Here is a 144,179-nt window from a genome sequence, read left to right on the forward strand (position 1 = left end):
TAGAATTGGACAGAAGGTGAAGCAACGCAGTCCAACTGACCTCAGCAGCCCCACAGAGAACTGGGAGCTAGGAGGGCACTTGAGAGTTGTCCAGCTTGGCAGTAAAGATCTAGGGCTTTACATCCCCCACACTGACCACTCGCTGGAGGCAGGCTGCCTTGGGAATGGGGTGTAGCCTTAGGCAAGGGGACTGTCTACAGCCAAAAGCAATTCCAGAGTGGGCTGAAAAATGAGCTGCTGGCAACAATATGTCCAGCAGCTGGAGGGAATAAGTCGTTCAGTCCTGAAGCAGGGATCTGGGCGGTAAAACACCAAGATGGGAGCTGTCCTTTTTATTCATTCATTTATTTGTTTGTTTGTTTGTTTAAGATCTCAAGTTGCCTCCTCTCGCTGGGCCTAGAGAACCCTAAGGATCAAATGGTCCTTCTATGAGAAGGCAACAAGACTTGGCATAACCAGCCAGGAAGTGAAAGACTTTGAATATCCTTAGGAGGGAAAGGAAGGTATTGGGTGAAGCCTCTCAGCAGATGCAGGGAAGAGAGTACTCTAAACAGGGGTCTTGAACCCTACCGGGTTCCGGTCTCCACCACCTGCCTGGGGGGCAAGTTACCTCCCTGGTTGGGACCTTGAACCTTGAAACGAGGGTCTTGGGCCGGATGACCCCTGGAAACGAGGGCTTGAACCCATGACTCCCAACTTTCCTCACAGCCCTAGCACTCAGTTGCGCTCTGAGTGTCACCTCAGGGGCCCCAAAGTAGATAAATCAGAGTCACTAGAGTCACTGAAATATTAAGAAAATTAACTCTTCAGATTTCAGTTTGGCAGTTTGTGGATTTTTCTCCAGTTTCCATGCTTGGACTCCTGGGTGTTGACAGGGGCAGAGAGCAAAGATGAGATTTGAGGCAAGCCATTTGATGAAGAATCATGTTTCTCTCCTCCTCTTTTCTGACTCTGAACAGGATTACGTACAGTTAGGATACTCCTTTTCATTATGAAGCTGCTGTCAGCGAGTCAAGAAGGAAAGAAAGAAAGAAAAAGGGGGGAAGGTCCAAGAATAAGAAATACCATGATTTTAAAAAAATGACCCTAGGTGATGAAGGTTTAGATAATGGTAATTAAAGAACAGGAAGCTATGAAGTAGTCCTTCAATTACATTAATGAACTCAGTCAGAGCCCCCCCAAAAACAAATCAAAAAGCCCAAATATAAGCACTAGGTCATTGTGTATACCGTGGTGTAAGTGTAGAGTAGTAGAAAGAGCCAATGTAGGTATCACCTGGTTCAAACTCCAAACCGCCATTTACTGGCTGTGTGGCCTTGCACAAGATGCCTACCCTCACTGAGCCTGTTTCTTTATTTTAAAAATGTAAATAATGACTCCAGGTTCACAGAACTGTTTGGAGAATTAAACAAAGTGTTATAGGGAAGGCTCATAGCATAGTAACTCATGCCTAGTAGGGATTTACTAAATGTGTTGCCTGTCCCTTTCTGCAAGCAAAAGTTGCAAATGTAAGACAATTTACATACTTATAAATAGCATTTGTTGTGGGACAAAGAAACTAAAAAAATAAGGATAAAATTTAAAAATGAAAAATATGGCAGTAGTATTTGGGTGGTAGTTTCTGTCAGGGGCAGACTTAGTACAGCACAAACACTTGGAATAGCTGAAAAAAAAAAGACTGAAAAAATGTGTATTAGTCAGAACACTGACCTCATTGTCGTAACTAAGAAACCCAAAGTACAATGGCTTCAGCAAGATGGAATTTTATTTTTCTCTATGTAATAATCCAAAAGTAAGCTGTCCAAGGCTGGCATGGCAGCTCTGTTTTTCTCAACAGGGAGATTTCCTTCTTTAAGTCTAAAGTGGGGTTGCTTCAAGTCTTAAAAGGGTCAAGGAGACCCGTACATTTAAGAACATGACTCAGAAGTGGCATACCTCATTTCCACCCACATCTTATCAGCCAAATCCATGCTGTAAAGGATGTTGGGAGATTTAAATGCCAGCTGGGTGACCATATTCTTAGCTAACACTCAGGAGTTCTATTACTGAAGAAGCGGGGAATGGATATTATTGGACATATCCATCTCAGCCACACAATGTACATCATAGCTCTTCTAGTCTACAGGCACAAGTTAAAAAAACTAACAATCCCCCAAATGGAATCCTTATGCCCTGTTTATTAATTCATTCAATAAATATTTATAGACTGCTTGTTATGTGCTAGGCACTGTTCAGAACATTATAAATACAACAGACTGCAAAACAGATTAGAATTCTGATCTCACAAAACTAAATTCAACAGAGAAAGAAAGTAAGCAAACAAAAACTGATAAAACAGCAGATGCCAGAAAGTCCAAAGGTGGAAAATTAAGGTCATGAGGGAACAAATAGATTGGGCGGTTAAGGAAACCCTCACTTGGAAAATGTTGTATAAGCTGAGACCTGGAAGCCAGCCATCTGTAGAGCAAGAGGAAAGTATGCCTGGAAGAGAAAACTACAGGTGCAAACGTCCCGAGCCAGTAAAGACCTTGGAGGGTTTGTGGTCACAGAAGGACCAGAGTGGCTGGATTTTGTGGGAGCGAAATGGAGGATACGTTGTATGATCAGAAAGGTGGCAAGTAGCAGGATCATGAAGGGCATTGTAGGGCAGAGGCAGTTTGTTCTCTGTGGCATTTCCTAGAAACGAGTACACTGTACACCAAATAGGCACTCAATAAGTGAAGAATGAATAAACTAAAAGATAAAACCCAAGGCTACTGACAGCTTCTAATGCATAGCTCTACTTGAGGCCAAGATTAGGATCACCCTCTGCCCACATCTACACACACCTGTTGGCTCCTGTTTCCTCACCTCTTTCTCTTTGCAAGATTGACTTGAACGTCCTCTGCAGCCTAATGCCTCCTTATTAAAAATGGTGATAGGGAATTTGGGAAGGAGACAGATACCTGAAAAAGATAACCCCCTCTCCTCTTTGTTAAACAGCTCCAATTTCCTTAATTCTTCTCCAGGGGTTTTTCCAGATCTTAAACCAGCCTGTTATCTTCTATTAGAGTCAAGTTTGGAGAAGCAATATGATCCTATGAGGCAGGATAGAGTGGTAGCTAAGGCTGTAATCCTGAGAGCCAGGATGCCTGGATTTGATCCTCATTTGGAGAATTACAATCTGGGTCACCCTGAGTAAAGTACTTAACTTCTCTCTTCATCAGTCTGTGTACCTTAAATGCGGGATAGGAATAGTCTGTGACCACAATTGGAGCCCATGTTTTTGGAATTCAGAAATTTTCAATTAAAAAATAAGATACATACACTTTGAAATACATAACTTGTCCAGCAGGATCTGGGGCTGTCCCCCTACTCAAATACCTTACTATTTCTGCAGCAAAATGTACTAAAATTTTTGAAGTAGGATAAATAAAGACTATAAACATCCTCAAGTCAGTTCTGTTCAAGTTTTCCTACCAAATGGGTTCTGATTAACCCAGGTTAGATTTTGTTCTCAAGTGAGTTACTAAAAACTGTAGTTTCAGAGGCTTTTGGAATGTTGTGGTGGAGGTGGGGGGGGGGGGGGGTAAGCATGGAAAGGTTGTAAGAGGAGGATAGACCAAAAAATAAGTGTCTATTCAGAAGACATGCTGGGTTATCAATTTTGGGGTCCACGACAGTCCTTTCTGCTGCCCGAAGCTGTACAGAGTGATCGGGCAGGTAGGCCAGGTTACAAGCAGCGATGCTCTGATCGTATCATGGAAGGAAAACAGGCCATAGGCTTACCTTCACTGTTGTTCTATTTGTACCAAACTGAAAATGGTGATTTAAAAAAGGGAAGCGAGAATCTGATCAATTCAGGTTCTTGTTATTGTTGGGGTAGGGATTAATGTTGGAGAAAGAATAAGAAGGAAGATAGATGCAGTCTTTAGCCAGATCTCCCTCACCCTCAATTGCCACGCCAGCAGCAACTTAACTAAAGGTATCATCATACATAGATGCATGCATCCTGCATGCAGTTAAAAAGTGTGTCTTAGCAGTTTTTTCCAAAATCAGACCTTGGTAAAAAGAGCTCTGGGCTAGAAATCAGGACACCTGGGTTTTAGTTATGGCTCTGCCACTGTGACATCTTGGACAAGTCATTCACTATTTCTGAACTTTGATTTTCTTGTCTGTAAAACAAGAGTTGTACTCAACGACCTCTAAGATTACTTTCAGTTCTAACTTGTTATAATCCTTCTTTTGAGCAGCTTCATAGTTTCAGGGCACTGCAGACCTTTGTTAGAAATTATATGTCCAGGAAAGGTGAAATTCAGAATAACCAGTGATGCTGCTTGGTTAAAGATTTCTGCATGCATGAAGTAGAATAAATGGAATATTAAAGGTTTGAATTACTTTCAATTTGGCAATATCTTTCTCTTATTGTTATAAAAAACACTTGGTTGGGGTTACCAGGTATTGTTAGATTTGAGATGTAGATTCCCATCAAATGGTTCTCTTCAATGAAATGTCACTTGTTCCTTTTTCTTCCCTTCCCTACTTGTTTTATTAATTTTTAATCTACTCCCTTCTACTCTCCCTACCTGGATCTTACAAAATAAAGACAAATTTGATGAAATGCAGCCATCATCCTCACTGAATCATCACTTCCACTCTCAAAGCCTTTTTTCTTCCTCCCTACTTTTCCAGATAATCATAGAAATTGTGGTGCTGAAAGGTGGACCTGTGATGTTTTCTAAGCCTGCAAGTGGCTTGGGTCTCCTGTATTATAGCCTGCCATATTTTCAGGTCATCACTGCCTGATCATTTCTCCACTTAGAAGAGAAATGATTGGATGACTCTGAGCACCAGATATATCTTTCTTATATTGGGCAAAAATCCATTGCTCCATCCTTCCTCCAGTGAGGTCTCCGGAGGACGACAGAGCAAAGCAATCATCTTCCATGGGGCAGTCCTTGGAAACAATGACAGCTACTCAGGCTCAGAATCCTATTACATTTGAGAGGCAGATTTCTCTGGTTCCACTGGCTATTAAATTACTCAAATTCAGAGTCCCTGTATTTGAGAGTTGAGAGAACTTGGGCAGGGGATGCAACTTCTTTGAACATAAGGTTATACATCCTTAATTTGATTTATACTTAAAAGACTTGAATTTCAAGCACTTACTCTCTTATTAGATTAACTTTTCTGAATCTCGGTCTGTTAATCCATAGAATGAAGTACTTGAGCTCCCTCCTTTACATGATTGCTATGAGATCAAATGTGACAATATTTGTGAAAGTGATCATCTACTACTATTAGTAACTACTATTACTACTACAGGTCTTGACAGGAAGTTATCTTTCTAGACTGAGTCAAGATGGAAAGAAGATAAAAAACCTTTGTTAAAAATCACCTTGAGGAAAGCAGCTGTGGCTCAATCAGTTGGGCTCCCGTCTACCACATGGGAGGCTCTGGGTTCGCGTCCCAGGGCCTCCTTGTGAAGGCAGGCTCGCCCGCACGCTGCAGAGCGCCGCCCAGCCCACAAGCGCCATGGAGAACCGACTCAGCAAAGTGACACAACAAAAAAGACAAGCAAAAACACAGAAGAGCACGCAACAAATGGATACAGAGAGCAGACAACAAGCAAGTTGCAAGGGGGTGGGGGAATTAAAAAAAAATCATCCTGAGCTTCTACGAAGTGGTTAGGAACAGGATGTGTGGAAAACCCAGGAAGGGTTATTCAGGGAATTATTTTTCTAATCTGTAACCCAAGTTCTGATTTTTGGCTAGCTTCTAGAGCTGTCTGGGAAATGGCCAAGTTCAGTTCTTAGGTCAAACTTGGGGGAAGGGCATGCACTGCTTTGGAACAAATTAGGCAAAACACAGGATGGCAGCCATCATTTTTACCCCCTTCCTCCTCCAAATCAAGAACTAGCTCCCCTTTGATTTCAGAGACTTTAAGTAAAAAACAAACGGTTCTTTTGTAAAGAATCACAAGAAAATAAAATGATAGGGCTGTGATCCTTCCTGGCTTGCTCTTTCTCATGGATATCTCCTCTAGCCCTCAGCAGTAGGTTGAAAACAGAATTCTGGTGGATAAATTACAGGTGAAATCGTCACTAGAAGTGTCATGGGCCTTTCCCTTAACGTTGTGGACCCACAGCCCAGAGACTCCCAGCTGGCAGCACTGAAAGTCCATCAGATCCATTCCACAGAACCACAGAGGGTTCCATTCCATCCTTGGAGTTTGTAAGGTCTTTTGTTGCTGTGCTCTAGTGTCAGAAAGAGTGTTCGGTAGTCTTTTCAGCCATTCTAATGAAGAGATACAGGAGGTTGTTTTTAGGAGCCTGAGGCCCTGGCATCTGAGTTGCTTGTAGATAAATGATTTTAGTATCCAGAGAATCACATCAGGAGCTAAGCAAGGCCAATCCTAAATTATTTATCTTTGTCAGATTTGTGTTCCCTCACTCGTTCAAGATAAAGGGATGGTTGCTCTGATACTATCATAAAACATCTTAATGACTCCCAAATGTTTGCTTCTGTGACTTTCTGATTTCTTATTTTGTTTTGAATCTGACCTTCATATAAAAGAGCTAAGAAATTTACACATGACCTTGCTACCAGTATGTGTAATCAACTGAAAAAATCTATAGCATTGGTGAATCCATGTAACAGCTGTATTAACATATATTTAGAGATAGCAGAACAAAGGACTTAGAAACTATCATTTAAAAAACCCCAAAGTAAAAAAAAATAATTTTTTAATGGTTAAGGTATACACATTAGAGTAGTAGTTCTCATATTTTTCTCTTTATCAGGGTTAATCCAGTAGATCCTCCGTATGGCCTTTTATAAACCATATTTTGAAAAATCTCCACTGGTGATTCTGGTGGGCTCCACTCTACTATCAATATAACACTAACTTACAGCAGTTTCTAATTCAAGCTCTACCAGCACTGGTCCATCAGAATGTGATGTTAGTTGCTCTCACTAACATAATTACTCCCTCCATTTTACTGTAAACTATAAACTGAATTTATTTAGTGCATGCTTTTTAAAAATTTAAACTAATTTATACAGTCTTGGCTAAGGTATTTTGTTGTTCACAGGCAAAGTAATTTCTCTTATATCCATTATTAAGCTTTTATTTCTTAGTCTTTAATCTTCTTATTGCTAAAATAATGGTGTTAGCAAGAAATAATTTGAGAAAAATCTTTCAAGTGGCTGTGTAAATATAGTTTCACTGTATACAACCATGTTAGTCTGGAATTTTGCACATATCAGAATCTACCTCAAACTAACTTAAGAAGAAAAGTGAATTTATTGGCTCATATAACTGCAAAGACTAAGAATACAGCTGCTTCAGAATGCATCAAGAATGCTTGATCACCCCAACTTCCTTTAAAACCTCAGTCTCCTTTTCTCCCATTGTAAATAGGTTTCCTGAATGTTGATAAGAGGTATGACCAGCTACCTGGGATTCACAACCCCTCAGCTAACCAACTCCAGTAGAAAGATCTTCTCTCTCCTAATATCTATGTGTCATCTCCTGGAAAGACTCCATTTGATGTTCGCTGCTTGGGTTATATCTCACTCACTGTGCTGGTGCACAGTGAATGGCAGCATGGAATAGGGAGGAGCTATCCAGAGGAAAGGATGAACTAACTTCCTCTAGAATAGCCGTCAACAAACTTGTTCTGTAATGGGCCAGGTAGTAAATATTTTAGGCTTTCTGGGCCACATATGAACTCTGTCACTCCTGCTCCTTTTCATTCTCCTCTTCTTTCTCCTTCTTCAATCAGAAGTGGAAGAATTCAGAAACAAGATGATTGGAAAAAAGAAATATTTGAATATAGAGGTGATAGAAACTAGCTCAGAAAAGAATTAGACATTTAAAATCATTTCAGTAATAAGATGAAACTAGAAGGAACACAAGCACAAATAAATACAAATAAAACTTAAAAGGAAAAAAACTAGGGAATGATATTTGCATAGGCTTTGAAAAGGTCCAACATATTCCTTGGAATTTAGAAGGCCATGTGTATGTACAAGGCTGTGTGCATGCTCAGGAAAGATCAGAGAAGGCCCTAACATTTCACCTCTGACTGATCCTGAGGCTTTGCACAATCAGGAAAATGGAGACTAAGTGAGAGTTGTACGTAGCTTGATATTAAATATTGAAGAAGTGCCTCAACACAGAGCCAAATGCAAAGAACAGGAAAATATATTCCTTTCCTTTCCACTCCCTCCCTACCTCTTTTTCTCCAGGTGAAATCTCTGGTACCATGAGTTCACCACAAGCTAAGAGAAGAGACTTCAAAAAGCACACATGACAAAAAAAAAAAGTGTTTAGAAAAGTTACTAAATAAACAACTACACATCATGGCAAGTAACAGTTTGTCCTGGGGAGGGGAAAGAATTTGGTTTCCAGAGTCACAACATAAAATTAAAATTGTCTGGTTTTCAATGAAAAATTATGAGGCATATGAAGAAACAGTAATGTATGGCCCATTCACAGAAAAAAAGAAATTAAAATGTTTTTGAGGCGCACAGATATTGGAAATATGAAACAAAGTCTTTAAATTAAATGTCTCAAATATACTCAAAGAGCTAAAGGAAACCATGGCCAAAGAATTAAAGGAAACCTGGAAATGTCTCAACAAATAGAAAATATCAATAAAGAGATATAAATTGTAAAAGGGAACTAAACAGAAATTCTGAAGCTGAAAAGTACCATAACTGAAATGCTTACTACAGGGATTCAATGGAAGATTTGAACAGGAAGAAGAATTAGTGAAGTTGAAGATAGAGCTATTGAATTTATCAAGTCTAAGGAGCAGACTTTTTGTTTTAATGAAGAAAAATAACAGTCTATGAGCCTTGTGAGACACTGGCAGGTGTCTGAAAAGACACAATAGTCCCAAAAGGAGAGGAGAGAAAAAAAAGGGCAAGAGGCATATTTGAAAAAATAATGGCCAAAAACTTCCCAAATTTGATGGAAGACAAGAATCTACATTTCTGAGGAATTCCATGAGCTCTAAGTAGGATAGATGAAAAGAGATTCACACTGAGAAATATAATCAAATTGTTGAAAAGATGAAGAACCTTGAAAGCAGCAAGGAAGTGTGACTGGTCACATACAAAAAATCCTCAGGAATATTAACAGCCAATTACTTATCAGAAACCATGGAGGCCATAAGACAATAAGAAGACATAAGAAAGTGCTGAAAGTAAAACTGTCAATAAAGAGTTCTATATTCAGCAAGACTATCTTTGAAAAATGGAGAAATGAAGATATTCCTGGGTAAACAACAGTTGAGAATTTTCCTATAAGAGCTGCCCTAAAGGAAGTCCTTCATTCTGAAATAAAAGGACTCTAGATAGCAACTGGAAGCCAAATGAAGAAATAAAGAACACTAGTAAAGGTAACTACATAGGTAAACATGAAATTGACTATTAATAACGTATTTTTGGTTTGTAAATAGATTTTTTCCTGTGTTATTTCAAAGGAAATGCAGAAAACAATGATTTTAAGTCTAATTTAGTGGGCATACATGTATAAAAATCTAATTTATAACAGCAGAAACATAAGGGGAGAGGGACAGAGCTGTTAGGAGCAGTTTCTTTATACTGTTAAAACTAATTAAAACTGAAATGTTACAAGTTTAGATATTAGTTGTAATCTTCAGGGTAACCACTAAGAAACCAACTAAAAAATACACAGGGGAAGCGGACTTGGCCCAGTAGTTAGTAGTTAGTGCCTGTTTACCACATGGGAGGTCTGTAGTTCAAACAATAGGTCTCCTTGACCTGTGTGGAGCTGGCCAACACGCAGTGCTGATGCGCGCAAGGAGTGCCGTGCCACGCAGGGGTGTCCCCTGCATAGGGGAGCCCCATGTGCAAGGAGTGCATCCCATAACGAGAGCCGCCCAGTGTAAAAGAAAGTGCAGCCTGCCCAGGAATGGTGCTGCACACATGGAGAGCTGACACAACAAGATGACACAACAAAAAGAAATAGATTCCTGTGCCGCTGACAGCAACAGAAGCGGACAAAGGAAAGCATGCAGCAAATGGACAAGAGAACAGACAACTGGGGTGGGGGAGAGGGGAGAGAAATAAATGAATAAATAAGTCTTTAAAAAAATACTCAGAAAAGAAGACGAGAAGGTAATAAAAATAGAATATTACAAAAAAAAAACAAACACAAAAGAAGGCAGTGAAGGAAGTATTGAAAAACAAAAAAGATATGACACATAGCAAATGTTGAAACTAAAAGTCCTTCCTTATTAGCAATTACTTTAAATATAAATGGATTAAACTCTCTGATTAAAAGACAGAGATTGGAATTCTGGGAAGATGGCATGGGACTAGCAGGCAGGGCTCAATTCTCTCACAAAAACAATGGAGAAAGAGCCAAAAGCTGTCTGAGGAACCTGCTTTGGGGGTCAGTAAACCAATACAGTGCTACATAACTCCCAGTAGGGTGGGAGACAGAGAAACAGTTAATGCAAAACAACAAATGTGAATTACCAAACCCCATGGCAGCCTGGAAGGGCTTTCCTCCTCTACCCCCCAGATTGTAAGCCAATGTAAAACCCCTGACTCACTCTCACTGCAGTTGATTGAGAGAGGAACAGACATCTCCCACCCTGTCAGCTGTCTCAAGGGAAAAGAGAGGAGGAGTTGGGGGTTTTGCTTCAGTGAATTTGGCTAGCAGAATCTACTTTGAATTTCTCCTCTGGAGATTCAAAACAGAAACACAGGAAAGCTGAGACTGGAACACTTCTGTGGAAGGGTGCACTGATGAGTGCCACTGTTGGCCAGTCTGGAAATTGCATGGACCAAAACTGTTTTCGGTTCTTCTCTTTATCCTAACTCCTGGGAGAAAATCTGTACCTCATTAGTGAGTCCCTGGCTTGATTTTGGTAACTTAAGCTGGGCAATTTCAAAGACTTAGAATAAGTTGAACCAAATATAAGAGAGGAGCTGTGAAAAAAAAATAGACAAGAGAAATTTGGCCATCAGAGTAAATTCACCAACATATTCAGATGCCTCGACATAAGCAAAAATTACAAGCCATACTAGGAAACAGGAAAAGATGGACCAGCCAAAGGAAAAAACCAAATATCCTGAAAAAATACAGGATTTAATACAATTAATCAGTGATAATCACACAACTCTCCTAAATCAGTTCAAAGAATTTAAAGAATATATGACTAGAGAGATAAAGGCTATTAAGAAGACACTGGGTGAGCATAAAGAACAATTTGAAAGCCTTCAAAAAAAAGTATGGGAATGAAAGACATCATAGATGTGTTTAAAAATATACTAGAGGCACATAAAAGCTGATTTGAATTGCTTGAAGACAGAATTAATGATTGCAAATACAGAACATCTGAACTGGAAAAAGACAAAACAGAAAGAGAAGACAAGGAAAAAAATGGAAGATTCTCAGGAAATTGAATGACAATGAGAAACACACAAACATTAACATTATTGGTGTTCCAGAAGGAGAAGAGAATGGAAAGGGGAAAGAAAGAATATTTGAGGAAATAATGACTGAAAACTTCCCCCTATGAAAGACATAAATGTCAATGTCCAAGAAGGATGACACACGCCAAACAATAAATATGAATAAACCTACCTCAAGACACTTGCTATTCAGAATGACAATATCAGAGCTAAAGAGAGGATTCTGAAAGCAACATGAGCAAAGCAAAGCACCACATACAAGGGGAGCTCCATAAGATTAAGTGCTGACCTCTCATCAGAAAGCATGGAGGTGAGAAGAAAGTGATATGATGTATTTAAGGTACTGAATGAGAAAAACTGCCATCCAAGAAGTCTATATCTGGCAAAACTGTTCTTAAAAAATGAGGGTGAGTTCAAAACCTTCACAGAAAAAGAGAAACTGATAATATTTTACCAAAAGACCAGAATTACAAGAGATACTAAAGGGAGTGCTGCAGCCTGAAAGGAAAAAACAAGGGTGAGATATTTGGAGAAGAGTATAGAAATGAAGATTATTAGGAAGGGTAAATTTAAAGGGTAAAAAGATAGACAATAGAATAATAGGAAGCAGAGAGCCAAAGACAAAATGGATGATGGAATATTATGCAGCTGTAAGAAGAAATGAAGTCCTGAAGCGTATGACAACATGGATGAACCTGGAGGACATTATGCTAAGTGAAGCAAGCCAGACACAAAAGGACAAATACTATATGATTATGCTATTATGAACTTAATATATTGTGTAAAATCATGGAGTTAATAATTTGAATAGAAAGAAAATAGAAAGAGGTTAGAGAATGGAAAGCTGAGGGTTAACTTGTGCAGAATAGATAAAAAGGTTGTTTGTAAATCTTTGGAAACGAATAGAAATAGTGAAAGCACATCATGGTGTTTGTAACTAGCAAAGCTGTTACATAGGTATGACAGTGGTTGAAAGGGAAAGTCTAAGGTCATGTATCTTACTTGAAGGAAAGATATAAACTGTAACATGGGACTGTATAAGATAGTAAAACCTCATGTAAAACATGAATATGGATATTATATATATGTCTGTTTATATATATATGTCATATATAGACGTATAAATATAGACATATATGTCTATAAATACAAATATACTAGAGAGAATGAAAGAATAGCAGCTATGTACGGCAGGGGAAGCGTAGAGAGATTGAGAGCTGATGAGAGGTGTTCGGTTTTGTTATTATTATTATGCGAAGATTGAGTGAAGTGATGAATGCACAAATATGTGATTACATAGAATACCATTGATTTTACACATTAGATGGATTTATGCTTTATTAATATGTATCAATAAAATTATTTGTTAAAAAAGAGATTGACAGAATAGATAAATATGATTCAACTATATGCTTTCATCCATATTGTCACTTTAAATCAGAAGACACGAATAGGTTGAAAGTGGAAGGATGAAAAGAACTATTTTATGCCAATAGTAATGAAAAGAGAGTTGGGGTTGCTATGCTAACATCAGACAAAATAGACTTTAAGGTGAAAACTATTACAAGAAACAAAAGAGAACATTATATATTGATAAAAGGGTCAATTCATCAAGAAGATATAACAGTTTTAAATATATATGATGTAACAACAGTGCCCCAAAATATACAAAGCAAAAACTGACAAAGGAAGATATACTGAATTTGAAGGGAGAAATACAAAATTTAGCAATAACAGATTTCAATATCCCACTTTCAATAATGGGTAGAGCAATTATTCAGAAGTGTCGGCAAGGAAATAGAAAACTTGAATAATCCTAAAAACCCACTAGTCCTAACAGACATTTATAGAATATTCCACTCAACAAGAGCAGAATATGCATTTTTTTCAAGTACGTATGATGAACCATCTAGGAGAGATCATATGCTAGGCCATAAAACAAGCCTCAATAAATTTTAAAGAAATGAAGTTTTGCAAATTATGTTCTCCGACCATCATGGAATTAAATTAGAAATAAATAACAAAGAAATTTGGGAAATTTATAAGTAAGTGGACATAAAACAGCAAGATCCTAAATAACAATGGATCAGGGAAGAAATCACAAAGGAAATTAGAAATACTTTAAGATTAAAAATAGTGAAATCACAGCACACCAAAAGTGAGGGACGAAGTTACACCAGTGCTTAGTGGAAGATTTATAGCTGTAAATGCCTATTAAAAAAAAGAAAGTATCACCTCAATACTTAACCTTCTGCCTTAAGAAAGTAGGAAAAAAAAATCAAAACTCAAAGCAGAAAGGCAGACATAATAAATATTAAAACAAATAATGAATAGAGAATAGAAAAATAATAGTGAGCCCCAAGGAAATCAAAAGTTGATTCTTTGAAAAGATTAAAGTGACAAACTTTTAGCTAATTATGAAGAAAAAAGTGGAAAAAGTGGAAAGACTCAAATCAGAAATAAAAAGGATTTTAAAGGAATACTATGAACAACTGTATGCCAACAAGTTAGATAACTATATAAAATAGACAAATTCCTAGAAAGACAGAAACTACCTAAATTGACTCAAAAAGAAAAAAAATCTAAATAGACATATTGCTAATAAAGAGACTGAATCAGTAATAATTTTTTACAACTTTACTTTGTGCATTTAATAATTGAAAATATAAATTAAAAACTAAAAAGAAAACAATTGAGTAAAAACATATATTTCTCAATAATACATACTGGATACCTATAATTTTTAAAAAATCATACAATATATTACACTGTATTTGGTTCATAGTAATGCAATCATACAGTAATGTCCTTTTGTGTCTGGCTTGCTTCATTCGACATAAGGTCCTCCGGGTTCATCCATATTGTCATATGCTTTGCAACATCATTTCTTCTTACAGCTGCATAATATTCCATCATGTGAATACACAACAGTTTGTTTATTCATCTGTTGATGGACCCCTGGGTTGTTTCCAGCTTTTGACACTCATGAATAATGTCGCTATGAACATTGGTGTGTAGATGTCTGTTCATGTCACTGCTCTCAGTTCTTCCGGGTATGTACCCTGTAGTGGTATTGCAGGGTCACATGGCAACTCTATATTCAACTTCTTTAGGAACTGCCAAACAGTCCTCCACAGTGGCTGTACCATTCTGCATTCCCATCAACAGTGTAAGTAATACCTTTACAGTAATAACATTGAATGTTAATGGCTTGACCCCCCCCAATTGAAAAACATTACACTGAGAGAATGGATTTTTAAAAAATGAGCCATCTATATATTGTCTACAAGAGACCCACCTCAGATGTGAGGACACAACCAGGTTAAAAGTAAAAGTTTGGAAAAAGATATTCATTCTATGGAAATAGTAAGCAAAAAAGAGCTGGAGTAGAGATATTAATATTGGACAAATAGACTTCAAATGCAAAACTGTTATAAGGAATGAAGATGGTTATCATATATTAATAAAAGGAGGAATTCACCAAGAAAAAATAATTATACTAGATATTTATGCACCTAACCTGAGTGCCCCAAAATACATGAGGCATATACTGGCAAAACTTGAGAAATGAATGTCTCTACAATAATAGTTGGAGACTTCAATACACCACTCTCAGTGTTGAATAGAACATCAGGACAGAGGATAAATAAAGAAACAGAGTACTTGAATAATATGATAAATGAAGTAGATCTAACAGACTAGATCTAACAGACATCTATAGAGCATTGTACTCCAAAACAGGAGGATATACATTCTTTTCAAGTGCTTATGGATTCTTCTCCAAGATAGACCAAATGTTGGGTAACAAGACAGTCTAAATAAATTTAAAAACTTGAAATTATACAAAACACGTTCTCTGATCGTAATGGAATGAAGCTGGAAATCAATCATGGATGGAAAAAGTGAAAATTTATAAATATATGAAGATTAAACAACACACTTCAATAATCAGTGGGTCAATTAAGAAATTGCAAGAGAATTCAGCAAATATCTTGAGATGAATGAAAGTGAGAACACAACATATCAAAACCTTCAACAGTGAATAAGTGTTCCTGCCTCTCCACATCCTCTCCAACACCTGTAGTTCTCTGTCTTTTTTAATAGTGGCCATTCTGATAGGTGTGAAATGATATCTCATTGTAGTTTCGATTTGCATTTCTCTAATAGTGATGTTGAGCATTTCTTCATGTGTTTTTTTTTTTGCCATTTGTATTTCTTCTTTGGAGAAATGTCTATTCAAGTCTCTTGCTCATTTTTTAGTTGGGTTGTTTGTCTTTTTATTGTTGAGTTGTAACATTTCTTTATATATATCCTGGATATTAAACCCTTATTGGATTTGTGATTTCTTAATATTTTTTCCCATTGAGTTCGCTGCCTTTTCACAAAGTCCTTTGATGTGCAAAAGTGTTGAATTTTAAGGAGGTCCCATTTATCTATTTTTCCTTTTGTTGCACGTGCTTTGGGTGTAAGGTCCAAGAAACCACCACCTACTGCTGTAGCTTTGTAGTATGTTTCAAGGTCAGGCAGTGAAATTCTTCCCATGTTGCTCTTCTTTTTTAGAATGCTTTTGGCTATTCAGGTGCACTTACCCTTCCAAATGAATTTTGTAATTGCCTTTTCTAATTCTGTAAGTAAGCTGTTTGGATTTTGATTGGTATTACGTTGAATCTATAAATCAGTTTGGGTAAGATTGACATCTTCATGATATTTATTCTTCCAATCCATGAACACAGAATGTCTTTCCATTTGTTTAGGTCTTTTAAAATTTCTTTTAGCACTGTTTTGTAGTTTTCTGCATATAGGTCCTTCTCTTGTTAAATTAATTCCTAGGTATTTGAGTCTTTTTTATTGCTACTGAATATGGAATTTTTCCCCTGATTTCCTCCTGAGATTGTTCAGTACTAGTGTACAAAAACATTATTGATTTTTGCATGTTGATCTTTTATCCTGCCACTTTGCTGAACCCATTTGTTAGCTCAAGTAGCTTTGTCATGGATACCAAAGGATTTTCTAAGTACAGGATTATGTCATCTGCAAATAGTGAGAGTTTTACTTCCTCTTTTGCTATTTGGATGCCTTTAATTTTTTTTCTTGTCTAATTGCCCTAGCTAGAACTTCTAGTTCAATATTGAATAACAGTGGTGACAGTGGACATCCTTGTCTTGTTCCTCATCTTAGAAGGAAAGCTTTCAACCTCTCCCCATAAGTATGATGTTGGCTGTGGATTTTTCATAGATGCCTTTTATCTTGTTGAGGACTTTTCCTTCTATTCCTTTCATTTGAAATATTTTTATCAAAAAATGATGCTGGGTTTTGTTGAATGCCTTTTCTGCATTGATTGAGATTATCTTGTGGTTTTCTTCCTTCAATTTGTTAATGGGGTGTATTACATTGATTGATTTTCTTATGTTGAACCAGCCTTGCATACCAGGAATAAAACCCACTCAGTTGTGATGTGTAAGTCTTTTGATATGCTCTTGGATTCAATTTGCAAGTATTTTGTTGAAAGTTTTTACATGTATGTTCATTAGAGAGATTGGTCTGGTTTTTTTTTTCTTGTTGTATCTTTATCTGGCTTTGATATTAGCATGATTTTGGCTTCATAAAATGTGTTGGGTAGTTTTCCCTCATCTTCAAATTTTTTAAGTGTTTAAACAGGATTGGTGTTAATTCTTTTCAAAATGTTCAGTGGAATTCACCTGTGAAGCCATCTGGTCCTTGACTTTTCTCTGCTGGAAGATTTTTGATGATGTTTTTTAAGTTCTTGTATTTTTTGTAGTGTTAGTGTAGGTTGGTTCTGCATTTCTGGGAATTTGTCCATTTTTCCTCTAGGTTGTCTAGTTTGTTGGTATACAGTTTCTCATAATACCCTTTTATGATTCTTTTTATTTCTGCAGGGTCAGTTGTAACTTCTACCCTTTCATTTCTGATTGTATTTATTTGCATCTTCTCTCTTTTTTTCTTTGTTAGTCTAGCTAGGGGTTTGTCAATTTTATTGATCTTCTCAAAGAACCAGCTCTTGGTTTTGTTGGTTTTCTCTATTTTTTTTGTTCTCAATTTCATTTATTTCTGCTCTAGTCTTTGTTATTTCTTTCCTTCTGCTTGCTTTGGGATTGGTTTGCTGTTCTTTTTCTAGTTTCTTCAGCTGTTTAGTTAAATCTTTGCATTTAGCTGCTGCTTCTTTTTAAATATAGACATTTAGGACTATGCATTTCCCTCTCAAGACTGCCTTTGCTGTATCCCATACGTTTTGATATGTTGTGTTCTCATTTTAATTTGTCTTAATATATTTACTGATTTCACTTACCGTTTCTTCTTTGACCCACTAATCATTTAGGAGTGTGGTACTCAGCCTCCACATATTTGTGAATTTACTTTTTTCTTGTCTATTACTGATTTCCAGTTTCATTCCATTATGATCTGAGAAGGTGCTTTGTATGATTTCAATCTTTTTACATTTATTGATCACTGCATTGTGCGCTAACATGGTCTATCCTGGAGAAAGATCCATAGGAACTGAAGAAGAATGTATAACCTGCTGAGTTTGGATGCAGTGTTCTGTATATGTCTGTTAGGTCTAACTCATTTATCATATTGTTCAAGTTCTCTGTTTCCTTGTTGATCTTCTGTTTAGTTGTTTTATTTAATGATGTGATTGGGGTATTGAAGTCTCTGACAATTATTGTAGTGATGCCTGTTTCTCCCTTCAGTTTTCCCAGAGTTTGTCTCATGTATTTTGGGGCACCCTCATTAGGCGCATAGATATTTATGACTATTATATCTTCCTGGTGGATTGTCCCTTTTGTTAATATATAATGGCCTTCTGTATCTCATGGCTTTTTTGCATTTAAAGTCTGTTTTGTCTGATATTAGTATAGCTACCCCTGCTCTTTTCTGGTTACTATCTGCATGGAGTATCTTTTCTGAACCTTTACATTCAGCCGTTTTGTATCCCTGGGTCTAAGATGAGTTTCTTGTAAGCAGCAAATGGATGGCTCATGTTTTTTATCCATTCTGTTATCCTGTATCTTTTGATTGGGGAGTTTAATCCATTCACAGTCAATGATATTACTGTAAATGCACTATTTACTTCCTCCATTTTATTCTTTAGTTCTCATATATCACATCTAATTTTTGTCTGTCATTTTATTCTCTTGGTTATCCTTTTTTTTTTTTTTTTTTAAGATTTATTTTTTATTTATTTCTCTCCCCTTCTCCTCTCCCCCCCAGTTGTCTGCTCTCTGTGTTCATTTGCTGTGTGTTCTTCTGTGACCGCTTCTATCCTTATTAGCAGCACCAGGAATCTGTGTTTCTTTTTGTTGTGTCATCTTGTTGTGTCAGCTCTCCATGTGTGCAGCACCATTCTTGGGCAGGCTGCACTTTCTTTCTTGCTGGGCGGCTCTCTTTACGGGGCGCACTTCTTGTGCGTGGGGCTCGCCTACACGGGGGACACCCCTGCGTGGCATGACACGCATCAGCACTGCGCATGGGCCAGATCCACACGGGTCAAGGAGGCCAAGGATTTGAACCGCGAACCTCCCATGTGGTAGACAGATGCCCTATCCATTGGGCCAAGTCCGTTTCCCTGGTTATCCTTTCTGATATTCTTTCTTCTATACTCTCCTCCAAGCCTGTCTCTCCTGTCTTTTTCTTTCAGGTCCTAAGGCTTCCTTTAATATTTCCTGCAAAAGTGGATTCTTTTTTAGCAAACATTCTTAGTTTCTGTTTGTGAGTATTTTATACTCATATTCATACTTGAAGGATACTTTTGCTGGATAAAGAATTCTTAGCCGGCAGTCTTTCTCTTTCAGTTTCCTAATTGTATCATATCACTGTCTACTCACCTCCATGGTTTCTGAAGAGAAATCTGAGCTAAGTCTTTCTAGATGTCCCTTTTATGTGATGGTTTGCTTCTCCTTTGCTGCTCTAAGAATTTTCTCTTTATCTTTGGCATTTGACATTCTGAGTAGTATGTGTCTTGGAGTAAGGCTTATTTGGGTTTTTTCTGATTGGGGTATGGTATGTTTCTTGTACATGTAAGTTCATTTCTTTTGTGAAAGTTGGAAAATTTTCAGCTATGATTCCCTCAAATACTCTTTCTGCTTCTTTTCTCATCTCTTCTCCTTCTGGAACTCCTTTGACAATGCATTTTGCATTGTCATTCAACTCTCTGAGCCCCTGCTCAACTTTTTCCACTTTTTTTGTTCTTTTCTTTTATCAATTTTAGCTATTCTGTCTTCGGTATCACTTACTCTTTTTTCTATCATTTCGAGTGTGGTGTGCTTTTGATTTCACCTGTTGTGTCTTTCATTCCCATGAGCTCTGTGACTTTTCTGTTCAGGGTTTCACATTCTTCTTTGCGCTCACTCAATGTCTTCTTGATGTCATTTATCTCTTTAACCATATTATCTTTCAACTCATTAATTTGACTTTGGAAATGTGTGTACATCTCACTGATTAGTTCTCTCAAATTCTGCATCTCTTCTGGGGCTTTGATATATTCCTTTTCTTGAATCATGCCTTCTATTTTTTTAGTATGGCTTGTAATTTTCTGATATCTGGGCATCTGATGAGGATGTAGTTCACTCAGATGCTCCATTTCTCTTTTGTAGGGATTTAGTGGCAGGAGGCTGTGTGTTACCACTACTCTTTGATTCTTGGCTTGACTTGGATTGTTAGGATTGTCCCTGCTGGTTGCTCAAAACTGGCACTGGGCACAGTAACTGGTTGTAGACTCACTTCCTAGGGCCTTAGGGAGGGAGAGTATAGAGATGGGAAAAAGCCTCCTAATTATTTTTAATTTTCTCGCGTGTACTTGCACTTCCTTGGTGTGCCAGCAGATGGCATTCTTTGGCAGCTCTCAGCTCAATGCCTGGAGTGTGTTGCAACACAGACCAGATCAACGTGATAGAGCTTTCTGTCTGAAGGCTAAGAGCCTTGTAATTAAAACTTTCTCCTGAGACAGTTCTCCAGCCTTCTCTGGCAGCCCCCTCCCTTTTCACAGTTTGGAAATATTTCCACTCCCCTCTGAGTCCTCAACCATCAGTCCCTGTTAGTAGAAGAGGAGATTGGGAGGGTGGTAAATCTTTAGCCCCTTGCTGGCTCCAAGGCAAACAATGGTGCAGCCCCATTGGGGCTCCTAGGATACAGCAGACCAAACTTGTGAGTCAAAATCTGAGTCAGCCTTAGGCTGTGTCCCTCTTTATCCCCTTTCCTGGGCCATCCTCAACAATTAGTCCCAGCTGGAAGAAAGGGAGATTGTGAGGGTCAGATTTTTCCAGTCCTTCCCTGGCTCCCAGGGCAAACCAATGTATTGTCCCACCTGGCCTGGAAAGGCTCATGGGACAGAGCAAACAAAATTTGTGGGTCAGAATCTGAGTCAACCTTAGACTGGACTGAAAATATGTTCTAGAAAAACTTGTTTATGAATGTTCATAGCAGCATTACTCATAATAGTTAAAAAGAAGGAATACCTAAATGTTCATCAACCAATGAGTGGATAGGCAAAATACGGTATGTCCACACAATGGAATATTATTCTGCAATATAAAGGAATAAAGTACTGATATATATTAAAACCTGGATGAACCTTGAAACCATAATGCTAATTGAAGGGAGCCAGACACTCCCTACAATCATACTGAATGATTCTATTTATATGAAATGTCCAGACTAAATAAATCCATAGAGACATACAGATTAGTTGTTGCCAGGGGCTGAGGGAGAGAGGAATGAGGAGGTCCTGCTAATAGATATGGCATTTCTTTTACAGGTGATGAAAATATTCTGGAATTAGATAGTGATGATGGTTGTACAACTCTATTAATATGCTAGAAACCACTGATTTGTAAATTTTAAAGGGGTAAATTTTATGTTATGGGAATTATATTGATTAAAACTGTTTTAAAAATATTTCCTAATCTCCCACTGAAAAGACCTAGAAACAATAATCAATCCAGTAGCTATAATCACCCTTAATGACAGGATTGCGTCTTCTAAATACTATTTCCTACCCCAAAAAACAAACAAACAATTTGATTGATCCCAGGTTTGGAGAGTGCATTGTACCAGAGGAACTTGGAACATCTTGTCATATCAGAATGAAAGGAAACTATCAAAACCAAGCAGTGTCATATCATGATGACTCAGAAGCCATCTTGAATAGATTCTAACTGGCCTAAAATGGAATAATTTGAAGTGATATAAGGCTGATAATTTCAATAGTTCAAAGTGATTAAATATGCTTAAGTTTTTCTTAGTTTAGGTATGCCCTAAAAGCAGATTATGAAACAAAGAACTGGGTTACAGGTAATTAATTTAAGAGGTGATCCCCAAAAACACAATTCAGGAAGTGGGAAGACAGGGAAGGGGCAAGATTGAACCAAATGGTCATTAATAAGTTGGGGGCCCTCTCATAAACTGTGTAAATGTGATTCAAAATTGTCCTACCTACAGAAGAGGAAGTCACTTCCATTTGGCAATAAATCTCTACCATTTCTGGACTGCCCCCTGTGTGAACTAAGCATGGGCCATTGGCATTGGAGAAGGCTCTCAAAGAAGCACAGAGGAGGTTGCTGTGGCAAGCTGTCAGCATATGTGATAACTGACCACCACCAATGCAGATAAACTCTGAGGTGAGCTTAGGCTATAAGGGTTTGGTGTCAACAACATATGCTAAAAACTCTTGAGTACATAATGATAATGATAGTCAAAACAAAACAAAGTACCTCATTGGTGATCTTTGGAGTATTCTAGGGAACCAGCTTATAATTCTGAAAACATGTAAATAAATGGAAAGATTCAAGCATTTATACTGCTTTTCCTATATGAATGACATGTACCTCAGGGTAATGCTGTAGTGATGAAAGCATGATTCCCTTTATGGGTGTATCCCAGGTAATAAAATAGGAAGAGTAGAATTAGAATAGTACCATTTTAAAATCCTAATTGAATTCATGTGTATAGGCAAAGATCATCAATGTGTCTGCTACCATCACAAAACGAGGCAGTCAGGCATTATGTGCCTCCTGACGGAAGCATACAAATCCACCAATGAAGTAGTACAATCAAAAATATTAAACCTTAATTTGATCAATCCTCTACATTTATCCACCATTTCAGAAAATATGACTGAGGAACATATTAACAATACCACACGAGAGCAATGAAAAAACATCAGATTGTGGGAGACTCTCCAGGTCGAATAAAACAGTTCATTAAGCCAAATAAATGCAATAAAAGTGGAAAAACTGGAGATGGAGATGGGAATCCATGGATTAAAAGAATTGAGTGACCTATCAATCAATTGTAACTTATGAACCTTCTAAAGCTGGTTCCAATTAGACTTTTAAAAATTATGAGATAAGTAAATTTGTACACTGACTTGGTATTTGATGATGCTAAAATTTTTGTGTTTTTTTTTGGTCTCAAGAGTATACAATAAAAAATGAAATTCGGATTTTATTTAGAATGGGGTGAAAATGAACCTCTTTTCACCTGTTATTTTATCATAGGAATCAGCTCGCTGTTAATGCTAAGAATTTGTTTGGAATAGATACTACTGTCCCCTCATTTAAAAAGTGCTCATAGATAGTTGGGTGAAATAAATGCCAATAACTTTTGAAAAGGAGCTGTCTGACATAAACATCATTTTTCTGATCTGTGATAAGCCAAGAAAACAAAAGGGGACTGTTGGCTATAATTGGGAGACACTGTAAACTTCGATATTTTTCTTTGTATTACTCTGAAAAACAGAGAATGACTGAGAAACTAGTTCCTTTTTGTCTACTTACTAGATCAAGGCAAAAATGCTGGTTCAAATGAGTTGAAAAGGCCTGATTTGTTCTTTTTGGCTGAAGCTTCATTGAGCAATTGTGTGAACTAGTACAAATAGAACAGAAATTTTTTTTCCTCTGAAGTACCAGTTATCTCAATTTGAGTCTCTTAGAGTGAAGTATTGAGTGTGAACTCTCTAGATAGCTCTCTAGATACTCTACATAGCTATGTATATATTCCATGTATGTCTATATATTTACAGTCTTTCTACATATTCTGTATCATTTCTATATCCACTACACATACCAGTAGATATAGAAACATGTTTTGAAGGGAGATTGGATCAAGGTAGATGCTGAATTGGCACCTAACATATTGATATGGGCTATGTGTGGGGGCTGTGTGTTTCTTCATGAATAATCTGGACTGTGTGTGTAAATTTGCTAAAATTTAAAATTCCAGCATAAGTCATGCATGCATGCAAACAATAAGAACTGCAGCCCTGCCTTTTGTAACCACGCCAACTACTCCAGTCTGCCTAGTTCCGGGAAAGCCAATTAAGTGATACAGGCTCTACAGACTTTGGATATTCAGGGAGGATACAAACTAAATATGTTAATTCAAGCTTACCTGGAACATGGGGGATATGTGTTAATTCAAGTTTATCGGGTACTTGAAGCGCCAATTGTCTCCCTACTCCTACATCCTCTGTATAAAAGGGAACCAAAATTCCTTTCTGGGGCTTGGTTTTTTGGACGAGAGTTCGCCATGCCCAGCTGGTCATTAATAAATTTTCCTTCTCAAAAATATTCCTGAGTCCTGGCCTTCCATACGCGATCATATGGCTTAGGGTATTCCAATCTGAAGAAGTTCATATTCTAACCAAAGTAATTTGCTTAGGGTATTCCAATCTGAAGAAGTTCATATTCTAACCAAAGTAATTTGCCTTTTGTCTATTAGGTTGAGCCCCCTTTACCAGGTATGGGTGCAGAATACTTCTCCAAGTGTGTAACCTAAGCAAGTGCTCCAAGTTTCTCATGGTACTGTGCATACTAGCAAACCTTTGAAGAAAGCTGGAGGAGGAGGGACATGGAGTGGAGCTAATCTCTGGTTCTTTTCATGACTCACAGGACAGTTTTTTTTCCCCCTCTTAGGAGTCATTTGCAGACTTACCCTTAACTCTCTCTTTGTATTCTTTGTTTTCTTCTATACCACAGTCACAGGTGGACTGAGTGGCAGTCTGGATTACTTGTTGGGGGTAGCCATTCCTCCCTATTTTTCTACCTGGAAAGCTCTGCCCATGTGATTTCTTATTTTTAGCCATTGGCCCAAACTCCAGGCAATCAGCTGCCTAATAAGTGGTTTTGATGAGGTTGATAAGAGCCCTTCCCACTTCCTGCCACCTCCTCAGTGAACAGTCTAGGTCAGTGATTGAAGGAACTAAAAATAGCTGGAAATGCTCTAGTTAGTCATTCACTGGCTGGGTCAGCTGAGGCACCAGAAAATGTAATCACGGACCTTGATGAACAGCTTCAAGAACTGTAAGTGCCTATGTATTGAAAGCTAAGCTTGTATGTGATTTGGAGAGCAGGGCACACATACATTCATGCACACTCATACACACTTGATGCTACACACACAGTGACCAAGAACTGTAAAACCTAGTGAAAATAAAGTTCCAATTGAATACCTAGAGATTGAGAAACAGTGGTTTCTTAGAGAGGTCTTTCTGGACCCCTTTTGACTACAAAACCAGATCTGAAGTGAGATGCAGTATATGAACAGATACCAGGAAAAGGGTAAGAGGGAGGGACTCTTTTCCATTTGGTTCAGAAAGAGGAGCATGGTGGGATATGGAGTCAGACAGCTCTGGCTAGAAATCTCAATTTATTCCTTACTTTATGGCCTTAAATATGTTACTTTACAGTTATGCTCACCAGTTTTTTTCACCTGTAAAATGGGAATGGTGCCCTTCACAGTAATTGAGGGGATTAAGGAAGGTCATTCATGTAAATTTCCTAGTAAGCCCAGCACAGAGTTGACAAACATAAATATTCATTTCTTTCCCTTCTAGTCTTTCTTTACATAAGAAATGGCATAGTGAGCAAGTCAATTTATTTATGACATTCCTGAAGCTGATCTGGTTATAGTTGGAGCTCAAGGACCCACATGGCTTGGGGCTCCTTGGAGAGCTATGATCTTGTGAATTAGAGATCAGTGTGGATGATGCTATGCCAGGTTACTTTAGGTCAGTGCTTTTTAAACTGTAGATCAAGACCATTAATGATTCAAGAAGTCAGTTTTTGTAGGCTTGAACCACCTATTAAAATATGATAGATCCAAACAGAATAACAATATCAGAAGGTGTTTTAGTTTGCTGAGGGCTGCCAAGGTAATATACCAGGAATGGGTTGGTTTTTACCATGGGGGTTTATTAACTTATAAGCTTACAATTCTGAGGCTGAAAAACTGTAAAATCAAGATATCAGGCAAAGCTCTCTCCCCAAAGACATGGCTGCTGTTGATTCTAGACTCCTGTTACATGACAGGGCACAATGGCTGCATCTGCTGGTCTCTGCCGCCTTCTCCAGGCTCAGTTACTTTCAGGTTCTGACTGCTCCTTCTGTGGCTTTCTCTCTCCAGGGTTTCATTGATTTCAGCTTCTTGCTCTTGTGGCTTTCTCTCTCAGCTTCTGTGGGTTCCTCTCTGAGCTCCTGGTCTTTTCTTTCTGCTCCTGTGGCTTTCTCTGTCCTGGGTTCCATTGATTTCAGCTTCTGGCTTACCGGGATAGCTCTCTCAGCTTCTGAGTATTTACCTCTGTCTCTGGAGCTCCCTCTCTCTATATTCATCCCATTTATAAAGGACTTCAGTAAGAGGACTAAGGCCCACCCTGGGTCATGCCCTACTAAAGTAATCTAAGCAAAGGCCTTTAAATAAATGATCTAATCAAACGCTGCCACCAAAATGAATGGATTAGGTCTAAGGACTTGATCTTCTGTGCTACCTACAGTCTCAAACTACCACAGAGTACATAGAACAAATTAAAGATTTCAGTAGCATATGTGGTGGTTTGAAGTTGTATGTACTTCAGCAAAAATATGTTCTTACATTCTGTAGGTATGAACCCATTGTAAGTAGGACATTTTGATGAAGCTATTTCAGTTAAGGTGTGTCTCACCTCAACCAGGATGGGTCTTAATCCTATTACTGGAGTCTTTTATAAGAGAATTAAATTTGATAGAAAGAGAGACCTTTATCAGATAATTAAATTCAGACAGGAAGAAGAAGCTGAAATGGAACCTGGAAGAGACTAGGAGATGCTACCACGTACCTTGCCAAGTGACAGAGGAACCAAGGATCACTAGCAGCCAGCCCCAGAATTTCACAGTCTTTGGGAAGAAAGCATCCCTTTGATGATGACTTGATTTGGACATTTTCCCAGCCTCAAAACCATGAGCAAATAATTTTCCAATAAGCCTAACCACTTCATGGTATATGTGTGAACATATACCATCGTAGGTGTGTGTGGACTGGGTTGCAATAAGAAACACTTCTCATTGAGGGCTCTGGTAAAGTTAATACAAACAAAAATTTTATTTTGGATGAGCTGAGATTTTGTTCAGGGAGTTCTGGCTACCTTGGAAGTTCTGACCTTCTGAACAGGGAATTCCTGAAGAGAATCTCACACCACTAGTTGTTTGGAAAGTCTGTTGGGGAATGATCTAATTAGCATTTCTTTGGGTTGAACAGATGGAAATGCTAGCCAGGAATTGCCCTACAAGATGCAGATGCCTCCTTTGACTGAGGTCATTGAATGATTGAACAGTTCCCATTGATAATTTTGCCTTAAAAAACACTAGAATTCTTTTCAAAGAAATGAACACCTGAGGGAGGAGGGGCAAATGGAGAATGAAATGTGCCTTAACAGTAAGAAGGTGGTGTGAAATAGAAGAGAGCTGGAGGATTATGAAATTTGATTTGCTCAAGAAGTAATTGTTGAGTGTCTACTATTGCCAAGCCTTGGGTTATGCTCTAGGAATGCACAGTTGAATAGTTCAGACAGTTTTCCTGTCCAGACAAATCATATTATCTAGTGGCAGAAACAGATAAGGACTTAAGTAATTACTGCACTTTGTACAGAGGGTGTACAAATTGCTATGCACACATACAGGAGGTTTTATTATTAATGAAGTCAAATTTTCTTTCATGGCTATTGCCATCTGTGTCTTGACTAAGAAATCCTTGTCTTGCTCTAGGTCATGAAATTATCCTTACCTCCAAAAGTCTTATAGCTTTATTTTTGTTTTGTTTAGGTCTATGATCTTTCTTGAACTGATTATTGGGTGTGATGTGAGGTAATGGTCAAAATTATTTTCTTTTCTTCATTTTAATTCCAGTTGTTTCAGCCCCATTTAATGAAAAGAAGATCCTTTGCTTGTTTATTGCTTTGGCAACTCTGTAGAAAATAGATTGACCATGTAAGGGGGCCATTTCAGCACTTTTTTATCGGTTCCATGAATCACTTTATCCATCCATATGCCAATACCACACTACCTTGATTACTGTAGTCTTGAATTCAGGTAGTGTAAGTCTTCCAACTTTGTTCTTCTTAAAGATTGCTTAGCTATTCTGGGTCCTTTGAATTTCCATATAAATTTTGGAATCATCTTGTCAATTTCTATATAAAGATCCTCTTGGAATTACAACTGAAATTGTGTTGAATCTATACATCAGTTTGGGGGAAATTAAAATCTTAAGAATAGTGAGTTTTCCCATCCATAAACATGGTATCTCTCTCCATTTTTACTTCTTTTTTACCCACCTCAGCAATGTGTTATAGATTTCAGTGTAGAAACATTATATATAATTTGTTAAATTCATTCCTCAATATTTTACATTTGTGATGTTGTAAACAGAATTCTAAAATTTTTGTCTTCCAGTTGTTTGCTTCTACATATAGAAATACACTTGACTTTTATTTTTATATATAGACTTTGTATTCTGTGGCCTTTCCAAATCCACTTATGCTTCCTTTCCAGATTCCTTAGCATTTTCTACATAAACTAACATGTCATCTATGAGTAGAGATGATTTTTGTTTTCCTTTCTTTACCTTTTCTTTCCTTACCTTTTATTTCTTGCCTCATTGCACTGGCAAGGAACTCAAGTACAATGTTGGATAGAAGTGTCAAGAACCAATGTTCCCCCACTAATAGGGAAAGCATTTAATATTTCATCAAGTATGATGTTAGCTGAAGGTTTTTTATAGATACCCTTTATCAGATTAAAAACATTCTTTTTAATTCCTAATTATTTTTCCTTTCAAATCACAAATGATTTCTGCATCTATTCAGAAGGTTATATGGCTTTTCTCCTTCATTCTGATAATATGGTGAATTATATAGATTAATTTTCAAATGGTAAACCAAGTTTTCTTCCTGGGATAATCCCCCATTGATGATGATATATATATATATATTTCACAATAGGTTTCTGGATTAGATTTGTTCATTCTTTTTAAAATTTTTTTATTGCGGTAACATTTACAACATAAAATTTCCCCTTTTAACCACTTTCAAATATACAATTCAGTGGTATTAATTATATTCACAATTTGTGCTTCCATCACCACCATCCCTTAATAAAACTTTTCCATCAGCTAAAAAAGATGTTCTTTACTAATTAAGCATTAATGCCACATTCCCCACCCCACCCCTGCCCCTGGTAACCTGTATTCTAATTTGATTATAAATTTGCATGTTGTAATTATTTCACATGGGTGAAATCATACAATATTTGCCCTTTTGTGTCTGGCTTATCTCATTCAATATGATGTCTTCAAGGTTTAACCATGTTGTCACATGTATCAGAACTTCATTCCTTTTAATTGCTGAATAATATTCCATTGTGTATATGTACCACATTGTTTATCCATTCATCTCTTGATAGACACTTGGGTTGCTCCTATCTTTTGGCTATTGTGAATGATGCTGCTATGAACATCAAAGTGCAAATATTTGCTTGAGTCCCTGCTTTCAATTTGTTTGGGTGTATACCTAGAAGCGGGATTGCTGAGTCATATGATACCTCTATACTTAATTTTCTGAGGAAGCACCAAACTGTTTTCCATAGTAGCAGCACCATTTTACATTCCCTCCAATAATCTGAGTGTTCCTATTTCTCCACATACTTGTCAACACTTTTTCTTCTCCATTTTTAAAATAATAGCACTTCTCATGGATATGAAGTGGTATCTCATTGTATTTTAAAATTTTTTTCATTAATTTTTTTTTTAATTTAGAGAAGTTATAGTTTTACAGAAAAATCATGCATAAAATGTAGGATTCTGATATTCCACCCTATTATCAACACCTTGCTTTGGTGTGTGGTACATTTTTTACAATTCATGAATGAACAATTTTATAATTGTACTATAGTACATCCTATACAATAGGGTTCACTGAGGTTGTACAGTACTATTTAAAAAGTTTTTATTCCAGTAAACATTTTTAGAAACTAAAAATTTCCATTTTTAACCACATTCAAATATATAATTCAGACCTGTTATGTTTGCAATGTTGTGCTACCATCACCACCAAAACTTTGTGATCAACACAAATAGAAATTCTGTATAAATTAAGCATTAACATCCCACTCCCTATCCCACCCCATCATGTGTAACCTATATTCTGGATTTTGACATTATAAGATTGCTTATTCTAATTATTTTATATCAGTGAAGTCATACAATGTTTGCCCTTTCGTATCTGGCTTATTATGCTCAAATTATGTCATCAAGGTTCATCCATGTTGTTGCATGTTTCAGAACTTCACTCCCTTTTATGGCTGAATAATATTCCACTGTATGTATATACCACATTTTATTTGTCTATTCATTGGTTGATGGACATTTGGGTAGCTTACATCTTTTGGCAATTGTGAATAATGCTGCTGTGAACGCAGGTGTGCAAATATTTTTTCGAGTCCCAGCTTTCAGTTCTTTTATGTATAAACCTGTGGTGGGATTGCTGGGTCATATGGTAATTCTATATTTAGCTTTCTGAGGAACTGCCAAACCATATGCCATGGTGACCACACCTTTTTACATTCCCAGCAACAATGAGTGACTGTTTCTATTTCTTTTCATGTGCTCTTTTTGCCATTTGCATATCTTCTTTGAAAGTCTTTTGCCCTTTTTAAAAATTGGAAATTTGTCTTTTTACTGTTAAATAGAAGGATTTCTTTATCTATTCTGAATATTAAACCTTTATTGGATATGTGGTTTCCAAATATCATCTCCCATTGTGTAAGCTGTCATTTTACTTTTATGATAAAGTCCTTTGGGGTGCAAAATTTTTTAAATTTTGATAAAGTCCCATTTATCTACTTTTTTCTTTTGTTGCTTATGCTTTGGATGGAAACTATAAAAAAACCATTATCTAACTCAAGGAACTGAAGATGCTTCCCTACATTTTCTTGTAGGAGTTTTAATGTTCTACCTCCTATATTTAGGCCTTTAATCCTTTGTGACTTGATTTTTGTATATGGTATGAGGTAGTGGTCCTCCTCCTTACTTTTGCAAATGGAGATCGTTTCCCTGAACTACTTTTTGAAGAGACTGTTCTTTCCCAAATGAATATACTTCCCCCCTTGTCAAAAATTAGTTGGCATGGATGAACCTTGAGGACATTATTTTGAGTGAAACAAACCAAATGCAAAAGGACAAAAATATTGGATGATCTTGTAATTATGAGCTAAATAAAAATAAAATGAGCAAACTCATGGAGTTAATAGCTGGAAGATTGGTTACCAGAAAATAGAATAAGGGGAAGCAGACTTGGCCCAATGGATACAGCATCCATCTACCACATGGGAGGTCCGCGGTTCAAACCCCAGGCCTCCTTGACCCGTGTGGAGCTGGCCCATGCGCAGCGCTGATGCGCGCAAGGAGTGCCATGCCATGCAGGGGTGTCCCCCGCTTAGGGGAGCCCCACGTGCAAGGAGTACGCCCCATAAGGAGAGCCGCCCAGTGTGAAAGAAAGTGCAGCCTGCTCAGGAATGGCCCCCCACACACGGAGAACTGACGCAGCAAGAAGATGCAACAAAAAGAGACACAGATTCCCACACCACTGACAACAACAGAAGCGGACAAAGAAGAACACACCGCAAATGGACACAGAGAACAGATAACTTGGGGGGGTGGGGGTGGGGGAGGGGTAGGGAAGGAGAGAGAAATAAATAAAATAAATCTTAAAAAAAAATACAGTTAAAGAAAAAAGAAAATAGACTAAGGAGAGAATGGGGAGCAGAGGCTTAATTTGTGCAGAACTGGTAATGAAATTGATTGTAAATTTTTGGAATTGAATAGAGGTGATGATAGCTCATTAGAGTGAATGTAATTAGGAGTACCAAAATGTAGGTACGAGTGTGGTTGAAAGGGAATGTTCAGGGTCTGTATGCTACTAGAAGGAAATCTAAAGGATGAAACATGAGACTGTATAACATAGTGAACTCTGTTGTGGACCATGAGTGTGGTTAATATATTAATATTTTTCATCAATTCTTAAAAAAGAGAATTATGACCAAAATTCAGTTGGTCATAAATGTGGCAGTTGGCGGTGGACTTTGGCCCAGTGGTTAGGGCGTCCATCTACCACATGGGAGGTCTGTGGTTCAAACCCCGGGCCTCCTTGACCTGGGTGGAGCTGGCCCATGCGCAGTGCTGATGCACGCAAGGAGTGCCGTGCCACGCAAGGGTGTCACCGCGTAGGGGAGCCCCACACGCAAGGAGTGCACCCCATAAGGAGAGCTGCCCAGCACGAAAAAAGTGCAGCCTGCCCAGGAATGGCGCCACACACACGGAGAGCTGACACAACAAGATGATGCAACAAAAAGAAACACAGATTCCTGTGCCGCTGACAAAAACAGAAGTGGACAAAAAAGAAGATGCAGCAAATAGACACAGAGATCAGACAACCAGGGTGGTGGGGAGGGGAAATAAATAAATAAAATAAATCTTTAAAAAAATAAATAAATGTGGCAGTTGATTTCTGAGCTCTCAATTTGATTCCATTGATCTATATGTCCTTGTGCCAGTATCACGCTGTCTTCATTACTACGGTTTTATAATGAGTTTTAAAATCAGGAAATGGAAGTCCTCCAACTTCATTCTTCCTTTTCAAAATGGCTTTGGCTGTTTGGGGCCCCTTAACCTTCTTTATAAATTTGATGATTGACTTTTCTATTTCTGCAGAGAAGGTTGCTGGAATTTTCATTAGATTTGCATTGAATCTGTAAGTTGCTTTGGGTAGAATTGGCATCTTAACATATTTAGTCTTCCAATCCATGAACACAGGATGTCTTTTCACCTATTTAAGTCTTCTTTGCTTTTTCCTTTTAGGAATGTTTTGTAGTTTTCTGTGTATAAGTCCTTTATATCCTTGATTAGATATATTCCTAGATATTTGATTTAGTTGCTATTGTAAATGGAATTTTTTCTTGATTTCTTCTGATCCTTTCTTGTGTTTAGAAACACTACTGATTTTCAAGTATTGATCTTGTTCCCTCACACTTTGCTGAATTCATTTATTAGTTCTAGGAACATTGTTTTTTGATTTGCCACGGTTTTCTGTGCGTTGGATCATATCAAATAGGGAAAATTTTACTTCTTTCTTTCCAGTTGGGATGCCTTTTCTTTCTTTTTGCTTTCCTAATTGCTCCTGCAAGGACTTCTAGTACAATGTTGAGTAACAGTGGTGACAATGGGCATCCTGTCTTGTTCCTGATCTTACAGGGAAAGCTTTCAGTCTTTCGTAATTGAATATGATGTTAACTGTGGGTTTTTCATGTATATCCTTTATCATGTTGAGGAAGTTGCCTTCTGTTACTAGTTTTCTAAGGTGTTTTTATCAAGAAACAGTGCTGAAATTTGTCACATGTCTTCTCTGTATCAATTGAGATGATCAACTGTTTTTTCCCCTTCATTCTTTTAATCGATTTTCTTATGTTGAACCACCCTTGGATACCAAGGATAAACTCCACTTGCTCATGGTATATAATTCTTTTCATGTGTTGTTGGATTAGGTTGGCTATGTATATTTTTAAGGACTTCTGCATGTATATTCATAGCAGATATTGGTCTGTTTTTTTGTTTTTTGTGTTTTTATCTGTTTTTGGTATGATGGTGTTGTTGACTTTGTAGAATGAATTAGGGAGTGTTCCCTCCACTTCAGGTTTTTGGAAGAGTTTGAACAGAATTGGTGTCAAATCTTGGATTCTTGGAATGCTTGGTAAAATTCTGTGAAGCCATGGGGTGCTGGGGTTTTTGTTTGTTTTTTAATTGATTCAATCTCCTTACTAATAGTCAATTTGTTGAAATCTTTTATGCTTAAGTGAGTATTGGTAGTTTGAGGGTCTCTAGGAATTTATCCATTTCACCTAGATTATCTAATTTTTTGACATACAGTTTTTCATGGTTATTTTCTTATAGTCTTTTTTTTAAATTTCAGTGGGTTTGGTAGTAATTCCCCATTTTCATTTCTGATTTTTGTTATTTGTGTCCTCTTGCTCTCTTTTGTCAGTCTAGCTAAAGGTTTGTCAGTTATCTTTTCAAGGAGCCAACTTTTACTTTTGTAGATACACTGTCTTGGGTTTTTTTGTTTTTGCTTTTTGTTTTTTATTTCGTTTCTCTGATCTAATCTTTATTTCCTTTATTCTGCTCGTGTTGGGTTTAGTTTGCTTTTCTTCTATTTCCTCCAGTTTTGAGAATTAAGTCTCTGGTTTGAAATCTTCCTTTTTTTTCTTCTCTGAGGTACTGGGGGCCGGAGATTGAACCCAAGACCTCATATGTTGGTGTTCAGCCACTGAGCCACATCAGCGTCCCTGAGTCGGTTTTTCTATTTATTTTGCTTGTTGTTTGTTTTTGTTTATTTCAGGAGGTACCTGGAATCAAACCCGGGATATCCCAGGTGGGATACCGGTGCTCAACTGCTTGAGCCATATTTGCTCCCCTTCTTTTTTTAATGTAAGCATTTAAAGCCATAAATTTCCTTCTTGGCTCTTTGCTGCATCCCATAAATTTTAGTGGGTTGTATTTTCATTTCCATTTTCTTTAGCAATTGTCCTAATTTGCCTTGTGATTTCCTCTTTAACCCATTGGTTGTTTAAGAGTATGTTGTTTAATATCCACGTATTTGTTAATTTTCCATTTCTCCTTCTGTTTATTTCCATTGTGGTCAGAGAAGATACACTGTATACATAAGTATTTTAAAATTTATCATACCTGTCAAATGCAGCCTAAGGAAGCACAGCGCCTTAAATCTTATCAGCCACCATTGTCATGGGCTGGTTAGAATAATTGCTTCTTTCAAAGCCAACCTCCCGTGATCCCAAGTTGCTAATGAAATGCTGTGGTGAGTGAGCAGCCATTCTGACCCCTGAAGAGGATTTTTATGTCCCTTTCTATCTGCAGTGAGCTAACCAGGGGCCATACTCCATGGTGGCCTGTTGTGAGAATAAAGGCTAGGTGCTGGCACAGAGAGAGCAATTTACTAGTCTTTACTGCAGGGGTTCTTAACACAGCATCTGTGAGCTTGAATTTAAATTAAAAAACAAAACAAAACCCAAAACCATAACATTATTCTTGTGGGGATGTGTTAGCCCGGGTGGGATATATTTATTAAATAATACACAGTATAGTGTGGACTTAGTAAGGGATCCGTGGTTTTTACCTGACTGGCAAAGGAGTCCGTAGAACAAAAATGTTAAGAACCCCTGCTTTACTGCAATTTACCAGCCTCCTCCACCCATTCTTCTGTAGAAATCGTACAGTGTTCTATCAGACCCTGGAGTTCTGAAATAGTGTTTTAGACAGTTTCTGCCTGTTTAATAGTTGTTCTGGTGGGAAGACTGAATCCTGGAGCCGCTTCTTCCACTATCTTTACATCATCCCCTCTCCACACCACTGTTTTTTGTGTGTTGATCTTGCACCCTGCCACCTTGCTCATTTTTACTAGGACTGATAGCTTTGTTGTGGATTTTTTTTTTTGGATTTTCTATGGGATATCATCTACAAAAAAGGGGAAGTTTTACATCTTCCTCTCCAATTTGTATGCCTTTTACTTCTTTTTCTGCCTAACTGTTGTGACTGGAAGTTCTGGTATCATATTGAACCACTCTGGTAAAGGTGGGCATTGTTGTCTTGTTCCTGAACTTAGGGAAAGAGTTTTCAGTTGTTCATCATTGAGTATGATGTTTGCTGTGGATGTTTCATACATATCCTTGAGCATATTGAGGAAGTTTCTTTCTATTCCTAGTTTTCTGAGTGTTTTCATCAAGAAGGGGTGTTGGCTTTTGTCAAATGTTTTTTCTGTATCAATTGAGATGATCATGTGGTGTTTCCCTTCACTCTATTAATATGGTGTGTTACATTACTTGATTTTCTTGTGTTGAACTACAGTTGCATTCATGGGATAAATCCCACTTGATCATAGCATTTAATTTTTTTCATGTGCTATTGAATTTGGTCTGCTAGTATTTTGTAGAGGACTTTTGCATCTTTATTCCTAAGAGATATCAGTTGTATTAGACAGCCAAAGGGGTGCTGATGCAAAATCAGAAATCGGTTGGTTTTTTAAAAGGGTATTTATTTGGGGTAGGAGCTTACAGATACCAGGCCATAAGTTACTTCCCTCACCAGTCTATTTTCACATGTTGGAGCAAGATGGCTGCTGACGTCTGCGAGGGTTCAGGCTTCCTGGGTTCCTCCCTTCCCGGGTCTTGCTTCTCTCCAGGCTCAGGGTTCCTCTCTTCCTGGGGCTTGCTTCTCTTTCCTCTGTGTGCTTACTTTCCCGAGCTCCAGCTTAAGACTTCAGCATCAAACTCCAACATCAAAAACCTCCAACTCTGTCCTTTGCCACACCTACTACTAAGGTGCTTAGTCAGAGACCTAATCATAATGTAATCACGCCCAGGTACAGACCAGTTTACAAATAATCCAATATCTATTTTTGGAATTCATAACTATATCAAACTGCTACATTGGTCTTTTCTTTTACTATGATATTGTTATCTCCCTTCAGTATTATGGTGATGCTGGCATTGTAGAATGAATTCAAGAGTAGTCCTTCTCTTCAGTTTTTCTGTATTTCTTGAGCAGGATTGGTGTTAATTCTTTCAATGTTTGGTAAAATCCACCAGTGAAGACATCTGGTCCTAGATTTTTCTTTGTTGAGAGGTTTTTGATTAGTGATTCAACCTCTTTACTCATTGGTCTGTTGATGCTTTCTTGAGTTTTGATAATTTATGTTTCTAGGAATTTGACCATTTCATCTTAGTTTTCTAATTTTCAGGGTGTACAATTCATAGTATCCTCTTTTTCATGTTTTTATCTTAAAGATACATAGATCACACAAAATGCTACATTAAAAAATATGAAAGGTTCCCATATACCCCATTTTCCATACCCCCCCACTCCGCCCACATCAACTACAACTTCATTAGTGTGGTACATTCATTGCATTTGATGAATACATTTTGGAGCACTGCTACACAACACGGGTTATAGTTTACATTGTAGTTACATGCTCTCCCAGTCCATTCAGTGGGTTATAGCAGGATATATAATGTCCTGCATCTGTCCCTGCAATATCATTCAGGACAACTCCAAGCCTGTAACTTTCCTCATATCACACCTCTTCTTCCCTCTCCCTGCCTTCAGCAACTCCTGTGGCCACTGTGTCCACATCAATGGTATAATTTCTTACATTGCTCAAGTCACAATAATTCTATAGTAGAATACCAGTAAGTCTACTCTAATCCATATTTTTTTCCTCTATCCTAGGACCCTGGGATGGTGATGTCCACTCCACCTCTAAATCAAGAGGGGGCTTAGATTCCACATGTCTAATGGATGGAATTCTCCTGCTTGCAGTTGTAGATTCTCTTGGTTCCCTGGTGTGGTGGTTGACCATCCTCACCTCCCTGTTAGCTGACCTGGGTACGTGCAGCAAATTGGAGAGTAGGTTTTGCAACTCTGCTGAGGCTCAGGGCCCAGCTGGTAAATGGACAGTCCAGAGATTCAAGTCTCCTGAGCATACACCAACCCCAGTGCCAACCACAGAGTTCAGTAAAAGTGACAGAAGAGGCATGTGTAGAGAGGTCACATCTGAGTCCAACTCCATCACACTCAGGAGCACAAATTCCAAAGTGGGGCCCACTGGTAAGGCACTGAACTCCAGAGCCATCTGCCGTGAGTGCAGGACTTGGGTGTCTCCACATAGTATCCTCTTATAATCCTTTTTATTTCTGTGGAACAGTAGTAATGCCCCCCTGTCATTTCTGATTTGCATCCTTTCTTTTCAAATCTTTGTCAGTCTAGCTCATAGGTTGTCAATTTTATTAATCTTGTCAAAGAACTAGCTTTTGGTTTTGTTGATTCTTTTTTTATTCTCTAGTTCATTTATTTCTCTTTAATCTTCCCTTTCCTCTACTCACTTTGAGTTCAATTTTCCCTTCTTTTTTGATTCCTCCAGGTATGATACTATTTCACCAATTTGAGGTCTTTCTTCTAAATGTTATGGCATTCAGAGCTATACATTTTCCTCTCAGTATTGCCTTTGCTACATCCCATGTTTTGCTATGTAGTGCTTTTGTTTCTGCTTACCCAGTTTCCCCTATGATTACTTAGTTGTTCCATTGGTTGTTCAAGAATGTATTAATTTACACATATTTATGAACTTTCCAATTCTCCCAGTTATTGATTCCTAGCTTCATTTAGTTGTCTGCTCCCTTTTAAAAAATTAAGTGATTTTTTATTACTCCATTTTGTCTCTACTATTGATTGTACTTCTTTTTAATTTTCTTAGTGGTTGTGTATAGAATTTATCATATACAATTTTAAAAAAAGATTTATTTATTTCTCCCCTCCCCCCACCCTGCTCTTTTTTGCCATCTGCATCCATTTGCTGTGTGATCTTCTGCATCTATTTCTCTTTGGTCTTCTCATATTTTCTCCTCTAGTATTCACTGGGATTCAATCCTGGGGACCTCTGATGTGGAGAGAGGTTCCCTTTTAGCTGTGCCACCTCAGTTCCTGGTTTCTGCTGTGCTTCTCCTTGACTCTCCCCTTCATCTCTCTCTTGTTGCATCATCATCTTGCTTCATGATTCACTTGCGTGGGCACTGGCACGCCACACGGGCATTGGCTCACCATGCAGGCACTGGCTTATCACACAGGCACACTTTCTCTTCTTCTTTTTCACCAGGAGGCCCAGGGATATCATTAGAGATGCTGTCTCCCAGAAGGTTGGCTGCTGGTTATCCTGGACTCCTGCCTCATGGCAAGGTACAGGGCTCTGCAGGTCTCTACCTTCCCCTCTAGGCTCACCTTCTCCCTGAGTTCAGCTGTGGGTGAACAAGCACATGGCAGTGCACAGTGTTAGTCTGTTTCTCCCCTCTCTTCCGGGCCTCATTACTATTTCTGCATCAGGATGTTCTGTCTGTGGTTTTTCTCTCTCCTGAGTTCCTCTCTGAACTCTTGGGTTCCTTCTCTCCATCTCTGTGGCTTTTTCTCTTGTATGTCTGCAGCTTTTTAGTCCTCCATTTATAAAGGATTCCAGTAAAATGATTAAGACCCACTCTGGGTCTTATGAAATGCTCTTAACTGTAGTGATCCAATCAAGAGTGATCTAATCAAAGGTCCCTTAACTGAATCTACTCAAAAGGTCTCATCTAACTGTGGTTAACAGTACAAATATGAGAGTGTTCTCATGAACTATAACAAATGTACAATACTAAGGCATGGTGTTAATAATAGGGGGTGATGTAAAAATATACAAAATGTAAGCTATGTACCATAGTTAGTGGTAATAGTCTGATGATAATCTTTCATTATCTGTAACAAATGTTCCACAGCAATGTAGGATGTTGGTGGAGGGAGAGGTGATGTATGGAAATCCTGCACCTTATGCATGATGGTTTTGTAAGCTCACAACATCTCTAATAAAAAATATATATATTTAAAAATAAAAGGTTCCATCTACAATAGGTTTACAGGCATAGGAACGAGTTTACTTTAAGAACAAGATTTTTTGGGGTGCACAAAAGACTCAAACCAGCCTGAGAGAAATGACATTCTCATACAACTTTCTGCATCTGAAGTGGAACTCAACTGCTGCTGTGCACTTTTTTTTTCCTTTGTAATGTTACATTAAAAAAATATGAGGTCCCCATATATCCCCCAACCCCTCACCCCACTCCTCCCACATCAACAACCTCTTTCATCATCGTGGGACATTCACTGTATTTGGTGAGTACATTTTGGAGCACTGCTGCACCATATGCATAGTGGTTTACATTGTAGTTTACACTCTCCCCCAGTCTACCCAGTGGGACACGGCAGGACCTACAATGTCCCTGCTGTGCACTTTTGATGACTCAGTTACTTTGATCCTTGCCTTTGATTCCTTTCTTCCACTCTTCGGCATCAAAACTCTTTCCTTTCTGGATCATTCTTATTAGAACACAAACATCCTGGCATGAAATCAAACAAACTCTCCTCCATTTATCCCACATCTATCCATCTGTTTTCCCATTTCTCTATTGCTTTCCAAAAGCTAAACTCTAAAGAGTTATCTATATACAGTCTTCACTTCTTCACCATCTATTTATTATTCTCAATCAATCTGGTTTCACTGTCCTACATTCAAAAAAAAATTTAATTCTTTTCATCCAAAAGAAGATAGTTTTATCTGAGTTATATATTTGCCTATCAATATTTAGTGACCCTGCCTTACCTGAGCATAATATGGAAAAGAAATATTCTTTTAATTATTTGATACCTATATTGATTGCTTTGTTCTTTGCTAATTTCAAAACTAGTTGAGAGGAATGAGGAATTTTTTTCTTTCTCCCCCCTCTATGCATATATGAATGTGTATATGTATGTATGCATACATGTATGTATCCACACATATATACACACATATACTTACAAGTTGTTCTTCAGTTATATGGCCCTCATTTTTTTGAATGGGCCAGTGGCCCTTGATAGAGAAATCTTTTCTCATTCATTTACAATTAGACAAACTTGTCACTCTCAGAGTCCTGAGCACCCCAGCGTCTGATTTATGAAACTAGTAGTTGTGATTCTATTTATCAAAAATGCTTGTTGTCAAATTTTGATAATAAATGTATTACATGTACATCACAGAGAATATAGATAATGTAGAAATGTATACACTCAGAACTCTTTCATACAAGGAAAATTGATGTAAACCTCTTTAGAGGTTTATGTTTCCGGGTTATGATATGAGGAGGAGGAGAGGAAGGAACATGTTTTGACATGTTAACAGATTTGCATATCCAAGAAATATGAAACTTGTCCTTTTTCCAGAATCATATCATTCTCCTTTTTGCTCCCTGTAGCAAAATTAGAGACCTCAGGCAGGCTAAGGAGATGCATGTTGTATAACTTTCACAGACGCATTCTTGGCCATCTTTGCTGTGCCTTGTTTTCCAAACAATAGGGAGAACATTGTTAATGCAGACTTAGAATGGAAGTAATATGGTTTATAAAACACTTTGGAATAAAGTTCTGCATCATTGCTTGGGCTGTGGTTTATATAGAATGATGGTTCTCAACTAGAGATGATGGGTGTTTTAGAATTTTCTGGGGATTTTATCTAAACTGCACTAGCCCTTTCTACTATCATATCCTGGAATGAACTGGATTTTCAGAAAATAATTGCATATGGTTTGGAAAAGTCCCACAGATAATTCGCATTGCCTCCCTCACCCCAACCCTACTTCTACTGGTGGAAAGGATAATGCAGTAAACCTTGATAAAAGATACAAGGTGTGAATGTGAAAAATATTAACAACTGGAAGCAAGGGGATCCAGAAAAAGAATCAACAGCATGCACTGCTTCTCAGAATGTATCTTTCCCTGCAAGCTTAAATATCCTCTGATATTCCTAAATGTGGCTTTCTGTGCATCACCATAATTTGGAGAGAGAATGATACAGTTCATTGCCAGAGGCACATGTTATCCCAGAATCTTGATAAGTAAAAGCTATGAGCATGTTACTGGAATGCTTTGTTCCCTTGTGAGTCCCATATTTTGTTGGCGAACTGTTCTAGAGCCCAGTGATGCAATGTGTTGTTTCAGCCTGCCTTGGTCAGAAACCCTGAGCAAACAAGCCATCAGATTTAAAGGAAAATAACAATTTTCAGTAAATTGCTAATTTAAAAGTATTTTCCACCTTTGTGCGCCTTATGTTTCAGATATATCTCTTGTAGGTAGCAAATAGCTGGATTAAAAAATCATTTTATCTTTTTTTCTTTTTGCTGGGACACTTAGTTCATGTGATAACTGTGTATGCATGTGTGTGTGTGTATATATATACACATACATCCTATATACGTGTATATATAATATACACACATTGTATATATGTATATTTAGGATATATATGTGTGTGTGTGTGTGTATAAGCTATATATAGGATAAATGTATATATAGGATATATGTATTTATCACTTATGTGTGTAGGATGTATTTAACATTTATCTTATTATTTTTTGCTTTCTCTTGGTCCTACATTTTTCTTCTGAAAAATGTTAACCCCTCCACCTTTTTCTGTTTGAAAGTAGCTTACTTTATTCCTGTTTTTATTACTTCAACATACATACTTATCATAGTCTAAAATTGATCAGTAACTTAACCTCCTCCAGATAATTCAATACTTTACACTTTTAACTCCATTTATTCTGCTCCTGATTTATGCTATATTTGTATATTCTAAATATAGTTTAATTAAAATTGACAAGACCTAATTATTATAGTTTTGTATCATGAATATTTGTTTAGATTTACCCATTCATAATTATTCTTCTAATTGCTCATTTCTTCATCACTTAGAATTTCCTTTAGTGAAGTTATGCTGGTGGCAAACTGTTCTTAGTAACCTAAAAATAAAAATGTCTTTCTCATTCTTAAAAAATAGTTATTTTGGGAATAGGGTTCTACATTGGCAGTTCCCTTTTCAGACATTGTCTTTTTAGGTCATCCCATTGTCTTTTGGCTTCCATTGTTGCTGTTCAGCTATCAATCTATTTCTTTTTAGACTGCAATCTTTTCTCCTCTGGCTGCCTTTAAGATCCTTTCTTATTCTTTATAGACTTGTACTTTCACTACAATGTGTCTGGGCATGCATTTCTTTTTACTTATCTTACTTGGGAGTCAGGGAGCTTCTTTAGTCTTTGAATCATTGATTTTTATCAATTTAGATAAATTCTCAGCATGCATTTCTTGAAAATAACTTCTACCTATTTTTTCTTCCCTCCTCTTCTACAGCTCTGATCAGACAAGTGTTAGGCCTTGTTGCTTCTCTGTGTTGCCTAAGATCTTTTTAATTTTTTCCATTTGTTTTATGCCAGATAGTGAATAATTCCATCTGATCTCTCTTCCAAGTTATTGGTTTCCTTTAGTTTTCTAATCTGATATAAACTAATTATTAATTTCAGCCACTTTGTTTTTCATTTCCAGGAATTCTATTCATTCCTTTTCCAAAATCTGCTAGATTTAAAAAATTTCAAAAATTGCCTGTAGATATTTTCAAGCTTATATATTTTGCTTCTTTAAACATATTAAGTATAGTTTTACAGTTTATCTCATAATTTCAATATATAATCCCTTTGTGGTTCTTTTTTTCTCCTGCTCTAATTCATGGTGCTTTGTTTCCTTGTGTTGATTAGCTACTTTGTGGCTTTCCTTAGAAAATTATTTTGGGAATTCTTTGAGGCTTAGGATGAAAAGAATAACCTTTAAGGGAACTCTACCAGTCCAGTTTAATCTAAATTTACGGCTTGAGGTTTTTGTAATATATAGGGAATATGAATTTGGACTGCAAATAGGTATAAGGGCCAGCTTGCAATTGCAACTGAAGAGACTTTTCTTGTAGTGTCCCAGGTATATGGAGGTGCACGGACTATTGGTTCATTTTTACCCTAAGTTGAAGCCCTTTAAGAGCCTGTTAAGGCCGGAGGGTCTTTGATTTGCCTTCCTATCTTGAACCGCCCTAAGCTTTGATTTCTGTTTACCATAATCAGTCAAACACTGAAAATTAAAGTTCATAGCCTCTAGGTTTGGTAAATGGCCCAGGGCAAAAACAACTTCAGTGATTGTTCTCTCTCCAGGGTCCAATTTTCACTTGGATTTTAACCTGGTTACTACTTACTGTCCTGTTTAATACCTTTAAAATAATAAAAAAGTTACCCATCAGTTTTTGTTTTCAGCATGAGATTGGTCAGCATTACCTAGCCTGCTGCATTTCTGGAAACAGAATCTAATTTTACCACTTGTAGTAGTCAGATTTCCTAATTTTACTTCCTAAGCTTCTGATTCTATGTAAAAAAGGCATTTAAAATAGCCACCAATTTTAGAATGTGTATTGGTGAAGTCTATAGAATCCAAGTAAGAGTTGAACTAAAATTTTTACTTTGCCTTATTCCAAAAACAATTGGTGATTAAAATTTTAAAATTCCTAAACTAATAGCCCCACTAGACATTCAAATTTGAAGAGAAAGGCATTTGATAGAAAGATCCCTGAATCCTAATCCCTGCTCTGCAATTAACTAAAGGAGCAGTTCTCAGTGTGTGTCTGTAGAATTAACCCTTAAATTATGTGCAAATTGTGACTGCACAATTTCTGGGAAAAGGATTTATAACTTTCATCAAATTCTCCTAAGTCTAAGACCCAAGAGGGTTATGAACCACTACATATGAAGTAACCTGAGGTAAATCAACTTCTTTATATTTTAGTTTTCTAATCTTTATTTTTATAAAACACCTTACCTACCTCATGAATTTAAGGATTTAAAAATAGGCAGTAATATGTGAAAGTGTTTTGAAAAAGTTATGCACCTTTTTTCTTTAAAACTTATTAAAATGTTCTACTTTTTTTTTAAAAAAACAGCTATTAAAATGTTCAGGGTATTATTACTACAGAGGGGTTCACAAAGCACTTTTCTTAATGACATTCCCTTAGTCAAGCATTTGAATGTTGACTATCTGCTAAATGCAGGGGATGTAGATGAATAAAACCACACTCTACTTCTAAGGGGTGCATATTTGAGTAGAGGACATAGATCTCTGTATTTTAAGTGCTATTTCAGAAATACACTCAATACCTATTGAAGCGAGAGAAGGGCCCCTGGGATGGGGATAGCAAATGGTGAAATTTGTTGAAAGCTTGCTGGAGGAGTTATCACCTAAAATAAGTTAGCTATAGAGAGGCATTCCTGAGAGTCAGAATAAGCAGAGAAATGGAGAAGATGGTGGTGGTGTGTATGTGCATACCTGCATGTGTGTAAGGTACAGCAAGCCAGTGATACTGGCACAGAAAGTGAAGGAGGCATGAGACTACACATGTAGCAAGACCAGATCAGGGAGGGTTTTGTGAGTTAGGCAAGTTTCTGAGGATTACTCTGTAGGCAAAAGGGAACACTGTAAAGCGTTAAGCAAAGGACTCACAACATTAGAATTTGTTTGAATACTCTGGTAGCAGAGTGGAGAGAGGATAGATTGAGGGTAGGAAAACTAGTTTTGTATTATTTTGGAAGAGATTTGAATCTGAAATAGGAGTTGGAAAGAGATCATAGCATTATTTTGTAGGTCAGTCAATAGGACTTGTGGCTGATTACATGTGTAAGGTAATGGAGAGGAAAGTCAAGTATGGCAACCCAGATTTCTCTCATGTGGCTGGTTGAATTCCCAAATGAGAAAGAATCTGGAGAAACATGACGAATGTGTAGGGAATATAATGCATTTGAATAGGCATCTGGGCAGAAGAGGACTGAAGCTGTAAACGTTTGGTGTTGGCCAAAACCACTGGAATTGCTGAGTTCAGTCAAGATGAATATGGAGATAAATGGAACATGCCAGTGTTTAGTATATGAAGAAGAGCCCAGGAGAAAGGGACAGTCACAGAGATGAAGAAGACTCAAGGATGTTATAACAAAAAGATAATTATTTTCAAGGAATGAATTAGTGGTGGTAAATACAGGAGAAGCCCTCCAGTTGAGATAAGAATTTATTCATTTGGCAATTGGGAGGTCACTCTTTAGTAATAATAATAGTGGCATGACCAGAAAGGTGTGTATTAGAACCAGATGGGAAATGAGTGAGAGGTGTGGCAGTAAATAGAAAGTAAATGGTACACAATTTGAGAAGTCTGGATTTGAATGACAGAAGGTAGACTAGAGCTGGTCTTATTAAGGGAGAGTAATTTTTTTTTAAAGGATCAGAGAAACATGTTTATTGGCTGAGGAGAAAGGAGTAGAAAGGGAGAGGCTAAAGATAGGAGACTATACTATCCACCAAGAGAGTAATGTGAGCCCTGTACAGTGTTAAAAGACTCTGGTCTCTCGCGAATATTCCAATTGTCACTAAGAACTGTGTGTATAAGGGCGAGGAGTCAATCAGTCCATGTGACAGTCTATGGAGGCAAAATTCCTGATTAAGGATCCATTTTCATGTAAGAACATTTTGAAGTTGACAGAATAATTCTACAATTCCTTTCAAGAACATATTTCTTTCTGTTGGAATACCCTAAAGAAATACTTTCATACACAAGTTTAAATGGAATGGAGAACTGTGAACCAAATAGAGTTGTCATTGGGGAACAGTTGACAATTAACTTTTGATTAAAAGAAAACAATAACTTAAAATGTGGGAAAACCTGAATGCATTTGAGAAAGAGGTGACTCATTTTAATTGGTTGCAAAATGCTTTGCTGGCCTCTTTAATAAATAAAATATAAAGCTTAAAACATTCAAACAAAAATAAAAAAAAACCACATTTAAAGTTTTGAACACTTGAATGTGTTTCAGTGAAGGCTGTTTGCAGCAACTAATACCCAGAAGAAATTTCTTATCTAGATTATTCCTTCCCTCCATTAATTTAGCAAATATTGCTTGAATGCCTGGCAAAGAACATCAAAACTTTGGCAATACCCAAAGCATGTTTGAGTAAGTTTGCACTTGCCCATCTATGCCTGGGCCCTTCCCAGAGGCTGGACTGTTGCTCTTGTGGTCTTGCCTTTTCCCTAGTTTTCAGGATTGGGAGGTGGGGTTAGCGGTCTCTAATGCCACTTCCTGAACATTAATCGCCCAAATTCTTAAAATAATCCCTGATCCCTTTGAGGTTGTCACCCCTCCTTGTTCTGCCTCTCCTGCTGGCTTCCTTTCATTCACAGAATACTTTGGCATTTCATTTAGTCTTTCTCTCCACTCCAACTTCTGTCATCTTCCTGGATGATTTCAACATCTACCTATCCAACCCACTAATCCTCCCAGGTTTCTTGATCTTGTCTCCAATGATCTTCATTCAGCCACTGCATGGTTACACCCTGGATTTTACCACCACCCCGTGAACTTCCTCTTCTCAGATCCCTAAACATCCTGTTTACAGACTAGTTTCCTATTTTTCCAAATCTGCTGGTTCAACAATTCCTAATATATCAGTTGTCCATCAGAGTCTCTACTTCCCACCCATTAGCCAACTTTGTGCTTTCATTTCCCTTCCTTTCCAGCTTAGATTATTGTAGGAGCATTATTTGATTAATATACTAAACTTCAGCGACCCTTCGTTGGTTCTATCTAACTTATATGGCCAAACTCCAACTTCTGAGCTCCATTTTGTTGCTGCCTATACCAAAGCAGCAGGGTGCTACTTGTGAGGAAAAAAATTTAAAAAGGCAAATTTTTACTATAAATTCTCCATCACCGTACAGCTGGATCCTCAACACTGTCCTGCAGTCCTACTACATGTGTAGTCAATTTATTCTCATTATTTTAAAGACATCATTTTCAACACTTCAAGCCTTCCCACCTTCAATTTTAAGCAATCTGGTGTCTGACTTGAGTCAAAGCCTGAATCTGCACCCATCCTCTTTTCCTTTCTTCTATAATCAAAGTACCCTCTCCCATCTAAAAGTCCATATCTCAACCAGTTTTGGATATTATCTACCAGAAATCAACCAATGGTAATACTTAACCAAATGGGTGTGGCTGTGTTCCAATAAAACTTATTTTACAAAAACAGATGGTAGGCAGGAGTTAGTCTACGGCCTGTGGTTTGCCAATCCCCACTCTATGTTTTCCCTAGGAAAATATTCTCTTCTGTGGCTCCAACGATCACATATACAGGGAATTCATACCTTGAGACTCTTTAGTCCCCAGACCCATATATCCAACAACCTACTTGAATCTCCGTTTAAATGTCTCTCTTAGTAAGTAACAATCTATATTTGCACAAGGCTGAAAATAAGGATTCATTTTTGATACCTCCCTCTCTCTTTTTAAAGTTAGGTATATAGGAATATCATTACTTGGAAGCACACAGTCAAATTAAGGTTTCACTAATAGAGCTAAACTTTATTTCCATGTTTATTACATGTTAATCTTTGATGTCGAGTACATATTAGAATTGATTTAACATTGACTTGGGAAGAAAACTGACATTCTCCAATGAGTGGATTAAAAAGGAATGTAAAACTACAAAATACTTATTTGAGAGTTCTAAATCATGGGGAACAGAATAAAACACCTTGCCATTTCTTCTAATTTTCCAAGATTGATTTCACTATGAAAAAATTTTAGAACAATTTATTTCAAGAAAGGAAGGGATAATCAAAAGCCATTTTAAGAATAGGGAACAAAACATTTCAGTCTTAACAGAATTCTTATCTCCAATTCAAGAGACAAATACTTCATGATATGAACTGAGAGAGATTAATATGTCAACTACAAATCTAATGACTTAAGCAAACTCATACATGCCATTTGCTTTTGTATGGAAGAGTTAGGCTGATTTAAGGGCGACACCCAGCAGAAGCCTATTTGACATCCCTGTTAACCATCTGGTACTTAGAAGGGGGATCATCAAATACTAAGAACTTGGTGACAAATTCAGGATTAAACAGTTCTAAGTAGCTAAGAGCTAAAAGGATTAATCATTCTACTGTCCTCTGCTTCCCAATCTAGAGGTGTAGACAATGTATAGCTTTTAGCATTCACTGAGAATTTCAAAATAAAACTTCTTTAGATAGTCTTAAGCTCCCGAAACTCATAGAACACAAAGAACACTGTTGTAAAATTCTAATGTTTAAACAAAAAATTATGGGTGGTTATCAAAACTGTTACTGGTAATAAATATAGTTTAATTTTCTTTAAGCCCCTTCACATATTTTGTGAAGAAAGATGTGTTCTTAATACTATTTTACACTGATACATTTAAAAAATTTGGCTTAAAATTACTTTCCATCTGGGGAATATAGGATGAAGACTCTCCTTAAAAGTGAATAATGCTTATTTGTTCACACTAAACAAGTATTTATCATCATCTGCAAAACATATTTTTTCTAATGTCTCTTATAAAAGACATTTAATAGGCAATTTATCTCATTAGTCTAGTGATGTAACATTTTCTCTTGTAACCTTAGAACTGATGAATTATGGCTTTTCCAATTTTTAAAATTTCATATTTAATGTCATGTTAAAGCTTTTTCTAAATTAGTCTTCTAAAATGAGATTCTTATGTGAGGAAACAAACAAAAGAGAGACAAACTCCATAGCCTCCTCCCTTCCATGGAATTCACCATTTCATTAAATCCAAGGCACACTCCTTTTCTTATAACAAGGCTCAGCAAACTTTCTGTGATGGGACAGATAATAAATATTTTAGGCTTTGCAGCCTATACAGACTGTTGTAACTATTTAAGCCTGCCATTGTAGTGGAAAAGCAGACATAGACTATGTGTATTTACACAGGCAGAAGGTCAAATTTGGCCTCTGGGGGCCTAGTTTGTCAACCCCTGCCTCAAAAGAATATCCCTAAATATAAAAGAATCATCTGAAAAAACTGGTCTCTAGTCAGATGTGATGACTGTATCAATCTAGCCAACTGTCTTCAGCTAAGATTCTTCGGTCAGCATGCTTTTTATGGGGGTAATTTATCTTCATTAGAACTTACTTAAGTATTATTTCTTCAGGGATTGTTTAAAATTAATGATGTCCATACAATTTAATATTCAATTTAATATTTTAAAAACTTAATGAAAAATATAACAGAATCAAACATTTAAAATAAGTAGACTCACTACCCACTCAAGTAATTCATTTAAGTCATATCAACTATAGAATATGAAAAATAAATTCAGAAGTGTAATTACTTTAAAATATGCCACTTCCACTTTTGTAAATATTTTACATTTATGTATAGATTCTATAGTGGAAGCAGAAATTCTCTCTAAAAACATTATCTTAAAATCTTGAGGTGCATATTAGAGCCACAGGCATAATCTGACATATAAAATTGCAGTACAGGCCTTTCAAATTTGGCATTTCACTGGTACAAATACAATGACCAAGGTATATAATCACTGTACAGTGCCTAAACATTCCAGTAAGAACCATTATTTTCTTAATGTAGACCAATTACTACATATGCTACAAGGGGCAGTGAGGTTAGTAATTCTACAGGGTATGTCCTGACATAATTTTCAAATTGTACAATAACACAAACAACTTTAAGGCCATGTTTTATTTGCTGATTAATGGACAAAAAGGCAATGTAATTTATTTTCAAGTATTTTCTTGAAAGTCTGTGCTCATAAAAATCATGAAAAGTTGGAAAGACTGTTAAATCACAGAAACTTTAAATATATCTTACAATCTTGTTTGTACAAAAATACAAGTTAAATATAAACATAAAGCAATCATGATAATTTTATGCAGATCTGTTTTATGTGATCTTTAGTTATATATAAAAGTTTCTTGGTTCTGTTATTTGTGAAAAGATCAATACCATATTGAATTACTATCTATTGGCAAAGGGCCCTAAAAAGCTTATTGTAGCATTAATCTTTTACATGGTTGAGTCTTCTAATTAGAGATCACTTAATAAAAAAAGGAAAAAAAGGGCAGTATGTCCATAAACCAACAAATAATTTGGCTATAATGTATCATAAAACACAAATCCCACACATCTGTACAATAAACATTATCTATGTATATACAAACACACTCAATCATAAAACAAAGCCTAATGAGGTGCTGCTTCCAGTTCAATATTCAGCTTTGCATTTTTTCTTACTTCATCAAACGAATAGCTTTTTGTCACCTCTCCATTCTTGAAGACAGTATGTAGAAGATCCTGCACAAATATAATACTAAAATTTAATGATATTAGAGACCATCAAGCAAAATACTTAAATTATGGTTTCATAAATTAGACTGGTTAACTAAATACATAGAGATGTTGATGTTCAAATACAGAAAGAATGCTAATAGAACAGGCAGCTTCAGGTATTATCTAGATAATTAGAGAATATCTAATTGACCTTTAGGTAATTTTAGTCAGGTATTATGGCCAATCACTGAGCTGCCTGCTATAATAGAAATAATTAACTTCTGAGAAGGAATGATCTAAATGTTACTTTCTTAAAGCAGTTTTCCTTAAAGGAAGAAAAAAAACCAAAACACTCCTTTATTTATTTTTTCAGGTGGAAGATGTTTAATTCTTGGTTGTCCAGAAGAACTATGATCATCATTGTGGCAGGTGCAGCAAGGAAAGCCTGCAAAAACCCTGATACTCTTCACTAACCAACAGATTTAATATTCATTAAGCTTATGAAAAATAAAACCCCCCAAAACAGAAACAAACACACAAGGGTACTGATTTCTTGACTACTGCAGAATGAGTGAGTGGAAGATTCTGTGTATATTCCAAAAGTCAATAATATGTATAACCCACTTGATCCATGTCCTGAGTTACAAAGAAAAATTAAGAGAATCCCCATTAAATTCCCTTTTGGGTCTAGTAGAGCCATCCCCGTCTTACAGTAATCTATTGTGCCTATATTTTCCACAAATTTAAATATAACTTATTAAAATGCCTAGATGATTATAAATTCATCACGACCTCACTTTAATCTTACAATTAATGCCTTTTAAAAGTCATACTTTTATGCTTTTACTCTTGGTCTAAAGTGACTTTAGTGCATCCGAGATAAACTAAGTTAGCAAAATTTTGGCTGAGTTAAGCCAAGGATATGTGAGGAACTGGACAAGCTATACAAAGGAATCTAATGCTTAAGATCTGACTTAGGAACGTGCATATTTTCATTAAAAAGAAGAGACAAATGTTATTTCATTAATTCTGGCTCAAAATTGTAAAAATATAAAAGAATAAAAGTACCATGTTATAAGCAATAAATTTCACATGGTATAAAGAATCTAAACAAAGTAATAAACTACTATGTTCATGTTCAATGTAAAATTTTCACTGAGAATATGGGTGTATATCAGATTTTTTTTTTCAATTCAGTGGCTTAAAAACCAGAAATTCCATATCTTATAAGATGATTAATAGAAACATACTTTTGTATATTAAAAACTATTAGAGGGTAGTAGCAGCTATTGCTCAAGCAGTTGAGTGCCAGCTTCCCACATATGAGGTGCCCAGGGTTCAATTCCCAGCCATGGTACCTCAAAAACCAAAAACACCATTAGATTATATGGACTACTTTAGCATACTGTAATTTTTTTCAGTTTGGTTGACTTGAATTAGAAAACTTGGTTAAGTCTAGTTTTCACCATTTACTAGTTATGTAATCTGAATAAAGTTACCTAGGTTTCATATCTTATACTACTAAGATATAATTTGCTGCGACAATCAAATGAGACTAAAGAAAGGATTACTGGGAAGCAGCTGTGGCTCAAGCAGTTGAGCTCCCATTTATCATATGGAGGACCTGGGTTTGATCCCCAGGACCTGCTGGTAAAAAAAGAAAAAAAAAAGATGTCCCAGACCTGCATGGTGCAGAGAAACAGGCCTCCTGCACGGTGAAGTGATGCACCAAAAAGACAATGATACAACCAGATTGGGGGGGGGGGGGGGGAGGATTATTGTTAACAACAAAACAGAATTTGGATAGCCCTTCCTTTATCTATTAGCATTTTTCCCATAGTGAAATTCTGATAGTAAGAATGAGAAGTCTTTCAGAACAGTATCTTTAAGTATTCTTGATTATTCCTCTTTAGAAATAATTCACTGCCAATTGTCAGGAAGATTAAGATCAAATGTACATAAGGTTTTTGAGGATTAGTCACTATGTAGAAAAAACTTGAAAAATCTAGCAACTTTTCACCTTATTTTGATAGGCTAGGTCAACAAATTGTTGGAAACAATTTTAAAATATAACATAAAAAACTTTTAATTTGGAGTGTCAACCTACTACTGTTTAAGAAAAAAAAAATCAGCATAGATACATACATGACCATATTCCTCAAGATCTCCTTTTCCTTCCTCAAGTGTAACGAAATTTCCTGCTGGTGTCCTATGTAAAGATAATCGGCCTTTTTTGGATCTTTTGTTGGGATCAGCAACCGGGTCCTTGAAGACGTTAACCTTGAATCCAAATTAAGAAAGTTAGACGAACAGACCAGTTAATCAGAAATTTTCACCTACCTCCTAATTAAATAATAAAATATATATATATATATAATTTAAGGCATTAATTTATAGGTATAGGTATAATTAAACTAATTCAAATTTGGCTTTTAGAAAAAACTCTCTAGCCTATTTTGGAGGTCAGTCATTTGTTATGAAAAAGGTATGACCACCACCCAAATCTTGGATATCCTTAGCACCACCGAAGAATATATAATACTCCGTTGGCAGGAAATCTAAAGTTTTTACCATGTAACCCCTAAAAAGTAACCCTTTCTATGCTGCAAACTGCCTGTACAGTGTTATTAAGTATCCATGCTGATACTGTACATATCAATCTGTGGAGAACTAACTAGGATCTAATTATAGTAAAAGCTTCCCTGTTACATAACCTTTCTCTTCTATTTCGGTTTATTCTTTTAAGTTAATAGAAGCAAAAATACCTTCAAAAGAGCAGAATGTGTGTTAACTTCAGGATCAGAAATGTAGGAGGCAAAACGTAACACATGCAATTAACGGCAGTAAAAGAGGAAGCAGATGAATTAATCACAAAACTCTGTCCAAAGCAAGATGGAGAAGTAAAGCAGGGTGCCAAGCTAGGTATTTTTATAAGAGAACCTAAGTTGTTAGCATTGCCTATGCTGATCCTATCTTCCATAGAACCCTTGGCTCTCAAGAACCTATAAAATAGTGATGTCAACAAGATGACAGTGAGACGTTCCAGGCTCCTCCTTCCAATACAGTTTTAAACCATAACCAAAATCTGGCAGAAATATCTTTCTCAGAGCTCTGAAAAAGTTAAAGAGCAGTTATTGGACAAACACTAAGTCAAGAAAGAAGATAACTTAAAAACAATAGGAAAACTTCATGGTGCCTTTGCAGGTACTTCCTCTGCCCTCCTTAGGGTGCCATCCCTGAACTTGTTCTGTAAGTGAAGCAGCTCATGAGGCACTAAAACACTCTATGAAACAATCAAAATGCAGCTGACTGGTTCCGAGAGGAACTGTGTAAATGGGGGAATTCCTAAGTCCACATATGCATGCCCAGGCCAAGACACAGAAAAAAACAGAGGGGAACCTACATTTTGCCTCAGACTGTTCTTTAGGTTCATTATCCAGCTGGGTAATCTCTGAGGGACAGCACAAACCAGGACAGAGTCAATATGCAAATCTGTGGAAGGTGTTTCCCTTTTTCACGCCTCCCTCTCTTTCTGTTTTTGTAAACTGCTAGCATTCAAAGAAATGTTATACAATAGCTGGATTCTAACTTTCAGGAATAGGTACCTCAGTGACTTAAATCCAGAGTTAGCACATTAAAATATCAAAATAACCAGTATTCAACAAGAATGTAAGACATAAAAAGAAACAGAAAACCACCCATCCATCCAAAAGAGCATGATAAACCAGAAGCCATCAATGAAGAAACCCAGACTTTGAACATAAAGACTTTATACATATCCAAGACACTCACTGAACTCAAAACAGGATAAACTCAAAATGACCCACATTATAATCAAACTCACAAATGCCAAAGACAGAAAATCCTGAAAGGTGCAAGAGAGAAGCAAGGTGTTTGTCAAGGGAGCCTCAATAAGCATAAGTGCTGATTTCTCTTTGGAAACAAGGGAGGCAAGAAGGCAGTAGGATGACACTGGAAGGAAAAAACTACCAACTGGGAATTCTGTATCTGGTAAAAGCATCTTTCAAAAATGAGGGCGAAATTAAGACATTCCCAGATAAACAAAGCTAAGGGAGTTCATCGCTACTAGACCAATCCTATAAGAGATGATAAACAGAATTCTTGAAAAAATATAAATGCCAGTACTATGTATATATGTATGTTTGGTTTATAACTTCACATTTCACTTCATAGGTTATAAATGCAAATGCTTAAAAAGTAGTGATAAATCTACAGCTTTAGAGAGAGTGCATAAAGATGTAAATTGTGAAAAGAACAATATAACAGTGTGGGAATGGAAGAGAACAGGAGCATAGTTTGATCATCTGATTGATGTTTAGTTGCTATCAAATCAAATGAGATTGTTACACATTTAGGACATTAAATTTAAGTGCAATGGTAACCATAAAAAAACTGAAAAACATAGAAGAAAGTGGGAAGGGATTCTAAATAATTTACCACAAACTAGCAAGTAAACATGAAGAAGGTAATAGAAGAATTGAGGGATAAAAATTGTTTAAGACTTATAAAAACCAGAAACAAAATGGTGGAAGAAAAGTCCTCCATTATCAGCAGTTACTTTAAAATATAAATGAGTTAATCTCTCCAAGTAAAACACAGAGACTGCAGAATGGTTTCAAAAGCATGACCAACTATATGCTTTCTATAAGACACTCAAATTCAGACACAAAAAGGCTGGTAAGTTAAAAGATGGTAAAAAACATATCCCGCAAATAGTAACCAAGAGAGAGTAGGGGTGATTATACTAATATAAGATGCTGACTATAAGTCAAAACTGTTGAAAGAGACAAGAGAGACAAAACTGTCAATTCATCAAGCAGATATGACACATATAAACATATATACCAAATACCAGAACCCCCAAATATATGAAGCAAATACTGACAGATTTGAAGGGACAAACTGTTGGTCAACATACCACTTTCAATAATGGATACAACATCGGCACCAGAGATTAATAAGGAAATAGAGGACTTGAATGATAAACCAGGTAGACCTGAGTATATGGAACACTTTATCCAACAGAAGCAGCATACACAGTCTTCTCTAGTGCACTTGGGTCACTCTCCAGGACAGACCATATGCTAAGTCAAACAACAAGTCTCCATACAAAGTATCCTCTCTGATCACAATGGAATAAAACTAGAAATCAGTAACAGAGGGAAAACAGAAAAATCACAAGTATGTGAAAATTAAATGATACACTCTTAAATAACGGATAGGGCAAAGAAGAAATCAAAAGGCAAACTAGGAAATATCTTGAGACAAATGAAAACAAAAACACAACACACCAAAACCTATGGGATTCAGCAAAAGCAGTGCCGAGAAGGAAAATTCTAGCTCAAAATGCACACATTAAAAAAGAAGAAAAAAAGGGGGAAGGACAATCAGCAAGATGGCAGCAGAGTAAGGAGCTCCTAAAGTCAGCTCCTGCTACAGGGCAGTTAGTAAACACTCAGAGTTCTCCGAAGCTAGCTGAAGCACCTATATTGGGGCTTCAGGAGACCAGAAAAGCATCCTGCAACATCCTTGAAAAAAATGGAAAGAGGACATTGCCCAACTGCAGAGAAGACTTGTGAGTAAAGCACTCCACGCCAGGGAGGCCAGTGCCCATCCACCACTGGAGGCACAAGCTGCCTCGGGAGCTGTTCTGTGGCTGGAATTGAAAGCTCCACTTCCCCCAAAATGGGGGAGGAAGACATGGTTGGACACCAACTTCAGATACTGAGTAAATTCAGAGGGCTGAAGTATAATCCTAAGAACAGCTGAAGTTTGAGACTGTCCAAGTCAGAAGAGGCCAGTAGCTGCCATCTTAACACCGTGCCTGGCACGAAGGGAAGCAGGGTGGACTGAAAATCACAGTGCTGGAAGGGATTGGCTTCTTTCCATCCAAATGAGAATGCAGGTCTAGCCTAGGCCCCAGAGCCACCTCCAGCAGGGAGGAAGCTGCGGGGACCTGTGCCAGCCTCTCAAGGAAATTACTGGCCAAGCTGCTCCAGGAGCTATTCTGTGGCTGGAATTGGAAGCTCCATTTCCCAAAAATAGGACAGGAGGAGATGGCTGACTACTGATTTTGGCTACTGATTGGTAGACTCAGTTGGCTAAGATATAATCCTGGAAACAGCTGGGGTGAGAATATGCCCAAGTCAAAGGGAGGCCGGTGGCTGCCATTTTGACTCCACCCCTAGCCTGAGGGGCAACCAGTCGGATAGAAAATCACAGTGAAGGTAGGAACCAGTTTCTTTCACCCAGATTGGCTTGCAGCCCTACACTAGGCTTCAGCCCTGCCTCTGGCAGGGAGAAGGCTTGCAGGCCCTGCACCAGCATATCCAGAAAACTGCAGGTACCTCTGGCTGGCACAGACTGAAAATCGTAAGCCTACTGGGGCAACTATGGTCATCTTGGACCTGCACTGCATAGACTGCTGCCCACACCTGCAGCTCCAACCCTGCCCCAGGCAGGGGAGAAAGGGGCGTGAAGTTTCATCAGTCTCTCTGGGCGGCTACAGTCTAGACCTGCATGACTTGGATTATTCCACACAACTGTGACTCTGTCCCTACAGCTGGCAAAGGAGAAATTTGGGAGAAGTTCATTGGCCCCTGGTGCAATGAGGGCAGCTTGAGCCTCCATAGCTTATAGTATGAATTACAACAATGGCTCCTACTGCACAACCATCAAGGGAGAAAGGGCAGGAATCCCTAAACTAAAGAGAAAAACTGTACCCAAAATAAATACTTTAGTAACCCAGGTGCCAAGACACCAAGAAAAACTTACTATCCACACAAAGAAACAGGAAGCTTTGGCCCAGTTAAGGAACAAGATGAGCCGTCAGATGACATTAAAGGAGTTGAGACAACTAATCACAGATGCTCAAACAAATCTCCTTAAAAAATTCAGTGAGATGGCTAAAGAGATTAAGGATATTAAGACACTGGATGAGCACAAAGAAGAATTTGAAAGCATACATAGAAAAATAGCAGATCTTATGGGAATAAAAGGTGCAATAAATGAAATTAAAAAAACACTGGAATCATATAATAGCAGCTTTGAGGAGCAGAAGAAAGGATTGGTGAGCTTGAAGAAATGGCTTCTGAAAGTGAACATACAAAAGAAGAGATGAAGAATGGAAAAAATTGAACAAGGTCTCAGGGAACTAAATGACAGCAAAAGATATGCAAACATACATGCCATGGGTGTCCCAGAAGGAGAAGAGAAGGGAAAAGGGGAAGATGGAATATTTGAGGAAATCAATGGTTAAAAATTTCCCAAACTTATTGAAGGATGTCTTGTCCAAGAAGCACAAGATACTCCCATCCGAAAAAATCCGAAGAGACCAACACCAAGACACACATACAACAGAATGTCAAAGGCCAAAGACAGAGAATTCTGAGCACAGCAAGAGAAAAGGGATACCCAATAAGATTAGGTGCTGATTTCTCATCAGAAACCATGGAGGCAAGAAGACAGTGGTCTGATACATTTAAGATACTACAAGAGAAAAATTTCTAGCTAAGAATCTTATATCCAGCAAAGACAGTTATTCAAAAATGAGGGTGAGATTAGAATAATCACAGATAAAGAGAATTTCTAAGCAAGTGACCAGATTTTCAGGAAATACTAAAGGGTGTGCTAAAACCTGAAAAGACAGGAGAGAGGGGCCTGGAAGAAAGTCTAGAAGAGTGTATCAATAAAAGTCACTAAAAGTATCAAGAGTGGTGAAAATAAAATATGACAGATAAAACTCAAATAGTCAGGAATAAACTTAACCAATTCAATACAATCCCAATAAAAATTCCACCAGCATTTAAAAAAAAAAAAAAAAGAAAACACGAACATCAAATTTATTTGGAAGGGTAAGGGGTCCGGAATAGCCAGAAACCCACACAGCTTGGGCAGAACAGTCCATTCAACAAATGGTGCTGAAAGAATTGGATATCCATAGCTGAAAGAAGGAAAGAGGACCCCTATCTCACACCTTATCCAAAAACTAATTCAAAATGGATCAAAGAACTAAAAATAAAAGAACCATAAAACTTCTAGAAGAAACTGTAGGAAAATATCTTCAGACCTGGTGGTAGTTGGTAGATTCTTAAAGGAAATAAGAGGAGGACTGAGATGGACTACTGATGTTTAATGTATGTGTAAGTTTTAATCAGCTTTACTATAAACGTGCAGAAATGTACAGAGAAATGTACATAGTGAGTAACAGCTAGTTTATAAATGGGGATGTGGCTGAAAATGGTAGTCTAGGGATATAAATGCCAACAGACAGAATGCTAGAGAATAATCTAAACTGAACAGCACAGTAAACCAAGAGGTGGATGAGAACTGTGGTTGATGGTACATATTGCAAGAGTGTCCTTTGTGAGCTTGAGCAAATGTCCATCACTACTGCAGGGTGTTGGAAATGTAGAGAAGCATGGGAAAAATACAGCTGGAGTGACCTATGGGCTATGGTTAGCAGTAATAATAAAATATTTTGTATCTATGTGAAAAATGTACTATGTTTTTAATGAGGTGGTATGGAAAATACGAGCCAAATGTACACTATGGACATGGTAACAATCAAATGATATTATCTTATCTTAGCAAATGTTCCACCACGCTGTGGTGTGTTGATGGAGGGGTGTTGTTTGGGAATTCTGCACATGTGCCTGATTGTTTTATACGTTTACAACTTCTGTCATAAAAAATATATTTCAAAAATAATAATAGGGTGGGTTGGGGGAAAAACACACCAAATGTAAGACAAGGACTATGATTAGTAGTAAGATTTTGACAATATTCTCTCATAATTTGTAACAAACATCTCACGACAATGCAAGGTGTTGGTGGAAGGTTAATATATGGGACCCCTGTATGATGTTATTACGCATGTTTGCTTTGTAAGTTCACAACTTTCACTATACACTTAATACACAAACAATTGGTTGGGGGAAAATACTTTGGTTAGTAGTAATATTTTGAGAATGCTCTTTAATCATTAGTTAAAAAGGTTTAACAATAATGCAAATTATTGGTGGTAGGGTGAGTTATGAGAGTCCTGTATGATGTTATACATGTTTTTTTAATAAGTTCACAACTATTATTTTAAACTTGTTTATAATACATTTATGTTTATGTATGAGAGATATACTTCAATAAAATAATTTTTAAAAAAAGATCTCTTATCAGTAACCTAACTTCACACCTGGAAGAACTAGAAAAACAAGAGCAAAGTAAACCAAAAGCAAGCAGAAGAAAGGAAATAAAGATTAGAGAGAAATGAAATTGAGAAGCCATGAAACCAAAAATTTGTTCCTTGTAAAGATCAATAGAATTGACAAACCTAAAAGACTGACAAAAAAAGGGAGAATACAAAATAACTAAAATCAGAATTTAACTACTGACCTTACAGAAATGAAAAGGATTATTAGAGGATACTATGAACAGATGTATGCCAAAAAATTAGATAACCTTGACGAAGTGGACAAATTCCTAGAAACAGAAACTACCTACACTAACTCAAGAAGAAACAGTTCTTGGGAAGTGGATTTGGCCCAATGGTTAGGGCATCCGCCTACCACATGGGAGGTCCAAGGTTCAAACCCAGGGCCTCCTGACCTGTGTGAGGAGCTAGCCCACATGCAGTGCTGACACGCGCAAGGAGCGCTGTGCCATGCGGGGTGTCCCCGTGTAGGGGAGCCCCAGCACAAGGAGTGTGCCCCGTAAGGAGAGCTGCCCAGTGCAAAAAAAAGTACAGCCTGCTCAGGAATGGCGCCGCATACACGGAGAGTGGACAGCAGCAAGATGACACAAAAAGAGATTGGGATTCCAAGTGCCGCTGACAAAAATACAAAGCAGACACAGAAGAACACACAGCAAATGGACACAGACAGCAGACCACTGGGAGGGGCAAGAAATAAATATAAAATAAATCTTAAAAAAAAAAAAAAAAGAACTAGTTCTGAACTAAGAGATTGAATTTTACCAGTCAAAGAAGAATTAACACCTATTCTGCTCAAACTGAATATTGAGGATGCATCATCCTAATATCAAAGGCAGCGAAAGATATCACACACCAGAGCAATGAACATTCTGAAAAGAATATCAAGAGAACAATTCCATTTACAATAGCAGCTAAAAGAGCAAAATATCTCAGAATAAATTTAACCAAGGATGTAAAGGACTTGTACATGGCAAACTACAGAAAATTGTTGTAAGAAATAAATTTACTTAATATCATTAAAGTGTCAATACCATCCATTTACAGACTCAATGCACTTCTAATCACCATTCCAACAGCGTTCTTTGCAGAAATGGAAAAGCCAATCACCAAATTCATGGAAGGGCAAGAGGCCCAGAACAGTGAAAAAAACACACACACACAAAAAAAAACCTTGAAAAAGAAGAACAAAGTTAGAGGACTCATGCTTCTAATTTCAAAACTTATTACAAAGCTACAGTAATCAAAACAGTGTGGTACTGGCACAAGGATAGACAAAGAACAAAGGAAAAGAATAGAGTTATAAAAAATTAGCTTAGACATCAGTGCCAAATGATATTTGACAAGGGTGCCAAGTCTTCAATGGAGAAGAATAGTCTCCTCAAACATGGTCTGAGAAAACTAAATATTCACATGCGAAAAAGATAAATGGCCCCCCACCTCACACCATATACAAAAATTAACTCAAACAACCTATATGTAAAAGCTGAAAGTATAAAATTCTTAGTATAGAACATAAAGGATTACTTCAGGACCCTGTGTTAGGCAATGGATTCTTAAGACTTTACACCAGAAACATGAGCAACAAAAGAAAAATGAAATCAACTGGTGCTTAAAATAAAAAACTTTTGTATATCAAAGGACATTATCAAGAACAAAAAAAGACAACCTAGAGAATGGAAGAAAGTATGTCAAAACCATATATCCAATAAGGGTTTTTTGTGTTTTTTATTTTTTTCCTTTTTTTTTTAAACATAGGGTTTAATATTCCAAATATATAAAGAACCATTACAATTCAACAAAATAAAGACAATCTATTAAAAAATGGACAAAGTCCTGAATAGCCCTTTCTCTGAAGATATACAAATGGCCAATAAGCACATGAAAAGATGCTTAGCATCATTACAGCTATTAGTTATCAAGGATATGAAAATCAAAACCATAGTGAGGCTGAATGGCTACTGTTTGAAAAATGGAAAATAAAAAAGTGTTAGCAAGGATGCAGAGAAACAGGAACCTTTGTACATTGTTTTGGGAATGTAAAGTGGTACAGTTGCTCTGACAACAGTAATCCCAATTCCAGATACATACAAAAAGAACTGACAGTAAGGACTCAAAATAGATACTGGTACACCCATGTCATGGAAGTATTATTCACAATAGCCGAAAGGGTGAAGCAACCCAAGTATACCATCAATGGACAAAAGGATAAACAAAATGTGGTATATATGTATAATGGAATATTATTCAGCTGTAAAAAGGAATGAAGTTCTGATACATGCTATAACATGGATGAACCCTGACATCATCATGTTGAGTGAAAACAGGAAGTATTGTACGAATTCACTTATATAAAATAATGAGATGTGCAAAATTTTAGAGACAGAAAGTAGATTACAGGTTAACCAGAGAATGAGCAGGTGTGGGGAGGGGGAATGGAAATAGGGTAGTGGGTAGAGTTTCTGTGTGGGGTGACAGGTAAGTGTTGGTGATGGTAACACAACACTGTGAATGTAATTAATGCCAGTGAATTATGTTTGTAAGTGGTTACAATGGGACACTTCTATATTGTATAAACGTTAATACAGTATAATTAAAAAAATAAAAGGAAGAAAAACGAGCCTATTAAAAAACTAGGTGGATTGTTGTTCATTTGCCTAGCTTGGGTTCTCCTGCTCTAAAGCTACTTCAACATGATTTTTGGTATCACAATCTTAACCTTATATTCTACCTTCCTGAAGATACACTGTTTTGACTGATTACATAATTTGATCATGTTTAATACATAATGGATAAGTTAACTGACATTTCCACTGAATCATGATCAATTTCTTGTTCTGAAGCAACAAACTGAAGCTTGGGAAATGACTGATCTGCATTATATCTCTTTAAAAATTTCTCACCTATTTTTCTCCTTTTTCCAAGTCTTTTTTTTTTTAATCGTGTCACTACCTAATGTCTCTTTTCTTTCCTTGTTTGTGAGCCCATGTCAGTGGTATATGACAAACAAGATATTAGTAGCTAGGACCAAACTATCCTTTGAGTATGGCACTCAGTAACTACACTCTACCTAGATACATAAAGAAGGCACTAACACAGAAAGAGTAAATGTTAAAGGACATACCCCAAGGCCGTTGGTTACTACATAACTACATTTGAAGGAGCAATTCAAGAGATCTCTTGTTAACTTCTGTAGCAAAGCTCCACCAGAACCGAAGGAAACATTTTCAATACTCCATTTTTTTTGCTTCATGCCTTCTACAATCTAGAATATTATATAAATAACAAAACAAACAAAAGAACAAAAATGAGTAATTTGGAAGAGAATGGAGGTAATTTTCCAAGGGCAATATTGATGGATGAACCAATACAGAGCTATTTTACAACAAAGTCTATAAAAAGAAGAAAAGAATAAGGCCTAGACAAAGTTATATCCCCCATTTTCTCTTTTCTAAAAGCTAACCCCAAAAAAGGACAGTCTGAGGGATGTGTATGCAAGGATCACAGGGATTTTGGTCACATTTTCTAATTTTCTGTTGTTGTTGTTAGGGTTTAGGGAGCGAAGGAAATAAGAGGGACTGAGAAAAATTTGGATATAAATACCTAAGGTTACTTGAGTCAATGCTAATCTTTCTCCTTGCTATTATTGCCCAGATGCCAGTTCACAAGCAAAGGGGCCCAGACCCAAATTGCTAGACCTTAGGAAAAGCTCTAACCATCAGTAAAAAATCACAATACATCATATTACATGCCATATGCAATTGGACATGTAAAAGTCAGGTGTTAAAATAGGATAAAATACTCTCTCCTACATAACAGTTGAGACATTGGCAGTGTCATTTTACTCAGGATGGTTGGTGCTTCGGTGCCATAAGCAAAATTATGGACAGATGCTCTGGGTGTTAAGATTTACCAAATCATTTTTAGACAATGGTCACCCATAAGCCAGAGAGAAAGACTTATGAATATACAGTTCTGATAGCTAAAATAGTTCTTTTAAGGGACATATACTCTAAAAATTATGTAAAGGATGTTTTCATATGAATGTCATTTCTATTTTTATCCTTATGTAGGGCTTATTTACCTAGCGTCTGTCTTTTTATTTAAATACTTAATGACTTTTATAATAGAAGGTAGCAAGTGAAATTTAGTAACCATTCTTCCCCCCCAGCCCCGCCAAGGTACTGGAGGCTGGGGATTGAACCTGGGACTTGGTATGTGGGAAGCTGGAGCTCAACCACTGAGCTATACCTGCTTCCTTGAATTAGTTTTTTCATTTGTTTTGCCTTTTTTTTTTCCCAGGAGGAACTGGGAACTGAACCTGGGACTTACTGTGTGGGAGGTGCGTTCAACTGCTTAAGTCACATCCACTCCCTAATCACTCTTTTAATTTCTTGAGACTAGGCAAAGGAAGTAACCGGAAGGTCTTGTTCCATTTTATGTGAAAGGAACTTTCAGACGTAGTTCAAAAACCATAAGAAAATTTAATCATCATATTCCCTCCAAATACCAATAGCTCAAACTTTTTTCTACTCTGCTTTATCAACATTGCAAGATAAAAACATAAACTCCAAAAGCCTTCATCTTTTAACAGCCCAACATTTAGAAATGTAGCTTTCTTTTTATATCCCAACCATAATCCCTTACCTGTAGTTATTTTAATAGAATCAAGATGGAAACATTAAAGTGATTTCTTAGACTATGTACAAAACTACTCTCATTTCTTTATTATTGTACTTGAATGCAAAGTACCCAAGGGCCCTGAATTCAGGATTTTTCATTGAAATGACTAAATAAAATATAAATTTTAGAAAAGTCTTTAGATGGGGGTAAGGTGGTTTGGGTAAAATATAGAAAAAGTAATTTCAGACCTGTTACCTCATTTTAGATATGCCCAAAAGCACAAAAAAATGAGAAAATTATACAGTACAGAATTACTTAACATCATAGCACCATAATTCAAGACCGGTTTCTTTTTTTTTTTTTTTAGAGACCAGTTTCTTGAAGCTATTAATCCCATATAACTTCACCAAGTTATAAAATTTACTGAACTCTGATCTAAAGTTTAAGTAAAATTTTCTGTTGACATTATTGAAGTAACAGAATTAGGGAAAATTTGCTATTTAAAAACATTTACACATACAAATCTGAAGGAAAGGAAATCTGATTAGATATAACAAATTGACAGAAACATCACTGTAGTCTTAAAACACTTTTCTGTTTAATAATACATTTTCATAGTTCATACCCAAGGTATCTAACTAAAATGAGAAGAATCAGATAACGCTATTAGTATTTAAGTAAAATATATACATTTGAATCATGCTTTACAATCTACAAATGCTTTCACAATATATTATCTATATATAGATAAAATTACTTTGTTCCTATCATCAAGATTTACATAAAACCAATGTTGTTTATTAAGTCTCTGGACCAAAGTTATGAAGCTCAGGGGAAATTTCCTAGAAAGGTAAAGGCTTCCAAGAATGCTACTGGGAAGCTATAAATGGGAAGGGAGAAGAAAAAAAGTTGACCTATGCAGACAATGTGAAAATATAATTGAGCCTGGGAAGATAAATGTTAAAAGCATGTAGGACTTGACTTGCAAAGAAATCTTCTGCCTGCTTTGAGAATTCAATATCATTTTAACTTCATGAATGAATGACTCCTTGAGAGAGGTTTCAATGATAATCAAGATAACCTGAATCTCTCAGTTAAAACTGAGAAGGATAAGCTAGACACTAATGTGCTTTGTTCAACACTAAAGACATTTTGCCTCTTCCTAAACAAACTGATTCACTTTGGTACACAGTGAAACAGAAAAACCTAAAGCAGGGCTACACGGTCAACCTTATAGTTTATCACAGAGAAGACTGACAAGAGTATAGCTAAGTCCAAGAGTGAGGCTGACATTCAAGGACAAGGTCAACTGTTTCAAATTAAGCCGAGTTTTCATTTTGTTAAAAGTTTTGGCATTGAATTTAGCCTATGTACAAAGTAAAACTGCTACATGAATTCCTTTTCCTGCTTCTAAAAACATATTTTGACTTACCTACAATATGAAGCAGCAAAAAAATGCCAAAGTAACTTAGCCATCAAGAGTATTTGTCTCTATTTAATTTTTTGTTCATGTAATTAAAAAGGAAAAAAAGTTAAAATTCTTTGCTGACTCTTAAACTTTGAGAATATATGTACATTTTAAAAGCTACTTAAAAAAAAGAGAGAGAAAGAAAGGAAAAAGGAAAGCCAAAGGTTTTTAAAAGGGAAGTTCAAATACCTGATGAACAACCCAAGTTAAATAACTGAACACTGGAACAAAGAAAGGGTAGGCACAAGCAATGGAAAGAGTAACAGATAACGGGTTTTCAGGAATTGGTATAGTACTCTGACCAGGTTTCTTCATCTGAATGGGGTAAGTGTGATTATGGGCACCTCATAAATTGTTTAAAATATAAGTATGGGTAATAATAGTACTTAACTGATACAAGGTAAGAAACTGTCAGCTGATCTAAGGAGACAGGAGCAATCAAAGATGACAGTTGAGATTTCTATACTCAGGCTACTCTCCCTTCTTACTGCAGACTTTTCTTTTCTTCCTTCTTTCCTTTTCACATGAAAGTCCCTAACATCCAAATGTATTAGTAGAGCTGAGAGAGTTTCCACTTTCCTTAGGTAAGGCAGTTTGAGGGAGTTGGTATAGAAAACTGTATTTCTGTTACTGCAAGAAAGATGTATTCCAAACATTTCATTTTGGAACTCTAAATGCACATCACAAAATCAAAATAAAAAAAAAAAAAATCAAGATAAAAAAAAAAGCACATTACCATAGAAATACTGTTTGTTATATCTAACAGTTTTCACTTTCAAATGATCTTTGTTTCAAATGAAACAAACTACTTATAATTTGGGTACTTGACATTACTTTAAATATCATCGGACACTGGTGTACATTAAAATGTCAGTAGTTTATGCTAATAGTCTATATAATGTCAGTGATATTCTTCATTTTTATGGAGTATTTTAGATACTAGTTAATTGGGAAATAAAATATAAAGGTTTTAAGATAATGTAACACATACTATTTGGTTAAATCTAATTGTGATGACAGTCAAACACTTAATTTAGAAGAGGTGACAAACCATTCTCTAATTTCTGAAAAAAGCAAACATCAATACCATTGAATTTCCCATTGTTAGAGTAAGACAGTATAGTTTGGCTGCTACCTCTGTACTTTAAGCTACTAACTATTACTGCTAATTTTTTTTAGGAGGTACTGGGGTTCGAACCCAGGACCTTGTACATGGGAAGCAGGAGCTCAACCACTGAGCTACATGTGCTCCCCAATGAGTTGTTTCTTTCATTTGTTTGCTTGTGTGTTTTTTTTAAAACAAATCAATTTTATTGATACGTATTAATAAAGTATAGTTGTTGTTTTTTTGAGGTACTGAAGTTTGAACCCAGGACCTTGTACATGGGAAGCAGGAGCTCAACCACTGAGCTACATCTGCTCCCCAATGAGCTGTTTTTTTTCATTTGTTTGCTTGTTTTTTTTAAAACAATCAATTTTATTGATACATATTAACAAAGCATACAATTCATCCAAAGTATACAATCAGTGGTATTCAGTACAATCTCTTAGCTGTTGTTTGCTTGTGTTTATAGGAGGTACTGGGGATTGAACTTGGGACCTTGTACATGGGAAGCAGGTGCTCAACCACCTGAGCTACAGCTGCTCCCTGATTATTGCTTAATTTTAAGCAATTAGCAGATAGAAATGTACCATCATAAGTAATTATGAAAAGATAATAGTTAAATAATATGTAGCTCATCACAACAATAAAAGGGGGCTTAATAAGGATTACATTATTGGAATTTAAAATATAAAACACATACCTCTTGTAAGGTATTAATATCTACTCCATCCCCTTGAATAACTCTAAGATAAGGTGGCAGCAACTTGTAGCCTTTTGAGTTCTCAGTAACTGGGAACTTCTTACCTAAAATATCCAAAACCTGTATGGAAAAATACACAACCAACAAAGTAACTAAAACTGAGAAAAAGTGTAAAAGCTTCCCAAAGTTGGAAAAAAAAAAAAGACTTTGCCTGGCTAGACAATTTTGAGTATATAAAAATTCATCAAATAATTTAAAATTTCTACATTATGTTATAAGCCCTTTAAAATTTAGTTTCAACCCCTTGTAATTAAGCTAGAAACATGTATAACATTCAACCTCTTGAAATTAGATTATTTCCTGTAAAGTCAATTCATACCCAAAAAGTAGCTCATGTGATAGAAAATTTTTTGTCAAATCTTTCAAATTATACAGATTCAGGAAAAAAAATCATTAACATTAGGGGATTAAAACAATATATTTTTAAATGTATGCAAATCATCTAACAAGCACATGATTATACTTTTGATTTATTTTGTTTTAATTTTTTCTGGCAAAATCCAAATGTAAAACCATTGAATTACAAAGTTCAGAGAAACTGAGGTATGCAGACAAAGTAGAAATGAACCATATACAACTCATAGTTTCTTTGACATTCTCCTTTTCACTTAAAAATGGCACCATTTTTTAAACCAAATTGCATAATAGGCAATTCATCTTCATTCGGTCATTAACTACTCAAAGTTTTATAGCAGCTGAAATATCTAAACACAGATTTAAAATTTCTCAGGAAAGCTTGGTCAGAGAAACAAAAGACCTATCAGTCAGACACACTCCCTGCCCCTCCCCACAACCATTCCCTTTTTCTAAACTATCAAATGAAGGATTGTTAACAATGAGAAAATTTCATACTGATGACTGAGTTGGCTCTTCTAATGAGCAGTATGAATTTTTATTAGATAACAGTAAAAACATGTAACTTATTACTATTTCAGGCTAAGACAAGAAATTCAGATTGTCCTGTCATTTAACTGGAATGAAAAAAGCTTTCCTGATTTTCTATCCCTCTGTCTGAGGGGATAAGTAATTTATCAACTAATCATTACCTGGGAACCAGTGTGGTAATGGGAAGGCTGCAGTCAGAAAGACCTAGATTGGATACTTGGCTCTCTATTTTACATGTTGTGTGACCTTGGGTAAGTTACTTTAACCTCTCTAAGCTTCTGCTTCTTCTTCTATAAAATAGAGACAGTAATATTTATCACAGTGCTTTTGTGAACATTGAATGATACAGCTTATGTAAAGCTACTAAAATATTATTTTTCTATGCATAGGCATCAAATAACCCTTACTTTTATTAGTGTTTCTAAAGAAGGCAAACCAAGTCCTGAACACTAAAAAAATTGTTATACTGAAAAGCAACAGCACTGTAAAAGAACCACTAGTTGAAAAATATTTTCAAATTATTTTTATTCCATTACACCCTGTACTAGTTCTTTTTGCACTAAAAACTTCAAAGGTCTGACTTGTGATAAAGGAAAGGAAAACACAAACCACAAATAAACTTGGTGACCAAATCACAGGATTGATTAAAATAATATTAATTAATTCTGAAGGTAAGTAGAAAAGAAAATATCGATTCAACAGAACACAACTCTAGATTCTACTCCTTTCCCCGCTATTAATTAATGTGCAACCTTGGGCAAATCTATTAACTCTGTGCTGCAACTCTAAAATAAGGGGACTGCTCTACACAGTTCTGAAATGATATGTGTATTAATGAAATGAAAAGCAGTGTTGATGCAGTTGGCCCACAGGCATTTTAATAATCAAGTTATATAATAAAATTTACCTTTAATACAGTGTCAAGAGGATTTCCAGAATCAGGTCTGATTATTAGAGGTGCTTCTGTACTTCTTGATACTATTAAATGTCTTAGATCTTCACCCCATATTTTCTCACATGCATTATAAATGTCATAGCTATCGCTGACAACTGATACAGGCACTGAGGAAAACTGCGTTACTATATGTTCAAAAGCATCTTTCTCATGGTCTTTCCCCCAAGCTGTTATAGTACTAGAAAAAAAATGAAAACACAGATTTACATAGGCAGACACATTATCTATTCCTGAATCACCAGTTATTCATTCATTTACCATCATCATGTGGTTGAGGATTTAGCTTAATGAATGTACATTATAAGAAGTTGAATATTTGTGTCCAATCACTCCTTGGCTAATTTTTATTTTTTAAACAGTGTAAGTAATCTTATTCCTCTCCAGTAGTATTAAAAACTTTTAAGTCAAATTCAACCAATTATATTTTTTTTCTTTTTCTTCTTCATTTTGTTGTTGTATTGCTGAACCTAACCATTTAAAATAAGCTGATGGGCAATGAAAAATGTGATCACTTGGATCCCTTCATCAAGGAGATGAAAGAAAACACAAAAAGATCTAAAAGACAGGAAAACAATGAACGAGCAATATGAGAATCTTTCAATAAGAGATAGAAATTTTAAAAAGGAACCACACAGAAACACTAAAGTTGAAGACCAAAATAACTAAAATGAAAAATTCACTAGAGGGTTTCAATAGCAGATTAGAGGTAGCAGAAAAAAGAAATAGTGAACTCTAACACAAGACGATTGAAAAGATTCAGGATGAGAAGCAGGAAGAAAAATTTCAAAACAGTATTAACAATAATGGTAGGTTCATACATTTTGTCTTTTTTATCTTTCACAATCATATACTTAGTCACTACATAAGCCCATTTGTCCAAGGTGGTGGCGTTAGACCCCCTGTGGTGCCGTTTTGCCACTGAACCTTTGAATGACTAGGAAAATCAAGCAGAGTCATCATTTTCAGAACTTCAGAAAACAATTAAAGGAATGTAATAACTGGGCAAGTGCCAAATCAAGAACATGCTATTTAAAAAATGGTAGAAGACACATGTGATACCCTTGCTGGCCTCTTTCCCACACCATGCAGTCTGGAGATGGCCTATGCTCCCATTGTGGGACCCTGGCTCTGTTGTGCAAGAAGTGTTAACTCCTATGTTCATAATGGGGTGCCTGTATATCAATGTCAGTCTATCAGGTGGCATTCTGAAAGAATGAACCAGGAAATTCATCTCTGCCTCACCCTTCCAGAAGGCGCCTAGCAGGCAGAAGCGGCTTATATGGCATTAAAGCAGTAGTAGAAATAATTAAGTCAAAGTGGCATTGGGCAAAGATTACCTGCTTTAAGTCATGCAATAGAGCACCTGGGAGGAAAAAGTCTAGGGAGTTGAAGGGGCACTGGAAGTGTATAAATGGGGGACTTCTTAAGGCCAAAAACAAGCACAGGCCCTGGACAACACCCAGGGTCAGAAAAGACAGAGGGCAAGGCACTTCATGTTTGCCTCAGGCTGATCTACTTGATAAGGCTTAACTCTGCAAAGTCTGTAAACGTTTTTTGTTTTTTTGTTTTACATGGGTTTGTTTGCTTTTGTTAGCTCCTAGCATTTAAGGAAATCACTGTCATATCAACAGCTGGATACAAACTTAAGGGACAGTTCAGGTGCTAAATCCCAGAATTAACACTTTAAAATAATTAAAAAGCACACTGTGCAAAAAAAAAGATTACAAGAACTAGAAAGGGATGACCTAAACAAGATAACAACCCAGAAGCCTTTAATGAACAACACCAGACTTTGGACACACAGGACAAAGATTTAAAAAAACATATTCAAGGAAATGAAAGAAAACACAAAAAGTACTAAAAGACAGGAAAACAATGAACGAGCAATACGAGAATCTTTCAATAAGAGATAGAAATTTTAAAAAGGAACCACACAGAAATACTATAGTTGAAGACCAAAATAACTAAAATGGAAAATTCACTAGAGGGTTTCAATAGCAGATTAGAGGTAGCAGAAAAAAGAAATAGTGAACTCTAACACAAGACGATTGAAAAGATTCAGGATGAGAAGCAGGAAGAAAAAGGAATGAAAAAAAGTAGCCAGAATCCTAAAGAGACCTTGGGGCACCATCAAGCATACTGATATATATAGTAAAAACGTCCCATTAGGAAAAGAAAGAAAGGGGCAGAAGGAATACGCAAAGAAATAATGGCAGAAACTCCCCAAATTAAACTAAAGACATAAATATACACATTTAAACCCAAACAGGATAAACCTGAAGAGAATCACACACAGTAGTCAAACTTCAAATACCAAGAATGAAAAAAAATTGGAAGCTTTATGAAAAAAAAGCAACGTTATTATGCACAACAGAGCCCCAATAAGATTAAATGAAGATTTCTCTTCAGAAAGAATGGAGGTAAGAATGTAATGGGATGAATTTTTTAAAAAGGTTAAAAGAAAACAATTGCCAACCAAGTGGTACATTTGGTGAGATGGTCTTTCAAAAATGAGGTATAGTTAAGACATTCCTAATCAAATGCTGAGGGGGTTCATCACCACTACATATACCCTGTAGGACACTCACTACACAGTGAAACGAAGGGGCATAAACATATAAAGGGCTCCAATAAAGGTAACCACATGAACAATTAGAGGGAAGTGGGTATAGATCAGTGGTTGGGTGTCTGCTTTGCACGTACAAGGTCCTGGGTCCAATCCCCAGTATCTCCAAAAACGTAAATAAATATGTCAGTATGCTATATGTATTTTCTGGTATAAGCGCCACATTTTATTTCTTACAGGTTCTAAAATGCAAAAACGTAAAGATAAATCTATGGCGTTAGACATACAATGTTTAAGATATGATCTGCATAGGTAAAACAAAAAGGTAGGGTGATGAAGGGGTATAGGAACAGTGTATGTGTATGCTTTTGAAGTTAAGTTGGTATCAAATTAAATATGATGGTTACAGATTTAGGATGTTAAATTTTATCCCCATGGTAACCACAAAGAAAATATATGAAAAACATAAACAGAGAGAAATGAAAAGGGACTCAAAATGATATGATAAAAAAAAAAATCAAATAAATTTGTAAGAAGATATTACTCAGGCAATTATTCATACTACACCATACACACATTTAGTCAATGAACTTTTTACTTATTAGATCTTCAAATGGATGGTAATAGGTAGTCATTTATCTCATATATAGAAAAGATTATCTACTACTAATTAATATATAGCCAGGAAATAAGAATTTTAATATTTAGTTTGATTACAGCATAATTAGTATTGGAAATAAAGATGTGAGAGACTTCCCCCCCCCCTAACTCCAATGCAAAGATAAAAGCAGTCTGGAATATCTAGGTTATTGCATCTTTCTGGTAGGCAAGAATGGATATAATAATTTTTACAACACTATAATGATTCTTATTTAATCCATTAATATTTAATATGTAATTATAAGTACTTGGGTAATAAGTATTTATCATAATTTTAAAAATTCTTAAAAGGATTCAATGAAGTATTTGCAAATTACTGCCATTTCCTCATGCCAAAAATTCTTTCTCCCCATAATTTTCTATTTTCTGCTACCCTGTTTTTTCCTGCGTAAAAATTACTAAAAAGAAGATAACCCATTCACTTATTAAGTCCACGTACATTTAAGTTTATCTAAATAATGTGTAAAAAGACATTAAATTTGTTTTCTTCTTCTGAAGGCTACAGTGAACACTTTCCCATGTTGTCAATTGGAAATGCACACTTTAGGGATACCAAGACTAGCTATCCAGCAACTACACCTGTCTGAAATTGAGATGGGTCAATTACATAAAACTCCTTCTTAACAGCTATGGTGGCTGCCAGCAGGTAGCTCTAAGGCCAATATTTACTGTACCATATTTATGATGTTATTACTTTGAAACAAAATCATCAATGAAGAGTTTACCAAATACATACTTAACTACCTTTTAAGTCAAAGTCCAAAATAAAAATACTCTAATCCTAAAAATCTTTTTCTGTTAATGTCACCTTCATGTTTCTGGTTGGCCAGGCTTGAAACTTATTATGTCAGTGTTCAATAAGGCCTTGCTAATACAGCAAAGCTCATAAAAATTAGCTGAATCTTCTATCTACTGAGCCCAATTCAAATCACCAAGTTCTAGTAATTTTATCTGCCAAGCTGCTGCTCATATTTATTCACTTATTTCCATTTACTCATTTGGTTCTGGACCTCCTCACTTTTCTCAAGCCTCCTAATTTCTGATTTCTCCTTTTTCCCAATTCATGGAATATCTGCTATCATAATAACCTTCATAAAATATTTGTCTGACAGTAACATTTTTTTTTTTGCTCAAAAACTTCGGTGCCTACATCATTTCAAAGTACCTAATTAAGAATAACCTAGCAGGATATGCACATAGTCAACATTCAGTATCAAAATGAATTTGAGGGCCCTTACTATCTTGCTAGTCTACCCTACTGAGGCAGGTTGGTAAAGTTAAAGAGGGAAGGCAGCTGGGACCAGCAGAAAACATAGCCTTAAGACCCTGCCAGGAAACCTCCTGAGGGGAAGGCTGCTACTAAAGAACAAAACCTCAAAGATTCCACGAGACCCTGGCCACGAGGTCCCATTTGGAAGTCTTTCTGGAGTCAAAGAGAAGCCCTGGATAACCCCCAAACAGACCTCCTCATTAGGCCCCTGAGAACTAAGAGGCAGGGATCATAAAGCAATCAGTCAGAACAGCAAACAGCTGGGGCCCCTCCGAAACATTATGAAGGGAAGGGAGTAACTTCAGTAAGACTTAACCTGGGGCCTCATGTCTGCGTCTCACCATGCAACATGCCTGCAATGTATGTTTCAGATTGTGTACTCTTTTCTTGCTTCTTAATAAACTCTTTACTCTAAGAATCTAGAAGCCCAGAACCCACAGTGTTCCACTAACACTACATTTCCTACAAAATTGTATGTTTCAGATCTTATTCCCCAAATACATTCGCTCTCCTCTTTCATTCTTTCTCTTTCCGCTCAATGCCTGATAATGGTATTATGCAATATTTACTCAGAGAATGAATTATCCCCCAAAATCTGTCATTAAAATTTAACATTCTTTTATGAATTAAAGATTTCACATACTATCTCTATAAAAGATGACCATGCCAGTAGAATATGATCCTTCCTTTGCACCACCACAGCACTTCATATAGTTGAATCTCCTTAAAAGGATTTCAGCAACAGAGCAAAATGTCAGTGGTGTATATTTTTATCCTGAGGTTAGGGTCAGGTTTTTATATCTTTCTATCCCTTGCAGCACCCAGAAGATTATCTTGCACATGAAACCCATGCAATTAATAAGCATCAAATAATAAAAATAAAAAAACTTCAGCGTAATTCTAAACTTATTGCCGGTTTTAGCATCCTGCATAGTTTTCAAGTTTGAGTAGAACTTAATAAACATCTCCAAGTTGAATACAGTACATAACTTTTGCTATAAGGACTAGAAATAAGAATAAAACCATTGTAGCCAGACATTTAAAAAATCCCACTGACTTCCAATAGAGTTAAACTGTAGGACCAGAACAATTGCAGCTTGGATTAAAATTTCCTTCTAGTTTAAGATGGTTTGGTATGAGCAAATAAGAAAGCCTAAGAGAAGAATCTGAATACTCTGCCTTTTGTCATAGGGGTATGAGGTCAGATGATAATTTCCAAGGCAAGGTCTGGCAAGGTTATGCAGAAGAGTAGGGAAAGGGAAAAAAAGTGACCAGTTTTTATAGTGAGTATTTCAAAACTTAATAAAGAATAAAATGTTTCTGCATTGTTGATATAGCAGTTGAAAAAAAAAAAAGCCCTTAAGATGTTTGTATCAGGTGGTTTAAAATTTTCCACCCCACTGATACTGTTATACAAAGTATTAAATCTAAATCTGTACTGCTTACCTTTATGAAGTTTTACTATTATAACTGGCTCTGCAGTTATGCAACCATTGAGTTACAAATTTGAGTGAAAAAAATTCATGGCTTTAGAAAATCAATACTTAAATAATTGGAGGATTGCAACAGAGTTTTACCTGTGTTCTGCTGCTGGAACAGAATAGCCTGGGACAGGATCTTTTGTTCCATAATATTTTTTAATTAAAGCAATTCCTGCTACCGTATCTGTTCCTTTGAAGTTAACCAAATGAGCAGATGCTCCTATGCCAGCAGTCTGGAAAATAAACCATAAATCAAAATACAAAAAAAGAAAAACCCATACTTGCAATATATAAAAGTTTCCAAAGGAATTATTTTTTTAAGCTATTCTCAGAAAAATCTATGGCAAAGAGTCTTCTTTTCCTAAATATTTAAGAATTCAAATATTACCTCCTGAAAGACACCTATTTAGTAGTGCCCCATCCAACTTCCCATCACCCTTTATTCCCTTACCTTGCCTTATGCTGCTTCTAGCATTATCTGACATCTGATATATTACATAGTATGTATGTATGTATCAATCTAAATACATAAGGACAAGTACTTAATTTTGTTGAAGGCTATATCCTATGTACCTTGAACAGAGTCTGACACACAGTATAGTTGCTGTGAAAGTTCGAAACTTTTCTGGATCCTAGAAAAGATCATGTCCTTCGAGCTAATCCGTTCCTGTGCATGTAAACCTAATATAGGTGGCAAGTCTTGATTAAATTACTTCTGTTAAGGGCCTTTGATTAGATTGTATGACCCGGGGTGGGGCATAAACCTCTTACTGGAATCTTTTATAAATGGTGGACTAAAAGCAGCAGACAGAGAAAAAGTGGCAGAGACAGAGAAACCCCAAGAGGCTGACAAAGAGATCCCAGAGACTGGATTCAGAGCACAGAGGCACAGGAGGAGGCCCTAAGAAGCTGAGAGAAGGTCCACGGAGAGCAAGAAGCTGAAGCAATGGAGGGGAGGGGAGAAAAGGAGGGAGAGAGGAGGGATAAGAAGAGAGGCTAGGGACAAAGGAAGAGGTCTAGGGCCCAACCCTCACCCACAAGTGCTTGAAGAGGATTACACTGAGAAGATGGCCCCTGGGGAAGCCCTTGGAAAGGGTGGGGCTGCCACTCCACGTCCTAGGCAGAAATCATAGTTCTATAGATGACTCTCAGACTTCTAATGGAGTTTTTGGAACTGTGACCCTATTTCCCTTTCAATTTCTCCCTATGGCAATGTGATATATGTATCTTGAGTGCCCCTCCTTTATATAACTTGTTTTTTTAAGTTTCATAGGTCCATAGGCTGAGGAGAATTTTGCCAAGACTGCATGATTATAACTTGATTTTTAAGAGATTTTATATTTAGCATTGTTTCTGCAATGATGAGGGTTTCTGAAATACTGTGATGGAATGAATGTATTTTGCATATGGAAAGAACATTGTCTTTCTGGGATCCAAAAAGTGGAATATAACAGTTGTTTACTATGTATCTGTTGACTGAATCTCTTGAATTTCCCAAATGTGGTTTACTGAGAACCAAGACCAATCCCAACAGCTTTCCCAAAAAGTTTGTAATAGTGCTCTAACCCATAGCCCACATTTTATTAATGAGGTTAATTTTTCACAACTTTTTACCTCTTGTGAAGAGACTCCTCTGTAGCCAAAATCATGTAACTTGTATTCCAGACCATCTAAATTACCAGAAGTTTCTAACAAATATTTGGCCAATATTTTCTTCTGCTCTCTGGAATTTGTGGCCACTGTGATAGGATACCAGGATTGAACAAGAATAGTCTGTAGAAATAAAATCAACCACAAATAGTAATACATAAAATACTGAGTTCTTTATGAGGAAAATCTTAAGCTATTTCTGCAGGCATTTCCTGGACTTCCATACTACTAGATATTAAGCTAGTTTGCTACTAATTCTTACTTTTATTGTAGGTAGTTAACAATGAATTGTCCCCAACCCCACCCAGAGCCTTTAAATAAGACATCTTTCTCTAATTTCTATGTTAAGTATTTTCTGTACATATCAGGTACTTAACCAGTATTCACTTGTTGAATTTAAACCAATTTTCACATGTTAATTCAACTCAGATATTGATATTATCTAGGAGAAAGAAATGAAACAAAATTTTCAAGAACTCCAGTTGAGTTGTAAAGGTACAATATTGACCTTACCCCTCAAAAAATGCCAAGGAGAGAAATAACTATCAGTTTTCCTTCACATCACCATTTCCTTTCCACAGTCCAACAAAATGAGCTTAAATTACACTCTTAATAAAATCACTCCCCTTTCAAAAAGATCACTGTAGGTATAAGCAAGGGAAAAAAAGGCAAGTTAGTTTGGGTAAATGCAGGGTCTAATAAAATAGGCCTTGTTGGAAACTCTTCCAAAATAGCAACTTGCTCACACAAATTAGGATAAAATTTTTAGTTGAAAACAGACTAAAGTAAATAAACTCACAAACCTCACTTACGAAGTGTTTATTATCATGTTATTGTTCAGAATAAAGAATCTTTTTTTTCTTTTTAGGATAAAGAATTTAAAGAATTAAAAATGGTGTGGTAGTTGAAACAACATTGAATTTAAAAATCTGTTAACTAGTGCGTTCACCTCTCAGCCCTCAACTTCCCCATCTATGAATGAGGCCATTTGATTTACGTAACAGTTTTTAAAGTCACCCTTTCTTCCCAACAGCAGAAAGGTTTTGCTTGCTTTCTTTTTTTTGGGTGAGAGAAAGGGGTAAGTTCCACCCAATGTGCTCACTTCTCAGCCCCTTGGTGAGCCTGAGACCACTTTGCAGAATCCTTAAGGCTCTTAAAAACATGTTTTAAAATCTGATTAGAACTGAAGGTTTATTCTAGCACCAATATTGAAATTAATAGAGCAATTCAATAATTTTGATGGGTTTTAAAATTCAGTATACCTGATGAATAATAATCAAAGAAAAGTTAGTAATAACTTTGAATATAACAGGGAGAGGGAACATATGCTGGGAGAAGGAACAGATACTATCTAATACTTATGTAGTACTATTATTTAAAATGTTTGAAATCAATGACTGCCTAAAGAACATTTTCAAATTTGTAAATAAGTCTGTAGGGCTTGGTAAAAATTCTAATATAAACTTGGGGTAGGATGAACCTACCCTATTCCCCCAAAATCCCAGAGAGGATACAAAGTGAAAATGACAAAGTCTTTTCAGAGAAAGACAGGGCGGGGCCCTTCTCTGTCTCTGATAGAGAACTTCTATCAGAAACTACAACATGGGATAGTGGCAGACCCTAAGTCCCTAGCCTTAGACAAAAATATCTACCCAGGATTGAACTTACTTAAAATACTATATATCAGGAAGAAAAAAGTTGTTTCAGAATATAACTAAAAACAAGGATCTAGGTAACATTCTTTGTTCAAAAGCTAATTTCATTTTGGATTTACATTAAATCATTTCTTTTAATAAAAACAGTAATATTTGAGTGGTAAGGAAAGCTCACTTCAGGTATGAAGGCTGGACAAAGCTGAAGAATACCTCTTGATTAGAAACTTGAGGCCAAGAGAAGGCTGGAGAGAACTGACGGAGGCTGAAGATCTGTTTAATGGCTACAAAGTACTGGTTTCCCTTTCCTTCAATTTTCTCAGGCCATAAGGCTATTTTCCTTTTGTAATGAAAGCATTTAAATTCCAGACACTACTGCCACCAGGCTAACTTACCATGGAGCCAGGCTCAAATTAATTTTAAAAATTATTATTAAAAAACGAAAGAAAGACAACTGACATCATCAAGATGATAAGGTCAATGCCTAGGATTCTGCCCAGGATTCTGTTGCCCACAGAAGTTTTAAACAAGCAAAAACAGGCAAAACCATCTTTTTGAGATCTCTAAGAAACAGGTCAAGCGTTGCAGAAACTGGACAAGTACCAAATTAAGCAAAGGGCAACTTAAAAATGTTAGGAAAAGCTTCTGACACCTTTGCTAGCCCTTTCCTCACCCCATCCCCAGCTCTGTGAGGAGAGACCTGCACTCCTTGGTCCCAGTTCCAGAGGGAGCAGAATAACCTTATGCACATTCTAGGATGCATGTATGTGTTTAACTTCTGCTAGCAGCCTGAAGGACTGAAAAAGGAAACTTGTTGCAGGTTTGCTGTGTCAGAACTTGCTCAGCATGTAAGAAGTGGCCCAGGGCTGCATTTAAAATGTAATAAAAAGCAATCAAATCACAGTTGCCTTGCATAAAGGATTATTGGTTTTAAGACATAAAATATAGCACCCAGTAGTAGGAGGAAGGACTATTTCCTGATGGAAAAGAGAACATGTAAGCTGTGCAAATGGGGAAATTCCTAAGTCTACACACATATGGCTGAGACAAGAAACATGCTCAGGAAAGACTGGAAGGACCCATACACTTCAACCTTGGTCAGTTCTTTATATCCACTATTATAATGGCTAAGCTCTGAATGAGAACATTCATATAGGCCAATCTGCAAAGAGTGGAAAAAGAGTTTTTCTTTAATTTTTTGTTAGCTCCTGACACTCAAGGGAATCCCAGTCATAACACTAATTGGGTACAGGCTTAAGGAACAGATGCAGCAGTGATAAATTCCAGGGATAACACATTAAAATGTCCAGAGGGCAACAAAAAAATTACAAGATAAACAAAGAAACAGGAAATGATGGCCCATGCAATGGAGCAAGAGAAAACAATAGAAACTTAAATGAGAAAGACCAGACTTTGATCATTATAAAGACATTTAAAAATTGTCTTAAATATATTCAAAGAGCTAAATGAAAACAATGACAAAGAACTAAAGGAAATGAGGAAAACGATAGATGAACAAAAGAGAATTTCAAAAATAGAAATAATAAAACATCAAACAGAAATACTGGAGTGGACAACCAGAACAACTGAAATACAAGATTCCATAGAGGATTTCAACAGCAGATTGAAGGTGGAAAAAGGAAAATATCAGTGAACTTGAAGATAAGACAACTGAAATTATTCAGTCTGAGAAGCAGAGAGAAAAAGAATGAAGAGAGTGAACTGAGCCTAATAGCCATTGGGACAACACCATCAACCATATTAATATAAGCATTAGGGAGTCCTCAAAGGAAAAGAAATAAGGGAATGAATAGAATAGTTGGAGAAATAAGGTTTGAAAGCTACCCAAATTTAACAAGACATTAATAGATGTATCCAATAAGCTCAATGAATTCCAAATAGGATAAACTCAAAAAAGACCCACACCAAGACACATTATAATCAAACTGTGAAATGCCAAAATCAGAGACTCCTAAGAGTCACAAGAGTGAACCAAGATGTCGCATACAAAAAAGCTACAATAAGATTAACTGCAGACTGCTCATCAGAAATGATGATGTGAGAAGACAGTGAGATGACATATCTGAAGGACTAAAAGGAAGATATCACCAGCAAAGAATTCTATATCCAGCAAAAGTGTCTTTAAAAATGAGGGAGAAATTAAGACACTCCCAGATAAACAAAAGCTGTGGGAATTTGTCACCACTACACCAGTCCTTTAAGAAATGCTAATGGCAGTTTTTCAGGTTGAAAGGCAAGGATGCAACACAAAAGAAATGTGACCCAAAGAAATAAAGATTTCTAATAAACTACATGGATAAGTATAGATGCCAGTACTATTGTTATGTTTGCTTTTTAACTCCTTTTTACTTCATACATGACCTAAAATTAAAGTGCATATAAAATGATACATCTATGGTTTTGGGCACATAATTGTATCAATTGTAAATTGTAATGAGAACAACAAAAAGGTGGGTCAGGGAAAGGTATAGGAACATAGCTTATGTATGCCACTGGAGTTAAGCTGGTATCAAATCAAACGAGACTTAGGACATTAAATTTAAGTCTAATGGTAACAAAAAAGAAAATACATGAGAAAGATATACAGAAGGAAGTGAGATGGGATTCTAAAAGGTTTATTACAAAAAGATCAACTAAACACAAAAGAAAACAGTAATGAAGGAACTGAGGGATTAAAAAAGGTATAAGACATAAAAGCAAAATAGTACCACTGACCAGTGTGACAGCATGATCCATGGCTCCCCATAGCATCTTAAACAACTAGCGAAAATTGGCAGAGCCATCTTCCTGAGAGCCCCAGAAAAATAATTAAATGTTGCAGGGAACAGAGCTAACAATGAATCAAGAAAATGCAACTTAAAAATGGTAGGAAAAGTTCATGATACCTTTGCTGGCCCCTCCACAGCTCATTATGGAGTAGGCCTACACTCAGGGCAGTTCCCTAGTCCAATTTTGGAGGGAGTAGATGAACCCTATGCACATATTGGGGTACATGTATGTCTGAGCCAGTTTGAGCCTGAAGGACTGAATCAGGGCATTCATCTCTAGCTTGCTGTCCAAGAATTTGCCCCACATGCAAAAGCAGCTTGCAAACAGCTAAATCAGTGAAAGTAGCAATAAAATCAATCACCAGCAATGAACAATCCAAAAAGGAAATCAAGAAATTGAATACACAGCTTGGAAATAGACCCTTACACATCTATGGTCAAGTGATTTTTGACAAGGCTGTCAAACCCACTCAGCCGAGTCAGAACAGCCTATTCAACAAATGGTGCTTGGAAAACTAGATATCCATATCTAAAAGAAAGAAAGAGGACCCTTATCTCACACCTTAACAAAAACTAATTCAAAACGGATCAAGGGCCTCAATATAAAAACTAGAACCATAAAATAACTCCTAGAAGAAAATGTAGGAAAACACCTTCAAGATCTTGTGGTTGGTGGTGGTTTCTTGGACCTTACACCCAAAGCACAACTAACAAGAGAAAAAATAGATAAACAGAACTACCTCAAAACTTAACACTTTTTAATTTCAATTTTGTTAACAAGGTGAAAAGACAGCCAACTCGATGGGAAAAAACCTTTGGAAACCATAAATCTGATGAAAGACTAATCTCCATGTTATATAAAGTGATCATATAACTAAACAACAAAATGATAAGCAGCCACATTAAAAAATGGGCAAAAGAATTGAATATACATTTTTCTGAAATGGAAATACAAATGACCAAAGACATATGAAAAGATGTTTAACATCACTAGCTACTAGGAAAATACAGATCAAAACTACAATGAGATATTATCTCACACCAAACACAATGGCCATTATTAAAAGCACAGAAAACATCACATGCTAAAGATGATGTGGAGAAATAGAACACTCCTTCACTGTTGGAGGGAGTGTAAAATGATGCAGCCTCTGTGGGAGATGATTTGGTGGTCCCTCAAATTAAATAACAGATCTGCCATATGATCCAGCAATTCCACTACTAGGAATTTATTTAGAAGAACTGAAAGCAAGGACACAGAAAGATATTTGCACACCAATGTTCATAGTAGCATTGTTCATAATTGCTAAAAGATGGAAATAACTTAAGTGTCCTCATCTGATGAATGGATAAACAAGATGTAGTCTATTCATACAATGAAATATTATTCAGCTGTAAGAAGTGATCAACCGAAGAAGCACATGACAACATGGAGGAACCTTGAGGATAATATGTTGAGTGAAACAAGCCAGACACAGAAGGACGAATATTGTATGGATTCACTGATACGAACTAAATAAAATGAGTAGACTTACGGAGTTGAACTATGAAGTACAGATTGGTAGGAGATGGAATGTGGGATGAGAAGGAGTAAAAGATGCTGGATGTATGTAGAATGTTTAATAAGGTCAAATGTAAGTATGCGGTAATGGCTGGATTTTATGGTAACATTACATTATAATAAACGTAAGAAACACTTGATTTATAAATGTGATTGTGGTTGAAACTACTGGTCTAAGAAGATTAATGTTAAGTTTGAAGACAGCTGGAGGATATTACTGGATAGGTATAACAATGATTTTGAAAGCAGATGAGGGTTGTGGTTAATATAAATACAGGAATGTTCTTCTACAAGGTGTTAAGAATGTGGTGATACATAGGGAAAATATAACATGTAATTTATAGACTATAGTTAGCAATACTGTAATATTTTTGTAGCAAGAAGCAAGGCTGGTACTATATTAATACTAAAGACGTATTTATTTTTTATTTATTTCCCTCCCCTTCCCCTCATCCCAGTTGTCTGCTCTCTGTGTCCATTCGCTGTGTGTTCTTCTGTGACCGCTTCTATCCTTATCAGCGGCACCGGGACCTGGGTTTCTTTTTGTTGTGTCATCTTGTTGTGTCGGCTCTCCGTGTGAGTGGCACCATTCTTGGGCAGGCTGCACTTTCGCGCTGGGCGGCTCTCCTTACAGGGCGCACTCCTTGCTTGTGGGGCTCCCCTATGCGGGGGACACCCCTGCATGGCACAGCACTCCTTGTACACATCAGCAATGCACATCGGCCAGCTCCACACAGGTCAAGGAGGCCCGGGGTTTGAACCGCAGACCTCCCATGTGGTAGGCGGACACCCTATCCATTGGGCAAGTCTGCTTCCCTATATTAATACTAAAGGTAAAAAAAAAAACCCAAAATGGCATTTGGTTTTGTGATATGAATATGATTAAGCCTTTTTTTCTCTTCTTCATTTTTTTCATTAATAAGGAGACTCTGTCACTTAACTAATATGGGCTTATCTGTATAGCTTTCTGAACACTAGAGGAACAATTAAGTTAGTAGATAGAATTAGATGAGATGAAAGTGCCTGGACAGAACATTTTAAGAATAATACTTTCATGACTTGTTGAGTTGCTTTTTATTTTTTGAAATTGAAATAAAGTTATTTTTAAAAAAGGAAAAAAAGAAAACAATTATATTTACAGTAGCATCTAAAAGAATCAAATAGCATCTAAGGATGCTTAACCAAGGATGTAAAGGAACTGTACACATAAAACTATAAAACACTGAAAGAAATTAAAGACCAAAATAAATGGAAAGATAGCCTTTGTTGGAAAACAGATGTGGCAAGTGATTGGGTTCTTGTCTACCATAAGGGAGGCCCCAGGTTAGATTCCCAGGGCCTCCTGGTGAAGGCAAGCTGGCCCACACTGCAGGGAGCTGGCAGCCTGCGCTGGGGAGAGCTGATGTAGCAAGATGGCACAACAAAGGGAGATGCAGAGGAGAGACAGTGAGAGATGCAGCAGACCAGGGAGATGAGATGGCTCAAGCAATTAAGTGCATCTCTCCCACATCGCAGGTCCTGGGATCAGTTCCCCGTGCCTCTTAAAGAGAAAGACGAAAAGAAAAAAGACAAGCAGACACAGAAGAACATACAGTGAGTGGCCACAGAGAGCAGAAAGTGAGTGCAAACAACAACAAGGTGGGGGGGGGGCATGTTAAAAAAAAAAAAAAAGATAGGCCTTGCTCATGTATTAGAAGACAATATCCTTAAGAGGTCACCATTACCCAAAGTAATTTACAGGGTTATTACAATTTCAATCAGACTTCCAACAGTTTTTGCAGAAATGGAAAAGCCAACCATCAAAATCACATGGAGGGAAGTGGACTTGGATAGGGCGTCCACCTACCAGATGGGAGGTCCGCAGTTCAAACCCTGGGCCTCCTTGACCCATGTGGAGCTGGCCCATGCGCAGTGCTGATGTGCACAAGGAGTGCTGTGCCACGCAGGGGTGTCCCTGCGTAGGGGAGCCCCATGCACAAGGAGTGCACCCCGTAAGAAGAACTGCCCAATGTGAAAGAAAGTTCAGCCTGCCCAGGAATGACGCAGCACAAACAGAGACCTGACACAACAAGATGATGCAACAAAAAGAAACAGATTTCTAGTGCCACTGACAACAACAGAAGCGGACAAAAGAAGAACACGCAGCAAACAGACACAGAGAACAGACAACGGAGGGGGGGGATCACATGGAAGGGCAGGAGTCAAAACTATAAGCACTAGACTTTACATCAAAAGTGCTAACAATAAAGGTGAAAAAAAATAGATAAACTGGACTTCATCAAAATTTAAAACTTTTGTTTATCAAAGGACATTATCAAGAAAGTAAAAAGATAACCTACAGAATGGGAGAAAGTATTTGGAAACCACATGACTGATAAGGGTTTAATATTCAGAATATATAGAGAACTCACACACTGCAACAACAAAAAGACGAATTATCCAATTAAAAAATAGGCAAATGACTTGAAAAGATTTTTCACCAAAGATATACAAATGACAATAAGCACATGAAAGGATGTTCAACATCATTAGCCATTAAGGGAATGCAAATGAAAACTGTAAATGCTACTGGACACGAACTAGAATGGCTGTTATTTTAAAAATTGAAAATAAGTGCTGGCAAGGATGTGGAAAATAGGAAGCCTAGAGTACTGTTTGAAAATGTAAAATGGTATAGCTGCCGTGGGAAACAATTTGGTTTCTTAAACTTGATAATAGTACTTAATGTGGTTAACACAGATGAATGTCCATTTCTTAGCACATAAACACTTAAGTATTAAGTGGCAAAGGATCATGACGTATGAGACCTACTCTCAAATGTTTAGGAAATAGAAAGAATGTTATAATGAATGTAAAATGTTAAAAGTTGGTAAATTTTTGGGTATATTTTTGTATCATTTACAACTTTTTCAAGTTGAAATTTCATCATAAGTAAAACAAAACAAAACTAGTCAAAAAACTCATATGGGAACAAATTCACAGAGGCAGAAAGTAGATTAAAAGTTACTAGAGGTTGGGAGAAGGGGAAATGGGGAGTTATTGTTGAATGGATAACACCTACTGTTTGGGATGACAAAAGTTTTGGTAATAGGTGGTCACACTTAATATGACAGTGTTAATGTAATCAATGCACTGAATTGTATATTTAAAAATGGTTAAAATGGCAAGTTTTATGTATACAAATTTACCACAATAAAATTTTAAAAAATATATTTGCTAACAATCTACTTCTCTAAGATATTCAATATAAAATTTTTTACTTTATGGTTTCTTCGTGAAACAAAAATAATAATGGTTATTAAAACAGCCTCTCTGAAATAGATATTTTTAAAGGTTAGTGTTTTTTCACTTCCAGAAAGGATAAAGGAAAATATCCTTGAGGCAAGGTGGAATGGCAACTAATTCTCCATTTCTGTAAATGTCTGCTTTAGGGAAGGTCAATTAAAGACAAGGAAGAGTACTTACTGACTAAATCCTAAGTCAGAAAACTAAGAAAAAGAAATGATGACAATTTTCAAAATGAAATTTATCTGTTTGAGATCTTCTTGTATTTTAAAGGTAAAAGGTTAGACTAGATTGATGTGGTTAACAAGTATTCTACTCATGTACTTCTATAATTGTCCCTCATATTTAAATATTTGCCAGTACAAATCCTATAACAATTATATAAAAACTATACTACATCCTCCTTTATTTGAGGTTCACAGCTAATTCAAAGTTCTTAACACCTAGTCTGCAGACTATTTAAAACCTTTATTTTGTTAACTGTACTATTTTGTGCCACTCTTTTTTTAGTCTATTTTTAGTTGATGCCACACCAAGAGTATAATGAGAAAGTTTTAATTTCCTGTCAATTTCACAAAATGTATTTCAAACATATTCTTGGACCTCTTATTTTTTTCAAGTTTTTTTTTTCAGTTTTTATAAATGAACATCAAATATATAAGTTTACAATGTAACAGCAAAATTAGTTTAATCAACAATCTAATCAGACAAAAATTCAGTTGTACGCACTAAGTAAAGTAAACATGCTTCAGATTGTAAGGTGGTATTTCTATGCTTACTTTCTAGGGTATTTCCTCCTAAAGATAAAGTCTAAATTAAACTTTTGAAATAGATTATCAAAACTGTGATTGTGTGAAAAAATATGACTGCTTAGGGATAGGTAAAAGGAAAATAAGGAGGTTTGCAATATAAAGCTGGAGCCCATAATGTACCCTCCTTTTAGGTGAAGAAATTAAAACAATATCAACAGTGACTCTTGAATGCATTTAATCAGGGGCTGAAAAATATCAGGTAATAGGGCCCAGGATCTAAACTGATTACATAAGACTGAAGAAAGTAGTTAATACAAGTCTGGGGGAAAAAAATCCCTTACGACCAACTAGAAGACAATATGTATATATATCTAAGTTACTAAAAACTTGCTGTATTTCTAATTTTGCTATAAGCCAAAAATCACTAGGTACTGCAACAAATAAGATGGAAGTCATTAAGTTTTAAAAGTAATTATTTCCAGGAATTTGATTTAGATAAGTTTTCAGAACATTAATCTGATTCGAGGGAACCTGGAATCTTAAAAGAGTTATTAGTTCAACCATCACTTATAGTTCAGGAAATTGAGATCTACAAAAGTACAGTAAATTGTAGGAGATTATACAGTTTTATTAGTAGAACAAATTCTAAACTAGAATCTCAGTTCAATGGTCTTTACATCTTCAATTTAAGTTAAATAAGAATTTTTTTAAAAAAAGTCACCTCAATCCAATTTGTAAGCCAGTAACACTCTGGATCTGTATTTTCCACTGTGAAGAGAACATTTCCTCTGGGAATGACAGAGCCCTCAGGAACAGCTTTTACTTCTATTGGAAGATGACCATCATACTTCTGGTAGGAAACAATAATGACTTTATTCACTCAAAAGATGATACTCAATTACCTGGCTGAGTTCCTTTAATAAGAACTTTGTACATTACAGAAGCTAACTTTACTATTTTAGAAACTTTACTGCCATAGAAACTGTATTGTATATGTTTTTATAGTGTTAGTAATTTAGTCAGAATATCATTATCCTACTAAAATAAAGTTAGCAAAAATTATTAACAGCTTAGGCACTAATATTGAGTTTTAAATCTTATGATGTCAAGATACTTCTGTTCAGAACATTTTTTCACTAGAAGATGCAGATACTTTCAAACTGATCAAAAGAAAAATTATCTCTTTCAGAAAAAAAGGATGTTAATTCCAATATATTCCAAAGTATTCCAAGAACATTCTCTATTAACTAAGTAGTTTACTTTTATAAAAGAAAGGCTAAAAACCATTAAGATAAAAAAAGGGGTTGACTGTTTTAAAAAAATCTTACTAAAGAGCAAAAGGAAAAAGAGAGAAATCTTTAACCCCTTTTTTTAAACTGACTTTTTAATTAATTCACAATTCCCTCCAAAATTAGGCGGAGAATATATTTGCTATATACTTAACCATGTCTCCCCCTCTTCTTCCCTCCCTTTTTAAACCTAAAAGGTAAAGCTAGCATTTAGTTATTGGAAGGCACGTTGTTATGAGTTTTTTGAGGAATCTTAATAGGACAAGATAAACAAAAGAAAAATTTGTTTAATGTGAGGCACTTGATGTATCATGATATAGGCAGAAAATATTGCCTTAGAAGTCCTGGCTTGGACTCAAAAGCAGCCAGGAAACTTTGGGGAAGTTACTTATATTTCTGGGTCTTAGAGTTTATGTTTGTAAAATGGTGTTAGCCAATATTGTCGTTAGAGAAACTATAAATATATAATCAAAAGATTTATCATCCTGCCACTGGGGATTATATTAATAAGCAAAGCACTGAAGTTATTACTGTATTCTACCTTCACAAAAAAGGAAAAGAGAACAAGTATAGGAGTTAGCCAACAGATTTTGTTGACCTTATTTAAAATATGGGAAAATTGCAGCAAAGAATACTTATTTGACTTCCTCAAAGGCCATAATTGGCAAATAATAAAACTCAATACTATAATGTAGGCATGAAAATTTAAAGTTTTGAAATTATTTTGTTTGATAGTCTGTATAATGAAAAAAAATTTTCATTTTTGAGACATAAATTGTTTAACAGTATGAGATGCAGACCGATACCATTCCCAACCTAAAAAAACCACCAGAGGAATTCAACTCTTACAAAATCAATTTCCATATCTTTGGATGCCCAAGAAGCTCAAACAATGGATTCAAATATGCTATATGTGAATATTACAGTAAAAAAAGAATAAAAATCAACTTCATGGATCTGTATTAAACCGTTCTGACTACTCAGGGAAATTTCCCAGAATTATTGTGTAATGATAGATTTATAGCACCTATTTTCTTAGATAATCTACAGTCAAGAAATAAAACTAACTTTTGAAAATGCTAAATAACCATGCCCTTTCTTCATTATACTGTATTTTCCATGAAAGGATTATATCACTTTTCTGAAATATGCTAGTTAAGTAAATTTTAATTTATTTACATGATAATAATTTACTTAGACCTGATATAGATTCTACATGTTAATGATTTACGACAGGAAAAAAAAATTAAACGTTACCTTTAACTTTTCAAAAAAAAAGTCTAAAATAGCAATTACATTCAGATAAAAGAACAGAGTTGTGATTACAGTCTAATCTATTCAAATTCCTCTGCAAGAAATTTTGAACTAAAAGCAAAACCAAAACAGATCAAAACATGAAACCATTTTTTACCTCAAGAATGTAGTTCCATCCTCTTTCATTAAAGACATCATCTTGGAAATGCTCTTTGTAGACCTCTTTGGCTTCCTGGATTTTCTCTTTGGTTACTACTTTACCTAAAATGACAAATATCTCAGGTTCACATTTCTAAAGGCATACTGCATGCTGCAGAATGGTAAATGGGATTAATGTCCCTAGCTACTTCCCCTATTCTACAACTGAGAGGTTAAATGACACACTCAGTTATTTAACAGTCAACAACAAAGAAAAGGAATCAGCATTTCCAATTTCTCATTATTCACTCTCAGCGTAAGTGGTAATTTATTTTAAAAGCACATGTACACTAGAAAATTTTTTTACTAAATGTACAGTATTTTCTAAAAATCACAATAAGTTAACTTATAAGAAGGTATCTTTTCTATCTCTATTAATTTATATATTCTTCATATTTGAGAATAAATCTTTGATAAAAGATTCAAAATCTTCATACATTTTCCCAGGTAACCCTAACCTTATGCATGTAATACTCCAGGAAGACACTCCAGGAAGACTGAACTTCAAGTAAAAGTTGGATTAAACAAACAAACAAATAAAAACACTAGGGCTTTGGACCTGCAATTAAATAAAGAGCAAATTCATTAACACCTCATCTAAAATATAAATAGATGAATACATGTATTTCACAGATCTGTTGAAGGAACTAAATTAGACAGTACATGTAAAGCATCTAGCAATATATCTGGCATAAGTTACAAAAGCACCCATACGTAAGTACACGTCCATTTTTCATTTCATGCACCTCTGCTAATATTTGGCAAATTATTGAAAATAACTACTGATTGAGTTCTTCTCTTGAGAGATAGATGTCCATAATATCAAAACACCAACTTGTACCCATAGTAGGCATTTAGCAGAAAATCAACTGCTGACTGTGGCTGGAGAGGTGCAACGGCAAGGCTAAATGGTAAAAACTGTACTCCTTTGATTAAAATAAAGGATGTCTTCTTGGCTGATAATTAAGTAAAATTCATAATTACTAAAACATTCCCCCCCACCACTACAGTTTTAATTTCCTCACCTGTAAAATGAGGATAATAGAGTGCCTACTTATAGGGCAGTTGTCAGGACTAAATACATTAAGACTATGAAGCACTTACAATAATGTTGGCTCATAGTAGGAAGTCAATAAATTTTAGCTATAATTATTAATAAATAATATTTTACAATTTTTTTAAGCAGAAGTAGTGAATTAGAGGGTGCCATTAGTCCCTGGTAACTTTCTCCATACCAGATAACTAGCAAACACATTTAAAGTAACTTCCTGCAAAGTATTTTTATTTCTAGCAATGTTTTCAAAAGTACAACATGTATGACCTGTCTGGTGTTAAAAATGAAAGATTATGGAAAAAGGTTATTATGTGCATAAAATTCAACTTAATCTGTATTTAATTCTGAGATTATCTTTATATGAAAAGATTAGGAGATAAAATTTTCAAAGTTGTATAAAAACTTTTGGAACTGTTTACCCCTTAGAAATAACATTATAAAATAGACTAGGAATGGCCTTTCAAGTAAGAAAGCATAGAAATTATTCTGGGGATTTTTCTGCTATAAAATGCTTTTGAGACTAAATTCACAATGTTACATAGTTTTGAAAAAAAGTCTTAAAGGTAAAACTGACTAGTATAAAAATATACTATTTATAATTGCTACCATAATTCAGAATGAGTTCGCCAGTTAATGAACAAACCCTTATGATGAATGTACAACTATGTTATTATACCAAATACCATTGATTGAGTACTTTGAATGAATTGCACGCTTTATTAACATGTAGCAATAAAATTGATTTGTTAAAAAAATAACCCTTTACTTTGAATTAATGACTAAAGGCTATTAAGAAAGCAGATTAGTCTCAGAAAATTACTGACTTTTCTAAATTTAACACAAAACTCATTAGTTGTAGAAAACCCTTCTGATATTTAGAACATCAAGCACACACACTGAATTTATCACACACACTGAATTTATAAGATTTCATACAATCAATTAAAAGATCAAAAAATTTCAGAATATTGAAAGTAATTACATATCAAAAATAGATTATTCATTTTGTTTATTATTATTACTGAAATAATGAAAATGTTCTGTTAACTTTAAAATGATGAATGCATAACTGTGTGATTATACCAAATACCACTGATAGTATGCTTTCGATGAACTGTATGCTTTATTAATATAAAAATAATAGACTATTCCAAAAGTTACTTCAAATGGAATAAACCAATCAATAAAGGGGAAAAATTATAGAGTTATATAAATGCAATGTTTTAAAATGTACTAGGAAAATTAATACCTTTTAAGTACTTATTAAGAATGTACTGCAACCCGTAAAATACTGTTTCCTCGTATTTCACCTTCCTTACTTTGGAGTTTTCTATCTTCTTTTCACGGCATTCAAAGTAAGAATAAACTTTGCTTGTGTTGGGGGGATATTGTTTATAGTGAGTAACCTATATGAAGAGAAATAGTTTAGAGAAAACACCAAAAGAATAGACAATAAATCACAACAGAAAAGACTTGAAATTATTTCAAAACCAGAGAAACACTTCTTACTTGCTATCAATCAACTTATTTTCCTGGTACACAGAATAAAAAAAAAATACACACCTTACTTAAATTATACTTTTAATAGTTTAGTATCTGAAAATCAAAGCCACAAGAGAGTATTAAGTTAAAAATACAAGAAAAGCTCTCTTATTTAGTCTTGGGGAAAAGCCAACTGTTGAAAAGAGAAGCAGCTGCCTTGCAGCACACACACACTTGATATAAAAAATGAAAGTCAGAAGAATTTGGTATTGTTACTATCTAAATGCAGTTATGTTTGCTAAGTTCATAGTCAGACATCGCATGATTCCCCCTTTAACCTTCATAGTGATCCTCTAAGAATTTGGATGAAAGCAGCAGCAGCAGCAAAAAAAATCCCCGTTTTGTAATTCTTTTGCTCAAATTGTCTAAATGGGAAATACCTACATAATGCAACATCGAATCTTTATGCACTTCAAAATGCGAAATGATATTATCACAGATTTCTTTTTCATGAACCTGGGTAAGAGCTACTGTTAAAAATTTATCTGCTTTTGTTTTAAGGGGAAAAAAATTAAAAATTGAGTGGTGATTATAATTTGAATTTTATTTCAATATTTTACCCATATTAAAACATTTTACTAATAATAAATAACTGAAGGATAATGTGTATTTGCCTAGTTGAAAGAGTAGGCATAATAATACAATAAATTTTAAGTGACAGGTTGAATAAGGGCAAAGGTGGATTACGTTTTATAGACCAAGTTTCTGGGATTATCACTGTGAACATAAACCATTTTTTCCATTTAGCTTTGACCTCAAGCCTCAGAAAGCCAAAGATTTTCCTTTTTTTGGTTGTACAGACTCAATCCCAGTCAAACCTGGCTTTACCTAAAGAATTTTTGTAGCGTTATACAAAAATTCTAAACCGTATGTGTTTTCATTGATACTTCTCAATGAATGCCTCTACAAAGAGGGGGAAAGCACAAATGTTTAAAATATGTAATCTCCTATTTCCTCTATAATGGAAACACACTTTCAACCCTATAAAAAGTAGCACCCTTATGCTGCTTAAAAGGCAAACTTGGATGTGAACCTTTTTATTAATATATGGTCTGATATTCTAAGTCAGGCAGGAGAGTTGGGGCTTTCTTTTTTGCTCAGATACACCAGGTACATGATAACTAACCTGAAATGGAGGCCTCTTCAAAACCTTTAAGTTTTACGTCAGGTTATTTTTTAGGTTAGAACCAGGTGACACACTGTATGTTTAAGAAGATTTAAGAAATATCTAAGTGGGAGAGCTTAGAATTCAGAGCAATTAAATCTATTAGCCAATACACGAACATGCAAAAACAATGTAGATATATATGTATGGAAGATACCCTAGTAATAAATATCAAATGTTCACTACATTTAACTATTTTGAAAAACCAATCAGAAAGACACCACCACTAAAAATACACCCAAAATGTATGTAAAATGAAAATGTCCCATTTATAATATAAATAACTCCAACTTCATTTATGGGAATTAAAAGTGAGATAAAGAAAAGTCACCCATGAAAAAGAAAAATTCATGGTTACATCTCTCAATAGTTAGTTCGACCTTCTCAGACACCTAATGATACATCTTTATAAATGTACTTATTCTATGTCAGATTTAAAAGTATTGGAAGGCAAAATAATTATTTTCTTTTTCTGAGAAGACCAAGCAGTCAAAAGCTGTATAGAACTTCCCTAAGCTATTTAAGTCCAAATTGGTCTAAAAGAACACAAAAAATTTCTATCATATAAATATAGTTTCAGTTCTGGACAATAATTATATGTTTATAATTTTTAAGCCTTACTTCAGGCTATGTTCTTTAGTTATGGTACTTTATAACCTAACTTCGCATAAATATTCAGAATGCCTCCTCTGCAAATAAAATGTCATTAAAAACACAAAATTGTGCAGGCTGTTTAATTAGACTGAAGTTATGACTCCTAGAATTATCCTTGGAAGAACAATACTGTTTCAGAATTTAGCTACAGAATCTACGCTGTCAATATATTAGGCAAACTCCCAAGAAATTAACCATGAAACATATTTACTACTTTTTTTAAAAAAGATTTATTTATTTATTTAATTTCCCCCCCTCCCCTAGTTGTCTGTTCTTGGTGTCTATTTGCTGCGTCTTGTTTCTTTGTCCGCTTCTGTTGTTGTCAGCGGCACAGGAAGTGTGGGCAGCGCCATTCCTAGGCAGGCTGCTCTTTCTTTTCACGCTGGGCGGCTTTCCTCACGGGTGCACTCCTTGCGCGTGGGGCTCCCCCACGCGGGGGACACCCTTGCGTGGCACGGCACTCCTTGCGCGCATCAGCACTGCGCATGGCCAGCTCCACACGGGTCAAGGAGGCCGGGGGTTTGAACCGCGGACCTCCCATATGGTAGATGGACGCCCTAACCACTGGGCCAAAGTCCGTTTCCCCATATTTACTATTAACCACCTATTTACACCTAGATGTTTATAGGAGAATAAAATAGCAAGCTCAGATCTAGTGGTTTTAATGTATTAAAAATCTAAGCAGTTTCTTAGCAAGTATCACTCTTAAGAATACAGGCAATAGATAATTAATAACAATTTTAGTTTTGCTGAGTTTATTGTCCTCTTCATTTTACTTTGTTAAATGACAATGAGATGATTTATCAGAAATTCAAATCAATAAATTATTTTAAGTGTTTCAGTCATTCACAAACATATATTGGCTTCAGATGCTGAGGATACAGGAGTAAAAGACTGATGTGGTCTCTATTCTCATAGGATTAATAAGAGAATAGTAATATATATATAAACATAACAAATCCAGATCTAGATAGACATCATGAAAAAGTAAGAGAATGATGGGCTAGAGAACATGATCAGGTACAGGCTAAAGGTTACAATAAGGAGCTTGTATTTTACATTAGATGAGAAGCCATTATTAAGTTTTAATCTGGGGTTATTAATATGATCTGATTCACATTTTAAAAGGGATCAGCCCGTCTGTCCAGTGGACAATGGATTATCAGGTGATCAGAATGGAAGCCAAAGACACCAGTTAATAGCTGACTGCTGAAGACTGGGTTAAGAGATGAGAGAGGTGGACAGATCCCCAATTATCTTTGGAGGTAAAGGAGAATTAGGCCAATAGACTGGATGTGGGGAACAAGGGAAAGGGAATTAAGGATGTACTCTAGATTTCTGGCCTGAGTAACTGAGTGAATAATGGTGATGTTTACTGAGATGAAGAAGGTTGTGGAAGGATTGGGTAGGGAAATGGAATAGCTTGATTTTAATGTTAATACTAACAAAAAGTTTCATAGTGTTCAAAATTAAAATGAACTACAAAAAGGAAGCTCTTAAATCATGTTGACTGATTTTTAGCACAGCTCTGACTTCTGAAGAAAAATGGTTCTACAATAATTTTTTAAAAGGAGGCAGCAGCAATGAACCTAGGCCCTTGTGCATGTGAAGTGTTCAACCACTAAGCTCCACTAGCTCCACTCTACAGTAAATTTTTATATAGATTTAATGTAGAGAAAAGAGCAAATTTCTGATGAACTACCCTCAGCGAACCTTATCCCAAATATGTTTCTTATACTGGCATGGACCTCCTGCAGCTAATGAAACACACTGCCTATATATAAATACAGGTGTGGTAAAGAACATAAGAACACAGAAAAATGTAGCTCTTTTAAAAGAACTTAATTTCATGGCTAGGTGATTGATTTACTTCATGAAATGATAAGCTCCTAAAAATTATTACATACTATATAATAATTGGTTTTTATTTTAACAACTAGAACAAAATAGTTCTAGTTCCGCATTTATTAAAAAAAAAAAGGGGGGGGGGCGAGTGCTTTTCCCATTAAGAAATGTTGGCCAAGCAAGTGCATTAAAAATACTGCATTCCCCAAAATAAATTTCATTGCCCCAAGTATGACAGCTTAAAAAAGGTTTGAGAAATATTTAAGTTGTACAGAATCTTTCTGCAAGAGCAAAGTCTAATTTTCTCCTGAGCTTCTCTAGATTTCCCATAAGATTGATGCGAAGTCTTTCCAAGAGCTATCCTCCAACAATGGGATCACATAACTAGGCAACCACTACTACAACCACTACTAATCTATTTTTTCCAATTTCACTTATTTTATTTTTAACTGCTAATAATCACAAACACAGTTAAGATGTATATATATGAGAGTACATGGGGTAACATATCCTAAGTCACAGAGCAAGTTATGTTATCGCTATCATACCTAAAGGCAATCAGAAGAGAATCCATTCATCCCTACATTGGCTAAAACTTTCTGCCTCTTCAAACCAAATATGTTACAAATGCAAAACTTCTGATTCTTTCATCTTTTCAGTATTTAAAACTTCTCAAAGCCCTGGAAATTTTCTATTGCCCCAGAAAATAATTCATTGCTACTTGGTTTTGTAAAGCAATAATCATTTCTTAAATACTGCTTAAGGATTTCCTTGTTATATCATTTGAGAGAAAGAAAGAAATTGCAAAACTAGCTAGTTATTATGCTGTCTCTTTCCTTAAACCTCCTGGCAGGTTGTTTCTGACAATCTGTACCTCTTTTGCCACACCTTCAAATGAGATTTCACCTCACAAAGAGGTCCCCAGCTTCTGGTACTTTGGTTTTGCAAGATATTATACAATTATTACTGACCTAGATTAATCTTCTTGTGAAGTATATTCATGATTTATATTTTGATTTTATTTCTGTTAACCAAGTTTTTCCTATAATTTATAATGTACAACTTATTGAGTAAAGTGAAATATGTGAAAAATGTCACATACATCTTTAAGAATGTATTATTTTGTAGTACAAAATTGACTATACGTAAGTAGTTTCTGCTTTAGAAACCGCAACAATATCCCATTCCTCACAAAGCTCAGGCTGCCATGGAAGCAGTGAGACAATACTTAAGTGCAGGTTTAGAAGCAAGCGAAAAAGAAGCAAGTAGGAAAATAGAAACAGTTCAGAGAAAGTGATACTGGGAAGCTGGAGTTCCAGGCAACACCAACTAGCCTGTATGATGAATCTACAATTTGCTATTCTGTCATTTATGAGGAAACAAAATCTGCCCTGGATGCCTAATCATTTTTAAACGTATACAGCTCTTTACAACTTCTCCAAAATCAACTTTTTTCCCATACTGGATCGGAAGATCTCTGCCTTCTTCTATAACACTAATAGAACTCCAATATTTATTAAATAAATGGGTGAAAAATGTGCTAAGAGCTACATAACAGCTTATCTTTTATTCAGATAAGTAGAGAAACACACTATACTGGATAGCACATTTAAAAACTAACGTGTACGTATCAATAAAATTGATTTGTTAAAAAACCCAAAAAACTAATGTGCAATGTGTTTTAAACTATAAATTGGCTAGGGGTTGATTTTATGCGCTATATAGCAGTTTTTCCAACTATAGCACAATTAGCATAAGATTCTTATAATCTGCTGTGACATTTTCCATTAATCTGCTATAGGTATATTACATAGAAAATTTAAAACCATTCTCTGCTGCATTTTGTTACAAACCATAGAGGCAAGGGAAAGGAAGGAAGGGAACAGAAAAGCTTTTAATGATTCAACCAATGGCTACCCTGGAGACAGGTGAAAAAATGAATTTACCTCCTTTATGAAAAAGTTCCAAAGCTATTCAGCACTGCAATGGGCCAAATCACCTTTCCTTAGCTGGCTTAGCACACTGTGATAAATACAACCCAGCAGGTAATTTTGCCTTTTGTGAAAATTTAAATGTTATTTCTTAAGCGGTCTTTTTATTTACAAGAAGAATCCAGGATAAAAATGGAAGAAAAAAAACCACATTTAACTGTGTTAAATTCCTTTGATGTACAAAGTATGAGGTTACAGAAATGAATATATAGTTCAAACACTCCCCCACCTTTGGTCTAAATTGTCCGGATCCTTGAGAAGCTCGAAGGAAAAACAAAACTCCCACCTGCTGTCCCAGCATCCCATCTACTTGTAAAAAAACAAAACAAAAACAAAAAACCACAAACATTTGTAGTGCTTAGACAATAATTCCTCCCTCAGTTTTAGAAAGATCAACAAAATATCTTTCATCACATCTAAAACTACTAGTCCCCTACTTTAATTGGCGCTAAGGACATATACATAAGAGTCTCATGCATTTCCAAATAAAAGTTTCACACTTCTAGCCACAAGACTGCCATTTTTGTCTCTTCTTGGTCTAAAATAAAAAGGCAAAAGAGGAAAACAGGGTTTTACAGGGTTTTAAGTACCACCAGAAATAGTCTTAAAGACTAAAATATGACCATGTAAGGTGTCACTTATTTTACTATACTGCTGTAAATCAGACTGATTACTCTTGAGTGGATACTTTTGGGGGCAAAAATGAAAATCTTCTGAAGTTTTAGGAAGTGGGAAGAATACACCAGCCTGACTTGAAAACAGACTGAAAATAAACTTTATTACGTATGTGGAAACCCTAATAGCAAGTAGCCATGCTAAGTGATTAGGAAAACTTAGGATAATTCAATATTCTAACTAAAAGCACCCTAGAAAACTGAAGTTAAAGCAAATTTACATTCCTTATATATAAAATGGCTAAAGGAACCACAAACTAAAGAAACATGCACTCCATTTTGCTTTTAAAAGCTGTACTATTCAATCTCCTGTTTACATTTCTTCCTTGCAATTCAATTATTTCATAGGATACATTTTTTAAAAAATCTGTTCTTTTAAAGACTTAAGCAAAAAAAAAAAATCTACAGAACAATGAATTCAAGACAGTACTACGATTTCTATATTTCTACAGTACTATGTCCCTATATTCCAAACCACCATCTTGCTCAAGTAAAAAAAAAAATTTTGCCTGGTCTGACATTGCTTCTTTTAACTTTTCACTAACAAAGCCTAGTAAACAATAGTACAGTTTACTTCACATTACTTGGGAACTAAGAGAAAGAACACTTGGTAGATTTTTCTCTAATTATTCTGTGTAAGAGTTTCAAAAATAAAAATCAATAGCTATATACTCAAGTATCCACGAAGCACATTAACACAATTTTGTGCCACTTCCCTCTCCACGAGTTTTTCAGGGTTAAATCTACAGTTCCTTTAACTCCTCGTGTTTCACTTTCCTTTTCACAGAAATCCTGTTGCGAAACCCCAAGGGAATAAGAGATCAGCCTTTGTAACAAGGGGCACTGAGTGATCACTAGGAGCAAAGGAGTTTGAAAGGCAGCCCAGTGGTTGGGACGGGAGAATCCAGCATTGCTACTGGGGACCGACGTGTGTCCTCTCCACCAGGGCCACACGTATAGGAACGTGGCTGCTTGGCGCCACTACCACGACCTCGCGCACACCTTCCTTGGGAAAGGACCTACCTACCTACCACCGGGCCGGCGGACCGGACCCGACCCAACTGGGCCGGAAAAGCCCATTTCTCAAGCCCCGCACCCTCTCCACCAGCGAGTCGCGGGGGCCGTTACCTAACTGACCCGCTCCTCGGGCGAGCTCTAGCTCAGGCGGGCCCAGCGTCCAGAGACTGCTCTCCAGGGGAGGGCGTGGGCTCGGCCGGTGACGCTCAACCCTCTTCGGTCCCGGCACCCGCAGGAGCTCCGAGTCGCGTCGGTACATCGATAGGTGGGTGGGCGGGCGGCGCCTGCTCGGGCCCGCCTCAGCCCCTCGCCGCGCCGCGCCGCGCCGCCCCACCGCGCACTCCCAGGCCCCGCCTCCTGCCGTCCATCCCTCCATCCCTCCTCCATCCACCTCTTCCCCACTGCGGCGCCTGCTTCACCTGCCTCATCCCCGGTGCTACGGTCCCCTGGCCCCCAGCCGCACGCAAGTCCCAGCGCGCCCTCTCCTCTTCACCCGCCCCCCTGACCCAAGCCGTACCTTGTAGGAATCAGTGGCCAGAAGGATGTTGAACTCGGCTTCTGCGGCAGCATTCATCTCGGGCCAGAGTGTGGGGGCCGCGCGATGCCGACTCCACGGAGCGGCTGCGAGAAAGGAGAAAAATGGGCTTCCCCGCGCTCCGTTGCTTAAGTCACCCCTCGGTCGGAGGGGGTGGGGAGAGGTGGGGGAAAACGGAGCAGGGAGGAGGGGCCAGAGGAAGGCGGTCCGCGAGCCGTGACGCGGTGGGGGTGGCAGCGGCCGTGGCGGCTAGTGTGTTCGCGGTCTAGAGCCTGGACGGCCTTCCCACCTCGACTTCTCCGCCCCCACCCTATCGCCCCCGCGGGGGATAAGAAGGGGGCGGGGCGCGTGCGCGCGTGCGCGTCGCGCGGGGGGCGTGGCTGGGTAGGGAGAACGTGAGGCACGCGCTTTTCGTCAGAGACGTCCGGCCCAGGAGGCCGGAGCAGCGCGTGACCCCGGTCCTCCCCAGGGTTTCATTTTCCTCGTGCGGCGGCGCGGGTCTGGGAGGAGGCGTCCCCTGTCTCGCCCTGCTGCTATTAGCCGGTTCGCTGTCCGCGGCTTGGACCGTCCTACCCTACCCAGTCCTGGCCTGTTTTCTGGGTGCTCTTGAAGTCACGCCACCCGCTGGCGGCATAGTTGCCTCCCAACTCACCTTTGTCTCGGGCTTGGATGAAGATTCGAGCCTTTCGCCTCCATCCCTTTGGCCACTCCCGTTCCTCCTTCCCCTCGCTTTAAAATAAGCAAAAGCTGCGGTGAGAAATACTGTCTGAGGATACTCTTTCATCTGATGCTTCCACTCCTCTTTTCTCCGGCTGTTTATGGCTGAGCTCTTTGATCCTTGGAGGGATGTCTTGACGTTCCCTCGGAAAAAATAGCCTGCGCGGAGAGGGGTTGAATTCAGTCCGGGTTAATGAGTGGGCAAGACCTCATGGAATCTGATATTGCCAGGAAGTAAAAGGCAATGGGCCAAGTCTTTGACAGGGTGCGAAACTGACTTTTATCCTTATAAACGTTGTGGGAAATGGTTATGACAACGCTGCAAATAAAGAAGCAAGTGAAACGACTTGGCATGACTTCGCCCAAATACAGATCATTCACTCGCGCAGTTCTCATTCATGGTTGGGATTTTATATGAAACACGATTGCTTTGGTCCGCATGTTCATATTTTACATCTTTATTTTTTTCCCTTCAAGATTAGGTTTTACAGGATACAAGTACCTGAGGGTAAACGGTTTAATAAAAACTGGTACGGAAACTTTATAAACTGCCCTTCAAGTTACTGGAAGTCTCATTTTATCCTGGGGGGAGGGGATTTGAATTGAGATTCACAAGAAAACTGGGAACGGAACGGAGAGTTCTTCAAATAAAACAACTTCCAGAGTCCAGACGATATCTGGGAATCGGTACAGATTAACAATCACCTTGGTCCATAGGTAGATAAAATACCGGGCTAAAGCGGATAGAAGTACTGAGATGTCTCTGAGGCACTCACTAAGGTAGTAGGTAATATTAACATATTTACAATTATTTTCGCCAACAAGGTTTGAAACCAAAGAGATTTCTGTATTATGGTTTTTTTAGCCGTACCATGTGTACTGGAAAAAATTATTTTAAAAACATTTGAGAATTGATTCTGGGACATTTTGTTATATTAGTTCAAGGAACTCAGTTCAAAGAAGGAAAAAGATCCTTTCACCCCTCTTAATTTGGTGTTTTTCTCGTTCATTTTAAATTTACGTAATCTACCCAAATGACAAATTCTTAGTAGCTTCCTGGAATCCATGTCTCTATAACTGACCATTGTTCTATTCTGCTCTATACAGGGGAAAAAATAGGATTCTCTTACAAAGTGGTCTTTGTTTATGGTAACATTAAAAAAGCAAAATTTGATCTTACAGTATTCAAGTTGAATTTGCAGTTTTAAAACGAAAAAGTTTAATACTAGTGCAAGTAAAAAATGTTACTATCATGTTGCTATTGCTTGTTAGATGCAATAGCACAGGTATTACCAACTTTACTACACACAGCAATCCCTGGAGGGAAATATGAGAAAGAAATCAGGTTACCAATTCCCTATGTAACTACATGCTTAAGCAGACCCGATTTTGAACTAATCAGGGTGTAAAATTATTAAATTATCAGTAAATACACAGTAAAGATTTCATTTTGAACGGCCTCCTGGAAAGGCGATTTAATAGCATTTGCTATGCTTATCTAACAGCATATAAAAGATCTGAGAAGCGGTTTCTAATGGATCACTACAAAATGACAAATATGACTAATATATTCACTCAAATGGGCCTCCCTCACTGTATTCAAAGCCCTTAGATTAATCACCATTCATACCAAACAGCCAAGCAAGCAGTACTCTGTGGACACTTGGTGCCTTGTTCACATCACTCAGTGCTATGGAAGACCTGCAACTCATAACATTTGTTCAGCTGGAGTCACCTAGGCAGAGTAGGTGTTATTACCCCATGCCTGTTTCCACACACCCTTCATAGCCTCTGTTACATTCTTTATTTCAAGGTTGCCTCAACTTTTTTTTTCAAAGTTGTCCTGGTTTTACCTCAGTAAAAAACACTGGAGAAGTGAGTGTGGAACAGACTCCCCTGCAATTCCTGAAAATATCCCACTCTATCTCCCTTTAAAACCTCCTCTAGACTTACCAGTTAGCAACAATTCTCACAAAGACAAATGCGGACAGGAACTTTTAAAAAAATTGAATTAAGACCTTTTCTTATGCAAATCTTCCAGGCGCTCTTGGGAACCTTCCTGAAGTCTAATTTCCTAAGGAAAAGGCCTTATCTACAGAAAAACAGTGGGTGTTCACAGGGCCTGATTAATTTCTCAGGCTGCCCATACCTAGAGCAGTCACAGTGGACTGAGCCCTCTGTAACCACACCGGAGACACACAACTACCTATTCTTGATTCTTAGTGCACACACAGATTATCCACACATAGTCCATTGCAAGATATTCTTGTACACTTGTGCAGTGTGCTGGCTATTTGGCTATGCTGCTCTGTTAATGGACTATTTGCCTGGGCAATGCTAGGCTGACTGATGTTAAACTCTCTTCAAACCTCATAACCTGCAGGAAGTCTTCCAATCTATGTATACTGCATGGCAGATCTCAATTTTTCCCATCTCTATTAATTGTGGGTTTATTTCCCATTATATCCAAGTAAAAATTTTTCTAATTCCAACCACATTACTTTTAAACAAAGGTAGAAAGCAAAAATAAGATAAATGTGCACAAGTGATGATGCTATGTATAGGGATTTGGGTGTCTTTGATTAAGACTCAATGGTAAAAATCAATGACAGAGTAAAATGATTACAACTGTGAAAGAATGTCAAGATCCTTTTAGTGTATCTCAAGTGAGTTTTTGTTTGTTTGTTTTGTTTTTTATAGAAGGGATTCATTTGGAGTAGAAGCTTACCGTTACAAGGCCCTAAAGAATCCAACTCAAGGTACCATAAGAAGTAATTCCTCACCCAAAGTCTCTTGCCATGTGTTGAAGCAAGATGGTAGATGATGCCTGCAAGGGTTCAGCCTTCCTCTCCCTCCTAAGGCTCTGTGGACCTAGCTTCTTCGATCTCAGCTATAGGCGGGAGGGCTTCTTTCTCTTCCTGGGGCTCATTTCTATCTGGGCTCAGCAGCTCTGATCCCTTCACAAGGTCAACTGTAAACTATAAGGCGAATGTCTCCTCTCTGAGGCCCCAGCATAAAATTAATCTCTCTCCTCTTCCATGTCTTTTTCTGTGTTCTTCTGAATATCTACTTCCATGTACAAGTCTGTTTTTCCAAGTGCGGTTTCTTTTCACTGATAGTATATGAGATGAGTATTGATGGTACCCGGATAAGCATTTCACATTTTACTAATTATCTACTTATTTTCTATTAACAATGAGTATTAGAAAAAATATAACTGTCTTAAACCTGGATTTTCTCAGGCCTTATTACTCAGAATGAGAATAAATTAGTTGGGCACTTGAACTGGTGAACCCTACTATTTTCCTTGCCTTTTTCTTACCCATAAATATTTTCATATCCTCAACATAAGACTAATTCTCTTGAGGAAGCCAGATGTGAAAGCTTCATATAATTGCATTTATATGAAATTCTAGAAACGACAAAACTATAGTGAAAGAAAGCAGAGCAGTGGTTGCCAGAGGCTGGGGTAAGGGAAGTAGATTGATGGCAAAGGAGCCTAAGGAAAGTGATGGAAATCTTCTTTATGTGGTGGTGGTTATACAAGTGTATACATTTGTCAAAATTCATTGCATTCACTAAAATTGGTGCATTTTATTGTATGTAAATTATTATACCTTAATAAAGAGAAGTAGACAGACTGGTTTTCTTGAAATCATTTAAAATGTCTCCCCTACCCTTTCTCCCATTATGTTTTCTTATGCTTCTATTTCAGCTTTTATTGTTCCCGTTTTACTTTACATGATTTGGAGAGGAGCACCATTTTACCCTTCTCAGAGAAAGGGTAATTCTTGATGTTGCTGACCATCTATAAAACTGCCGATTTTCAAAAGGAATCTGAAAACTCCTGCTGTTGAGTAGGAAGCAGAGAAAGGAATTAACTGAGTATGATGAAATTCAATAAGAATGTATTAAACTTCCAGTATATAGATACTACTGTACAAAAAAGCAACGAAAGATGTTTAAAAGAAATATTTATCCTTGGTTATTTTTAAATGCAGCTATGAAGTGACTGCAATCTGGAGTGGGGGAGAGAGAATAATATAGGTAGTTAATTTATTATCCCAGTAAACAGAATTTGATTGTGAGATCAACATAAGGTTGCAAGTGGATGCGACTCTTAACTCCAGGGTCAATTTCTGGGGAACAATCAAGGCCTGGATATAGCTCGACCAACCTCACCCAGTATCCATGCGTACGATTTTTTCTATACCAAGAACTGCTCCACCTGTAAAACATGAAATTGCAGCCTTGAATTCTTTGATTCTGCCTTTCTAGTTCACTCACTCCCCTCCCAATATACCAACTCCTAGTTCTCAAGACCTTTGTCCCTTGCTCATCATCTGCCCATATTACTTAACTTTCTTCCTTATCTAGACTTAGCCTAGACTTCATTCTTTCAGTCAACATCTTCTTGGGCATCTTTGTCCTCCAGGCCCCGCATCCTTTTCTTTTTTGCTCTTAGAGTACCCAGGCTACTGAGCACTCATGGGGAACATCACATAGGCATGAGTTTGCCACCTATTGCAGAACATGTAATCCTGCCTTGAAATCCTTTTATCCCCTCCATTCAGCACTTTCTACCATTTTGTTCAGCAGTTTATTTGAAATCTTTTTCTCTCTCCTCAAACTCCTTACTTCCAACCACCTCCCTCACTCTGAGCAGGTGACATAGAGCCCTATGCAAGTAAGAAAAACCAAGGCCAACAGATGGAAACTCCCTGAACATGCAATGCCTTTGGAGAGCACAGGTCATATTGATCTTATTTAGAGGTCCATCTTGTGAACCAAGCTTAGTACCAGACATATGGTCAGGGCTTAGGGAATATTCGTTGGATGAATGAAGGAGTGAATTTCTAAACCTATCAGATATAAAAGCAAAATGGGCATGGTGGTACACTGTATTATGTTCACCCTCTCTGAAGGACAATTCAATATCCTTGTTCTGTTGAACTCAAATATGATTATGTAAAGTGCTTTGGTCATAAAATGTGAATGAGATGATGAGCATCACTTTAAGAGCTGGTGTTTGGTTCGCCATTCTCTCTTTCCCCTCTGACAGATATGGTTTGTTCCATTAGCTAGATCTTGGAACATAGACAACATGAAACTGAGCCAGAGCCAATTTGCTCTGGACATGTATGAGTAAGAAATAAACCTATCTTGTTATGAACCATGGAAACTTAGGAAGTTGTTATCACAGCATAACCAGGTTTATTATCAGAGATACAGGTCTCCACAAATGTTGTCTGCTCTTTTCTCCATGATCAGGGGACCAGATGTCTCTTCTACTGCCCCAGGTTAATCTCTCCTACCTGTGCCATCCTCACCCCCATCAGTCTCCATAGTGGTCCCATTCCATCAGTCATCATCCCTTCTCACTTCTGAACCTTTAAACACTCCCTTTCAATTGACTTCTCCTTGATATTATTATTATATATGAATCGCTCATATCTTAAACTAAGAGGATCAAGTGGCAGCATAAGATGATCCAGGTGCCACTCTCCCACAGAATCTCTGAACAGTTAGCAAAAACTGGCAAAGCCATCTTCCTCAAAACTCTGAAAACAGTTAAAGGTTGCAGTAACTAGACAAGTGCCAAATCAACAAAACACAGCTTTAAAAACAGGAGAAGCTTGTGGTACCCCTGCTGACCCTTTCCCCACCCTCCCCAGCAGGGTGTGGAGCAAGCTTGTGTCCCCATTATGGGTCCCTGGCCCTGATCCAGAGGTAGAAGAGTAACCTCTGAGTACTTACTGGGGTGACTGAAGGTCAGTGTCAATCCATCAGGTAGCACCTTGCAAGACAACCAGAAAATTCATCTTAGGCTTGCCATCATAGAACTTGTCCTGCAGGTAGAAACAACTTGTAGACAGCTACAGCAGTGTAAGAAACAATCAAGTTAAAATGGCCTGAGGCAAAGGGTTACCTGATTTAAGTCATATAATAGAGCATCTAGGAGGGAAAAAAGTAGATTTCAAAGGGAGTAGAGGGGACATTCAAATTCCTGTTTAAAAAAACGCTGGGGGAGGGATTCTTAAAACCACTAGCAATCACAAGCCAGGACAAGATTCAGGCTCAGAAAAGACATAGAGGACACTATACTTCACAATCATCTCAGGCTGATCTTCTTAATAGTAGGCCTAAACTCTGAAGGAGAGCATAAGCAATTTTCAAAGACTGTGAAAGGCATTTTTTGCATGTTTTTTTTTTTTTAAGATTTATTTATTTATTTATTTCTCTCCCCTTCCCCCGCCACCCGGGTTGTCTGTTCTTTGTGTCTATTGTGCTGCGTGTTCTTTGTCTGCTTCTGTTGTTGTCAGCGGCACAGGAATCTGTGTTTCTTTTTGTTGCATCATCTTGTTGTGTCAGCTCTCCGTGTGTGCGGCACCATTCCTGGGCAGGCTGCACTTTCTTTTGCTCTGGGCGGCTCTCATTACGGGGCGCACTCCTTGTGCGTGGGGCTCCCCTATGTGGGGGACACCCCTTCGTGGCAGGGCACTCCTTGCGCACATCAGCACTGCACGTGGGCCAACTCCACACGGATCAAGGAGGCCCAGGGTTTGAACTGCGGACCTCCCATGTGGTAGATGGATGCCCTAACCATTGGGCCAAGTCTGCCGCCTGGTTTGTTTTTGATAGCTGCTGACATTCAAGAAAATTGGTCATATCACTACCTGGATATGAACTTAAGGAACAGTCAGCTCAGGGACTAAATCCCAGAGTTAAATTAAAATATGAAAATATACAGTGTGCAACAAAAGATTACAAGACAAACAAAAGAAACAGGGACTAATGGCCCATCCAAAGTCACAAGAGAAAAATTCAGAAGCTATAAGTGAAGAAGACCAGACTTTGGGCATATTGAACAGAAACTTTAAAAAATTCCTTCTCAGTATGCCCAAGGAGATGAAGGAAAACACAGAGAAATAACAAAGGATATCAGGAAAATTATGAATGAATAATATGAGACGCTCGCTAAAGAGATAAAAATTTTTTAAATAAATGAAACAAAAAAAACTGGGATTGAAGACCAATGTAACTGAAATGAAAATTTCTCCAGAGGATTTCAACAAAAGAATGAAGCTGATGAAAGAATCAGTGAACTAGAAGATAAGACAATTGAAATAGCTCAGGCTGAGAAGCAGAAAGAAAAAAAAGTATTTTAAAAAGTGAACAGAGCCTAAAAGACCTGTGGGACAACATTAGGCATACCGATACACACAATATGGAAGTCCTAGAAGGAGGAGAAAGAAAGGAGCAGAAGGAATATTCAAAGAAATAATGGCAGAAAACATTCCAAATTTAATGAAAGTTATGAATATGTACATTCAAGAATCTCAATGAACTCCAAACAGGATAAACTCAAAGAATCTTATGCTCTCACATAATAGTATATCTGTTGAATGCCAAGGACAAGGAGAGGGTTCTGAAAGCTGTAAGAAAAGAGCAATGCTATGTATGAGGGAGCTTCAGCAAGATTAAAATGCTGATTTCTCATCAAAAACCATGAATGCAAGATAGCAGTGCTGGAATGAAGCAGATGCCAACCAAGAATATTATATTTGTCAAGACCATCTTTCAAAAATGAGGGAGAGATTAAGACATTCCTAGATGAACAAAAGCAGAGGAATTCATCACTACTAGACATTCACTACAAGCAATGCTTAAGGGAGTTCTTCAGACTTAAAGGAAAGGACACTAGAGAGTAGACTGAAGCAGCATAAAGAAATAAAAAGCTCCAATAGGAGGCGGACTTGGCCCAGTGATTAGGGCGTCTGTCTACCACATGGGAGGTCCGTGGTTTAAACCCTGGGCCTCCTTGATCCTTGTGGAGCTGATGTGCGCAAGGAGTGCCCTGCCACGCAGGGGTGTCCCCACATAGAGGAGCCCCACGTGCAACAAAAAGAAACACAGATTCCTGTGCCGCTGACAACAACAGAAATGGACAAAGAACATGCAGCAAATAGACACAGAGAACAGACAACCAGGGTTGGGCGGGGGGAGAGAAATAAATAAATAAATAAATAAATAAATAAATCTTTAAAAAAAAAAAAAGCTCCAATAAAGTTAACCATATAGGCAATTAGAAATTCCAGTACTATTATATTGTGTTTTCTTGTATATATTTTCACATTTTACTTCTTACAGGTTCTAAAATGCATATGCATAAAAATAATGATAAATCTATGGTTTTGGATTTAATTTATAAAGATAAAATTTGTAACAAGTTAACAAAAAGGTAGGGGGACATTGGGATATAGTTACAGTATATATGTTATAGATTTAGGATGCTAAATTTAAGCCCCATGATAACCACAAAGAAAATATCTGTAAATATATATAGGAGGAAATGAAAAGGGATTCAAATGGTATGATTAAAAAATCAACTAAATATAAAAGCAGGTATTAATTGAAGAATTGATGGACAAAAAAGGCATAAGATTTATAAAAACCAAATATCAAATTGACAGAAGAAAGTCCTGCATCATAAGTAGTTAACTTTAAAAAAAATATTTTGTTTATTCCCCCCCACCCATTGTTTGTGCTTGCTGTCTTCTCTCTGTGTCTTTTCATTGTGTGCTTGTCTTCTCTTTAAGAGGCATCAGGAATTGAACCTGGGTCCACCCATGTGGGAGGGAGGCACCCAATTGCTTGAGTCACCTCTGCTCTCTGCTTCTTGTGTCTCTCATTTCTTTCCTCATTGCATCCTCTCATTGCATCCTCTCTTTGTGTCATCTTGTCTTCTTTAGGAGGCACCAGGAACTGAACGCAGGACCTCCCATGTGATAGGCAGGTGCCCAACTGCTAGAGCCACATACACTTCCCCAGTAGTTACTTTAAATGTAATGGATTAAACTCTCCAGTCAAAAGGCAGAGAATGGCAGAATGGATTAAAAAAATGGGACCAAACTACATGCTATTTATAAGAGACTCACCTTAAATTCAAAGACACAAATAGATTGAAAATGGAAGGTTAGAAAAAATATATCATGCAAATAGTAATCAAAAGAGAGGGATGTGGCTATACTAATACCAGATTTTTAAAAAGACGTAATCAAAACTGTTATGAGGGGGAATTGGATGTAGCCCAAGTGATTGGGCTCCTGTCTATCACATAGGAGGTCCAGGGATTGATTCCCGGGGGGCCTCCTGGTGAAAGATAAGCTTACCTGCATGGCGAGCCAGCCTGAGTGGAGAGCTGGCCCACATAGATTGCTGGCCCATGCAGGAGTGCTGGCCCACACAGGAATTGCTGGCCCACACAGGAATGCTGGCCCACACAGAGAGCTGGCACAGCAAGATGATGCAACAAAAAGAGACACAGAAGAGAGATAATAAGAGACCAGTTGACCAGGGAGCTGAGGTGCACAAGAGATTGAGAGCCTCTCTCCCACCCAGAAGTTTCCAGGATTGGTTCCTGGTGCTGCCTAAAGAGAAGACAAGCAGACACAGAACACACACAGAGCAGACAGTGAGTGCGAAACAATGGGGCAGGAGGAGAGACATAAATAAATAAATCTATTTTTTAAAAACTGTTATGAGGAACAAACTGTTATCAGTATATCACTATGTACTGATAAAGACCAACAAGAAGACATAGCAATTATAAATATTATATATATGCACCTAATGATAGGGTCCCAAAGTATATTTGAAATAGTGACATATTTGAAGAGAAAAATAGATGGTTCTACATTTTTAGAAGGGAACTTCAATATACCGTTATTAATAATAGATAGAACATCTAGACAGAAGATCAGTAAGGAAAAGGAAGACTTGAATGATACTATAAACCAACTAGCCTTAACAGACATATCTAGAACATTTCACCCAAAAGCAGCAGAATACACATTATTCCCTAAGGCTTAAGGATCATTTGCCAGGATAGGCCATATGTGAGGTCACAAAACAAGTCTCAAAAATTTAAAAATATTGAACTCATACAATGTATCTTTTGCAAATAGAGCAGAATGAGTCTAGAAAATAATGAGAGAGAGAACTGAAAAATTCACAAATGTGGAAATTAAGCAATGTACTCAAACAACCAATGGGTCAAAGAAGAAATCACAAAGGAAATTAGGAAATAACCTTGGGGCAAATAAAAATACTAAGTGTATGATATGCACCAAAGGTAGTGCTGAGAAGGAAATTTAGAATCTCTCTGAATGCTTAGGTTGAAAAAGAAGAAAGATCTCAAATTCAAGACTTACCCTTACAAATATACAAAAAGAAGAGCCAACAAACTCCAAAGTAAGGAGGAGGAAGAAAATAACAAAGATTAGAGTGGAAATAAATGAAATAGAGAAAATCAGTGAAATCAAATGTAGCCTCTTTGAAGAGCTAAATAAAATTGATGACACTTTAAGTAGACTGACAAAGAAAAAAAGAGAAAGGGTCCAAATAATGAAAATTAGAAATGAAAAGGAGGAACATTACTACCTCTCCCAAAGAAATTAAAAATATTATGAGATGATGTTATGAACAACTGTACATCAACAAATTAGATAACCTAGATGAATGGACAAATTCCTGGAAACACATGAACTATATGTACTGATACAAGAAAATACAGAAAATCTCAGTAGATCAATAATAAATGAAGAGATTGAATCACTAATCAAAAACATCTCCAAAAAGAAAAGCTCAGGACCAGATGGTTTCACTGGTGAATGTTTCCAAATATTCCAAGAAGAATTAACACCAATCCTGCTCAAACTCTACTAAAAATTTGAAGAGGAGGGAGCACATTCTTACTTTATGAGGTCAACATCACCCTCATACCAAAGCCAGATAAAGATACCACACACACAAAAATTACAGATCAATATCCCTTATCCCTTATGAATATAGATGCAAAAGTCCTCAACAAAACACTAAGAAACAATTCCAACAACGCATAAAAGGGATTATACATCATTTTCAAGTGGGATTTATCCCAGGTATGCATTGGTGGTTCAACATAAGAACATTAATTAATATAATATACCATATTAACAGAATGAAGGAAAAAGCCACATGATCATCTCAATTGATACAGAAAATGGATTTGAAAAAGTCCAGCACCTTCTGACTATTTCTTGAAAAAGTTAGAAAACTAGGAATAGAAGGAAACATCCTTAACGTGATGAAGGGCGTATAGGAAAAATCCACAGATAACACCATTCTCAATAGTGAAAGACTGAAATCTGTCCCTGTAGTTTCCAGAGGATGATGAGAAAGCCCACAGTCAGGTGGGTGACCCTGGGAAATTTTAGCTAGAGGAATTAGGTAAGAAAAAGAAATAAAAAGCATCCAAAGTGGAATGGAAGAATTAAATCTTTCTATATTTTCAGATGGCATAATCCTATATAAAGAAAATCCTGAAAAATCCACAGCAAAGCTACTAGAGAATAAACAAATTCAACAAAGTGGCAAGATACAAGATCAACACACAAAAATCAGTAGTGTTTCTATATACTAGTAATGAAGAATCAGAAGAGGAAATCAATTTTTAAAATTCCATTTATAATAGCAAGTAAAATAATTGAAAGTCTAGGAATAAATCTAATCAAGGATGTAAAGGACTTTATACACAAAACTAAAAAATATTGCTAAAAGAAAAATCAAAGAAGACCAAATAAATGGAAGTACATTCTGTGTTCTTGGATTGGAGGACTAAATATTAAGATGTCAATTCTATCCAAGGTGATTTACAGATTTACAGAATTTGGGTACAATTCCAACCCAAATTCCAACAGCCTTCTTTGCAGAAATGGAAAAGTCAGTCACCAAATTTATATGGAAAGGGAAGGGGGCCCAAATAGCCAAACCATTGTGACAATTTGAAGTTTTGTGAATGCCAGAGAAAAGATCATATTCTTTGAAATAATCTGTTCCTTTGATTGCATCAGATTCAGTCACAGGATCTTTTGGTTAGATCACTTTTAATTAGATCACTCTAGGGCCTTTGATTGGACCATGTCAGTGAAGAGTGTCCCAGGTTAGGTCTCTACCCTCTTCCTGGGGTCTTATATAAACTAAGAACTGAAACAGAAACACTCAAAGAAAGACAGCTGCCATTTTTATCCTGCCATGTGAGAAAAGACTACAGAAAGACAATGAATCTCCAAGAGGCTGAGAGAAGTCCTGGAGGCCAGAGGCTGCATATGCTTTAAATCAGGAAAGCACAGAGGCATGGAAAGAGGCCCCTGAGAGAATAGGCCCATGGAGCAGCTCAAAGCCGAAGAGGTGAGCCCTGCCACATGCTTGATCGCCCACAGCTGTGCTCCAAGAGAAAGCGTCCAAGAGAAGAAGGCAGAGACCCAGACTGAGAGCCACCATTTTGCCTCAACATGTGGCAGGACTTCATCTGCCAGCAGCTGACCTTTAGTAAGAAAGCATCTTTGATGATGCCTTGATTTGGGCATTTTTGTGGCCTCAGAACTGTAAGCTTTTACCCTAATAAATCCTTATTGTAAAAGGCAACCCATTTCTGGTGTTTTGCATCAGCAGCCTTAGCAGACTAAAACAACCATCTTGACAAGAAAGATGAAGTTGGAGGATTCACAGTCCTTGGATTTAAAAATTATTGCAAAGCTACCATGATCAAAACAGTACTGTCACATGGACAAACAAAATGATGGAATTGAATTGAAAGTTCAGAAATAATCCCTCAAATCTGTAGGCAATTGATTTTTGACAAGGGTACCAAGTGTACTTGATTGGGAGAGAACAATCTCTTCAATCAATGGTGCTGAGATAATTGGATGTCCATATGCAAAAGAATGATGGTAGATTCCCTACCTCACACCATATACAAAAAAAAATAACTTATAATGCATCATAATCAACCTAAGTAGAAGAATCAAAACTATAAAGCTCCTAGAAGAAAACATAGGGAAGCATCTTTAGGACCTTGTGGTAGGCAATGGTTTCTTTGATTTAATACCAAAAGCACTAGTGACAAAAGAAGAAATAGATAAATGGGACATCTTCAAAAATTAAAAAAAACTTTTATGCAAAGGTCTTTGCCATGAAAGTAAAAAGTTAGTTTACAAAATGGGAGAAAATATTTGCAAATCATGTATCTTATAAGGGTTTACTATTCAGACTAAATAAGTTCTGCAACTCGACAATAAAAAGACAACCTAGGGAAATGGATGTGACTCAGCTGATAGTCTGCCTACCATAAGGGAGAGTCCAGGGTTCGAACCCCAGGCCCTCCTGACCCATGTGGTAAGCTGGCCCACGTGCAGAGCTGCTGTGTGCATGGAGTGCTGTGCCATGCAGGGGTGCCCCCACATGGGGGTGCCCCACAAGCAAGGACTGTGCCCTGTAAGGAGAGCCACCTCGCATGAAAAAAGCACAGCCTGCTCAGGAGTGGTGCTGCACATATGGAAAGGTAATGTAGCAAGATGATGTAACAAAAAAAAGACACTGTTTTCCGGTGCCACTGAGGGTGCAAGTAGGCACAGAAGAACATACAGTCAGTTGACACAGAGAGCAGACACCGGGGGTGGGGGGTGGGGGTAGGGGGAGAGAAATAAATAAATCTTAAAAAAAAAAGACAACCTAATTAAAAAATGGACAAAACACATGAATAGACATTTCTCTAAAGAAAATACATAAGTGGCCATTAAGCACACGAAAATATGCTCAACATTATTAGCCATTTGAGAACTGCAAATCAAAATTACAATGGGATACCATTTCACACCCACTATAAAGTCTACTATTAAATAATTGGAAAATTATAAGTGCTGGAGATGATGTGGAGAAATAAAAACATTCATTATTGGCGGGAATGAAAATTATGCAGCTGCTGTGGAAACAGTTTAGGGGTTCCTCAGAAAGTTAAATATAGAATTACCATATACCTAGCCATCTACTTCTAGAATTGTAAGCAGGGACTCAAACAGATATTTGCAAACAAATGTCCATAGCAACATTATTCACAATTGCCAAAAGACTGAAGCAATTCTAGTGTCCATCAACCAATGAATGAATAAACAAAATTTGGTGTATATATGCAATGGAATATTATTCAGCTGTATAAAAAGTATACAGTACTGATACATCCAACAACATGGGTGAACCTTGAAGACATCATATTGAGTGAAAGAAGCCAGACACAAATGGACAAATATTGTATAATCTCACTGATGAGAAATAATTAGAATAAGCAAATATGTAGCTAGAAGCCATAATACCAGTTACCAGGGTTGGGGTGGTAGTAGGGAATGCAGAGTAAGTGTTTAATTGGGAAAGAGTTCTGTTTGGGGTAATGGGAAAGTTTTGGAAATGGATGGTGGTGACGGGAGCACATCACTGTGATATAATTAATATCTCTGAATTATATAGGAGTATGGTAAAAAGGGAAAGTTTAGGTGTATATGTTACTAGAATTTAAAAATTGTTAAAACTATAGGTCTTTACAACAGTATACCCTAATGTCAACTATAGACTATGTGTAATAGTATAATTACAATAAAATTGTTTCATCAATTACAACAAAGGGAACACAATAATGCAATATGTTAATCACAAGGAAAAAATGTGTATGTGTGTAAGGAGTATAGGGGAACTCTATATTTTGTGCATAATTTTTCTATAAATATACAACTTCTCTAATAAAAGAAGAAACAGGCATGTAAACTCTTCTTAGACCTTATTTTCCCTTTCAGCTATCACTCCATCTTTCTCTTTTCCAGAAAGAGAGGTCATTATCTCCCGTCTCTACTTTGTTTCCTCATCTTACCAATTTCAACACATTTAATCCTCTGACTTTTGTTCATAAGGCTCTATTAAAACTTCTCATCAAGGCCTCCAATTGCTTTCCAGTTACCAGTGGCAGTTTTCTGTACTTGTCTTACTTGAGTCAGTATTTGTCACTGTAATCATTACTCATTTTTGAAACTTTCCCTTCTCTGACTTCCTCTGGCACTACTCTCTCATTTTCTTCTGCCGACTGGACAGTTCATCTTAGACTCTTTTTGTGAGCTTGCTTCCACCAAGCCTTTAAATGTTGGTGCTCTGAAGGGCTCCTTCTCTGATTTCTGCTCTTCTCCCTCTGGAGATGGAACTTGGCAAGGTGGAAAGGACATGGACTTGTGGTCCTATGATTTAGGTTCAAATCCTGGCTTTGCTATTTTGTAACTGCATAAACTTGTACCATTATTTAACACTCAGACTGATATAGGAAAACCTAAGAGACAAGACCTATGCCAAGACTGATATAGGAAAACCTGAGAGACAAGACCTATGCCAGTTTGTAGATGGACTCTGGAAGAAAGTGGAGTAGCTGAGTGCAAGAGAACCCTGGAGGAAAAAGAGAACCAGGTAGAGATAGCCTGCCATCTTGCTTCAGCACGTGGCAGCTGACTTCAACTTTTAAAAACCCTTGTGATTACACTGAGCCCACCTGCAACATTTAGGATAATCTCCCTGTGGCAAGGTCAGCTGATTAGCAACCTTAATGCCATCTGTGACTTTTATTTCCCTTTGTCATATAACCCAACGTATTCACAAATTCTGGACATTAGGACATGAACCTATTTGGGGGTGCATTGTTCTGTCTACTGCAATGGTACAGAGGCCTTTAACTTGCAAAGCAACATGTTATACCCCTCAGGGTCTAACCCTCCCCTCTCCTCCTGGTTGCAGACCAAATAACTAGGATCAAGTCAGGATGTAGCCAGGCTGAGGAATTTCTGGGCCTGTTAAGGGGAAAAAAGACTAGTTGCTGATGGAGCTATAGGACCTACACAACATATACCAGCAGGAGCCAGGAGAATAGATATGGAACTGTTGAGGTTCTTGGATTGAAAGAGATAGGATATAAAATTGGATATGGGTGATTTTGTCAATTTGACGGCCTTTCCCATGATACATGATTTAAAATCTTGGAATGGATCATGGGAGTTGGTCCTAATGCTTGACCGATCCACACTAAGTGAAATAGAATTGCTAGAATGTTCATGGAAGTAATTGGAAGAAATGATGAAAGGCTCAGAAAAGTGGGGATGCTAGAATGGCTATGTCTCATAATGCCAGAAAACCTACAAGAAGATTATCCTTTTAGAAGGGCTCAGCAGACACTACATTTACCAAAGAACAAGGAATGTACTAGGTCAGAGTGGTATCACCACTAATGAGAAGCTCAGTGATTGCTGATCACTGTACATCAGGGCTGGTAGTAGATGATGTTATAAAATTTGGTTCCATATTAGCAATGGAGATGATAGAATATTGAAATACATAATAGGGGCCAGATGGCAAAACTTAAACTTAAGAGGCAAGTTGGTTGCAATTATCATGAGTGGCAAGATCAGAATCAGCCAGGAGGGACCCAATCTACTACTGAATTTTGATACTATCTGAATGTCTTCTTGTATGTCCTGATGACTAAACAGACATCTGGTTGCAAAGGGTTCCATAATTAAGAATAAATCTGTGCCCCTACACGTTCTTCAGGTTTTTCCTGGAATTTCCTGGTCCCTTGTTCTCAGACCAGCCTTTGTAGTTCATGTTCCTCCACCTTCATTCTGCCAGATGCTGATTTCCTATGCGCCACCCCCCCTCAACCTGACCCTGTGTTTCCACATTCACAGGATACCTTGTGATCAAGTCTACACAAATCAAACTGTTGGGCATAGAGCAATCAATTTTTTTTTTTCCCCAAATGAAACAAGGGTCTTAGAAATTCTTGTCTTGTATAATTTTTTTTCTTTTGGTGATTTCCATTTATTGGGTAATGCAAAAAATATATCTACTTTTTTGGAAAATGGCAAAATAATAAATATTAAGCCATTGATATTTTCCTATTTTGAGAGTAAATATCTATTGCAAATGAAGAGATATGCAAAAGAGCAGCTACTATATTATTCATGGGAATAGGGGGTTTTAAGGAAGTTTCCATGTCCCTAGGGTTGATCCCTAACTTGGAAGATCTAGAAATGGTTCCATCATGATATTTTCAAATATCAGGACTGAGAAACACTAACAAGCAACTGACTGAGCTCTTCGAGGGACAATTTGATAAATTGCAATGTGGTAGACTTGACTTGACAATGGGATCCTGTTATCTGTACAACAGGTACCCTCTGAAAAACAGATTCCATATCAATAATTTGCTTGGCAGGAACAGAATAAGACATAGAATGTTTGGGAAATTAGCTTTCTTTATTCCAGCAATATTTATGTTGAGGTTAGGATCAGTGGTATTCTAGAATCAAAGCACCCTCCTCCCAGACTATCAGATAAGCACTGACAAATTCCACAGGTACAGTTTCAATATGCCAGACAAGTTACAATGCAATTGGAGAAGAGATGGGGTTTCATTTTAAGTCAGTGACATTTGAGCCATGTCTTCTTGACACAAAGACTTGTCATTTTCCAACTATAACAATGCCACATATGTAAATCATCTCTTCAGCTTTTGGTGTTTTGTTTACACTGTTTACTGTTTTCACACTCAGAAGATGAGCTTCATCTTATTCTATCCCCACAGTCCAGATAATCTAGTGTGGTTCCCCATGTGCCTATAATATTCATATTTTAAGAATGACTTTACTAAGAATTCACAAGTTTCTTCACAATGAAATTATTCAAAATATTTATATATGTAATCTACTGAAATGGGATTACTTATATCATTTGGGAGGGCATCAATGGTCCATGAACACTGAATTCTATTTAGCATGTGGATATGCGTTAAAAACCAAAGAAGAGGGAAACGGACTTGGCCCAGTGGTTAGGGCGTCCGTCTACCACATGGGAGGTCCGCGGTTCAAACCCCGGGCCTCCTTGACCTGTGTGGAGCTGGCCCATGTGCAATGCTGATGCGCGCAAGGAGTGCCGCCCCACGCAGGAGTGCTGCCCCACGCAGGGGTGTCCCCCGCGTAGGGGAGCCCCAGGCGCAAGGAGTGCGCCCCGTAGGGAGAGCTGCCCAGCGGGAAAGAAAGTGCAGCCTGCCCAGGAATGGCACCGCCCACACTTCCCGCGCTGGCTGACGACAACAGAAGCGGACAAAGAAACAAGACGCAGCAAAGAGACACAGAGAACAGACAACCGGGGGAGGGGGGGGGATCAAATAAATAAATCTTTAAAAAAAACACAAAAACCAAAGAAGAAATAAATTTATACAGATTTACTTATTTAATTATTTTCATACATTTAAAAATTCTTATTATTTTTGATCTTGTGGCAAAGACTGCTGACAGATAAAGGTAGAGAACTGGAAAATTTTGTAGTGTTTGGTCAATATAAGCTCTTAATAATTTGCACATAACTGTTAATTTTAAAAATTATACAAGTCATGAACACATAAGGTATTCTGAATATTTATAGAATTTAGAAGTATATAGGGTAAAAAGTATATGTTGATTTTTATATTCTATATTGGTAAGGGCTTCTTTGGTTATAAATATGAATAGGTGTTGACTTTTATAAAATACTCGTTCAGTATCTACTGAAATAATCACATGATTTTTCTCCTTCAATCTCTCTGTGCAATAAATTGCAAAGAAAGATTTCCTAATATTGAACCAAGCTTGTTTATCTGGGATAGCCCTTATTTTTTTTTATGTTGTATTATTCCTTTACTATGTTGCTATGTTCAATTTGTTAATAATATATTTGTGATTTTCACAGATCTTTTTCAGGATGATATTAGCCTGGCGTTTTCTTTTGTGCTATACTGCATTCTGGCTTTAATATTAGAGTTATGCTAGTCTTATAGACTAAGTTGAGAAGCTTTACATTTTTCCTGTGTTCTGGAAAAGTTTATAGAACATGGTAAATACTAGTTTGTTCTTTGAATTCTCCTGTGAAAGGACATGGATTTGGTGTATTCTTTCCATTTGTTTCTTTTTAATAACTTTATATTATCGAGCATTTCAAACATACACAAAAGTAGAGAGCATAGTATAATAAACCACCACATACCCATCACCCACCTTCAACAATCGACTTCTTGTGAATCTTGTTACAGCTACTATTTTGAATGCTATTTAGAACCACATCCCAGATATTATACCATTTCATATATAAACATTCCGATATAGATCTCTAAAAGATACTCTTTTTTAAAAGAGTATCCACAATACTATTATCAAATCTATAAGTTAACAATAATTCCTTTATATAATCAAGCCAGTATTCTAATTTCCAGTTATCTCATAAACTACATTGGGCTTATAATTTGTTTGAATCACAAATAGGTCCAGATATTGCAAAAGATATATCTTTTTTTTCTGTGAAAAGGAGATATTTTAAAAAAACATTTAGCTTTGTCAAGTATACATAATGAGGAATAAAATGCACACACAGCACAATGGTTGCAACATGGAAGTATCTTCTAAATATGTACAGTCTGGCATAGAACCTTCTCTTCTCTTCCTCTTCTCAACCTGCTTTGCTCCATGTCCTCTAACCCTCAAAACAAGCATGGATGTGTAAAAGATATATCTTTTATGTCTGTTTTAATCTAAAGATTAAAGACTCCTCAATTTTTCCTTGTAATTTATTTGGAAATTAGGAAATCAGGAGGAAATTAAAGTTGCCACACAGAGTTTCCTATGGCCTGGGCCAGCATCGGCCTTCGAAATAAAATGAATCATATGTATATTTTAAATTCTCTAGTGGCCACAATAAAGATGTAAACACAAACACATAAAATAATTTATTTAACCTAATATATCAGAAATATTATTTTAACATGTAATCAATATAAAAATTATTAATGATATAGCTTTATATTCTTTCTCTTTATTACAAATCCAGTGTGTAGTTTATACTTACAGCACATCCTACTTTGGGCAAGCCAAGTTCAGCTAGTAGCTACAGTATTGGACAGCACAGGTCTGCATTTTGCTGAATGTATCCCTTTGGAGTATTTTTACATTTTCCTCTATACACTATATTTACTGTAAATTTGTAGTTTGATCTGGAGGCTTGATCAGTAGGAGTTTTGTGAGGTTTTTTTGGCAAGATAACTCCATAGGTGGTGGGTTCTTCCATCCAGAGGCACATAATGTCTAGTTGTCACTCCTTTTGTGATGCTGGCAATCATTGATGCTTAATGTCTAGATCCATTAATTAGGGTGATATTTTAATTTTATCATTGTCTTTTGTCTATTAGCAGAAATATATCTACAAAGAGACACTTGCCTTCACAAACTATTTGGGTATCTGGATATAGAGTTCGGACAAGAAAAGCAGGATAAATGCTTGATTCTTTCTTTTTACTTACCTGTTTTCAAAATGATGAGTTTTATTATTATTATTATCTGTTCCAGTTATCAATTGCTATATAACAAAATCATCCCCAAACTTTTTTTTTTAATTAAAAAAATTTTAAATTTTTATTTAGGTGAATCAGGAATTCAGGAAGGTCTTAACAGTATGGTTTTGGTTCAGGATCTCTCTTGCAGTCAGATGGAGCTATAACAGCGGGGGGCTGGCGCAGCTGAGAGCTGGCTGGATAGTTCTCTCTTTTAATGTAGTCTCAGGATCTTTTCATGTGGTCACTCTACAAGAGCTACTTTGGGCTTCCTCACAACATATTGGCCGTAAGGCAGCCAGACTACCTATGTGGGGACCGACGTCTTTGAGAGCAAATATTTTAGTAAGCAAGGTGGATAACTGCATCCCCTTTTATGGCCTAGCCTCGGAAGTCATGATACTCTCCCTAAAGAGAATGACATTAGCCCTCTGGTCATTCATTACTTATCTATTGTTACATAATAATATTACATAAACTTAGTTTAAAACACACACACACATGCACACACACACACACAACTTTTATCTCATGTTTTTGTGGGCCAGGAATTTGGGCATGGCTTAACTGGATTCTCTGCCACAAGGTCTCCCAAAGTTATAATCAAGGTATTGGCTGGGGATGTAGTATCATAGAAACCCAACTAGGGAAGGATCCAATTCTGAGTTCATATGGTTGTTGGCAACATTCAATTTTTGTGGACTGTGGACTTGAGAGCCTTATTTCCTTGCTGGCTATGGGCTGGAGGCTACTTTTATTCCTTGCCATGTTGATCTTCCCCATATGGCCACTTGTTTTCTCCAAGTCAGCAGGGGAGAGAGAGAGTCTCTTGGGAAGATGGGTCACAATCTTACGTAATGTGGTCAGGTTCTAGTAATCATGTACATCATGCCACTTTTACCATATTTTATTGGTTGGAAGCAGGTTTGGGTCCCATCCACACTCTAGGGTTCGAGAGCACCCAACAGCATCTGGTGGCTCATGAGGGCCACCTTAAAGTCCATCTGCCACATTTTGCTTTGGCTTTCTTCCAGTTCTCAGAATGGGCCATGCTCTGGTATGCATTCATGGAATTTGCTTAAAGTGTTCTTTAACCCAAAATTCTCTCCCCCTGTCCCCTTAACTTTTCCTAGTTAATTCCTACTCCTTCAGACTTCAGCTTTCACATTCTCAAGGAAGCAGTCCCAGAACTACTCACCTAGGTCAGGGCCACCTTTTAGTCATTATTGCAGCATCTTATTATCTTTCTTTCTACCACTTACCACAGTTTGTAATTCAGTATTTGATTGGTTCATCTTTGTCTCCCCCACTAGACTGTACACTTCATAAGAGCAGGAACAGGATCAGTTTATGATTACCACTGCAGCTCCAGAATCCAGGACAGCACTTGACACAAAAGTAAATTCTGGGGAAGCGGATGTGGCTCAAGTGATTAGGCTTCTGTCTACCATGTGGGAGGATCCACAGGGCCTCCTGGTAAAGGTGTGCCCGCGGCAAGCCAGGCCTGCCCTGCCCGGCAAGCCAGCAGCAAGATGATGACAGCAAAGAAAAGAGAGACGAAGGGGAGAATCAAGGCCAGGCGCAACAGAAACCAGGAACTGAAGTGGTGAAAGTGACAGGGAATCACTCTGGGAGTGCCCCAGGTTTGAATCCCTGTGAATTCCAGAGGAGGAAATGAGAAGAGAAGACAAAAAAAGAGAAACAGACACAGATCACACAGTGAATGGACACAGCAAAACAGCAGGGTGGGGGCAGGGAGGGGGGAGAAAAAAAAGTAAATTCTTAATAAACAAACAAGTCAATAAGAATGTTTTACTATGCAAGGCAGGTAATAAGAGGTAAAGATGATTAATTCATTCTAGTTGCTTTTTGTTTTGTTTCTTTTTTTTTTTTTTAAGGGGGGCATTTGGGGAGGTTTAAAATATGCTGCCACCACCATCTTCACCTAATACATTGTTTTAGCAGCAGATTTTTGGAGACCTTCTAAATTTCTTCTGTAGTTTTTCATGTGACAGCGCTTAAAAATTTATTCTTAAAATGTAAAACATGTATTTCCAACAAGATCATTCACTTTATAGAAATACTGTTCCTTGGTATTCTCCAAAAGGTTAAAAAAAATCTCTTTCATCTGTATAGTTATCTCCCTTCCTAATGTAGTTCATTAGCTGTTTCTCTTTTATTCATAATCAGATTTGTCAAATATCTGTCCATTTCCTTGTTCTTTTCAAGGAAACAACTTGAGATTTTGCTGAACAGTCTATATTTTCAATGTTTCATTTATTACTTGCTTTTAATTTCTTTGGGTTAGTTTGCTTTCTTTTTCTAGATTGGGTTAAGCTTCTTCATTTAAAAAATATTAGTTAAATTGATCCTTTGATTATTAAGTTTTAGATGAGTATTTATTTTTAGTTAATTTAAAATAGTTTATAACTTAGTTTTAATTTCCTATTTGAGAGTTAAGAAACATTTTTTTTTTGTTCTCTTTCTGTTAATTTCTACATTTATTTCATTGAGATCAGGGAAAAAAGCCTACATGATTTCTACTTTCAAGAATTTCTTGGAATTTGAGATATTTCTCTTTGACTTGATTTTCATCAAAATTTTATGGCTATACCATCGATGCTTGAAAACAATGTTGATGCTCTTTTTTTGTGTGTGTGGGTATAATAAACATGTATTAGATGAAGAGTGTTAATTGTATTATTAAAATTCTCTACATCCTTTCTTAAATCCTGTTTACTTGTCAAATGTGAGAGTAAAATAAAGACATTTTTGAACACGTAAAGATTCTACAGTACTAGGGGAATGTCACTGCTGACTACTGCTCAGTGTTGGGTGGGGGGAATCATGTAGAAGGGGAAGGGTCTCATCTGGCACAGCTCTTTTTACTGAAGTCTTCAGTATTGCCTGCTTATGCTAAGTGTTTTGTGGCTCCTGAGTTTAGAGCAGGGGTTGGCAAACTGGCCCAACCCTACCTACTGCCTAATTTCATAAATAAAGTTTCATTGGAATATACTCAAGCTCATTCATTTACATATCCATGGCAGCTTTCCGTTTGCAATGGCAGAGTTGAGTTATTGCTACAGAGAATGCATGGCTCTCAAAGCCTGAAATCAGGGTTAGGACTGGAATGAGGTAAGGTAGGTACTCCGGTGCAATATTTAAGGAGCTACTCCTATTTAAGGCTGACCCTGTACTTGCAAGACCCTGAACTGTGAGTACCTCCTTAAATTTTGCTCACTAGCTGCCTCCCTAGCCTCACCACAGTCTCAACTCTGCCTAAATATTTACTGTGTGGCCTTTAACAGAAAATGTTTGCTGACTCCAGACTTAGCAGACCTCTGATATTATTTGTGTTTCTATGATAATTTTCTCCTGCACATGAAATGGAAAAAAGTTTCCTACATTCTGTTCTCTCTGTCAACCTGACCATATATACTTTTTATTTTGCACCTCATTATTTTTTTAAATACATTTTTTCTAGGTATTTTGGGTAGGTGGGGAGGTAGATTTATTTTATCAAGAAAACAAGTGGCAAAATTTAATCTAAAATATAGCTGCTCTTGTCTTGTAATTTCTTCAGTTTTCTTATAGAATCTATTATTAATCTATTATTGAGAGGTTTATCATCTTGGATTAAATCTAACAGTGCTGCAAAGGATATGGCAGAGATGCTTTCTTTTGGTCCAGTTCTTAAAAGGTTCATAAATATGCCAGGGGAAATTTTATTTCATATTGATTTTTCTTTCTCTGAGTCTTTTTATAATTATTGCTTGAAGAATAGAATTAATATCTTTCTTTATCTCTTATTTCCTGTCTTGCATAGTAAAACACCATTACTGACTTGTTTATTTATTCAGTAACTACTTTGTGCTGTGTGTGCAAGTTTCTAGCATTACAACAATGATCATAGACACTGTTCCTGTTCTTATGGCATTTACAGGCTAAAGGGGGAGACAGAGATGAACCACATCAAATATTGAATTACAAGCATTGTAAATGGTATGAAAGAAAGATAATAAGATGCTGCAATAATGTTTAAAAGGCATTCCCAACCTGGGTGGGTAGTTTTGGGATTGGAAAAAATCTAACCAATCAACCAAGCAAACAAAAATGTGGTTTACTGAACACAATGCTATGGAATACTATACAGCTCTTGATACAATTTCAAAAATTTATTTTTTCATTGTGAATAAAGAAAGATATATAATGGTTTTTGAAAAAATTAGATTATACATGTAAGGTACTTAGGACAATTCTGTGTTCAGAGTAACCATTTAATAGAAAATGGTTGGGTTGTTTTGCTATCATTATTATTATATTTTTTAGTGGAGTAGTGGTATTTTTCATGTGATATCAAGGCATCTAGTATCATTTATATCTGTTGTATATGTGTTTGGAATGGTTTAAGTGGTACCTGTAAGAGAACATCTGTCATTTCTACTCTGTGTTCAACATTTCATTAAAGCCTTGCTATAATTAAAAAAAAAAATACACTGAGTGAGCACAAAGAAAAATTTGAAATCTTGGATGTAAAAATAACACTTATGGGAATGAAAAAAATAATAAGCAAGATTAAAAATACAACAGAAGAACACAACAGCAGATTTGAAATCATGGAAGAAAGAATCAGTGATGTAGAGGAAAGAATAACTGAAATTGAAGAGAAAGAAGAAAAGAGAGAGGAAAGAATAGAAAAGAACTGAGCAAGGGCTCAGGAAGTTGAATGATAACATGAACCACACCAAAATATTGTTATGTGAATTCCAGAAGGAGACAGGAAGGGAAAAGGGATGGAAAGAGTATTTGAGGAAATAATACCCCTAAATTTCCCAGCTCTCATGAAAGACACACATATATATGTACAAGAAGCACAGTGTACTCCAATTAGAATAAATGCAAACAGATCTACCCCAAGACACATAATATGTGGAATGCCAAATGCTAGAGATAAAGAGAAAATTCTGAAAGCAGAAAGGGAAAATCAAAACACCACAAACAAGCAGTGTCCAATAAGACTTTGTGGGATTTCTCTTCAGAAACCATGGAGGCAAGAAAGCAATAGTATGATATAATTAGGGGGCTGAAAGAGAAAAACTGTCAGCCAAGAATTCTTTATCAGGCAAAACTATCCTTCAAATACAATGGTGAACTTAAAATGTTCACAGATAAACAGAAACTAAGAGAGTCCATAAACAAGAATCTAGCTCTGCAGGAAACACTAAAAGAGAGTTCTGCAGCCAGAAAAGAAAAGACAAGAGATAGAGGCTTGGAGGAGAGTGTAGAAGTGAAGACTATCATAAAGAATAATCCATAAGGTAAAAAGATGGGCAAAAATTAGATATGACATAAGAAAGCCAAAGGATAAAATGCTGAAGTAAGCAATTTTTTTTAAAGGAAGTACCATGGATTGAACCTAGGACCTTGTACATGGGAAGCAGCTGCTCAACCACTGAGCCACATCCATTCCCCAATGAGAGATGGTTTTTTGTTTGTTTGTTTTAGGAGGTACCAGGGATCGAACCCAGGACCTAGTACTTGGGAAGCAGGCACTCAACCACTTGAGCTACATCTGCTCCCCTTGAAGTAAGCAATATCTTTACAATAATAAATTGAATATTAATGAACTCCCCAATCAAAAGACAGAGGCTGACACAAAGGATAAGAAAACACGAGCCATCCATATACAGTCTACAGAAGACTCACATTAGATCCAAAGATGCAAATAAACTGAAAGTGAAAGGTTGGAAAAAGATATTTCATGTAAATAGTAACCAAAAGAGAGCAGGAATAGCTATACTGGTGTCAGACAAAACAGATTTTAAATGCAAAAAAGTGATAAAAGATGCAGAATACCATTATATACTGAAAAACGGACAATCCATCAGGAAGGAGCAACGTTCATAAATATCTGTGTACCTAACCATGGGGTCCAAAAATATATTAGGCAAACTGGCAAAACTAAAGAAGAAATAGATGTCTCTACAATATTTGAAGAGTTCAACATACTATTCACATCAATAGAACAGCTAGACAGAATATCAACAAGGAAACAGAGAACTTGAATAGAACTGGACTTGACAAGCATATACAGAACATTAGACCCCAATCAGTAGGTTATACATTCTTCTCAAGAGCTTAAAGATTTTTCTTCGGTATAAACCACAGGTTGGGCCACAACACAGCTCTCAATAAATTCAAGAAGATTGAAATTATACACAGCACTTTCTCTGATCTTAATGGAATGAAGCTGGAAATCAGTAACAGGCAGAAAAGGGAAAAATTCATAAATATATGATTAGACAACACATTCTTAAATATCAGTGGGTCAAAGAAGAAATTGCAAGAGAAATTAGTAGATATCTCAAGACAAATAAAAATGAAAACATAACGTATCAAAACTTATGGGATAAAGCAAAGGCAATGCTGAGAGGGGAAATTTATAGCCCTAAATACCTATATTAAAAAAGAAGAAAGAGCTAAAGTCAAAGAACTAACTGAACAACTAGAGAAACTAGAAAAAGACAGTAAACCAATTCCAAAGAAAGTAAAAAGAAAGAAATAACAAAGATTAGAGCAGAAATAAATGAAATTGAGAACAACAACAACAAAACAATAGAGAAAACCAACAAAACCAAAAACTGGTTCTTTGAAAAGATCAATAAATTGACAGATCCTTAACTACACTAACAAATGTAAAAAGAGAGAAGATGCAAATAAACAAACTCAGGAATGAAACAGGAGCCATGACTAACTCCACAGAAATAAAAAGCATCATAAGAGGATATTATGAGAAACTATATGTCAACACATTAGACAACCTAGATGAAGTGGACAAATTCCTAGAATTGCACAATCAACCTGCATTCAATCTACAAGAAATTCAGGAGCTCAACAAACCAATCACAAACAAAGAGATTATTGAATCAGTCATCAAAAATCTTCCAACAGAGAAAAGTCCAGGACCAGATGGCTTCACAAGTAAACTCTACCACACATTTCAAGAAGAATTAATACCAATCCTGTTTATATTCTCCAAAAAATTGAAAAGGAGGGAAAATTACCCAACATATTTTATGAAGCCATTATCACCTTAGTACCAAAGCCAGTTAAAGATACTCCGAGAAAAGAAAATTACAGAACAACCTCTCTAATGAACATAGACACAAAAATTTTCAACAAAATACTTGCAAATCAAATCCAGCAGCATATAAAACAATTATAGGGAGCAGATGTGGCTCAAGCCATTAAGCGCCTGCTTCCCACATGGGAGGTCCCAGGTTTGGTCCCGGATGCCTCCTAGAAACAATAAAAACAAAACAACAAGCAAACAAATGAAAAAAATAAACTCAGGGAGCTGGTGTGGCTCAGTGGTTGAACACTGGCTTCCCACATAAGAGGTCCCAGGTTCAATCTCTGACCCCAATACCTCAACCCCCACCCCCCCAAACAAACAAACAAAACAATTATACATCACGATTAAGTGGATTTTATTCCTGGTATGCAAGTGTGGTTCAACATAAGAAAATCAATTAACGTAATATAAAGCATTAACAAATCTAAAGGAAAAAAACCACACAATCATCTCAATTGATACAGAAAAAAGTTCCAGACTAATAGCTTCTATTTTCTTGATGATGTATATATGAATCAATGTTATCTGCTTAGAATAAGGAAAGTAGACAAGTAGGAGGTTTGAGGAAAAAGGAGAACCTTTGAAATAGTTGTCATGGAGCCTAGAAGACGAAAGTGACCAGAGGAACATATTAAATTTGGGGGCCATTTTGAAGGTCCAGGTAATGTTGATAATCATTGTTGCATGATTTTTTTCAGAGGCCTTCTACTGGCTGAGTGTAGGCATTTTAAAAGAGGGAAATTGGCTAATAGTAGTTAGAAGGCCTCTTTTGTTTATTATGTGTCTCAAAGTTCCTTGCACAATGCTAAATCTAGAATAGTACTAGTAAATATTTAATTGACTATTCCTAAATGCTTTTGAAAAAGATCTGGTCAACTCTCTACCGACCATGTATATTCATTTGTCTTTAGAAAGTTAACTACTCGTAGTCTCAATGTCCTCATCTTTAAAAACAGGATTATTAATTTGTACCTCACAGGACTGATAAAGATTAAGTGAGAAAATGCAGGATATTTTAAAATATGGGTTATGACCAATGGTTGTCATGAAATCAGTTTAGTGGGGAACAATTGATATATTTTCAAAAGAAGAAAGGAATAGAGTAGAAAAAATAATTAGAATGCTTTAAAACTGGTAAGAGTTAGTACAATTTCTTGACAGTTTTTTCAATTATGTGTGTGAGAGTGACTGTGTGTGTAGGATGTCATTATATAATTTTTTAAAACTGCAAGTCACCATAAAATGTGACAATGCTAATATAATGTACATACATGTATGTTCCAAATAGGATGCTGGCACATAGTAGATAATTAATCCAAATATAAATGGAAAATTGTGGAATGAGAGAAAACATAATAATATAATCTGAGATTTTGAGAACATATTTCTTTCAAAGTACTGAAAGTTCAGTACTTTTAAAACGTCTCCTTTCTCTTTATAAGAATCTTATTTCAAACAGTTCTGCATAGAAACACTTTCTTCTGTTTTAGTATTTAAGTATATTCTTTTTTTAACTTTACACTTTGATCCCTTGCCCTCAAAACTCCCTTTTCCATTTCCATTTCTACTAGTTCAGAGGTCAAGGATGGTCACTCAAAACTTTGAAAGACATAAGCATTTTGAAAGTTGGGTAAGTTCCTTACTCTAACAAAAATTAGGGGAAAACCTACGAAAATAGGGTTTCTATTACTGTAGAAGTGAAAAGCAAACAAACAAAAGGCCAAACTTCCAGGAAAAACTTCTAAGGTATTTGATGTTGCAGTTATAAGCAATTGCTAATTATTATCAGTAAACAGCAGGTACTGGTAAATATTTATTAATTGGCTCTTCCTAAATGCTTTTGAAAAAGATCTGGTCAACTTTCTACCCGCCATTAGTATTCATTTGTCTTTAGAAAGTTACTTAACCTCTAACTCTTGAAGTGTCTTCATAATGCTTAGGAAAGTATATGTTTTGTCAAGCATTGTTCAGGTGGGTGCATGCTGGTGATTGTTTTTAGTTTATTGTTTTTGGCTCAGGGAATGATAATGAAATGGAGCAGGGCCATGTAGGTCATTTGCTCTTAACATCATTATTCTATCATTATCTGTGCAGCCTTTTTCTTTTTAAAAATACATTTGTGGTATATGCTTTTTAGGAGATGAGGTCCTTCAAATCAAGGACTCTGCTAATATTGTTTTATATCTCCCCTGGCACTCTTTGTGGGATTGAATGTTTTGCCTAAAGTCCAATTCACTTCACAGGTAAGTGGTGAAGATGACAGGCTGTTCTTACTTTCATCATTGATGCTAGCTTGTCTGGCATTACTGGTACTACGTATCTGCAGACAGTGGTTTCTGTGTAGATCCTAATAGTTTAAACCAATCGCATATGAGTAGTTGGAGTAATACACCTGACTTTCAACAAAGTTTATCTTACCTCAAAGCAATTACAGACATGGTCTCCAGAATACATTACATTTGAAGATGGGCTAATCTGTAACTGATGGTTGGTACCCCATCTTTATTAGCCAGCAAAATATAAAGACCCATTCCATATTAACCAGATAAAACATTCTAGAATTAAGTAGAAAAATGTAGCACATAAAGAAATAACCAAAAAAAAAAGATGTCACCTAGTATTTTTTTTGCATGTTACTTCATGATACTTTCTTAGCAAGTTTATGCTAAGGAAAAGGACAATGTAGGATAAAAGAAAAGATAGAACTAACACAGTAATACAGTTACAATTCTACTTATCAATTATTACAAAAGAAATATCAGATGACAGTTCTTCAGCAGGCCTAGAAAGCTATAAATCCAAATTAAAACAGAGACACAGTATGCTTCAAGAAGAAGAAAAATAGAATGAATTCTACGTAATAGCTAGCATCAGTAACTAGCTGGAATCTATTGATAACATGGGGAAGGAGGGAGATATTTCTTCTTTATAAAGAAAAGTTAAAAGCAATCAGAAATACTGGAAAAACAAAAATGCTATGAAAGAATATCATGGTCTAAATATACAAAAAAATGTGTAATAATTTTGAGTGATTGGTGAAGAATAAGAAAAGAGAATCCATTTGATATTGACTCCAGAATGGCACAAGTGTTAGGACAGTAGCACTACATGGAAGAAAATGTAATCCTAACAGAGTCATCAATACTTGACTCTGCAGAGATAAAATTTACATTGTTGGGAAAATATAAATGCTGTTTATTGACTTTCAATTTTCTTAATCAAATTTTAGACAAACCCAGAAGATTTAATTAAGTTTACTAAACAGAATGTAAATGCTTTCAACTTTGACAGTGCAATAATTATTGGCATAACTAACAGAAGTTGAGAACTGGAAAAGAAAAAGTAAAGAGTGAAAGTGTTAGTATCATTATCTTACATAGCAAGAGCCAGGAGATACTGTTCAAAGTTGATGAAACGAGAAGTTAAGCTTGCCTAGTATTTAAAGCAACATATCTATATTGCTTATCTTGCCAATATAGAAACTAAAAAGAATGGTACAATGACTAAACTTGAGAAAGAAGGTAGAAAGGGATTAAGTAAATGAGCTAAATCTTCATTTATCATACCAGTAAGTCAATAAATAATGTCTAAAGTAGATAAATAAAGAGCATGCAGTACAGTGTATCACATCATAAGCACACAACTCACAGGAATTAAAACCTATGTGCTGGTTGTCTTCCATCTGACCCTTATATTCCCTACTCTGCTCCATGCTGTATGCTCTGATCTCAATGGATTTATCAACTAGGCTTCCAAAAGTATCAACTCTTGAATACTGGTTATGTGCAGCCAGTGGGTGGCATCAGAAGGAGATGAGAGGGCTAGGGTCAGAGAGGGGGAGAGAGGACAAGGTCCCTGCCATCCCCTAACAAGGCACACTTTGGCCAAGGCTGTATTTCTTTAGAGATGGTCACCGTTCCTATTCTGCAGCTCATCTCTTCAGCCACAGCTCTCCCTGGAAATTCTGATAACTACTCCTTCCTTGTCACTTCTGGTCTAGGGGTTGCCAAGTCTGAGCTGCATCATCATCCCTTGCTGGTTTCCCTTAACCCCATCCATACCTTTGTAAACATTTCCTTCATTAAACTCTCTTTAATCACCCATTTTGAGAGTATCTACCAGTATCCTGACACGGAGAAAAGAGAAGAAGAGTGAAAAACGGAGAGAGAGAAGGATAATATTTTATATTCCAAATGAATTTCACTCAGTGATGACTGCAGGACATGAAGTAAGTGTGAGATGATGAGATGAGATGACATGGATCTCCTCTTTCCCCATCAGTTTTAGTCCCCATGTCCACATGCCTCTCATACTGTGCTCATCATGTGGTGCCTAGAATGATTCCAGTGTTTGTTTTTAGGTACAAATGGCTCCTAAACAAAAGTATAATGTCTTGGCTTGGGATTAATTGAATTAACAGTAATCCCCTAGCCACCATTAACTCGTTTAGAACCTTTGAGTGTTAGAAAAAGTCTCCTCCCTCATATCTTAGTGAACAGAGCAGGCTAGATCTGCCCACTCATCCCCTCAGCCTGGAGCCCTCAGGGAGGCAGGGTACAACCTCTACCACCACATGCAGCGGCCCTGTCTATTCCTATGCAGAATATTCCTATGGTTACAATGGTCTTACTGAGAAACTATTCAGTCTTGAGTTTTATGGATTGAAAATGTTGAACTTTCAATAGCCCCTAGATCACAGCACATCTTTCCACATCAATCTGGTTTTCCCATGTTGGGTTATAAGAAAGGACTTATCAACTGTGTTTACATAATACCAACACTTCTCAACAAAAACCCAAATCCAGTCATACGGCTCATTGAATGATTGGACTTTCCATTTTTCATGAAAATCTCTCTCAGTGTTCAGGTCAGCTCAAATAGTAGAGAGCACTGTCTTCTTCCTTCCCCCTTTCAGATACCATTTCTCCTTTGGCATTACTTCCCTTACTTGCTCAATGCCAAAGTACTTCTATGTCTGCCTCATTCAATTACCCAGAGATAGCCACAATGCACACATCAAAGTATCTCCTCACCATGCTTCCAAGTGCCAAAATGAATTGGGATTTAGTTGTTAAGTAGGTGATGCAGGTTTCCAGTCTCCCCTTTCTGAATCCTTTCCCCTTCCTTGGTACCCTTTTTGCCCATCTGAATGTTCCAAAGTCCTTTTGCTGTCAAACCTACTCCCTCCAAAGGATTTTCTTTTCAATTTCATCTGAAGCTCAGTTCTAATATGGATAAATCCTAGCATTAAATATGTAGGGTTTGCTTTGTGGTATTTAATGTGGTTGGGTGCTATTGTATGATTTCCATTCACCTCCAGTGTGGGTGTTCCCAGGCTCCACTGCTGGTTGTTGATAAAATAACAGAATGATCATCTATCTCCATTTAGAGCTATTAAGGGGCCCATTTTTACCAAGCACTGAGTGCTGTGGTCCAGTCTCTGATTCTTAATTCCATTTTTCCATGTGGCAAAACAATAATAATTGCTAATATTTTTGAGCGTTGACAATGTTATAGGATCTTTTCTAAGTGCTTTGTATTTATTATCTTATTTATTACTTATAATTACTGTACAAGATAGTCGATTATTATTCTAATTGTACAGACAATGAAACTGAGTTACAGAGAGCCTAAATATCTCCTTAAGGTCAGTAAGTGTCAGTGGGATTCAAACCTAGCCAGCCTGGCTTAGGAATACATACTGGTATTCAGTAAAATGTCATATATCCTTCTGTGAGAGACTCAAACATACCTCTCTGGTCTTCTACCTTTTGAGACAGGACAAATATCTTCTGTTTTCTGCACCTCCCCCCCGCCCCCCCCTGCATTATTCTATAAACATCTCTATTGTACTTCTAAACTCTTTGTGCTGTGCTTAGTTTTTCACTAGAATGCTTCCTGGCTGTGTTGGCTTTGAGGGAAAACCATGCTCCATCTTGGAATCCCAGTTAGGTAGCACAGTGCTTGGAAGGAATATATAAATTCTACAAATGTTGGCTAAAATCAAACTTTTCCTGTTTTCTCCTCTATTCCTTAAAATCATTATTCAGTGATTTTAATACAATAGGGTATTGCTACATGATTTATACATTTTTTCCTTGAAATAAATGAATCAGAATTAATGGCTAGAGTCCAGATTTTGATAGGGAAATATAATGCCTTAATAGGATATAATAGCTAAGCATGAGAACTTCAGGCATCATGACAAAATGGCAGAGAAAAGATTTGTCAGCAACTGGTATAATCCCAAAGCTAAAATCCGACCACTAGGTTGGCTATATCTTCTACCCATACTTAAGGCATAACAGAACAACTGTAAGTGAGAGACTTAAAATTTTCTCTTCTGTAAAATGAAGAATTTGGAGTAAATGATACCAATGTCCCTTTTCAGCTCAGAATTCTTAGCTTACAGGGAATTACAGAAGTAAATAAACACATTTTGACTGAAACTGGTAAAAATAGGTGGAGCCAATGCAGGATTTTATATAAGATTGAATATTATTGAGATAAGTGTCACCTGAAACCACTTGGAAAGAGTTATTTGCACAGTTAGGTATTTATAAGGCTAAACATTTACAAAGCTATGTATATCTGTTAAAGAGAAAAACATGGTCCTGAAGAGGGTATGGAAAAAATGAGGAAATCAATTTCATAATAAATGTTGAATTATTGTATGCTTCCTTTTTGGAAAAGCCTGCTGAGAGTCAGATAATTTTTAAATATGGATAAATATGAAGTTATTTTTATCTCTAAAGTGTTTCCATACTAATTACTAGTATACAAGATATAGTTTGTGTCTATACAACAAATTGGTTTAGGTTAGAATTTTTAAAAGCTCTTAAATGGTAGTCTGAAGTCTTTTCTGTATATCTTTGTCTTAATGGTTTGTGTGAGAGTATGCTTGAAAAGCTCAAACAGATGAAGAGCTCCCGACAGCCCCAATGGGAAGCCCACTCAAGTTTTAGGAAGATTTGAAAATAGATGGGTGGGAGAAGGAAACAGACCTTGATAAGTGCGTGCAGCATGTATCAGGCGTTGTGAAGGGTACTCTAGAGATGCTGTTCTATTTGACATTCACAACCAACTTGTGTTTTTATCATCCCTGTTTTAAAAACAAGAGACTAAGCCTGCTCTTTCTGCCTAACCCTGGTAATAGTTTCTTCCTTCTCTTTTGGAGACAGGGAAAGAATTACTCTGAAAAAGATGAAGGAGGATGAGGAGGAGGAGGAGGAAGAGGAAAAGGAGGAGGAGAAGGAAGAGGAAAACAACTGCTATTTATTGAACCCTTACTACGTAGAAGGCATTGTGACAAACATGACCTAATTTACAAAAGTGACTTTTGTAAATTTACAAAATTTACAAAATACGCTTTACACCAATCCTGCGAGGTAGGGATTACTTAAAAGTACAGAGAGATTAGGTAATTTGTTCTGAACCATGCATCTAGGGAGTGGTGGAGCAGGGTTTGAAGCTGGAACCATCCAACTCTCGCCTTTCTGTATCACAGTCTCCAGAGTTTCTATATGGATTATTCAGTACAGTGATGACCAAATTATGGAAACTTCAATAAGAAATAATGAAGCATGACATGAAAATCACTTCATAGTGACTAATTGCATAATAGAACATTTGTGGAACTGAAAAAGAAACATGTTTTAAAAATTATGTACTATGAACTTTGGAAACGTGCATGATTTTATCTGAGTTGAAAATGCACAAAGTGCACACAAAAGTTCAGCAGTGCCTTTGGTCTGCGTTGTTTTCCCTTGCTAACTAGTCATTTCCCTCAGGGAAATACTAAGAAAGGCCCCCACAGCACCTCCTTAAAAAATACTTTACCCAGTAGATTTTTGAAATTCTCTATAGAAGCTCTAGAGGTTAATTAACTGGCTGCTTGACTTTTAATTCTAATTCTCCCTCCCAGACATATCTCTGATGTCTATAAACTTAATATTGCGCAATCTCCACCAACAATATGGAGGCCTCATATACTCAGGAATTAGGATGTCTGAAATGGAAAGAGTCCTAGAATCTGTATATCTTATGCTGTTCTTTTCTTTTGATTTTTTTTTCTCGAAAATTTCTTCTTATAAACTTCCTTAAACTTACTACTCAGTTCTTCCTTTTTGCTCTTTCTCAAGTTCGTCTACTTCCTGAAAAATAAAATTGGAGCCATTCCCCAAGGGTTTTCCCTGGTCCTGTGTCTGTAATGTCTGTAATTCCATTTTACAGTCAGCAATCTTAATGTAAGTTCCCAAATTACACTCTGACATCTCAGAACAGCTCTTTACTTCTTTTCTCTATTCTCCACCTTTCTTCATTTCTTTAAGTCACTATCTTTGTTATATATTCATTTGTCTTTTTAATATCTTTATTCCACATTTCTGATCCTTTAATAGCTTCTGCCCATTTAGTTGGCAAGACTGAGCAAACGATTTCTCATTTTCTGTGTGATCCCAATTAAAGAAAATATTAATACTAAGCTTGATCCCCTCTCCCTCTTTCTCTTCTCCCCCTGAAGTTGGCTCCTGTTGGTCTATGGAACTGTTGTTTCTTCCTGCATGATTGGGGAACAGTGGTTATCAGACTAACCTGGGGGATATTCCCAAATAAATATGCCTGTCCTTCCCGTTTCCCGACCCCACCCCACCCCCACCCCACACACACATTCTGATACTCAGGATAGGGTGGTATAGTGGGTGGAAAGCAGACACAAGTTTTTTGATAAAGTTCCACATGTGATTTTCCTGCTGTGACCTTCTCTCCTCCATCCCTGCCCCTGCTTCAGATCCTCTACTCTAGAAGCTTTTACTTCCCACATCAGAAGTAGATCTATTTGTTCATTCATTACATTTGGCAATTGATGAATGGGCCATCAATTTAGTAAGCAGTGAGTGCAGTGCTTCCAGGAGCAAAGTGTGAGTGGTACATGGAAGGTACAAAAAGCCCCCTTTCTACTTGCAGCCAAGGAATTCACTTGCCTGATACAAGGGCTAGGGTTGAGCCAAGATTCATTATATTATAATGAAGAGTAATTCCACACACTGTGATTGAACTTGCTTAAAATTTGATTTAAGAACTTTAAGAAAAGGTTGCTATAAAGTAAGTCCCTTAAAAACTAGTTCTGAAGACATTTTTTCTGTATGGAATTTCAAGCTAATACTTGTGATATTGGGCTGATGTAAATGTACTGTAAATGTAAGGAAACTAGAATTCTGGAGAAAGTTTAAGAAAAGAGAAAAAATAGAGTAAAATTGAAAGCTTAGGGAAATTCTTTACAGGAAGTTTCTATTCTCAGCAGTAAGGAATTCTCTTAATTTTCTCTTTTCTGCTGTATGAAGTATAAGAAATCAGAAGAAAAAGGGTGTAAAGAGAGTGAAAATTTCACTCTCTACTTGAATTTCTCTCTTCTGCTATGTGATGTGTAAGATATCAAAAGAAAAGAGGATAAAGAGTGTAAAAATGCTATTATATCATGGTTTGGGGCAAAAAAAAAAAAGGACTTTTACATCAGACAGACCTGAGTTCAAATTCTGACTCAGTTCATTGTGGGGTGAGGAATAAGGAAGTTATTCAACTAATTGTAAGTCAACAAGTAATGAAAATTGTGGCAATCTGTTTTCTCATACACAGTTGGGATATGTTAGGCTTCTGTGGCTATTTGGCTACCTATCTATTGACCCTTCTTTTTGTACCAGTTGCCAGAAATTTCTTTATTTGGGAATATCCTTCTCTTATTCTTGGTTCCTATATCTTTTTTTTTTTTTTTTTGGTACTTGCACTATTTATTTATTTATTTATTTGAGGGTTTTTTTTCTCCTATTTAAAAGTTTTTTTTTTACTTTTTTTGTCCTTATTCTTTTAATATTACATTAAAAAAATATGAGGTCCCCATATACCCCCCACCCCCCTCACCCATTGGATTTGAACTCACTCCTGGATTTCCATTTATGCACCTATAGCCTGGCTGATTAGCACATCAGAGATGGGGGCAAATTGAATTTTGCCAGTGGGATTATGCTTAAGACCTCTATTTGAACTGCTGAATGGGACTTCTTCCTGCTGCTGTTGCTAAACCTGAATCTGTCAGGCTAAATGTCTGGAGCTACTGCAAACTTCTTGGCCCCCATTCAGAGCCTGAGTGTGTAGCCAGCATAGGGATAAGTAGAGTAGAGAGATGTGAAGGGGCTGGGCCTTAGTGGCATTATATGAGGCCCATGTTAAAATCATGTCAACATTAGCTCTGGACTTTTCAGTTATGTTAGCCAATGTATTTGCTTTTAAGCTAAACCAGTAGTAACATGGCTATTCTATTACTTGTAACAAAGAGAATCTTAAAAATATTATCACCTACTATTCAAGTTACTGTGGCTACATAACAAATGACCTAAAAGCTTCATGGTTAAAAACAAGAACATGTTTATTTTTCTAACAAATGCATAGTCTGGGCAGGTATGAGAAGGAATAGCTTATTTCTGCTCTATTTGGCATTAGCTGTGGTGGCATGAAGATGGGGTGGGGTGGCAGAGCTAGAATCATCTGAAGGCTTTGTCACTCACATGTCTGGTGCCTGAGCTGAGAAGATTCAAACTGTTGGGACTGGGGCATCTGGGGGGGTCCTTAAGTGTCTCTTTCTTTACATGGTTTCTCCATGTGATCTTTTCAGCATGGCAACTTCAGAGTAACTGGACTTCTTACATGTCAGCTGAGGGCTCCCAATGCTCCCCATATCCCACGAGAGTGAGAGAGAGGAAAAGCCCTACTGTCTGTTGTGTTCTAGCCTCAAAAGCCATGCAGAGTCACTTCCTCTGTAGTCCCAGGTCTAGCCATATTCAGGAGGAGCAAATGTAGACCTCACCTGTTGATGGAAGAGTGTCAACATCACTTGAAGAACATATGGAGAAATGGATGTGGCTCAGGCGACTGAGCTCCCACCTAACACATGGGAGGTCCAGGTTCAGTTCCTGGTGCCTCCTAAAAAAGATGAGAAAGACAGCAAGCTGATGCAGCGGGCTGGTGCGGTGGGCTGATGCAACAAGATGACACAGTGAGATGACACAACCAAGAGACACAGTGAGGAAACACAGTGAGAGATGCAACAAAGCAGGGAGCAGAGGTGGCTCAGACGATTAGGTGCCTCCCTCCACATTGTAGATCCTGGGTTTAGTTTCCAGTGTCTCCTAAAAAAAGAAGACCAGCACACAACAGGTACAACAAATGCAAACAATAAGGGGGAGAAATACATAAATAAAATAAACCTTAAACAAAAAAAGAATGTATGGATTGAGATAATTATTATGGCCATCTTTAAGATATAATTTGCCACACTGGGGGGTACTTGTAGAGGTCAAATGAGAAATTTATGAAAAGTCTATAATATAAAAATACAGAGCTGAAGATCTGATTGAGCTGAGGAAGCCTAAGGAATCCAGAGTGAAATATATACAAATAATTCTTCAGCCAAGCCAGGAAAATGCTAGGGAGGAGAGATCAAAGGAGTGGAGAAAATAATTACCAAAGTTTTCTCATGTTGCGTGTAAGGGAAAAGATGGTCAATGGACAATCAACAAAGATGCTTGATGAAGAAATATAAAAATAATATATATAGCATATATGGCTGATATTTTTCTACAGATGCTAGTATTTTTTATTAGATTTATTTACTTAATTTTGCAAAGTCATTCTTGAGTAATAAAAGAGGGTGGGAATGGTGCCAGCCTTTTCTTCATCCAAAGTCCCTATGAGAGTTCACCTATTAATCCATGAGTAGATCAGACTGCCAACATTGGTGTTCCTAAAATATATGTTCAGTATGGTTTTTTACCTTAATGATTCTCTTTGTGAATCACTAAATTATAAACCAAATAAGATCCAGGAAACTTCTTCAAGCTATGGTAGAAGTAGCATGCATTTATTAATCAGTGTTTATGGTTTAAGGCAGTTGGGGAAATGTGCTGATATCTTTCCAGGGTTGAGTCCCTGCAGAGAATATCGTGGGCCCTGTTCTGCTTGACCATGATGATGCATGCTGGCAAATGCAGCCTTTTCAGTGTTTTGCAATGGTTTTCATACACACCTAAATTTAAGCAATTTCTACAAAATGTCCCTACTTGTCACCGGTGCCTCTTTGGTTCATTGTCATGATGTTCATCATCACTATCAAATTTAATTTTCTGGCCCTGAAACTGTACTTTCCTTTAGCAGAGCCAGCCTGGGCCAGTGTCTTTATTTTCCTTTCCTTTTGCTTTAAGTCTGTGACCTTTCGACTTCCATATGTTTAGGGATTCTTGCTGATCATCTGTGATTTTTTTTTCCAATGCTTCTTTCTCCACCTCTCCTTCTGCTACTTCCTGCATCACATCTTTGTTTCTTAATTGTAAGTTATCATTACTTGCCTCTTTGGCATTATCCAGTGCTCGTTCAGTTCTTTCTTTAAATAGAATTATCCCTTCTTTTGCTCCTCTGACAAAGTCTATCCATGATTTGAGAAAAGGATGTACAAATCTTCTTTACAGGTTTGATTGTCTAAGTCACCTGAAAATTTCAACAAGCATCCAATCTTTTCTTCTGGAGGTTTCATTTCAGCAACTTCTGCCAACTTCTGTTTTTTTTTTCTTGCTCTTTGAAAAGTATTAGCAGGTCTTTGTACTTCTAGCCAGTGTTCTCTACAAACTCCTTAGCAGATTTAAAACTATCAAACAAAGCAAATATTATTGCTTTTATGTCATCAAGGGTTATATTATTGGGAAGCATTTAATATAACGGATCTGTTTTTTTGCATCTTTTTTCCCTCTCTACGATCATGTCTTTTGCCTGTTTTCCCCTCCCCCTCCCCCACCCCCTCCCTCTCCCTCTCCTGTTAGGAAAATTGTAAGTTCACAGAAAAAATCATGCATAAAATACAGAGTTCCATACAACACCCTTTTATTAACACTTTGCATTAGTGTAGTATATTTGTTACAATTCATGAAAGAACATTTTCATAAATGAACTATTAACTATAGTTTATTGTTTGCAACAGGTTATACTGTTGTAAATACAGGTTCAGTCCTATGTTTATATCATTTTTATACTCATCAGTCACTTCAGGGAAAGGATCGCTCTGAGATCTCTGATTTTAGCTTATCTTCAATTTTTCTCACATGTTCAGTCTTTGATTTGCTCAATGCATATACTATTACATTAAAGTCTGTTGTTAGGTGGTTTAACCTGTTGAATTTTATCGTTATCTTCACAGGTACCCAGCCTTCATCCTATTTGCTTTGTTTCTTTAAACATTTGTCCATAGCAAATTAAAGTCACCAAAATAATGCCAAATTTGATGACATAACAGCCATTTCTTCACCATCACCATTTTCAGCCCTTGAGGCAATCTTTCGAATCCTGGTCCTGCAGAGCTGCACCACAGAATAGCTAGCAGTGACAGTCTCAATTTCCAAGCTTTGACATGTTTTTGAGAAGTCAATAAAAGTATTTTGGTAGATAATGCCATAAAATTAGTTATAAAGTGACAACAAATGTCACATAATCATAAAAATATGAGTCAGATTGTTGCTCAAGATTAAAATAGAATGACAAAAATGGATAAAAGCCAAGGCTAACAAAATATACTGATGCGGCAAATGTCATTATATTAATCATCTCAATTATAGTAATAAAAGCTCCTTTAAGATTAGAAATCTAAAATAATCCAAAGGAACTAGCACTTCAAACTTGTAAAAGTCATTTCTCTCCTCTGAACTTCAGTTTCCTCATGGATGAAATGAGGGACTTGGGTTAGACCAGAAGTTCTTGACTTTTAACAGGAGGGTGTCAGGCTTCTTTCATAATTAGATAACATTCAGACCCACTTCCCTGAGAAAATACAGACACAAGCATTTTCTATATATCAGCGGCTCAAGATCAGAGCTCCATATAGTCTCCGTATCCAGATTTAAGACTACTATATCCACCACTCTTTGTACCTTCTTATTCTTAATTCTCTCACTGAAGACAGTTGACCTTGGTGCACATTTCATATGTTCTCAGTTTTGGAAGGCTTCTAAGCCCTCTCTGAGTTCACAGTCACTCCTTGGACTCAGGGTTGGCTGAGATGTGCAATGTGAAAAGTGGAATCTCACAGGGCTCTGTTCTAAGAAAGGCCTCATAATTGGCTTAATGCTCTGCTGTCATCATCTTAAAATTCTTAATTTTTGAATGAGGGGCCCCACATTTTCCTTTTATACTGGGCCCCATCAATTATATAGCCGGCCCTGCTCTAACCACCATCTGACTCTCCCTGCTCACATTCCTGATAAGTGGTCATCCAGTCTCTGTGTGGACTCACAGAGCAAGGCAGAACTCAGCACTTTTCAAAGAAGCCATGACAATTCTACACCGACCTACTGGTTAGAAAGTTCTATCTTACATTGTATTGGAACCTACCTCTCTATAGCTATACCCATTGATCATAGACTTCTATATTTTGAGTGATAAATTTTTTCAACTTAGGAATGTTTACATATTTGAAGACAACTGCCATTATTCCCCACCAGAAGAAACTTAATAAATTAATGAATTGAGTCCTCCCTTATTTGATTGATCCATGAAAAAAAAAAAGGCTCTAGTAAGCTTGTGTGAGATGAATGATCATCTGAAAGGGCCAAATAAGGAAAGGAAATTATCATGAATAAAGCTTGGACAAAGAATAGAGAAAATTTAAGGGAAAGAGCAGATTTTATGATTCTGAAAGGAGAACAAGCCTTAGTTTTTGTATCATAAAAAAATCTCCAAAGAATGAAATACACTTATGCAATTTGCTCTCATTTTGAAATTTGTGGTATTAAGGAACAGATCTTTCTTTTGTAAGGAAATGAAAGAGTTTTTTTGCCATTTCTGAGAATTTTTTTTAATGTGAAGTTTTTTATTAGATAAGTTGTGGGTTTACAGAAAAATCATACTCTAATATAGGGTTCCCCTATACCACCATATAATTAATGCCATGCATTAGAATGTTATATTTCTTAAAATTGATGATAGCATAGTTTAAAAATTGTACAGTTAACTATAGTCCATGGTTTAATTTAGGGTTAGTTTTTAACGTTGTATATACCAATGAACTTTAAAAAAATGTTAAATTCTAGTAGCATAATACAAACAAAAATTTTCCCCTTTAACCACATTCAAACACATAATTCATTTCTATTAATTATGTTCACAAAGGTGAGCTACAATTACCACCATCCATTACCAAATCTTTTCCACCATCCAAAATAGAGACTGTATATATTTTAAGAATTAAATCCATATTCCTTATACCCACACCGTCCCCTGGTGATTTATATTCTAGATTCTGCCTCTATGACTTTGCTTATTCTAAATATTTCATATCAGTGTATCATGTAGTAAATGCCTCTTTGTGTCTTGCTTATTTCACTCAACATGAGGTCTTAATGTTCATCCATATTGTTGCCTGTATCAGGATTTCATTCTTTTTTATGACTGACTAATATTCCATTGTGGGTATATAGTACATTTTGTTTATTCATTCATTGGGTGATAGACTCTTGGATTGCTTCCCTCTTTTGGCAATTGTGAATGAGGCTGCTATGAACATCCATGGGCAAATATCGGTTTGAGACCGTGCTTTGAATTCTTTTGGGTATAAATAAGGCTAGAAGTGAGATTCCTAGGTCATATGGTAATTCAACACTTAATTTTCTGAGGAACTGCCAAACTCCTTTCCACAGTGGCTGCTCCATTTTAAATTCCCACCAGCA

At 36.7% G+C, this 144,179-nt stretch overlaps 1 protein-coding gene, 1 long non-coding RNA gene and 1 pseudogene across 3 annotated transcripts; 1 reads left to right on the forward strand and 2 right to left on the reverse strand.

Annotated features, from left to right (window-relative positions):
* Positions 1-47,618: 47,618 nt before the first annotated feature.
* On the reverse strand, positions 47,619-101,333 carry NAMPT (nicotinamide phosphoribosyltransferase). 2 transcript variants are annotated; one of them, XM_058297148.1, is made up of 12 exons: positions 100,959-101,333; positions 100,289-100,392; positions 92,133-92,289; positions 89,789-89,892; positions 87,810-87,938; positions 77,014-77,172; positions 75,496-75,632; positions 69,375-69,600; positions 67,523-67,642; positions 62,751-62,891; positions 52,546-52,680; positions 47,619-50,424 (listed from the first exon to the last, which is right to left on the reverse strand). In XM_058297148.1, the coding sequence occupies exons 2-12, from the start codon at positions 100,343-100,345 to the stop codon at positions 50,314-50,316; spliced, it is 1,476 nt and encodes a 491-aa protein (XP_058153131.1). In that variant the 5' UTR covers positions 100,346-100,392; positions 100,959-101,333; the 3' UTR covers positions 47,619-50,313. The 2 variants fall into 2 exon arrangements, with proteins under 2 accessions (XP_058153131.1, XP_058153130.1); XM_058297147.1 differs by lacking the exon at positions 100,959-101,333 and having other exon boundaries at positions 100,289-100,674.
* Positions 101,334-101,338: 5 nt separating this feature from the next.
* LOC139439031 (uncharacterized) lies at positions 101,339-104,665 on the forward strand. The gene is made up of 2 exons (XR_011648837.1): positions 101,339-101,553; positions 103,724-104,665. It is a non-coding gene; the product is annotated as an uncharacterized lncRNA (long non-coding RNA).
* A 35,869-nt stretch (positions 104,666-140,534) lies between these two features.
* LOC101422479 (lupus La protein homolog pseudogene) lies at positions 140,535-141,174 on the reverse strand (annotated as a pseudogene).
* Between the last annotated feature and the right edge of the window lie 3,005 nt (positions 141,175-144,179).

Source organism: Dasypus novemcinctus, chromosome 5, assembly GCF_030445035.2.
Source record: "Dasypus novemcinctus isolate mDasNov1 chromosome 5, mDasNov1.1.hap2, whole genome shotgun sequence".
In the NCBI taxonomy this organism is placed as follows: Eukaryota; Metazoa; Chordata; class Mammalia; order Cingulata; family Dasypodidae; genus Dasypus; species Dasypus novemcinctus.

Excerpts from the sequence above, each read along its gene's own strand:
- NAMPT (XM_058297148.1), bottom strand. The coding sequence starts at position 100,345 with ATGAATGCTGCCGCAGAAGCCGAGTTCAACATCCTTCTGGCCACTGAT. Across the intron at positions 69,601-75,495 it reads GTTCCAGCAGCAGAACACAG|TACTATAACAGCTTGGGGGA; the intron begins GTAAAACTCTGT and ends TTTTTTTTCTAG. Across the intron at positions 52,681-62,750 it reads TAGTAACCAACGGCCTTGGG|GTTAACGTCTTCAAGGACCC; the intron begins GTATGTCCTTTA and ends TTTGGATTCAAG.